The sequence below is a fragment of the Carassius gibelio genome, chromosome B9 (assembly GCF_023724105.1).
Source record: "Carassius gibelio isolate Cgi1373 ecotype wild population from Czech Republic chromosome B9, carGib1.2-hapl.c, whole genome shotgun sequence".
Lineage (NCBI taxonomy): Eukaryota > Metazoa > Chordata > Actinopteri > Cypriniformes > Cyprinidae > Carassius > Carassius gibelio.
In genome coordinates this window covers 4,282,700-4,400,332 of record NC_068404.1, presented here as the reverse complement: position 1 = coordinate 4,400,332, position 117,633 = coordinate 4,282,700, and the positions used below count along the sequence as shown (strand labels likewise).

At 39.5% G+C, this 117,633-nt stretch overlaps 2 protein-coding genes across 3 annotated transcripts; both read left to right on the top strand.

Annotated features, from left to right (window-relative positions):
* Positions 1 to 14,677: 14,677 nt before the first annotated feature.
* Positions 14,678 to 76,783, top strand: LOC127964633 (TGF-beta receptor type-1). Of its 2 annotated transcripts, XM_052564898.1 has the most exons (9): positions 14,678 to 14,857; positions 45,650 to 45,880; positions 55,750 to 55,992; positions 56,122 to 56,352; positions 61,559 to 61,726; positions 71,067 to 71,223; positions 71,633 to 71,757; positions 73,292 to 73,422; positions 74,057 to 76,783. In XM_052564898.1, exons 1-9 carry the CDS (start codon positions 14,794 to 14,796, stop codon positions 74,180 to 74,182), a joined length of 1,476 nt encoding a protein of 491 aa, XP_052420858.1. In that variant the 5' UTR covers positions 14,678 to 14,793; the 3' UTR covers positions 74,183 to 76,783. The 2 variants fall into 2 exon arrangements, with proteins under 2 accessions (XP_052420858.1, XP_052420859.1); XM_052564899.1 differs by lacking the exon at positions 45,650 to 45,880.
* A 24,072-nt stretch (positions 76,784 to 100,855) lies between these two features.
* Positions 100,856 to 107,172, top strand: LOC127964636 (cytohesin-interacting protein-like). Its single transcript, XM_052564901.1, has 8 exons — positions 100,856 to 101,095; positions 101,383 to 101,432; positions 101,519 to 101,573; positions 102,007 to 102,109; positions 102,920 to 103,013; positions 104,095 to 104,161; positions 104,378 to 104,444; positions 105,037 to 107,172. The coding sequence occupies exons 1-8, from the start codon at positions 100,922 to 100,924 to the stop codon at positions 105,453 to 105,455; spliced, it is 1,029 nt and encodes a 342-aa protein (XP_052420861.1). The 5' UTR covers positions 100,856 to 100,921; the 3' UTR covers positions 105,456 to 107,172.
* Positions 107,173 to 117,633: the final 10,461 nt, after the last annotated feature.

Sequence of the window (117,633 nt, the reverse complement as noted above, 5' to 3'; positions counted from 1 at the left end):
ATATAATATCATCCTCCTAAGGCTCTCTGTCGTCCGTCGACGAGCGCGAAAGGGAAAGCTCCACTGAGCCAGATCCACCTGTAAATCCCACAAGCTCATTCTTCTCCGTGCCTCAGCAGCAACGGGTCCTGAACTGCAGGAAGCTGATGGCAGCTCTTTTTTTTCTTCTTTTTTTTCCCCTCAGAAATAGAGGCGAACGAGAGCGGAGCTTTTTCATTGAAAAAAAAAACGCTTACAATGCACGCAGATTCAACACCGGTGGACCACAATCAAGTAATCAATACCATAGTATAAAATTTGGTTTGCACCTTTTGTCAGTACGTGTCAGACTCAGCTTCTCCAATAAAAAGATGAGATCATAGTGGGTTTTTTTCGGTTCTCCGGCCAAAATATGCCGGCCCTAGGATCGCTCCTTCTCTGACATACACCACCTCCGAGCTCTGGGCTTCGTCACACCCGCTGCTGTTCTGCTTGGCCAGCCACGCGTTTTCGGCGAATTTTTCCCCGGCATCCGCTCATAATTCGGTCATGCCTACAATTCCTCGAGAGCCTCCCGATCGAGCAAACCTTGCCTTTTCTGACAAACTAACTGCGGAGTTACCCATCTGATGCCGTGAGTATTTAACTCAGATTTTAACGTCAGATGCTGCAAGAGCTTTCCCGGTCGTCCATGTGTATTGAACTCTCGTCAAAGGCTGCAAGAGCCCTCCCAGTCAAGCATTCTCTGTCTTTAGTCCGACTACACAACATTACCTTTTCTATTTTAGGGCCGGCAAGGCTGACCTGGTTGATGCTGTGTGCTCCCATCGAAGGTTGGAGAGAGCCTCTCAGCTAAACAACTATAACTTTCCCCTTTTACAATTGGCAAGACTTACCCATCTGGGTATTCAGCAAGTATTCAGCTCCCACCAGATGTCGACGAGAGCCTCCCGGCCAGACATCTTTACCTATCTATTCTACAGCCAGCTAGGCTTACTCGTTCGATGCAGTGTGATCCCATCGGACGTCGGGCGAGAACATCCAGGCTAGATAACCTTACCTTTTCCTTCCTACGGCTGGCGAGACTTACCCGTCCGATGCGTGTGCTCCCATCGGATGCCGGCGAGAGCCTCCAGGCCACACAACTGTACATTTCCTTCTATGCCTGGAGAGGTTTACCCATTCGATGCCGTGAGTAGGAAGCTCCCATCGGATGTCGGCGAGAGCCTCCCGGCTAGACAAACGTAACTTTTCCATCCTTTGGCCAGTGAGGCTTACCCATTCGATGAGTGTGCTCCCATTGGATGCCGACGAGAGCCTCCTGTTCAGACAACCTTTTCCTTTCCTTTTTACAGCCACCTAGCTCAGTGGTTCCCAACCTTTTTCCTTGGGGCCCCCCCATGTACATATTTAACAATCCGGGACCCCCCCCCCCATATATATATATTAGTGCGGCGAAAAAATGTATCGCATCCAAAATAAAAATGTTTGTGTTTGCATATTATATATGTGTGTAATGTGTATAATTATTTTGTATATATATATATATATATATTTATATAAACACATATATGCATGTATATATTTAATATTTTTATTTATTTATATATAAATTATTTATATTTATATATAATATAAATTATGTATTACTGTATATACAGTATATACATGCAAAAAAATTAAATACATGCATATGCGTGTATTTATATACAAAATAATTATACACAGTTCACACACACATATAATGCAAACAAAAACTTTTATTTTGAATGCAATTAATTTTTTTCCCAGCACTAATATATTATATATATATATATATATATATATATATATATATATATATATATATATATATATATATATATATATATATATAAATATATAAAAGGGGTTTAACGGTTCACAAAATTCACGGTTCGGTTTGATATTAAAACAAACATAATAAAGTGTGATATTTTTTACTTTGAGTAATTCTGGAGCTATAATTTATTCTTCTTATGAGCATATAAAACAAAACAGCTTCTTGGAAAAAATGAAATATTGTAGTAGTTATAAACCAAGGTTTATTTTATTTCAGATTAAAATTTGAGGGCAGCAATTGTATTCATAATGACTAAATAAAACCGACGTAATGTTACTTGAAGGCATTATAGCCTACTTTCATGGTTGCAGTTAGTCTTACTACAGTAAATACATGTTGAATGTTGCAGATCTGGACACTGGATAGTTCATTCACGGCACAATGTTTCTTCCTGGTTTACACGTGCTGTTTAATCCGTTAATAACAGAGAAACGTGAATGTTTCTCTCTAGATCTTGCAGCGATGTTATTACTTCTGTGGCAAATTCAAATGCTTTCTTTACTGGATCTCTTATTAGCGCTGTGTAGTAACAGCATCGCATGAACACGATCGGCTCGCGCTGCACTGGTCCAAACTGATAAACGGTCCATCAACCACACAATAACGAGCAGTTTCGTTCCGCTTGCATTATGTTTGCCATTTGATGTTGGGCACTGTTGTGGTCGCGCCGACGTATCTTACATTATGAGCGCGCTTGCCACGCGCAACGCGCCTACATTTGAAATAACGAAATTGTAATTGATATCGGCATTGTTAGCATATGATTTTTTTAAAAACTTTGAAAAAATATATTTATATAAAATTATTAGTAGAACATTTTATGCATCTTTATTCACCTCAAAGCATATCTGCTCCCGCGCCCCCCCTGTGAACTCTGGGGGCGCGGACCCCAGGTTGGGAACCAATGACCTAGCTGACCTATTCAATATGCAAATATCCAGCTCCAGTGGGAGGCTGGCGCGAACCTCCTTTTCCATTCTACGGTCGTCAAGGCTTACCTGTCTGATGCTGTGAGTACAAGCTCCCACCAGACATCGGTGAGAGCCTCACGGCCACCCAAACATTCCTCTTCCATCCTACGGCCTGCGACGCTGACCCAGTGATACAGCAAGCACGAAGTTCCTATTGGATGCTACAGCCTGCGACGCTGACACAGTTATACAGCAAGCACGAAGTTCCTGTTGGATGCTGGTGAGAGCCTCCTGGCCACACAACTTTACCATAAATCCGTCTTACATACTCCTTGTCGGTCAGCCCAAAAACCTTTTTATCTGCCAAACTGAGAGGACCTAGACGTCCTGAGTCTTATTCTCCGGTCGGAGGCTTCATGGGCCCTCTCGGTCAGCCATTTGCCCTTCTCCCACTGAAAAGCAGGGGCTTATCAGCCAGTAGGGCTTGCATGCAGACACCGTGACCTATTCCAGTTGAGGCAACTCGGACCATCCTGGTCGGGCTAAACAACCACGCTGGTCCTCCTCATCGGCCGGTATGGCTCACTGTTCCAATGCTGTGAGCTCCCGTTGAGCATCGGCTCGAGCCCTACCGACCGGACGCCCCTAACCATGTAGTCCAGTACCTGCAGCCGGTAGGGCCTACCCTTCCAACGCTTAAGTCTCTCCCACTGGAGTACGTAGGCTCTTCCGGCCTGCCAATGAGATGACTTCTCCGAAAAATTTAATCAGCCCCCGCCAGTACTCAATGCTATTTTTGGGGGCGTTCTTGATCTGGCGACTGTCCTCTTGTTAATTTGCTCTTTGGGGTGTACTATAGGTTCGGGCCATTCCCGTGCTCCGAGCACTTCCTCAGACAGCATGCCAAATAAGCATACCATACTTCAGCTAATTATATGTAAGTGTGAACTCGTGAAATAATGTTTTAGTAACAAGGAGCGCATCAGATACTTAAATCAACTAATCAACACCGGTGGACCACAATCAGGTAATCAGTACCATAGTATAAATACTGCTGACTTACCGTCCATTGATGGTTTATCAGGATCCCTCCTCCACCCCATCTCCTCACTTAGAGTTCACTTTACAACTAGACAGGGAAAGGTGGGTACTCTAGGTCGGGATTCCCGAGCTCAGAGCCCTTCCCCGGACAGCACGCCAAATAGGCATACCATACCATGCCGACCAGGATGGTCCGAGTTGCCTCAACTGGAATAGGTCACGGTGTCTGCATGCAAGCCCTACTGGCTGATAAGCCCCTGCTTTTCAGTGGGAGAACGGCAAATGACTGACCGAGAGGGCCCATGAAGCCTCAGACTGGAGAATAAGACTCAGGACGTCTAGGTCCTCTCAGTTTGGAAGATAAAAAGGTTTTTGGGCTGACCGACAAGGAGTATGTAAGACGGATGTAAGGTAAAGTTGTGTGGCCAGGAGGCTCTCACCAGCATCCAACAGGAACTTCGTGCTTGCTGTATCACTGGGTCAGCGTCGCAGGCCGTAGCATCCAATAGGAACTTCGTGCTTGCTGTATCACTGGGTCAGGCTGTAGTATGGAAGAGGATCAAAAGCCAACAAGGAGCATCCAAACGCAAGTACACAATATCTCCTAATTCTGGCTGAAACTAGTGCAAATCTGTGGCGAGTGGGGCGGGGCCGAGAGGCGTGGGAACGAGGAGTGAGGCCAGGTGTAATGATTGAAGATGAGCTGCACCTGCGCCCCACCGCCAGTATCGAGTCCCACGTAGGAGATGGAAGGATATAAAACTGGAGCGACGACCGTGAAGGACGAGAGAGGACCAGGCCTGGGACATATTTTATGTTTTGGCTTTTATTTGTGCGCGTCAGTCGCCGACGGGCTGTTTTGTTTATTTTTGATTATTAAAATGTTTTGATTGTCCGCCGGTTCCCGTCTTCTTCTTACTGATGTATATGGAGTTTTAATATCGTTACAAAATCTTATTAAGAAAACTAACTAAGATTAAAGTGCTAGTAGATGATTCTCTCAGATTGCGGTCAAGAAATAGTGTTTAACGCTAGACACTTGGGACTCCATTCATCCTCTGTTAATAACATCACTTTTCTCTGTCACTGTTTGAATGAATGTTTGTGTGTTTTTCGTTAGTTTAGCTTGTGTGTATTAGAGTAGTTCAATAAAGTCTTGTTTGATTTTACATACCAGTGTCTTGTGCTGTGTGCTTACAAGTTACTGCCTTAGACTGTAGATTCTGTTACCTTGCTCATTTCAGTAATCATAATTTCATGATATTATTACCGTAGGCCACGGGATAATATTTTGTCCAGAATTGATAAAATACCCTAACCTCAACTTATCTGTGGACGAATAGTTGATAAAGAGTTAAATATTAATTCTGAATAATTTGCATACTAATTCGGTTCTTATTCACTGTAATTCAATACCCTTTAAGTTATATTGATCTTAATTCCCTTATTAATCTTACAGCGTGAACTCGTGAAGTGCATTTATGTGTGTGCTTTCTATCTCTGTGAGGTTGTGACCTAGTTATCACCCCTATTTTATTAAATAATAGTAGTGTGACTTGAATTCACTTCAGTCTAGACTCAGGTAGGCCTTTAATTTAGTCATGAATGTCTGGGTCATAACTGGAGGTTCCCTTTTGTACCGTACCAGTGGCTGTTGTACTGAAGTAGGTGCGAGTTCAATAAATGTCACTGATTTCTTCTGAGTACTCCAGTCTCAAATTTGGATAAGGAATGACAATAGTGTATGATCATTCTTTTATATTTCCAATCCTTGACCTTCAAGGATCAAGGCCATGGACAGCCATTTTGCAGTGTGCACACTATAATCCTTGCATTCTCTTTCACATTTTTGAGTTGTGGCTTTTACCTCAAAGCAGAGGTTCTCAGAAATTACTTATGTCAGCATCTGAATCAATTTTAAAGTCTATGTATGTTCCTTGACTCTAGATTGTGACTACTCATCCTCCACTTTTGGCATCAATGTGAGTTAACAAACTAAAGAAGTGTCTTATGTTGCTGCATTTCTGTGGTTTGCTGGCGTCATGGACGTGGGTTCTAACTGCAACAAACTGACCCTTGTCCTGCATTTGCAGCACTCCAGATTGTTTTTGCTGTTCACATATCCCATTTTCCATGATTTCTTCTGCCTATTTTACATCCCAACTTAGTAACATGCTCAGTGTGGTTTTGTTTTGAGCCACACTGCTGTCGGGGATTTTTTTTTCAATTACAGAACATCCTGAGACCCCGAGATTACAAAACATCCTGAGATTGCTAGAAATGCATCATTTACAATGAATTACGATGCAAATAAGTTCTGATTTTCTTATGGCCACTTATACAGATGGTAATAACACAAATGTGCCAAAGTAAATAATCCACTCTCTCTATTCATATAGACGCGTTCACTTTGATAGCCGTGATGATTCAGTAATAGCGAGCTGATTTGGGCTAATTTGCACTCAAACAGATGGTAATCATTCAGATACATTCACATTCAACATAAAACACACTCTCACATATATAAAAACTGCTGAAAAATAAAACAAACAAAGAAAAAGGCGATCAATATAAGTTCCGCCTCCATCAGCTAACAGGTGCGTCAGAGTGCGTCACGAGGGAGCGCCAAAATTCTAATAAACGATCTTTCGCCTATTTTTCATTCATTATTTTTTCCGGTGGATTGTCTCATTCTGTTTGTGACACTGTACACTGAAAAACCATGCCGTGTTTTTACTACCAAGATGCAGTTTCCAACTGTGAGTTATTCCATAACGGATGCAAACAGTTCTGTAGCTGAAGAACTGAAATGTAAACAAAGGAATTATGATCCATATTACAACGTTATTGCTTCGTTGGACTAAACGTGCTTCATGAGATGTCATTCAGTGGACCCTTAACTTTCTAACTAAACCGGGATTTACAGCTGTGGATGTGTTTATGACTCGTTATTACGAAGGATCTGGTATGTACAGCGTTTCCATTGCTCATGTTTGTATGTGTACTGCTTACACAAATGTAGCAAAAACAGTCTTTATAAGCTTTCCATTGATAAACAGCGATCTGGCGTCGATGCTTGAGGCTTAGATCTTTATAATGATACATAGTTTGTCAAGATTAAATTTGTCCTGTTTCATTTAATCTATTCATAAACACTGACAAGTGTTTATGAATAGATTAATAATAGTCAAATTAATAATTAGATTAGTATTAATAATCAGATTAATAATAGTTTTTAATAATAGTCAAAAGTGGATCTATGACTTCTGGAGATGCCCGTTTAGGAGCTTAGATGGAATAGGGTCTAACATATGTGTTGTTGGTTTAGATAATTTAACGTCTCGGTTACGTATGGTACCCAACGGTGAATATTTATATTTAACCGAACGGTGACTGATGAAATTGGGATATTGCTTTGGTAGACCAATCTATTTTGAGTATAAACTAAATGAGCCAATCCACATTGGCATGCAATTATTGCGTGAGTATAAGAAGCCAGCAGGTGCAATGCATACCAGGTTTTCGATGAGGAGCCGAGCCGGAGACCCGGCAACTCAGTGGCAGTACAGCAAATTGGGATCCCTACCAAAGCACAATGGGTGCTGCCCCTTCCGGTGCACTGTGTGAGCCACCTGCACCCCTATTAGGTGTAGGCCAGGCTCGGAACTTGTAGTTCCAGTCACCTTTGTCAAAACACTACCTCATTGGGTGAGATTGGATAACACTGGGAAAATGGACCGGTTCTGCTAGGAACAGGGATGCTGCGGAAGCCCCATCCTTCCCGAAGGAGTTTTTGGTAGCAAATACGCATATAGCATATGTTTAGGTGTATATGGAGAAATTTTAGGTGATTAAAACCCTCATAAAAGGCAGAAGTCTGACAGAGAGACATGGGCTCTAAGGCTATACCATGGACTATAAGCATATGAGTACCGCTTAGGTCTCAATATGGAAACCAGCCTTTCATGGTTCTCATGGATTCACTATAGAGGACTGGCGCCGGACATTCCACCGCGTCCAACTGCTTATGGTGATGGAGGATCTCAACAGGGTCTACGGACACTCTGGAGCAGTTTTAGTAAGCAGTCAATAACTGGGGCCTCTCAGTGCCACTACTCATTTGAGGTGAGAACACAGGAGGATACCGACTCTACACAAAGGCTATAGAACCTAGCGAACCTAACCTCAGCTCTATTAATATCTGTCAGCGAGGCACCATGAGCCATGAATGGGCAGGGCACACCCTGTGCCTGATAAGTCAGGGTTATGGCATCCACAGTCCAGTGAGCCATCCTGGCGGGGCTAATAGCCTCGGGCTAGTAGCACGAGGCCAGAATAGTGCAGGGTTTCCACAGTCAGGGCCTGAAGCTCCGCTGAGCATCACTAAAACACACCCTTTACATGCCTCTCAGAACAACGTCACACAACCCCATCATTTCACCAACAAAGAGAAGTTATCAGAAAACTAATAAGAAATAAATTACTGGAACATGCGCGATCACACAGGAACATGATAAAAGCGGCCGTCTATTTGATAAGATCACTGGTTTGCATGCTTTGGTAAATATTCAAATTCAAAAGCATCTATGTTTTAACTATAGAATAAGTGAACATTGATCATAATGATTTAATTTATCAGGACTCAAAATTAATCACACATAAATACACATTTCTATTTTATTTATTTATTTATAATACTTATGAAAATAACCTGCTTATTCGGTCGAGTCTGTTTATGTTTACTTGTAGCCACAGTCGCCTATAAGTCACATTTAGAATGAATGATAATGTCTCTATTTTTATAAAAGCTCCCGAACAAAAACATGTTATGATCGGAACCCAGGGAAACACGGGAGCCGAGAGATCCAAACGCAGTGTGGTATTTATTGGGTAATCCATCCAAACGACAAACAAACAGGGAAGGAACAGGAACGGGAACAGGAAACTCGGAAGACGGGGAAACTCGGAAGGCAAGGAAACTGGGTGACGGAATGAAAGGACTCCATGAAGACAAACAGAAAAAGACTGGTTAATATAGTCAGGGTAATGGTTATCAAGTGAAGACACCTGAGTGCAATTAACAGGAGTGCAATTACTGTGATGAAGGGATAAGGATTGTGGGAATTGTAGTGCCTACGGTGAGGTGCCTATGGGGAAGTGAGACCACTAGTGGAGACTCAGGGAAACAGAGACCAGACAGCGTGACATTACCCCCTCCTCCACGGAGCAGCTACCAGATGCTCCACCTGAACACAAGAAGAGACCAAGGAACACATAGACCAGGAGGGAAGTGGAGTGGCGGAGGACCAGGGGGAGGGACGGAGGGCCAGGTCCATAGAGGGAAACTGAGAGAAGAGCAAAAAACAAAAACAAAACAACAACAAAACACAAGTCCAGGAAGGAACATAACGTTCATTGGCCCAGGGCCAAACCGACAGGGCAGGAATCCAGAGAGGAGCAAGGTGGAATTGGAGCCATGCGGTCGAGACAGAAGCCCACCAGGGCGACGCAGAAGACCACCGCATCCGTGCGGTCGAGACAGAAGCCCACCCGGGTGGTGCAGAAGACCACCACATCCATGCGGTCGAGACAGAAGCCCACCAGGGCGGTGCAGAAGACCACCGCATCCGTGCGGTCGAGACAGAAGCCCACCCGGGCGGCACAGAAGACTACCACACCCGTGCGGTCAAGACAGAAGCCCACCAGAGTGGCGCAGAAGACCACCACATCCGTGCGGTCGAGACAGAAGCCCACCCGGGCGGCGCAGAACAACACAACATCTGTGGGTTCGAGACAGAAGCCCACCTCCCGGGCGGCGCAGAAGACCACCACAGTGGATCAATGACACAGTAGAGCAAGTCTGGTTAAGAAAGTCTGAAACAGAGAACATGAACCAGTTAAGGGTGGCCTCCGTGGCCACAACAGGATCAGTCGAGCACTCAGAGAGTTTGGCTGAGACGTGACGAGGCTCTGGAAGTTCAGCCGAAATGAGGAGAGGCTCTGGTACTTCTCCCGAGACAAGGAGAGGCTCTGGTAGTTCAGCCGAGGCGTGGAGAGGCTCTGGTAGTTCAGCAGAGACGTGGAGAGGCTCTGGTAGTTCAGCAGAGACATGGGGAGGCTCTGGTAGTTCCGCAGAGACGTGGAGAGACTGGTAATTCAGTGGTGTTTAGACTGGATTTAAAAAGATCAATGATGACTTGACTCTGCTCATGAAGATCATTGATGACTTGACTCTGCTCATGAAGGTCATTGGTGACATGACTCTGCTCATGAAGATCAATGGTGACTTGCATTTGTTCATTAAGATTAATTGTGACATGCCTTTGCCCATGAAGATCATTGGTGACTTGCCCTTGCCCATGAAGATCAATGGTGACTTGCCCTTGTCCATGAAGAGCACTGGTGACTTGACTTTGCCCATGAAGATCACTGGTGACTTGACTTGACTCCGTAGGGTCAACGGTGACTTGCCCTGACTCCGGAGGGTCAACGGTGTCTTGCCCTGACTCCGGAGGGTCAACGGGAACCTGACTCGACTCTGGAGGATCAACGGGAACCCGACTCGATTCTGGAGGAACGGGAACCTGATTCGACTCTGGAGGGTCAACGGGAACCTGGTCAACGGGAACCTGACTCTACTCTGGAGAGTCAACGGGAACCTGACTCTACTCTAAAGGGTCATCGGGAACCTGACTCGACTCTGGAGGGTCAACTGTGGCTGTCATCTTGGGCAGTGGTGCTGTACCGGCGACCATCTTGGGCAGTTGCTCTGGGCCAGCGGCCATCTTGGGCAGTTGATCTAGGCCAGCGGCCATCTTGGGCAGTGGCGCTGGGCAGGCGGCCATCTTATGCTGTGGCGCTGGGCTGGGTGGCCATCTTGCGCTGTGGGGCTGGGCTGGCGGCCATCTTGCACCGTGGCGTTGGGCTGGCACCCACCTTGTGCTGTGGTGTTGGGCTGGCGGTCCTCCTGTTTGTAGACCCCGTTCTAGAATCTGCCATCCCACAGTGAGAGACAGGAGTGGCTGGGGCATTCCACGGAAGCCGATGTTGCAGGTAGAACACGAACTCCCAGAAATTAAAAGCGTCCAACTGGTACATCTCCCTTTGAGGCACCAGGTCATCCAGACCGGTGTTAAAAATGTCTTTTAGGGCCGCATCATTGCATCACATACCATCCGCCAGTTTCCAGAACACATGTGCCATAGCAACCACCTCATTCCCCTCTTGGCGGAGGGTGGTTTATCTTATATATTTAGCCCTCCGCTCCACCATACCGGCTGGGGAACGGGAATGAAGTCCCACACTGCTGGATCTCGACATTGATGGAGTCCTTCTGTTATGATCGGAGCCCAGGGAAACACAGGAGATGAGAGATCCAAACGCAGTGTTGTATTTATTGGGTAATCCAAATCAGAATCCAACAAGCAGGGGTCAAAACCATAAATCCATCCAAACGACAAACAAACAGGGAAGGAACAGGAACAGGAAACTCCATAGATGAGGAAACTCGGAAGGCGAGGAAACTGGGTGACGGAATGAAAGGCCTCCATGAAGACAAACAGAAAAATACCGGTTAATATAGGCAGGGTAATGACTATCAAGTGAAGACACCTGAGTGCAAATTAACAGGAGTGCAATTACTGTGATATCGGGACAAGGCTTTGTGGGAATTGTAGTGCCTACGGTGAGGTGCCTATGGGGAAGTGAGACCACTAGTGGAGACTCAGGGAAACAGAGACCAGACAGCGTGACAAAACATTATTATATTTTTTTATGATAGGCTACGTGGAGCTAAACTCTCGAGACGAGGCTTGTGAAGGATAATAAGTTACTAAATAAATACATGATCGTGATAGAGAATAAGAAGCTGACATCTGATTTCTTCAAGCTGTCATATTTACCATGTTTACTGTGGTAATGTTAATGCCTAGCGTGCACAGACTTTTGCATCGTTATAAATATTTTTGCCTTGTATGGTGATTATAATTCACATCAGATCAAGTTATTGTAAAGACTCCTGCTGACTGAAAGTGAATTTTGAGCAACTTATTTAAAAAAGTGTTTAATGCTGGTGTTAAAGCTGTTAGCTTTCTGAAATGAATAGCAGTGCAGACTATATTTTTATAAAAGCTCCCAAACAAAAATCATTATTTTATTTTGATCATATGCAACGTAGAGCTAAACTCTCGAGACGAGACGACAGATAAAATGTTATTTAATAAATACACAATTGTGACAGAGAATAAGAAGCTGATATCTGATTTCTTCAAGCGGTCATATTTACCATATTTACTATGGTAACGTTAATGTTTAGCATGCATAGTCTTTTTACATCTTGCAGGTTAACCGATTGGTATTTGAAGGGTGTTGTGGGAACCTTGTGCACGTAGCTAGGCCGGGGCCTCAGGATTACCTGGGATTCAGCCGGCCCAAACTCTAGTCACAAACCATCGAACGAAAACGCATGCAGGTTCCCAACATTCTTGATGGAGGCCATTGCAAGCAGGAGCAGAGTTTTCAATGAAAGAAACTTTAGCTCAACTGAATGCAAAGGCTTGAATGGGCCCTGCTGTAGTGATTTAAGCACTAGAGTCAGGTCCCAAGATGGTATAGAGGGTGACGGGGAAGGATTTAACCTCCTGGCCACTCTAAGGAACCTGATGACGAGGTCATGCTCAACTATAAACTTCCCATTCACTGGGTCATGGTATGCAGAAATAGCGGTAACCTGGACTTTTAGGGTGAAGGGAGACAGCCTTCGCTCCATCTCTTGCTGCAGAAAGGAAAGTACGACCACAATCGGGCATCGTCGGGGGACTTCTTGGGGAGAAGAACACTACTCAACAAACAGGTTCCACTACAAGGCATAAAGCTGTCTCGTAGATGGTTCTCTTGCCGAAGTGATGGTGTTCACTACCTCCTGGGGTAGGTCGCCTACAACCTCTGCATCCTGTCCAGGGACCAGACATGTAGCTTCCAAAGGCCTGGATGTGGGTGCCAAACAGTGCCCCATCTCTGAGTCAGTAGATCCTTCCTCAGAGGAATCAGCCAAAGAGGAGCTGTCAAGAAGCCCAGTGTCTGTGCGAGAAGGCTCACTGAGGGAAACACACATTTGCGTAGGCCCTGCAGCCAGCTGTGTGCCAGTGCATCCATGCAGAGTGTAGAACAGCTGGCAGTGAGAGGTCTCTGGAGAAGCAAACAGGTCTATCTGAGCGGCTCCGAACCATCGCCAAATCAGCTGGACCGTCAGGTCATGGAGCCGCCATTATCTTGGTAGCATTGCTCAAGACAGCTCGTCGGCTTGTACGGTTAAGCAAGCCTGGAATGTGAACAGCATGAAGTGACCTCAGAACCTTCCAACTCCAAAGGAGGAGGTGGCGTGTGAGTTTGACATGTGACGGGAGTGCACATATGCCCCAGGAGCCTCTGAAAGAGTTTCAGTGGGACCGCTGTTCCGACCTTGAATCTCTGACCCTGAGACAGGTGACCTAGAGATGGAGGGATCTGCTCTTTGGGAGAAGGTGAATGCACCACTCCCTCCTCCGGAGGAGGGCCGGGTTTAAAATCTTTAGTTACATTTTTTTCCTGCCATTGGCCTCACAGCCAATGGTACCCAATTACTCGACAAAAGAGCATTTTCCTAGCAGTTTTTAATGCTTTTCTGTAGGATAGGGTACTTTCCAGCCATGCAGTATGAAATATCTCTAGTTTTGTTTTCCTTCAACTGCATCCATTTTCCGGTCTGCGCTCTTAAGGGAGTGAGTGTGCTAATTATATCACGGTGTCAGACTCACAGCCAATGGTACCCAATTACTCGACAAAAGAGCATTTTCCTAGCAGTTTTTAATGCTTTTCTGTAGGATAGGGTACTTTCCAGCCATGCAGTATGAAATATCTCTAGTTTTGTTTTCCTTCAACTGCATCCATTTTCCGGTCTGCGCTCTTAAGGGAGTGAGTGTGCTAATTATACCACGGTGTCAGACTGTTTTCCTTAATCTTTCTTAAGCGTAAGGAGCAACTGTATCTAAAATGCTAGAAAAGAGAGAGTCCGTAGTATATGTTATATCATCAAGTTGTCCTGAGCTATTAGATATGGTGAGGTATTGAGATTACTCAGGAAGATTACTTAAAAGGTCTTTTGTGGTAGAAGTGAAGGAAGTCTTGCATGGAGTCTCAGCATGTCAGTCTATATCATGATCCTTTTAAATACCACAAAGTCATCTTATTATTTTCATGACAATAAAACGTTTAACAAAAAAAAAAAAAAAAGAAAAAAAAAGTTGATCACTTAAATAAAATGAAAATGCATGCATACATAAATAAATAAATACAATTTTGCTGCTATTGAGGTGGAAAACGGTTAAGGTTAGGAACAGGTTTAGTGATATGGTTAGGTGTAAGGGTGGGTCAAACTCAGCAGTGTAATTACAGATGTAACTACAGAAATAATTACAAATGTGCTAATAGGATAGGGTTTTCAAATACAAGAACAATGTAAAAACATGTATGTACACAAGTACATTGTATTAAATGATTAATTTATATTTAAGTACATAGCTAAGGGCACTTAAAGTTCTATAAAGTGGGTCTATGTGTTATCGCTTAAAAGCCATAAACTCTCTAGACCAATCACAGCAGACAGGTCCTAAAACTTCTATGATTCCAGGAATTCTTCTTAGCTGGAAATTTAATAACTATTATATTCTATATTTCTTCAATTCTATAGTCTTTACCAAGGTTATTGGTGTTATCTAGTAATTGTGTCTGAGTTTCTGGTGCACCCCTGCCGCTGCTGCTGCTCTCTCTCTTTCTCTCCCTCTGTAATCCTCTTACATTAAGCCACAAGAGGCGGAGCAAGTCTTTCTCTACATGTTTAGTTGCTCTGGGGTTTATTTTGAGTGAAGCAATGCAAGCAATCACTGAGGAAATGCAGCAGAACAGAGTCATGATGATTTTGTCTATAAAGGTGGATGTATTGATGCGCAGAGAGTGACAGATGCCATGTCTTATCTCAGGTGCACAGAAGCGGCGCTTTTACTCTTCACATTTGTGCAACTCACTGCAGGTACAGTTTCTGCTTTACCAGTTCACTCTGTACACTATTAAACATGTTTTTTGACCAAAAGTGGAAGAATATTTGGGACTGCAACAGTAAGTAAAGCTGCAACTTTAAATAAAGCTGAGTTCATAGTCATTATAATATGTTGTGTAATCTTCTTACTGTATTTAGATGACGTTAAACTGATGTGAACCTAATGACCGCCTCATTCTGCTATGATTATTCTTAACTTACTTTTTTTAGATGGACTCTGAGCATTATGTAATAAACTGGTTAAAGTCAAAAGATCAGACCAGTGCTGGGTGAAACAGGTGTTCACAGGTGCATCCAGATCACTTAAAAGCACAGACTTGTGTGTTTACTTAGGAAACCACATCGTTAAAGGCTAATTTACAGTGCACCGACAGACACTGCCCAAGGGCACTTACTTTTACTGACTGAACATGTTCAATCTGCGTGTATAATGAAGTAATGTTCTGTAATCTGGTGATCATCCTTATTGGTTAGCATCTGACGGTACAGTGATGAATTACCTCTAAGAAATCATTTACTTTTCACAGACATGAGTAAATGGGCAAATACCGAATGGTATTTTTATTTCAGTTCAGCTGGAATGAGAAGCAGGAGAAATATATGAAAAGATTTCAAGAGTTTGACCTTTGTGAGGCAAAGAGTTAGTAAATGTTCAATCTAAGTATTCAGGTGTTTCAATAAAGATTGCCAAAAAAATGAAGATTAAGATAGTAGTAATAATAATAATTACAATAATGTACATTTATCAGATGCTTTTATTGCATTCAGTCTATAATTTTGTTTTTACCAGTATGTGAGTTCCCTGGGAATGGAACCGACAACCTTTTGCGCTGCTAATGCAATGCTCTACCACTGAGGCATCATAAATTTTGTTTGTTTGCCTTTTGTAGTTTGTCAAGCCCAAAAGAGCCAAAATGAGGAGCTAAAAAAAAAAAAAAAAAAAATGGCAAGGCGCACCAGAGCACCGTCATTATTTGGCAGGCTTCAAGTTTCATTGCAGTAGGTAGTATTGTCAAGATATTCCATAAAACACTATGCAGCTCCTTCATTTTAAATTTGATAAGTAGTTAAATAAAAGCTCTTTGAGATATCAGCAAGTTTTTAATAGCATTTTACCAGCATGGTGTGATGATGATCTGTGTAAAATTCGGTGAAGGTTGCACAAACCATCCAAATAGAGCCCTGGAGCTCTAACATGCCTGGATCTTGTGGGGAGAAATGCATGTAACAGTCTTAGCACGGTTACTGCCACATTTAATAATAATAATAATAATAATAATAATAATAATAATAATAATAACTTTTTTGATTAACAAAATACAAACTATTAAAACTATTATACAAACTATTTGGTCAAACTATTAATAAATTATTATTACTTACATTATTCTGTGCACTGCTAAATCTCCTCACGGGTTGTCAAAGTATACCAAGTTTCATCTCAATATGCCAAGTATTTTGGAGATGCAGGCTCAATTTGTTAAATTCATTAAAGCATTAAATGAGAATAATTTGGTCTATGAAAAAGCTCTTGATACATTTTTGGCAGCATTATCTGAGGATAATTATAATGAGTTAATTTTCATGAAAATTAGACAAAATGTCTAGTTTGAAACTGAATTGAAAATAAAATGTCATATGAAAAATTACGTCATATTGTATATTTTACTTGGTGTGAGCCAGTGAATCTGAGGAAAAAACATTTTATAAGCATTTTCATTTAATCATTCAGCAGTCACTTTTATCTAAAGTGACTTACAAATGAGGACCAACTTGCTATGATTAGGCTATGGTTAATGATCAGACTGTCCACTTCTAACTATGTGCTTCTAACTTTCTTATGGTTCTATAGGCTGCCATAGACTTGAGCAGGAAAAAGAAGAACACTAAAAATAACAAAAGGTGCCTAAGGAACTTCTGTGCTTGGATGCTAGTAATTTTTTTCACAGTTCTGTTGAGCTTTTCTTAGATATTCAAAGCATTTTTTATTTATTGTAAAAGCACTTTTAAATTGTCACAGTACATAAGTCAAGTCAAGTCACCTTTATTTATATAGCACTTTAAACAAAATACATTGCGTCAAAGCAACTGAACAGCATTCATTAGGAGAACAGTGTGTCAATAATGCAAAATGATAGTTAAAGGCAGTTCATCATTGAATTCAGTGAAGTCATCTCTGTTCAGTTTAAATAGTGTCTCTGCATTTATTTGCAATCAAGTCAACGATATCGCTGTAGATGAAGTGACCCCAACTAAGCAAGCCAGAGGCGACAGCGGCAAGTAACCGAAACTCCCTCAGTGACAGAATGGAGGAAAAAAAACCTTGGGAGAAACCAGGCTCAGTTGGGGGGCCATTTGTCCTCTGAGCAGACAAAACCAGTAGTTCAATTCCAGGCTGCAGCAAAGTCAGATTGTGCTGAAGAATCATCTGTTTCCTGTGGTCTTGTCCTGGTGGTCCTCTGAGGTCTTTACAGGGGATCTGTATCTGGGGCTCTAGTTGTCCTGGTCTCCGCTAGGGGTGCTCCGATCATGATCGGCCGATCGTTATGCGCATCTCGTCAGTAAAGCCGGTTCTCTAATCAGCTGTTAATTCCATCAGGTGCGCGATTTCACATAGAGCAGCTGTTACTACACAGAGCCGTTGTTAATAGAGAAGATGCGCAAATCACGTTAATTTTCAGCGTTTATTGGCCCATCTTCTCAGTTAACAACGGCTCTGTGTAGTAACAGCTGCTCTATGTGAAATCACGCACCTGATGGAATTAATCGCTGATTAGAAAACCGGCTTTACTGACGAGATGCGCATTAACGATCGGCCGATCGTGATCGGAGCACCCCTAGTCTCCACTGTCTTTCAGGGATGTAGAGACCCTTTCTATGTGCTGATCCACCATCTGGTCTGTATACGTACTCGATCCGGGTGACTGCAGTGACCCTCTGATCTGGATACAAACTGGATCTGGTGGCTATGGTGACCTCGGAATAAGAGAGAAACAGACAAATATTAGCGTAGATGCCATTCTTCTAATGATGTAGCAAGTACATAAGGTGTTATGTTAAGTGTTCCCGGTTCCGGTTTACCTACTTAATGCAGCCTAAAAATCCTTTCACGGATTTGGATATTAAAAGCATATTAGTATGTTATGTGTAAGCCAGGTTAAAGAGATAGGTCTTTAATCTAAATTTAAACTGCACGAGTGTGTCTGCCTCCCGAACAATGTTAGGTAGGTTATTCCAGAGTTTAGGCGCCAAATAGGAAAAGGATCTGCCGCCCGCAGTTGATTTTGATATTCTAGGTATTATCAAATTGCCTGAGTTTTGAGAACATAGCGGATGTAGAGGATTATAATGTAAAAGGAGCTTATTCATAACTGAATGATAGTTAGTGGTGATTGAGACCAAAACTCCCATGACCATGGCTTTTAGTTAATGGTTAGTGATCCAGACTCCTAAGTCTGAAGATAAGAATTTGGTTCTCAGGGCTGTTGCATTGCATTGTATCTATTACATTATGAAGCTTTACTTAACTTCTCCTTTGAGAGCACGTGTTAAAGCACATGTGTTCATCCCAAATTATACCTTCAAATAAAATCCAATATAGAATATTATGACGAGTGGGGCAGGGCCGAGAGCTGTAGGAATGAGCGAGGCCGGTGGAGTGATTGGAAATCAACGACACCTGCGACACTCACCGGTCTTAAGTCCCACGGAGGAGATGGAAGGATGTAAAATGGAAGCAACGAGAGAGGACCGGGCTTGGGTTTTAGTTGTGTTTGGTTTTTATTTGTGCACATCAGTCGTCCGTGAGGGGCTAACGCTCTGTTTTGTGTTTATTTTGTAATTAAAATATTATTTGATTGTCCGCCGGTTCCCGCCTCCTTCTTCCCACGAAAGAACTGCGTTACAAATATATTTGAATGTTTGATTTTGCAGATTTCAACTTACCACAGTGATGTCCCCTAGATTCTTAGCAAGACCTATAATTTGTTCCCTGTTTAATGTTTCAGTTGATTTATTCATCATAGTGTATTACAAATGGAGACATGTGCTTCATATTTATAATTCAGTAGTTGATTTAACTCATTTTTCAGATATTAGAGCTATAAAGAAATACAAATCTATGAAAGAAAACTTCAGAATGCAGTTATATGCTGCTGTTGTCACATACTGAACAGTACCTAGAGTTATGATGTACAAATGTTTGAAATATCTTCCCCTTTTAGCTCCGTGAGCATATTTCAGATAGTATCATTAGATTTATGAACTTGTTTTCAAGAGAAGGCTACATCTGAGTTTTTAAGAGAAAGAGCAGCTTCAGTTAGCATTTGTGTTGTATTTTGCATATCTTTGATGAATGAATTAGTTAACTGGTGTATTAAAGCAACTATTTTGTAACATAATTATTTCTGTCTAAAATGAATAAGTTTACATTCTGAAAGACTACATGGAAGTTATAATTTTAACACAATGCAGCTTAAAGTTCATCTACACCTTAACAATTATTATATCAGTCCTCATAGATTACCTTTGAAAACCTTCTGTTGAAAAGAAAGGCCTCAGAAATAGGAAGCGCACAAATATACAGCCATGCAGGTGTGTTACAGACAGCCTTAGATTATACTAAGCTGCATTATAGAGCTTTTCACTGCGGTCTGAGAGTAAGAACCTGCTTACATAACCTAAAAACCTCCTGTCACACAGCACAAATAGCAACTGGCCATGGGTTCTAAAAATATAGGTTAACAAGATTACTTATGTATTGCACTGGTTTATTTAAGGTTGTTTGTTGTTAGGCAATATCAAGACAAAGGACAATAATGATAGAAAGAGTCATTTTATACTCACTGGTCATGGTGTTTAGTGTTGCCCACAATCTCAAATGACTCAAAATTGTATCACCTTTTATTATTTATACGTTGACCTGTGGAGTATTTACTTTCACATAAAATTAAAAACTAATAATTTAAATATACTGTGTTAAAACACAGGCCTCAAATTCAATAAATGCAACAAAATGTTGCACACATTTCTGGAGATATTTTATTTTATTTTTTTTCTTTTTGCTACAGTGTAAGTATACCTTTTCTTCCCCCTTAGTGGACAACTTGGCTAGGTCACAGTTTTCACTTTATTTCTTTAGAAACTCTTGTGTAATTTTGGCAGTGTGGTTTGCATTGCTATCTTGCTGGAATAATCTTCTACCATCCCTCTGCAGACAGGGAGTTATCTAGTCAGTCAGTAATTTGATATTTTAACAGACCATCTATAAAAATATTAATCGGAATCAGTTATTCATAAAATGTGGATTCTGATCACACATTTATTTATATAGCGCTTTAAACAAAACAAAAAAAGGTTGTGTCAAAGCTACTGAACAACAATAATCATGAAAACAGTGTCAATAATGCAAAATGATTGTTAAAGGCAGTTCATCATTGAATTCAGTGAAGTAATCTCTGTTCAGTTTAAATAGCATCTGTGCAATAATTTGCAATCAAGTCAATGATATCGCTGTAGATGAAGTGTCCCCAACTAAGCAAGCCAGAGGCAAGGAACCAAAACTCCATCTGTGACAGAATGGAGAAAAAACCTTGGGAGAAACCAGGCCCAGTCAGGGGACCAGTTCTCCTCTGACCAGATGAAACCAGTAGTTCAATTCCAGGCTGCAGCAAAGTCAGATTGTGCAGAAGAACCATAAGAAGTTTCCTGTGGTCTTGTCCCGGTGGTCGTCTGAGATAAGGTCTTTACAGGGGATCTTTATCTGGGTTTCTAGTTGTCCTGGTCTCCGCTGTCTTTCAGGGCGGTAGAGGTCCTTTCTAGGTGCCGATCCACCATCTGGGCTAGATATGTACTGGATCCGGGTGATTGCAGTGACCCTCTGATCTGGATACAGATTGGATCTGTTGGCTATGGTGACCTCGGAATAAGAGAGAAACAGACTAATATAAGCATAGATGCCATTCTTCTAATGATGTAGCAAGTACACCGGGTGTTATGGGAAGTATTCCCAGATCCGTTTTACCTAAATAATGCAACCTAAAAATCATTTAACGCATTTTGATATTAGAAGCATATTAGTTTGTTATGTGCAAACCAGGTTAAAGAGATGGGTTTTTAATCTAGATTTAAACTGCAAGAGTGTGTCTGCCTCCCGAACAATGTTAGGTAGGTTATTCCAGAATGTAGGCGCTAAATAGGAAAAGGATCTGCTGCCCGCAGTTGATTTTGATATTCTAGTTTTATCAAATTGCCTGAGTTTTAAGAATGCAGCGTACTTGGAGGACTATAAAGTAACAAGAGCTCGTTCAAATACTGAGGTGCTAAACCATTCAGGGCTATATAAGTAATAAGCAAGATTTAGATTAAAATCTATACGATCTTTGATAGGGAGCCAGTGCAGTGTTGACAGAAGGCTAATATGGTAATACTTCCTGGTTCTAGTAAAAACTGCTGCATTTTGGACTAACTGGAGTTTGTTTATTAAGCATGCCGAACAACTACCCAATAAAGCATTACAATAATCTAACCTTGAGGTCATAAATGCATGGATTTTAGAAAGAATACAGAATACTAGCGTGCAAACTTACCACAGTGTGGATTTCGGAAAGTGCATATATGAAGGGGAACTGTCTCTGTGGCTTGGATTTGGGTGGTTACGGTGACCTTGGAATAAAAAAGAAACAGACTAAAATTGGCATAGATGCCATTCTTCTAATTATGTTAAAAGTATATTGGGTGTTATGGGAAGTGTTCCCGGTTTCGGTTGACCTAATTAATGCTGCCTAACAATTATTTAGCAGATTTTAATTATAGAAATGTTTTAGTGTTGTATGTGTCAGCTAGGTTAAAGAGATGGGTTGTTAAACTAAATTTAAACTAACATAATGAGTCTGACTCATGAACAGTGTTAGGTAGATTGTTCCAAAGTTTAGGAGCTAAATAGCAAAAGGATCTGCCACCCACAGTTGATTTGGTAACACTTTATTTTGATGGTCCCCTTTGAGCCATTCTGTTGACAATAAATAACTAAACACCTACATGACAAGACAAGACTAAAAGTTGGTTGGATAGGGTAATTATTTAACTCCAAGATGAGAGGGGCAGCAATCATAATATGTAAGGGTGCTTTCACACCTGCCTCATTTAGTTTGGTTGAATCGTACCAGAGTTTGTTTCCTCGTTTTGTGTGGTTCATTTGAATAAATGAGGCAGGTGTGAAAGCAGCAATCGCACTCGGGTGCGCACACAAAAGCTAACCAAACAAGCGTACCGAGGACCTTCTTGAAGAGGTGGTCTCGGTACGCTATCAAACGAACTCTGGAGCGGTTTGTTTGTGGTGAGAACATGATCTGACCTCGAACAGACCCAACTGCAAAAAGTACTGATAATTTTTGGACTAAACCAGCTGCCGTAGTCAGCTGTGCTGTGCATTGTGGGATGAGGAAGTGTTTGTTGACAGTTTGCACTTTAACATGGCAGCTCGTGGACAAACTTGGAGTAGTGAGGAGGTGCGGAGCCTCATAGAAATTTGGTCATATGACCATGAGCATGTCAGAGTTAAGAAGAATTAATGCACGCCTCCACTTGAAGTTACGAGTGATGCCCACTCGTCGTTTGCAGTGAATTAAAAATGTTGTTTTCAAGCCGCATCTGCGCTTCATTATAGAAATGTATTGTTTGCATATTGTGGTGTATACAAACAATGTACTAGATTCAGCCAGGGACAAAACCAGCCCGCGCAGTTGTCTCTTCATAGTTGTGTTGTCTCCGTGTTGTTTGCTGGCTTTCTCTTATGTTGGAATATTTCCACACATAAATTCTGACCAATCCAAAAGCAGTTTAGGAAATACACCATGGCCAATGAGTGATGTGGACGTTGTCATTCTACTGCATTTTGGTTCGTTTCAACTGGTTCAGACCGAAGCAATCAGTGTGGTGTGAAAAGGAACCCAAAAAGCTGAAAAATGCTACAATGTATAATTGTTTGCCCTTGGTTCGGACCAAATGAACCGAACTACAGATGTCAAAACACCCTAAGAATATACCATTCGCGATGTCTAACATAGATCTGGGGGATTATATCCTTGTGATGGGAAGACTGTATGGATTCCCCATCGTTTTAATGAATGTTTACACCCCAAACTGGGATGACACTACTTTCTTTACTCACACTTTCTCCCAAATTTCAAATATAAATACTCACCACCTCATTTGGGGGGGGGGGGGGGGGTACTTTCTCCCAAATTAGTTCACAGTTTATCTAAAGTGTGCCCTGAATCCAATTCATCCCAAACAGTTAATCTTTTTCTTCAGACATATGGTTTTGACTGATATTTGGCGGTTCAGAAATACTACCTTAAGGGGTTATTTCTTTTTTTTTCACCAGTTCAACATATTTTCAGGAATTATTATTTTTTTTTATTGATGATAACATTCTTCATATGGCTTCTGACTGTGAATATCAAGACATAGTCATATCGGACCATGCCCCCTTGAAAATTAAGCTATGCATTCCAGGCATTAATCCTGGATACCGCCCGTGGAGGTTCAACCCCCTCCTTCTTCAAGATTTCGTGAATTTTGTTAAATCAGAGATCAGTCTCTTTCTATCTCACAATAAGACTCCAAGGATATCTTATCTAACAATCTAGGAATCATTGAACGCATATTTGCTGTGACAGATCATTTTATATGGTTCAGTGCAAAGAAAGGCCACAACCGAACGTCAAAGGCAACTGACAAATTATATTTTGAAATTAGATATTATATACTGTCATGCACCATCCGATGAGATACTTAAACACCGTCTGATGCTTAATAATAATAATAATAATAGTTCCTTACATTTATATAGCGCTTTTCTAGGCACTCATAGCGCTTTTACTGAGTGTCATCAGCATAGCTATAATATAATATAATATAATATAATATAATATAATATAATATAATATAATATAATATAATATAATATAATATAATAAACAAAAAACAGATAGAAAAAGAATACAGCAAGCTAGTGATAGAGGCCTTTTTATAAAGAAAATAGAATACAAAAAGATTAGAAAGGGAGTTAGATTTTTTTTTTTTATTTAAAAGTCCCTAAAAGTGACTTTGTGCTGCTTAGGGGTGTTACACTCAAGCGATGTTCACTTGCAGAATGCAAGCTTCTAGAGGGCACGTAAGTCTGAAGTATTGAATTTAGGTAAATAGGTGCAGAGCCAATGGTGGTTTTGTAGGCAAACATTAATGCCTTGCATTTTATGCAAGCAGCTATTGGTAGCCATTGCAGATTGATAAACAGAGGTGTGACGTGTATTCTTTTTGGCTCATAAAAAATTTATCTTGCTGCCATGTTCTGGATTAATTGTAAAGGTTGGATAGACCTGGATGGAAGGTCTGCCAAGAGGGCATTGCAATAGTCCAGCCTGGACAGAACAAGAGCTCGAACAAGGAGTTGTGCAGCATAAGATAAGATGAGATAAGAATCACTTTATTCGCCAAATGCATCAGCAGATACACAGGAATTTGATATGGCCATCAGTAACACACAAACTCAACACACAAACATATATGAGTATAGCTGCAAAAAGCATGCCTAAAACAATCAAATAAATAGATAGTCCAAAAATAGTGCTAGATCAGCTATTCATAAGGGAAATGGCTTTTGGAAAAAAACTATTAAGATGGCGTGAGGTCCTTGTCCTCACTGCTCTGTACCTTCTTCCTGAAGAAAGCAGCCTAAAAATGTAACTTGCTGGATGGGACTGATCAGCAGCAATTTTAGCCACCCTCTTCATGACTCTGGCCTCATATAGGTCGCCTCTGTCCAGTCAGCCTCTCTGCTGTGCGCACAATACGCTGTAGTCTGACCTTCGCCTGGGCTGATGCAGATGCAAACCAAACAGTAATGGATGCTGAAAGAAGGCTTTCCACAGTGGCTCTATAGAATCTAGACCGAACAGAGCTGGAAACTTTTAGTTTATGTAACTCTCTCTCTCAAAAAAAAAAAAAAAAAAAAAAAAACATTCCACTATGAGCTCTCTTAAGAATGGAAGAACTGTTTTCCTCCCATTTCAAGTCATTTGTGATAAGAGTGCCTAAAAATTTAATTGACTCCACCCTCTTCACAATGGAGCTCTTGATAGTTAGAGGAGGAAGGGAGGCGGGTGTTCTGCGAAAATCTATCACCATTTCCACAGTCTTTTGCTGATTAAGCTCCAAGTTGTTCTCATCACATCACGCAACCAATTTAGACACTTCCTGCCTGTAAGTAGACTCGTCGTTTCCCTTAATAAGGCCGACTAATGTAGTATCGTCTGCAAATTTAATCAGCTTGATGGAACCATTATTGGAAGTGCAATCATTGGTATACAGTGAGTAGAGAATTGGTGACAGCACGCACCCCTGAGGTGCTCCAATGTTAGTAGTCTGAGGATCAGACATGTGCTGGCCAAGCCGCACATACTGTTGTCTGTCACTAAGAAAATCCATAATCCAGCGGCAGATAGAGGGTCCCACTCCCATCAGTGACAGCTTCTCCCACAGCTACTCGGGTAGAATGGTGTTAAAGGCTGCACTGAAATCTACAAACAACATCCTTAGATAGGAGCCAGGAGAGTCAAGATGGTCCAGAGCATAATGCAGTCCTAAATTGACCGCATCATCTACCGAGCGGTTTGCCCTTTAAGCAAACTGTAGTTGATCAAGATAAGGAGCTGTGATAGATTTAAGATGTGACAGAACCAACTGCTCCGGACATTTCATGACCACTGATGTAAGGGCCACCGGTCTGTAGTCATTTAGGTCCACAGCTTTGTTTTTCTTCGGCACTGGAATAATAGTTGATGACTTAAAACAACTCGGAACCCTGCATAAAACAATTGATTGATTAAAAATGTCCGTAAAAACTGGAGCTAGCTGACTAGCGCAGTACTTCAGGGTTGCAGGTGAAATTCCATCAGGGCCACTCGCTTTCCTTACATTTTTCGGCTGAATAGCCGATATACATCCTTCTCCTCAATTTCATTGTCAATATCAGAGGTGACTTGATCTTGAGGGCCAATGTTCTCCCCCTCTCAAAGTGTGACACCCCCAGGAGGGAAAGGGTGAGGGCATGGAGATTTCTCAAATCTTGTATAAAGAACATTGAATTCATTGGCCAGTTTAGCAGATGGAGTAATTTGTTGTTTTTTATTTTTATAGCCTGTCAAGTTCTTCAGCGACCTCCAAGCTGAAGAAGAGTCATTAATGCCAAATTGTTCCTACATATTCACTTTGTAGGCACTTTTTGCTTTCCTAATGGCTTTATTTAACTTTTGTCTGGCCAGCCTGTATTCATCTCCATTTCCTTCTCTGTAGGCCTGTTCTTTGGTTTCCCTGAGCAGCCTGAGGGATTTTGTGAACCAGGGTTTGTTGTTGTTATATTTCACCACAGTTTTGGTGGGAATACAAGCTTGCTCACAGAATGAAATATATGAACACACATTGTCTGTATATGAGTCCATAGAGTCACAAGAAGTACGCATGGATTCCCAATCAGTGGTATCTAAACAGACCTGTAACATCCCAATTGCCTCTGTCGTCCATCTTTTAGATGTATACTGTACTGCCCTTTCCGTTTTAGTTTTTGTTTGTACAGTAGATGGGGACCATCTGAATTAAACCATTATCTGAGTTCCCAAGAGGGGCATGGGGAAGTGAACGATATGCTGCTTTGTGAACAGAATAAAATGATCCAGTATATTTCCTCCCCGAGTCAGACAACTAACTAGCTGTTTGTATTTGGGCAGATCATGTTTCAAATGACATGCATTAAAGTCACCCATAACAAGTAGTACAGAGTCAGGGTGCTTATCTTCAATGTTTATAACCAGCTCCGTTAGAACGTACTGTGCTTCCCGTGTGTTAACTTCAGGTGGAATATACTGTACACGCAACCGAATATCACAGAGGCAAACTCTCTAGGGGCATAAAATGGCCTTCAGTCTATAGCCAGGAACTCCAATAAGGGGCAACAATGTTTGTATAATACTGAAAAGTCAGTGCACTAATTTAAAATAATATAACAGCACAGACCTCCTCCTGATGTCTTCCCACTTCGTCCTTTGTCGCGGTCGGCTCTGATTAAGTTAATTCCAGGTAATTCCACCGCTGAATCCGGAATGTCCATGTTCAGTCAGGTTTCGGTGAAGACAAAAATGGAATATATACAGAAATCTCGGCTGGTCCTTAACAGTAGATTAAGCTCCGCGATTTTGTTACTGAGAGAGCACACGTTAGACAGGCAGACAGCAGGGAGAGGAACCGGGTGTCCCCGCTTCCTCCACCTGTGGAGAGCCCCAGCTCAACTCCCTCTCGCTCAGCTGCGTCGCTTAACTCTTGTCGCTGACTTAATGATATCCTCCTCAAAAGTCAGGAATTCAGTGATCAAGCTGGCAGGCATTGTTCCCCTAATGTTCATAAGCATGTCACGATTGTAGCTAAACTGCATATTTGGAAACACAACTGCGAACAACAGCAAAAAAAACAAACAGACAAACACACAGCACTGAGTAGCGAGTAGCTACCGTCGGATCATCAGGATGGAATGAGAGGTAGAGTTGAGTGTCATCAGCATAGCAGTGGTATGAAAAGCTATGTTTCTGAATGACAGAACTTAATGATGCCATGTAGACAGAGAAGAGAAGTGGTCCAAGAACTGAGCCCTGAGGCACTACAGTAGTTAGATGATGTGACTTGGACTCCTCACCTCTTCAAGATACTTTGAAGGACCTATCTGATAGGTAAGACTCAAACCACTTAAGTGTATTTAGTTAAATATATATAATATTTGTATTTAGTCTACAAAGAAGCACCAGGCAAGGTTGCCCGCTGTCTCCACATTTATTTGCCATTGCATTCGAGCCACTGGCAATAGGCAGAACTTCATGTTTATTCCTTTAATATTAGATAAAGACTTTGGGCTAAAAGTGGGGTTTGTACATTTCAAGATCTTTGTATAAACAACATTTATGTATCTTTTGACAAGCTGGTTAATAGATTAAGAATCCTAGGTCCCATTTCTTTAAATACCTGCAAATATGACATTTTTCAGTTTTAACATACTAATTGTTTTCCCTCATATCCTCCCACATCTATTTTTAAGATAGGACTGTATAAGCTCCTCAATCAGCATAGCCTGGTAAATTTAGATCATCTGAAGAATGAATGGGAGGAAGATTTGAATGAACAAATCCCAGAAACAATTTGGCAGAAAATTATTAAACATAAATACTCATCATCAAAGGTTAGGTTATCTAGATTATTTTATTATTATTTTACTAGTATTGTTTTATTATTATTATAATTATTATTATTATTGCTAGATGAAAAACAAATTCTGCCACAGAAAGTGTCAGCAGGGTGAAATAAAGAAGCATGTTTAGATTATGAAATACCTCTACACAAAGACACTATACTAGAAGAGATAGCTCCAATTACAATTACAAAAAGTCATTAAATGCCCCTGAGAATTCAACAGCTGTCTTAACAAATTAATATCTTTATCAAACCAGGTTTTCATAAATATATTCAGAAAATTACAATTATTATAGACATACTGTAATACTGGTGTGAAGAAAAATGTGCTTGTAAATTAACTTTCACCCCAAAAGTACTTACCTGTGAAAAGCTGACAATTTAACAAGCAGTTATTACATTTTGTAATCACACATTAACAAAAATGAGAGACCACTAAGTTGGTCAAAAATGGTATTAGATAAAGGTATGGTATTCCCTAAAGAAAGAAGGGTTTTTAAAAAAATACTTCAACCAGTTAATTTTTAAGTGTTATTCAAGATAGAAAAATCTAAATAATCAAGACCACCGTTTTTAAATGAATCACCTTCCACACATTTTCTAATATAATGCACACAATCTTTTTTCCACTGACAATTTAATATTGTTTGATCAATTATCTTTTCTGAATTAATTGAAGAAGCAACATAGGTAAGCCTAGAAATAAATTCTGCCCAGCAGAGCACGACCTTTAAGAGATAAATCTCTCTGTAACCAAATATTAAGTCTGCTCTTTACTTTTTGGATCACAGGATACATTTTTTGTGAGATTCTGTCCTGTTCATTTTTGGCAATAGCCATACCTAAATAGATTGGAGCATCCTTTACAGGAATATTACAAATTAATTTGTCATGGCAACTCTTCAAGGCAAACAATTCACATTTTTGTAAATTCAAGCAAAGCCCAGAGGCACTAGAAAATATTTCAGTAATTTTGACAGCCGACTGAATTTGACAAGCATTTTTTTTTTTAAGAGCAGTGTCATCAACCAACTTACTTAAAGGGATAGTTCACCCAAAAATGAATATTATGTCATTAATGACTCACCCTCATGTCATTCCAAACCTGTAAGACCTCAGTTCATCTTCTGAACACAGTTTAAGAAATTTTAGATTTAGTCCGAGGGGTTTCTGTCCCTCCATTGAAAACCCATGTACGGTATACTGTCCATGTCCAGAAAGGTAATGTAAATATCATCTAAGTAGTCCAAGTGACATCAGAGGGTCAGATAGAATTTGTTTGAAACGATTTGCATCTCCAATAAGCATTAATCCACAAATGGCTTAAGCTGTGAACTTTTTTAACATGGCTGACACTCCCTCTTAGTTAAAATAAACCAATATCCTGGAGTAATTCATTTACTCAAACAGTACACTGACTAAACTGCTGTGAAGAGAGAACTGAAGATGAACACTGAGCCGAGCCAGATAACGGACGAACAATTGACTCATTCTCGAGGTTAAGTCATTAATGACATAATTTTCTTTTTTGGGTGAACTATCCCTTTAAGATACTTCTTCCTTTAACCTGAATTCCTTCTAACTTCTAACTTGATTTAATAAAATTACGTAATGCCTGAGCAACAATAAGAAAAAAAATTAAACTTGCATCCTTGCCTCAGACCGTATCATATATCTATGCCCTATCATAATAATTATAACAGCGATATCATCCTACGCCCCAGAGACTGGTTGCCCACTGAATCTAAGCAGGGTTGAGCCTGGTAAGTACCTAGATGGGAGACCTCTTGGGAAAACTAGGTTGTTGCAGGAAGAGGTGTTAGTGAAGCCAGCAGGGGGTGCTCGCCCTGTGGTCCGAGTGGTTCCTAATGCCTCAGTGTAGTGATGGGGACACTATACTGACAAAAAAGCTCTGTCCTTTGAATGAGACATTAAACGGAGGTCCTGACTCTCTGTGGCCATTAAAAAATCCCAGGATGTCCTTCGAAAGAGTACGGGTGTAATCCAAGCATTCTGGCTAAGTTTGCCCATTGGCCTCTGACAATCATGGCCTTATATCTGCTGATTGGCTTTATCACTTCATCATGTCTCCTCTCCACCAACAAGCTGGTGTGTGGTGTGCGCAACATGGCTGAGGTTGATAGTGGTTGAGGAGATCCCCCCTTCTATGTAAAGTGCTTTGAGTGCCCAGAAAAGCACTATATAAATATAAGTAATCATTATCATTATTATTATTATTATTATTATTATTATTATTATTGTAACTCCAACTGATTAAAAGTCAGATCAGAATAAAGAAAACAGTAGTGTCAGGTTTTAAATCATCTGGTGAAAGTAATTTCACCTTCCCCTTGTACAAACGCTCTGGCTCTGACAAAATAAGCCGTTTTCCCAGCCACTCGAGCCTATTGAACCTCCGGACATAGCTTCTTCTTTTGCGGTCTCCTTTTGAGAAGTCCTCCAATAACTGCAGACCATTGTCACACAGAAATGAAGAATTTTCGGGCTGTCTTCCAAATTACATCTCTGTAGTTGCACAAAGAATACTGGATTATGGTAGCTCTTGGCCTACCACCATCACTGCCCTGTTGTGGTTTTCTGTGACGGTGAACAATATCAACAACTTCAAGATGTTTTTTCTTTTTACTGGGAAGCAAACCCTACAAATCCTGGAGACTTCAAGACAGCTGTTTTCATCACCCACCTCTCGAATACCTATGAGCATCAGTTTGTGTCGTACGTAGGTTTCTTGATCCTCCATTCTAATTTGCATCTAGCTAATCGGTTGTTAAACTTGATACACGTGTTGCTCTAAGCACATCACTGTAGTAAATTAAGCTCAAAAGGGACATGTATATAAATAGTTACAATTAATTATGATTAATTACAATTATTTATATGAGCTGCAAGTAGTTACTGTAGCAGAATTAAATTGCCATCAACTAATCTGTTCGTCCAGTGAACCCTTAGCGTAATTTAATATTATCTCTTGAAAGGATATTTCCATGGCCACAGAAAATAATTTCATTCAGTATTAATTAATTAAAGCATGTAGCAAAATTGGAATCATAAAGGTACATTGATTAGTAAGGCAAAATAAGTAACTCATGTAATTTGTCCAAAAGATTTTTTAAGTAAACACTAATGCAAACTAGTCTTACAAACAAACAGACAAACAAACACACATACAATCACTCAGACAAGCAAGAAAAAACAAATAAACAAACAAACAAACAATAAATATTAATAATAATAAAAAAACTTCCCCTTTAAATCATCTACAGTCGTGGCCAAAAATATTGGCACCCTTGGGAAATATGATCAAAGATGGCTGTGAAAATTGATCTGCATTGTTAATCCTTTTGATCTTTTATTTTAAAAAATTCACAAAAATGTATCCTTTCATTGGATATTAAGAATTTAAAATGGGGGGAAATATCATTATGAAATAAAGGTATTTCTCAAATATTCGTTGGATACAATTATTGGCACCCCCAGAAATTCTTATGAGTAAAATATCTCTGAAGTATATTCCCATTCATATTCACAATTTTTAGCACTCCAGCATGATTACAAACATGAAATTATCCAGCCATGGCTTCCTGTTTCACAGAAATATAAAGAGGAGGGAAAACAAAGACCAAAGACCAAATTGAGAAAAACATCTAAGTTTACGTATGTAACCCTGGTTCCTCGAAGGAACAAGACGATTGGCGTTAAGTCTTAACCCCAGCTCTTTCATGTGAGCTAGATTGACACCTAGGTGCTGAATCGTCATCTGCTCAGATTGAGCTGATATCAACCATTTGTCAATGTGGTTGAGTCCTGAAAGTGTGGGCTCAGAATGCAAGGCCAGTGGAAGATCCTTATTGGTAGGCATTTGCCCCCAAAAGCAAACCTGAGGAACTTCCGATGAAGAAGGATGGAGATAAGTGCATCTTTTTGATAGATCGTGACACACCAGTCCTCAGACATGGCCTGTGCAGGCATGCTGAACTTCAGTCCCCTGACTGAGCGGTTCAAAAAGCACAGATCTAAAAAATATATAAAGAGGAGGGGAAACAAAGACCAAAGACCAAATTGAGAAAAACGTCTAAGGTTATGTATGTAACCCTGGTTCCTCGAAGGAACGAGACGCTGCATCAAGAACGAATGGGGAATGCGTCCAGCGTGACGTCTCTGAATAACGTGTATAATCAGTCCAAAGGAAGGGCGAGATGTCATAGGCAGGTGATGTCAGAGACCAGGAAGCATAAATAGATGAGCGGCGTAGCCGGTAATCAGCCTCAAAGGATGAAGCAAGCGCCGGCCAGAGATGCCAGAAGTGTGGCACTGCTACGCAGCGTCTCGTTCCTTCGAGGAACTAGGGTTATATACGTAACCTTAGACGTTCCTCTTCAGGAACTCGAGCTGCATCAAGAAAACGAAATGGGAACGAGAATGCCGCCGCCAGACTTTCAAATCTCTGCTTAGTGTGGAAGAGCACAGCTAAAGCAAGAGAAGGAGAAGGAGCCTAACAGAAATTGGGGACAAGCCGTCCAATGGCCAAACTTCAAAAGGAGTGTGTCTTGACCCACAGGAGAGGGGAGATCAGAGGACTTGAGGCTTAGGATAGCATCCTCATCACCTCTTAGCATAAGCTTCTTCTGGCCAGAGGTCTCAGCCTCAGCGCACCATGGAGGAAACATGTAACCAGAGGGTTTCTGCCCACTGACTGGCCACCAATTAGCTCGGTGCCCTGAAGCGTCAAACCGGCAGGAGACGGCCGAACTACCGCTCCGCCTTGGCGAAAGCGGGGCTGGCACCGCGAGAAATGCCAGTGAAAGCACTCTCCCTCGAGAGCTGACACTGCATGCTTCACTCTCAAGCAGACAATACACGAGCTGCGTGTGTCCCTATCTTTTTTATTTTTCTTTGGCAGGAAAAACACACAGCCTAAATGCTGCCTGCTCTCGACCAAAACTTCTCTTGATTGAAGCTTTGACAATGTAGTTTATCAGTGGACAAACAACACTAAATAAGACCCACAAACAGATAGCGACTGACACACACAGAGCGCTTGCTGAAGACACAAGGCTAATTACCGGCTTCGCCGCTCATGCTTTTATGCTTCCTGGTCTCTTACGTCACCTGCCTATGACGTCAAATGGGACTTGCTTCTATGGTAAGATGAAACAAAACAAAAAAGAGCTTTTTAGCAACAAACACTCAAGATGGGTAAAAAGTACCCCATGTGTACAATGAAATATACTGCTGTATTTTTTTTTATGTTGTGGGCCTATATTTCTGCTGGAGGTCCTGGACATCTTGTTTAGACACATGGCATATTTGATTCTATCAAATACCAACAGATAAAAATCAGTAAGTGGCTGACTCTGTTAGAAATCTTATAATGGGCCATGTTTAGATCTTCCAACTGTACAGTAATCCAAACACAATCCTTAAAAACAACACAGAAATGGGTCACTGAGCACAAAACCAAGCTTCTGCTATAGCCATTCCAGTCCTCTGACCTGAACCCTATAGAAAATGAGAGAAGTGAACTGAAGAGGAGAAGCACCAACATGGAGCTGGGAATCTAAAGGGACTGGAGTTATTCTGGATGAAGGAATGGTAACTGTTCTCTTGTCCCGTGTTCTCTAACCTCATCAGGCTTTATAGGAGAAAATTTAGACCTGTTAAACTGGTAAATGGAGGTTTCAAAAAGTATTGAATAAAAGGGTGCCGTTAATTGTGGCCAATGTGTATTGGAAATAAAACATTTATTTCATAAGGACATTTCCCCCCATTTTACATTCTTGTTATACAATGAAAGGATACATTTTGTGAATTTTTTTTAATAAAAGATCAAAAGGATTAACAATGCAAATTAATTTTCACAACCTTCTTTTATCATATTTACCAAGGGTGCCGATATTTTTGGCCATGCCTGTTAAACAACAACATGTATGTTAGACCCTATTCCATCTAAGCTCCTAAAAGAGGTGCTTCCAGAAGTCATAGATCCTCTTCTGACTATTATTATTTATGATTCAAGTTTCATGATTCAAGTTTATTTGTATAGCGCTTTTAAAAAAATAATACAAGATGTAGTCAGCTAGACGATGAACATTATTAATATTATTAATTATTAATTGTTATATGATGCAGTCACACTTGTAGCAATATTTGTTAGTTCTGTTGTTGATTCAGGGTTAGCATCATCTGAGGTCCTCTGAGGGTTAGCATCATCTCTTCTCAGGTGTTCTGGATCCAGACTGGAGCTTGTGTAATCCTAGTTACCACGGGACGTAAATCCCGTGGCAAAAACATAGAAACAAAATAGAGACATCATTAGCATAGCTGCTGATCCAACAAACTAAAATTAGTTTAACCCAAGCTAATGAATAAAAATGCACATTTGATCAGATGCAATTACACTCACAATTTAAGATACATTATTCGAATGCTTGGCGAAAGAGATGCGTATTAAATCTAGATTTAAACAGAGAGAGTGTGTCTGAACCCCGAACATTATCAGGAAGGCTATTCCAGAGTTTGGGAGCCAAATGTGAAAAGCCCTACCTCCTTTAATGGACTTTGCTATCCTAGGAACTGCCAAAAGTCCAGTGTTTTGTGGCCTTAGGGTGCGTGATGGGTTGTAGCGTGGTAGAAGGCTAGTTAGGTACGCAGGAGCTAAACCATTTAGGGCCTCATAGGTAAGTAATGATGATTTGTAACTGATACAGAACTTAATAGGTAGCCAGTGCAGAGACTGTAAAATTTGGGTAATGTGATAATATTTTCTTGACCTGGTAAGGACTCTAGCTGCTGCATTTTGGACTACCTGTAGCTTGTTTATTGACGAAGCAGGACAACCACCTAGAAGTGCTTTACAATAGTCCAGTCTAGAGGTCATGAATGCATGAACTAGCTTTTCTGCATCAGAAACAGATAACATGTTTCGTAGCTTGGCAATGTTTCTAAGATGGAAGAATGCAGTTTTTGTAACACTGGAAATATGATTTTCAAAAGACAAATTGTTGTCTAATATGACACCCAGATTTCGGACTGTAGAGGAAGTAACAGTACATCCGTCTAGTTGCAGATTGTAATCTACAAGATTCTGTGTAGTGTTTTTTGGTCCAATAATTGCCCAATTGAGAAGTTTCATCTGGTCTCGTTGAGATATATACCTGAGTATCATCAGCATGGTGGAAGCTAATTCCGTATTTTCTAATAATATTACCAAGGGGCAACATGTATATTGAAAATAGAAGGGGACCTAGGACGGATCCTTGTGGCACTCTATATTTTACTGATGATAAATGAGATGACACCCCATTTAAGTAAACAAAATGGTAGCGATCGGACAGGTAGGATCTAAATCATCTTAGAGCCTGCCCTTGAATACCTGTATAGTTTTGTAATCTATCTATGAGTATGTCATGATCTATGGTGTCGAACGCAGTACTAAGATCAAGTAAGACTAGAAATGAGATGCAGCCTTGATCTGACGCAAGTGGCAGGTCATTTGTAATTTTAACAAGTGCAATTTCTGTGCTATGGTGGGGCCTGAAACCTGACTGAAATTCTTCATACAGATCCTTTTTAAGCAGGAAGGTGCTCAATTGACAGACACAACTTTTTCTAAATTTTTTGACATAAATGGAAGATTTGAAATAGGCCTATAATTTGCCAGTACACTAGGATCTAGTTTTGGTTTCTTAATAAGAGGCTTGATAACCGCCAGCTTGAATGGTTTTGGGATGTGACCTAAAGATAACGACGAGTTAATGATATTGAGAAGCGGTTCTTCGGCTACAGGTAACAGCTCTTTCAGTAATTTAGTGGGTACAGGATCTAATAAAGATGTTGTTGGTTTAGATACAGTGATAAGTGTATTTAGCTCTTCCTGTCCTATGGTTGTAAAGCACTGCAGTTTATCTTTGGGTGTGATTGATGAAACTGAAGTGTTAGACGCTGTAGAATCTACATTCACTATTGTATTTCTAATGTTATCCATTTTATCAGTGAAGAAATTCATAAAGTCATTACTATTTAACGTTGGTGGAATATTTGAATCAGGTGGCGTCTGGTAATTTGTTAATTTAGCCACTGTGCTAAATAAAAACCTTGGATTGTTTTGGTTATTTTCTATGAGTTTGTGTATATGCTCTGCCCTAGCAGTTTTTAGAGCCTGTCTATAGCTGGACATACTGTTTTTCCATGCAATTCTAAAAACTTCCAAGTTAGTTTTTCTCCATTTGCGTTCAAGACTTGCAGACACAGTTTCTTTCTTGAGAGGGTGAGTATTACTGTTATACCATGGCACTGTATGTTTTTCTCTAACCTTTTTCAATTTGATGGGGGCAACAGTTTCTAATGTATTAGAGAAAATAGTGCCCATGTTGTCAGTCATTTCGTCTAATTCATGTGTAATTCATTTAACCTTTATTTAAAGAATAAGAAAAGAAAAGACTCTCTGAGATTAAACATCTAGGAGTGACCTGGCCAAAATGAGCAGCAGTACAATAAGTTGTAAGATTAAGTTGTCAATGTCATAATGATATGTCCCCAAAACCTTCAAACTGGCTCTTATTTAGCCTCTCATAAAAAAAAAAAAAAAAAAACAACTAGACCCCAAAGAACTAATTAATTACAGACCGTTCTAGAATCTTCCTTTTTTGTCCAAGATAATAGAAATGGTAGTTTCCTCACAGTTATATTCCTTCTTAGAGAAAAATGGTATCTGTGAGGATTTCCAGTTGGGATTTAGACCTCATCATACTACTGAGAATGCTCTCCTTAGAGTTGCAGCATGGTGTTAGCTTTCACTGTTATTCTGAGGATACTCAGCTCTATATTTCTTTGTGGCCCTGAGAAACATACCAACTTAAAAAATTAATGGAATGCATACTGGATATAAAAACTTGGATGAGGAGTAATTCATACTGCTAAATTCTGATCATACTGTGGCCAGGAACTGTGTTCCTGTTTATGGCTCCAACACCATAATCAAATTTGCAGATGACACCACGGTGGTAGGTCTGATCAAGGATGACGACGAGTCAGCCTACAGGGATGAGGTGCAGCACCTGGCTGTGTGGTGTGCCACCAACAACCTGGAACTAAACACCCAGAAGACAAAGGAGATCATTGTGGACTTCAGGCGGACTAGGAATCATGCACACACACCCATCTACATCAACGGAGCTGTAGTGGAGCGTGTGTCAAGTTTCAAGTTCCTTGGCATCAACATCTCAGATGACCTCACCTGGTCCCTAAACACCTCCACCCTGGTCAAAAAGGCTCAGCAGCGCCTTTACTTCTTACGGAGCCTTAAAAAAGTTCACCTCAGTCCCAGGATCCTTGCTGAATTCTACCGCTGTACCATTGAGAGCATACTCACAAACTGCATCTCAGTGTGGTACAGCAATTGCTCCGCATCTGACCGCAAAGCACTCCAGCGGGTGGTGAAAACTGCTCAACGGATCACCGGCACCCAGTTAACATCCACCGAGAACATTTATCAGAAGCGCTGTCTGGGCAGGGCAAGAAACATCATCAAGGATGCCTCTCACCCTAACCATGGACTTTTCACCCTCCTTCCATCCGGCTGGCGTTACAGAAGCCTACACTCTCGAACTAGTAGGCTCAGGAAGAGCTTCTTTCCTGAGGCTGTGACACTTCTGAATGCCGCACCACCTATCTAACCTGCACCTGCTCTTTTACTGCACTGGTCACAGTACTTTACATACATGTATTGCAGTACTCAAATTTTGCACAGACTGCACATGGTTAAATCCATTACACTATAAACTGTCTAAGTGGTTACTGTACAAGCACAGTAGACTATTTCTACAAAAAATCATTGCACTACTGTTATTTTGCATATAATAGATTGTTCAACAATACTTTGCACACTCATTCAACTGTATTTATTACCACTGTTCTCACGTTCCTGCTATTCATAATGTATATATAATCCTTCATTGCTCTGTTCATAATGTACATACAATATCTACATTGCATTCATATTTATATTCTGTATATACTCTGCTCAATACTGTATATAGCAACTCCACTGTACATTCTGTATATCATAGCTTTACTTACTCTGCACTTTTATGTATATAAAACACTATATTCTTGCACTTCTGGTTAGATGCTAACTGCATTTCATTAGCTCTGTACTTGTACTCTGCATAATGACAATAAAGTTGAATCTAATCTAATCTAATCTAAACTGTCCTCCTGACTTAGCCTGGGTTCTCCCAAGGTTTTTTCTCCATCCTGTCACCAATGTAGTTTTGGCTTCTTGCCGCTGTCGACTCTGGCTTGCTTAGTTGGGGACACTTAATTTCCAGCTATATCATTGACTTGATTGCACAGAAAATATTTAAACTGAACTGAGCTGGATAATCACATCACTGAATTCAATGATGATCTGCCTTTTTTGCATTATTGACCTTTTTTATTATTATTTAATGCGGTACAGTTGCTTTGACACACACTGTTTTGTTAAAAGCGCAATATAAATGAAGGTGACGACTTGATCTATGATTTCTGGAAGCACCTCTTTTAGTAGCTTGGTTGCAGTTTTATCTCTGATAGTATTGATCTTGGAAGTAAAGTCTTGACACATAGGAGATGCACTCTAACTCCACATATTCTTTAAGGTTTAGCTGCTGAAGAATACCTACTTAAGTGCAAACATTTAATGAAAACATGTGGAAGGCTTTCACATCTCAGTGGTCAACATTTGGATCGTCCAATAACCCAACTGTCTTTCGACTGTTGTCATCTCCATTCAATAAAGTCATGCAGATGATGTAATGATCCTTATGATGATCTTGTGATCCTTAGTGATCTGTGGAGTATGGATCCAGAGTTGAGGAACAAAATTGGTAAATGGTGTCTGGACCAATCACTCTCTGCTCATAGGAATAATGTACAGTTAATAATGTCAGTCTCCTTCTGCAACCACTGAAATTCTGCTAGGACTTGTGACAACAGTTTATGGACGTGGAGATATGTGTCCATTGTTGTTCACCTTCTTTTCTGTGAATCCACTCCACCAGATGCTGGGATGGCTGTATAATATTTATTTTTATATATTCAGGGGAGGTGATAGCTATATTGATTGAAGCCATGCCTCACATTTCTATACTTGTCACACATCTCAGGGGAAATATGTACTCTATGTCATGACTGTTGCCTTTGCCAACAATCAGTGATTGAAGGAGACTATTGGGGGTGCTGGTGGATATTTACATAAGTCGTCCTGTCAGAAACTAAGAATACTTTAAAAGATTAAGGATTGTAGTGGTGTTTGCAGTCATAGTAATTGGTTAAGTGAACAATCATAGTACAAGAAGCAGAGAGCATGGCAGAATAGTACAGAGTGAAGTGCAGCAGAGGTGTCAAGTAACGAAGTACAAATACTTTGTTACCTTACTTAAGTAGAAATTTGGGGTATCTATACTTGAGTAATTATTTCTCAGCCGACTTTTTACTTCTACTCATTACATTTTCACGCAAGTATCTTTACTTCATACTACTTACATTTTAAAAATAGCTTAGTTACTGCCATTTAATTTCGGCTTGTTTTCATTCCGGCTTGTCATCATTCAAAAAAAGAAAAATCCTATCCAGATAAATCGCGCAATCCGGATGGAGTGAATTTGATTGTGGTTGGACGAGAAGTATAAACATATAGCCTATCATTCTGACACCCTATTGGTTTGTATGCGATCCATCCTACCTGCACATGACACAAATCTCATCACACTCCTGCAAGGACATAACCAGTGTTGGGTTAGTTTATCAAAAAATACATTTCTTAAAAGTAGGGTTGGGTATGGAACCGGTATGCACCGAACCGAATAAGGACGCAAATTTCAGTGTCTTTAAAATGCCTGAGCGATTGATTGAAATGTATTTTTTGGTTCTCCGAAATGTACACAAGAAGCACGGGCGCTAGGCTTTTTTAGCGGGGCTATAGCTTTTAGCTCCATAAACTGTACACAAATTCACCATCGCCTCAGAGTAAGTCCCCTTAAATTTCATATGAAACCGGTGTCAGACCGGTCTCCTCTCCGTCTTTCAGTGCCCTCTTCAGCAGACTGCAGCGGAGCAGTGTGAGCGGACTCAAACAAAGACAGAGGACACAAGGTGTGTGTTTATCGGTAGATTGTTAGAATATCTGTATCTGTGCAGTTCTTTGCCATTAAAACGGTTTACAAAAGGTCAGGATGGAGCAGTCGGTTTCTCATCTACTGTAAAGTTTTCGCTGTTCACCGCTCATCACACCACAGCTGTTTCCTCCAGCGAAAATCTAGCCCTTAACACATTTGAACGAACGCATACTTTAATTACACTTATTTAAATATGCTTAATTTAATTATACATACTTTATACATACACTAGCTACTTTGCAAAAGTCTTAGGCACATTAATATTTTCACTTAAAAGAAGGGTTTTCGGCCAGTTATTTCTATATTTGGCTGTAGTGTGTCAGTAGAAAATATCAGTTTACATTTCCAAACATTCATTTTGCCGTTGTCAGACCGCTTGTGCATTCAAAATCGCACTAGATTATTATTAAAATTAATGGCAAACTGATATTTCCTACTGACACAATACAGCAAAATATATAAATAACTTGTTAAAAACCTTTTTTTGGGGTGAAAATACTAATGTGTCTAAGACTTTTGCACAGTACTGTAGTTTACAAATGACATTGTTGCTACTTTATGAAGAATGACCATACAGTAATTCACAGAACCACTTAAAGACAATGACAGACAGCACTCATCTTAAAGCAACAGTAGGTAAATTTTGTAAAAATGTATATAAATATATATTTTTTTTACATATTTGTGAAACCTGTCATTATGTCCTCACAGTAGAATATGAGACAGATAATCTGTGAAAAAATCAAGCTCCTCTGGCTCCTCCCAGTAGTCCTATTGCCATTTGCAGAAATTTGCCGCTCCTGGTAAGAAACAACCAATCAGAGCTGCGGTTCGTAACTTTTTTTTGTGTTCAAAATTTACAAAATGTATATAATAAGCAAGTACAAGTACACCATGAATCCATTTTCCAAACTATGTTTTTAGCCTGTCATGAATCACTAGGGTACACCTATAATAAGTGTTTATATCCGGACTATTTTCAATTGCTTCGGGGTACTGCGGCGGAGTAACCCAGTATCTTTGTGATTCTTCATAGACATAAACAGAGAAGTAGCTCCGGCTACAATGTTCTTCCGCAAGACACAAGCAGTTCTGTTTATTAACCGCTAGAGTGTCAAAAGTTACCGACTGCAGCTTTAATCAAAACTTATCAGTCATAACTAAATATCAGAGTGAGTGACAGAGATACAGTAAAAACATTATGTGTGGTTTTGTATTAAATAATGACCCAGATTATGAAATATATTTATTAGCATTAGAGTAAGGGAAGCACAACTTGGGAAATGAGAGCATCCAAGGAGAAATCTATGAATTTATTTTAAATATTTGTAATGTTCTTTAATGTTATCCAAGGTTTTTTATTTTTTTTTTGCTCTTTTTGTTTTAAAGTATCGGTTCAGGCAGCGTTTAGGCACCGGTACTGTTTTAAAAGTATCGAAAAGGCACTGGACCCTACTTAAAAGTTATTATTTCTCACTACTGGCTCATTTACCAAATGGGTGCTTTCTCTTCATCCTCCACAAATTAAGCTACTGTAGGTAGTTTGGTAACGAGACATTTAAATAAATTAGTGCTTGAGATTGACAATGATGTGATAAGTAGGCTGTAACAACTTTATAACTCGTTAGCCCCCCCCCCCCCCCCACTAGACATAGCACATGTATATAGCGAACACAGGAAGCTATCAATCAAGAAGGTATCAGGATTATGAGTTATTTTTCATTTTTAGTTTTTGATTAATCACTTGGATTAATTATTCATTTTGATAGCACTATAATGTTTATTGTATATAGACATCCATACAAGGGTAATTGTTACTAAGCCTGCACCAGTGTTCTTATCCATTGCCCTCACAGATTCCTGCAGCTAAGCTTGGATGTACATTTACATTCCATTAAAGGTTATTGATGACATGCCTCTGAAGATTGACTTTTTTGCACCATAACAATACTTATAGGCAACTAGTCAACATATCTCTAGTTCTTTAATGTATTTACATTGTACTAAAGTGTGTACATTTTCAATGGGCATACATGCGGCTGAAACAAGTAACATAGTGCATCCCAAATTTTTCAGCATTAACATTTTAATATAATATTATAGTCATTATGGCCTATGGGCTTTTTTTTTTTTTTTTTTTTGACGAGGTGAGGTAGGGCACAATAGGCCCCAGTCTTGCAGCCTAAGCTTTTGTTTATATTTTTTCCCCCTTACATTACTTTTACTTTTATATTTTAAGTAGTTTTTTAAACCAGTACATTTACACTTTTACTTGATTGAAAAGCTTGAGTTGATACTTCAACTTCTACAAAAATCTTTTTAAACCCTAGTATCTATACTTCTACTTGAGTAATAAATGTCAATACTTTTGACACCACTGAAGTGCAGAGTGGTTAGGAATATTCGAAGTGGAGTGGTCTTGTATATGAACACACTCTGTTACAACAACAATGGCAGAACACTAGCTCTACTGTAAATGGTAATTTAATGAGAAATAAAATAAAAATAATTTAAATAATTCTTAAATATAAACAACAGATAGATAAGAAATACAAAAAAGTAAGGTAACACTTTAGTATAGGGTCCAATTCACACTAATAACTAGTTGTTTATCAATCAATCACCTTTATTTATATAGTGCTTTAAACAAAATACATTGCGCCAAAGCACTGAACAACATTCATTTGGAAAACAGTGTCTCAATAATGCAAAATGATAGATAAAGGCAGTTCATCATTGAATTCATTGATGTCATCTCTGTTCAGTTGAAATAGTGTCTGTTTTAATTTGCAATCAAGTCAACGATATCGCTGTAGATGAAGTGACCCCAACTAAGCAAGCCAGAGGCGACAGCGGCAAGGAACCGAAACTCCATCGTTTATTAGCATGTCTATTATTAACATATTGGCTGTTTATTGGTGCTTATAAAGTACATATAATGCATAACATCCATAATCCTACCCAATACCCTAAACTTAACAACTACCTTATAAACTATTAATAAACAGCAAATAAAGGGTTAATTGAGGCAAAAGTCATAGTTAATGGTTAGTTAATAGTGAGAATTGGACCCTAAAATAAAGTGTGACCAAAAGTAACAATATAAACAAATAAAAATAACAATAAAAGCAAATAATAATAATAATAATAAATGTTAAAATAATGATTTAAAAAATATAAAATAGTTAAGAATAAAAAGCAGACTTACCTGGCTTTAAGTGGACCCTTGGAATTTCTAATTGACTTGATCCTAATGATCTGAGAGGTCTGCTAGTTTTCTATTCAATGAGCATATCTGCAATGTTTTTAAGGTCCTTGGACATTGAGTGATTTATAAAGAAGTTTAAATAATTGTAAAATAAGTTCTTAATGCAACTGGGACCCAGTTTAAATATATGCTGATATTTTATGGTTCTAGTCAGAATCCTGGCATGCAGCGTTCTGGATGAGCTGCAGCTGTCTAATGGTCTTTTTGGGAAGGCCGATGGAGAGTCCATTTCAATAGCCCACCCTGCTGGTGATAAAGGCCTGAACATGTTACTTCAAATGTTTACTGGAAACAAAATGCAATATTTTTAAGATGATAATATGCTGATTTAGTTATTTGGCAGAAGGAGTCAAATGGGGCTGTCATTAGGTGGTAAGGCTAGACAAATCTGTTTTACAAAACAACCAATAATTTGTAAAGTTTTAAACTGTAGAAATGAACGAATTAATCAATACATGCATGCTGCATAAACAAATAAACAAACAAATAAACAAACAGATAAACAAACACACACACACACACACACACACACACACAACTACACAGAGAGAGACAAACCACTCCTTTTTTTCACAACATCAACCATAGCCATACTGTTCCAAACAAGTCTTCAGCTGAGGTGTACCATTTATCTGGTCAAAAATGTGTGTGACAAATAATTTATTCCCTGACATATAAAATCCATTTTCTAATCTGACAGTGATAGACTTATTTCTTTAAGTTCTATACTGTTCAAACAATCAACACAACTAGCTTAACAGTATTATATTTCACCAAACAACACCAAAAAATGGCTTAGTTAAAGGGGTCATATGATGTTGCCAAAAATAACATTATTTTGTGTATTTGGTGTTATGAAATGTGTTTCTGTGGCTTAAGGTTCAAAAACACATATTCCACATAATGCACATTATTGTTTCTCCTCTATGCCCCTCCTTTCTGAAATGCATTGTTTTTTATAAATCGCATCATTCTGTAAAGCCAGGTGTGCTCTGATTGGCCAGCTATCCAGTGCATTGTGATTGGCCGAATACCTCAAGGTTGTGATGGAAATTATGCCCCTTGGCTTGCCATACTGTGATGTGTGTCCCGGGCAGAACACAAGACAAAAACAAGAACACCCATTACAAACGATAATGGGCCATTTGTTGCATCAAGTGGGGACATAAATATGGATTATGATTATGAATATGGATGACTTATACTATCTTTTTACTTTTTGAATCGCATCGCGCCGCATAAACATAAAATGATGTCTGCATTTGTAATTGGAGAAATGGTAAACAACAAGCGCTACTCTAAACTCATGTTTGAATCATCAGTGGCAGTTCCTTTAAATATGTAAACTTACGTACTTTGAGTAAGTCTTTGAGTCAGAACAGCCAGCATTGTAGTCTCCTCTCCCAGGATCAGGAAACAGTCCTCCATAAAATGCACTGCTCACATCTGGATATTTGGCTTGAACTTTTCTGCAACACTGTTGTAAATACATCTTAACCACTGATTTCCAGTTGAGTCCTCTTTTGGAAGGCCAAACAAAATAGCAAAACACAGCGTCTGTCTCCACAACATGGCGGCAGCAACAATACTACAGCGAGAAACAAAGTTATGCCTTCTTTCTTCGAGTGATCATTCAGGTGGCATTATGCAAATCTTCCCACATCATGACATAGACATGTGGGCGTGTGTTTAAACAAGGCATTTTAGGAGGGCGTGGTTTTCTTTGCAACTTTAGGGATCTTATCTATTCATAAACAGCTTGTAAAACTCCAAGGAGAAAGGAAATCACAGCATATGACCCCTTTAAACAGATAACATTTTAAAAAATATTAATAATTTAATAATTTAATAATTTAATAATTTTATAATAATAATAATAATAATAATAATAATAATAATAAGAATAAGAATAATCATAATAATCATCATCATCATCATCATCATTAATATGAATAATGTTTTTAGCATGTAATTTATTTATTTATTTTTTCCAAATATCAATCTGTTCATCTTTTTTCTCAGCCTTAAAGTGTGTATGCCCCTTGTGTGTAAACCACACCTGTGAGACAGAGGCAGAAGGAGCATGTTGGAACTCAGTAATGCTCATAAATGGGAAGGAGGAGGTTGTGAAGTCTTGCCTGTCCCCATCAGAGCTCAAGGGTCAGGTGTTCTGCTACAGCTCTCGATATGTCTCCAAACGCAACTGCTGCTTTACAGACTTCTGCAACAATGAGACGCTACACCTCAATCCAGGTATGACAGACCTTTTTCATTTCATTCTTAAACTGTCTGTTTCTAGAGAGTGTTATATTCCATTATGTTAACAGTTTTTTTTTGACTGTAAAGCTTTTGTATGCAATAAAATGAAATAAAATAAAATAAATAAAATAAATTAATTTATTTTTTTCTCAGTAAATGGAAACCATCACCATCATGTCTTCGTCTCTCAATCACAACACATTTGAAGTGTTGATCCTCTTCTTCTACCATGACATAACTAGGCTGGCTGTGCCAGTGGATAGCCGAAGGTTATTAATAATGTGTATCATAGCTGGGCAGTTAAAATCCTCTGAACAGCTGTCTAACAGGTCACACACAACTGTTGCCTTGAGACTGGTGCACCAGAGTAAAGGTCAGCAAAGGGTGTCCTTTGTGCCTGACAATTTCAGAAAAAAAGCCATAAAAAAAAAAAAAAAAAAAAAAAAAAAAAAAAACCTTTAAAAGATTTCCATTTACAGAGCCAAAGAAGTATATCTACATAACATCATTACTACATCTGGGGACTCCAGTATACAGATTAGTGGTCAAAAAATATGAGGTTATCAGAGGCTGAACTATTAAATTTGAACGGAAACATTTTATGAGATGATGTCACTCCCACAAACATAATGTCAAAGATTAAATCATTATAATGAAAATTGAAAATGTCAAAATGTTTGCGAATTGCTGCGCTCTCTTATGTGATATTGGCGGAAGGGGATGATAATGTTTTAAAGATTAAAGATAAAATATTATGAGGGTACATTATTAAAATAATAATGATGATGCACATGCATAAATACATTAATAACAAAATGCAGTTATCCATTAAAGAAGAAAAAAATATTGTCCACTTTAATTTAATGGTGACTTTAACTAATCTATCATCTATCTATTTGAAATTATAATAATTTGTTATTTGTGATTTTTGTTTCATAAAGAAGTGTAACATCATATCTAAATCTTAAGTCTAAACCAGTCGCTTATGTTTGTAATTAGCACTTAAATGTTCTTAAAGATAATTTATATATTATACATTTATTTTGGAAAGTAAATTTTAAGGAATTTGATTAAAACAAAAAACGTATAAATTTTTTTTTATATTTACTGACTAGAGCGAAATCAATGTTAAGTAATGGGAACTTTCTGGAATGTAAAGGTTTTTTTTCATTACCTGCCTGTGAATAAGACATCACTTGTGTTTCTTCCAATTAAAGTACTGGCTAAATGGGTGATAGGTGATTCTATAAAACTTTTTCAGTCTTGGCCAGTGAACAGTGTATGTTCTGCCTCTGTTGTTGTGCAAATACATTTTCACAGCTATTGGTTGGAGTTCATCAGGTTATAGGTCAAGCATTGTGAAACCTAATGCCATGTTGAAAATGTGATCACAACATTTTAGTAAAGGTTGTTTATTTACAGACTGTTTAAAGCTTGTTTTGGTGCATTTCTGACAAACAAGTTGTTAAGCTATTAGTACTTATCTCACAACAGACAACTAACAAACTAACAACATTTATGCTGCTGTTTTTAATTGCATTAGAACAAAATAAAATCACAAAGTATTACACAGTACAAAATACTTATCTCACAACAGACAACTAACAAACTAACAACATTTATGCTGCTGTTTTTAATTGCATTAGAACAAAATAAAATCACAAAGTATTTCACAGTACAAAATAATCATGAGGTTAGGTTTTGAAAGATTGACTAGCAGTATCACATGTATGATCAGTTTGGATTTTTGCATTAAGAGTTTTGAAAATGTACACCTTTGCCTGACACTTACAATAAACAACATAATTTAGGATAAAACTGAATGGAATATTTGTTATAAAATTGAGATTTTTTTATTCTGATTGAACTGGCTGAGCCGCGTTCAAAGCTCTTGTAAATAAAATACAAACATACACCAAGGTGCTACCGCCTTGTTGTAAACACAACTGTTTCTGACATACTACGTTGTTGGGTGGAAAAATACTGGTTTTATTAATATCATTATTATACTTTATTTCCTCTGTTTTATTCTGTGAAACCTTACTACAAATATGGAATAACCATTTTATAAAAGCAATAAGTTCCGTGAAGCAGTGGTTTACTTTTTTTATTTCTTTGGTGTGCCATTTATGTCTGGTGATGAAAATGCACTTGACCAATGCTTCACATGTCCTGCAAAGTTTAGCTCCATCCCAAATCAAATCAAATCACACCTTTAATTTTCAAGCAGAGGATTTTCGTTACATTTTTTCCAGGATCAGAGTTTCCCTCTTCTTTGTTTGACATATAAAATAGGCACTGACACACCGAAACTGACGAGAAACACCAGAGGTCCAGAATATCCAGATTTGCTTAAAACATTCCACAGACACCACACATTCACATGACAAGGGCTGTCAAAAAAATTAAAATCAGCATTGACATTTTTATAAACATGAGAGGTCATTGCGGTATAAAAGTACTGTAAGTTCCAAACCCTTTCCTTTCTACAAAAATAGAATTTGCATATGAAACCAAGCTTTCATAATGACTTGTTACTATTTCATCCACATTGTGATGGCGAATTTTAGTAAATATTTGCATCTGACCATCTCTGCAATGACACATCAATGTCTACTTTACCTTATCTGTCAGTAGCCCGCCTAGCAGCAGGGCCAGTCTAGAGCCAAGAGGTACTCATGTTAACAGGCACCTAAAACATCAACTAGCAGATTTGTTTGAACAAAGATTATAATCATGGGGAAGACAATCAGATCCTGAACTAGATGTGAATTTTTTTTTTTTTTTTTTTGTATTTTTTTTTTTATTGCCAGTAGTGTTCAGTTTACATCATATATGAAGCTGTTAATACAGCAAAATGAGAATAGTTATCGTGATGATGTGCATTTGACAATTAATGTTACTGCATGGTGCCAATGTTATTCATTCACTTTATTTATTCACATTTTATCAATGCTATTTATAATGTTAAGGTTTTCTAACCATTTGAAATGCTTGATCCCTTCTATAATTCTCGGGCCACATCCTGGACAGACAATATATATATGTGTTTGTCAATAAATAAATAAATAAATATAAAAGTTATATATATATATATATATATATTTATTTATGTATTTATTTATTGACACACACACATATATATATTGTCTGTCCAGGATGTGGCCCGAGACGCTGGGATAAGTTACAGCATCCCCATGAAGCTAGAGAGGACAAGTTGGGTGGATGAATGGGTGGATAGATGTGCATATGTTTGAGATTGTATTTGAAACTGTCTGGTATTTATTGGTCATTGGCCTCTCCATTTAGCTCTGACGATACTCTATGAAGTTTCCTTCATTGGCAAAAAGCCATTTGGGTCTCAAGTGGACTGACTTACTGGCTGTTTTCGTAAACAGAGGAGGCAAAAGGGAAAATGTGTTTTGAAATACCTTACTCTGGTTGTTGTCATTGGTGACCCTGTACAGATGTGTTCAGATCATGGCCCACTGGGCAATTTTAAAAACTCAACTTTTTCAAAGACTCACATGTAATGCTTACAGTCTGTATAGTTGCTTTTAGTAACTTGTTATAATACATTTATGGCAGAAAGTTTTGACCCAATATATAAATGATTGTTATTATATTGTTTTTTTAGGTGTGTTTTTGCTAAAAACTACAACGTATTTGTGTGGTTCAAAACTGACCCTTGGTTTTCTCGCCCACTCTATGTCTGAAGGACAGCAGCTGAAAGATATCTCTGATTCTTATTGTTTATTGCATTTCACACCTCTGTTCATGTGTTTCTAGTGAATAGTTTATTTACTTCTTAGTAAAGTCTTACTACTACTACTACTACTAATAATAATAAGTGAGTTGATGAATTGAGTGTGAGTTTGCGAATTAATAATTGAATAATGAGTTAAATTCTGTGGTGCTGTGGAGGCTGAGATGCAGAGCTTTAGATGATGATAAGTGTAATGATTATTCACTGTTTGGCCTGACTGGATAGAGTTCAGATTTCATATTCAGTCCGTTTCGCAAACAGTTGTCTAACCTTTCTCCCCGGAGCCTCTGACACTTAAGCCGAGGGTGTGATCAGACAAGGTCATAGTGGTCTGGGTTGGACAGGCCATACGGTGCTTTTGCCAAATCAGTCAAAAATATTTATTTATAATCTTATTATATTGGCTTGTCTGTCTTTCTATCTGAAATGAACAGCACATTCCAGGCCCCTTAGCAGCATGAAAAACTTTTATTCAAATTAATTGATTAGCCTATATATAGCCAAGAAAGCTCCCTTTATAATTACTAGAAAGCTGTCACTCTTTTCAGCTTAATGTCTGATCTCAGGAACTTCCATTTAAAACAATTGGTCGCTCTATACTGAACAATTGATCTACTGTATTTTACGGACTATAAGTCACACTTTTATCATAGTTTGGCTGGTCCTGCGACTTATTTATCAAAATGAATTTTACATGAACCGTGATAAATTAACCAAGAGAAAACATTACTGTCTACAGCCGCGAGAGGGCGCTCTATGCTGCTCAGTGCTCCTGTAGTCTACCACTGAAAACATAGAGTGTCCTCTTGTGGCTGTAGACGGTAATGTTTCCTCTTTTAAAAAATAGTAGGCTAAATCAATTTGCGTGTGCACAATTTGTGTGCACAATTTAGCAAATCGAGGGAACGCAATAGTAAATCGAGGGAACACAATAGTAATCGTGTGCACATTTTAGTACATTGAGGGAACAAATTAGTAAATCATGCGCACAATTTCTTTTTTTTGCATGTAATGTGTGGGGCTCCGTAGCTAGCAACCACATGACAGCATAAAACATTACCAGATGAATATAGTTTACATAGGGGTTGCTTCTATTAACACTTAATTTCTGGCAATATTGTCAATTTGAGTGCACAGACACTATTTGAAGAGAACGTACTCGGTTACTAACGTAACCTCGGTTCCCTGAAATACGGGAGCGAGTACCCGTATTTTATAATCTAAGACGCTTATGGGAAAAACTCCTTTTTTCTCCTGAACTGAAGCCTTATTCAATCACGCAGTGAAACTGCACGGCCATTGGTTCGTGCAGTGTTATTAAAACAAACCAATGGCTCGGCAGTGGTGCTGCACGAAACTATGGCAGCGATGCCCTCCAAAGCCTGCCCATTATGGGCGGGGAATCTGGCTATATATTGCCTGCTTCACCATAGGAATTCAGGTTACTTCGACTGAAGCGACGACTGAGTCGTGCAGCCTTTTAACATGCCAAGGAATGCAGTACTCATTCCCGTATTTCAGGGAACAGAGGTTATGTTAGTAACCGAGTACGTTCCCTTTCAATACTTCACTCGTACTGTGTCGAAGACGCTTATGGGAACCCAGTTCAATCACACCATCAATCATACTTGATCTATGATACCAAGATATGACAATAGCAACTAGGAGCAGAATAAGCTCAATGAGGTTACGTCTGGCCTAGCCTTATCATCCCGTGTTCGTATTGCCTCAGTACCAAAGGGACCGAGTGCATACGAGCAGAGATTGAGTCTTGGGCAAAGAATGGCCAAGAGCATGCAAATGAGGAACAAAAAGGTGACTTTTACACAGAAAGTACCCTAGCATGAAGTGCTGGGACATCTAGATGATAAAATCTAGCAAATGTGGACGGCGAGTTCCAACCAGCTGCCTCACAAATTTCTGTGATAGTCACACCACTAGACCATGCCCAGGACGAAGACAGTTCTCTCGTCGAATGGGCTCATACTCCAACTGGGCTTTGCAGGCCCAAAGAAGAGTAGGCTAGCTGGATTGCATCCACAATCCACTTTGAAAGCCTTTGCTTTGAGACCGGTAACCCTCTGGCGTAGTTTTCAAAGCATATGAAGATCTGCTCTTATTGAAGATCGCATTATTGGAGCAGAATGCTCTATGTAGACTTTTAGAGCCCTCACTGGGCAAAGCAGATTCAGCTGTTTCCCAAAAACGTCCCATATCTTCTGATCTGTATGCGGGTGGAGCCTCCACTCTTCTGAGGAGACTCCGTTTCTTGACAGCATATCCGTGCCCTTTTTCAGTTTGCCCTGCAGATGCACTGCTCTCAGGGACCCCAAGTTGCTCTGGGTCCATTCCAGTAGTCGCGACGTTAGTCTGAAGAGACGCGTTGATGACAGGCCACCTTGGTGATTTATGTAAGAGACCACTGTCATACTGTCTGATCTGACCAGCAAGTGGTTGCTCCATAGGTCTGACAGGAAGCTCTGGCAGACTCCTTGAACTGCAATCATCTCGAGGCAGTTGATGTGAAGCCTGCTCTCCTCTTTTAACCATCGGCCGAAAGCGGGTTTCCCTTTGCACAGCGCGCCCCAACCTTTGTTGGACACATCTGGGGAGATCACTTACCTTGTGCAAACCATACCAAGCGGAGCACCCTGTTCCATCTATTGCATGTTCCTCCAAGGGGTCAGGGCCAAAATGCAGTCCTGACTCACCTTGATATTCAGACGTCCGTGACACCACGCATGAGGTGGAACACGCGGTTTCAGCCAATATTGGAGGGGACGCAAACATAGCAGCCCGAGCTCCAGCACCGGCGATGCTGCTGCCATAAGACCCAGCAACTTCTGGAGTGTTTTTAGGGGTCGAGTAGCACCTATTTTGAAAGAGGCCGTCAGTCGTTGTAGAGCCGTGGCACACTCCTTCACCATTGTTGCCCTCATCGTAACTGATTCTAAGACTGTTCCCAGAAACGATATCCGTTGGCTGGGGGACAGCGAACTCTTGGCAAAATTCACCCTGAGCCCCAGGCACTCCAGATGGCTGAGGAGCAAAGTTCTGTAACCCAATGCCTCCCCTCTGACTGAGCTAGAACTAGTCAGTCGCCGAGGTATTTGAGAATGCAGATTCCCTTCTGCCTGAGAGGGGAGTAAGCCGCATCCATGCACTTTGTAAACGTGTGAGGCGCCAGAGACAGCCCAAAGGGGAGGCCTTGTATTGGTAAGCCACACCCTCGAAGGCAAATCTCAAGAACGGCCTGTGATGGGGGGCTATCTGGATGTGAAAGTAAGCGTCTTTCAGATCCAGCGAAAATAACCAAACCCCTGAGCGTATTTGTGAGAGGATTTGTTTCAACGTGATCATTCTGAAGCGCCGTCTCACAAGGGCACGGTTCAGATGTCTTAAATCGAGGATGGGGCACAGCCCGCCATCCTTCTTGGGAACTAGAAAGTAACGGCTGTAAAACCCTGAGTCGCAGTGTGAAAGTGTGGTGGTCGTCTTGCGAACTGAAGGGAATAGCCGTGTTTTATTATTCCCATGATCCAATCTGATATCCCGGAATGGCTTGCCATTGTGAGGCCCGGATAGACGGAGGTTGGATTAACTCGAGTGTTTGTCTGCCACGGGGGGACATAGCACTCGTCAGTGTTATGTGAGGAAAACTGCTCTTTTTGTGAAGGAGTGTGTTTTTTATTTTGTGCGCTATAACAGCGCTTTGCTGTCTGGGCACTAAAAAGGGGGCCCATTGTTTGCAGTAAAAACAACTTCCTCACTGGGGGAGATCGGCGCATCCAGGAACTGGGCTCTGTCAGCATCCTTGATCTCTGTGAGGTTAAGCCACAAGTGGCGCTCCAGGACGACCAGGTTAAACATTGAGCGGCCTATGGCCTGGGCAGTGCTCTTGGTAGCACGTAGTGCTAAGTCTGTTGCACTTCTCAGCTCCCTGAGCGTGGAGACATCTGGGCCAGACTCATCAGTGGCGGCGAGAAGATTGGCCTGGAAGACTTGTAGCACTGCTATGGAGTGGAGCGCCGTGGCTGCTTGCCCTGCTGATGAGTAAGCACGCCCGGCGAGCGGGGTTTGGACGGATGGTTGGCTTTGGCTTTCCATTCAATGGCCGTGGGCGGGCAGAAATGCATGGCCACAGACTCGTCCAGCGGCGGCAATCGCTCATATCCTCTCTCTTCAGCACCGTCAATTGAGGTGAGGGCGGATGAAGATGAAGTATGCAAGCACGCCGAGTAGGGGTCGTGCCTCGATTTTGTAAGCTCGTCGTGGACCTCCGGGAAGAACGGGGAGGAGACCATTCCAGACCCAGCTCATCCACTGCCCTGGAGAGAACGCAGATAACTTTGGCGTCCATCCCGAGTTTCGGGCGGCTGGGTTCAGATAACATCGAGAGGGCGGGGTCCGGCGAGCCCGCCAGCTCCTCAGCATCTGAAGCAGCTAGAGACATGCTGTCCTCTAGCAGTTCTTCCTCAGTCCCTCCAAACAAGACCAGATCACTCGCAGCAGAAGAGGGACATTGGTCTGGCTGAATAAAGAGGACTGGGGAATCCACTCTGGGCGGAGAAAATGAGGCATGCGGGGGCTGAGCCGGCATGAGCTCGCTTTCATCCTGTTGCTTTAATCCTCTGCCCTGCCTTTTCTTCCTTACCGGCTTGCAGGAGGAAGAAAACGGGAGGGTGCGAGGAGCAAAATCACTCTCTGAAAAGAAAGCGATTCGCGAGCGCAGAGAGGCGATATTCATGTTCTCGCAATGAAACAGGAATTCCTCGCGAGTGCTGCGTCAGCATGGCGTTTCCCCAAGCACACGACACACTTGCTGTGCCCGTCATCAGCATGCAGAGGGGCTCTGCACCAGCTGCAATGACGAGACAGCATTTGAGAAATTTGCTCTTTCAATCTCTCTCTCGCCGAAAGGCCGTCGTCTGTTAAATATATGTAACCTTTGTTTTCTGAGTAGGTAACGAGACACTGTATCTGTAGCCATGAATCTTGCCAATTTGTTTGCTGATGGTGGCACATGCACCACCCACTAAGGCATATCACTATTGCCATTGCCCCTAAGATTTCCAGACGAAGGAAGCCATAGCAGGACTGAGTATGGTAACCTATACAGTTTAAACTAGAAGCACTTGTATTATTGTAATTACGGTAGTTTCATAAAAAAAGTTGAGAACGCTTTCAGAGTTCTTTTCTTTGAGTTGCTCAGCAAATTTTGAGATAAAATTACCAGATGTCATGTTTTAGATTGCTGTTCTGTACCACCAATGTTATCATATGAGGCAGGTAATGTATATAGAATGGGATGTCCCCTATAAGAACTGACGAATCTTTCCAGAAATTATTAAAAATTAGGTCTGTATACTTGGTTAAAGTGGAATCATTTCACATATATCCAAAATTCAACAGCGGGTGAACAATGGATGGAAATAATGTTGTATTTCTCAAAAATGCTACAGCAAAAATGTTACCTTTCATGTTAATCAAGTGTGCAGAGTGTGGAAAGTCCTTTACATGAACTAATTAAATTTTTAAACTTATTGCTCATTGTAAATGTATTTTGTCATTGGCATTCACTTTCAGAGTAGAAGTGAAATATCATATAGTAATGCATTTAAGAATTGGCCTTTCCAAGTTCTGACAAACTCTTTTATTGTATAATTCTGAGTTGTATTTTTCAAGAGTAACTCCTCCTAGAGAAACAAATAGCAAAACAATAAAAAAAAATTAAAAAATAAAAGTAATTATTAATAAAGAAAAAATATATACAGTTTAAAAAAATCTCATGGCTTTACTTGAGTGCTCATAATTTAAAACGGCAACTGTCAAAACTCTCTTTCTCTCACACATGCAGTGGCTCCACTATGTCATGCATCATGTCATGTTATATATGCTAGATGGCTACCTCTCTCCACAAGTGTTGTGTTTTCGTTCAGCATTATTTCCACCTTGGTTTTTTTTTTTTAAATGTCCTCACAAATATACTTATCAAAGACGTGTTACATCAGTTGACATGGTTCTTAAATATCATCACCATATAAAATACAATGCATGAGATGAGCAATATATGTGTATGTTTTTTTATTTGTTGTAGAGCCACCGCCTGAGGGGTCTGGGTGGAGTCAGCTGGAACTAGCAGCCGTAATTCTTGTGCCATCGTGCCTGGTGTGTGTAGGTGTCATTCTGGGAAAGTGTGCCATACAAAACCTGCGGTGCAACCACATAAAAGCCCACAAACAGGATCCAGAGGAACCCCTGGATGACCAGACTCTTGTGTCACCTGACAAATGCCTAAAAGAGCTTATTTATGACATGAGCTCCTTTGGCTCAGGATCAGGTAATCTGTGCTCTGTGCTCATCAAAAAAAAAAAAGAAAAAAAAGAAAAAAAAGAAGATTGTCAAATGTTAGTTAGTGTATGTTTTTTTTTTAACCCTTCAACTCACAGATTACATGATATTCTTTTAGGACTGCCACTATTGGTCCAGAGAACGATTGCTAGAACTATTGTCCTGCAGGAGAGTATTGGGAAGGGGCGCTTTGGGGAAGTGTGGAGGGGCAAATGGAGGGGGGAGGACGTCGCTGTGAAGATCTTCTCCACACGAGATGAGCGTTCCTGGTTTCGTGAGGCTGAGATTTATCAGACCATTATGCTACGCCATGAGAATATTTTGGGTTTTATTGCTGCTGATAACAAAGGTATCACATTTTATGATTTTAGTGTCTGAATGCATGACAATACATGAAGAACAATTATTATTATTATTATTTTTGTGTGAATTTATTACATTTGTTAAATATATCCATTATAATCATAGGAGTAATCATGTTACATTGCATTACAACATTTTTGTAATATTTCCTTAAAGGAATTTTCCTTCATTTGTTTACTTAATGATGCTTCAATATATGATGCTATTGTCAGTGACCAGGTATGAAGAACAATTATTATTATTGATGAGTTTGTTGGTCATTGTTTATCACTTTGTGAAGGCAGCTCTGCCTCAGACTCAATCCAAGATGGATGAGCAATTGTTGGCTAGCCTTTGCACACATTATTTTCTTATAGGGTCTCCATCAGGTAATAATAAGAACTTTTAATAAGATAATAAAATATTTTTTTGGTATGGATCACAAACCTAGGTGTTTCTGACTTCAACATCTCTAAAAAGTTGGAGAAGAGATATGCTAAGATGCTGGGGGTCTGAGAGATGCTTGCTGCTAATCTGTTGATAGCTTCGGCACCTGCTTGGAAATTACAGCCTCTGCCTCCAAATCCCTGCAGAGCTACATCTGCACTAATCGGCAAGTCTTATATGGCTGCTTTTCAGACAGGTTTGGCTTTATGCATTATGATGGTGTTACAGGCAGATGTCCTTAAGGACATACTGTAGATGAGGGCTCCAGCTTGACAGCTGAGGCAGTCAAGGAACTCAGGCAAGCTTCTGACTTATTCCTGCAGGCTACCAAGCACAAAGCTTTCTTAATGGACGCTCCAGACTTTCAGAGAGAAGTTTTTTGGCTGTTACAACTGCTGTGGATCATCTAACTCTTCTTTCAGATTGTTTGGCCTGGTGACTTCACCCAAAGATATGTTAGTATTCACCCCACAACTGTTAGTTCTTTGAAAACTCGATATTTGATTAATGTATGCTTCTCTGTTAGAGAAATAAGTCATAGAAGAAATGTCTCCTTCTCACAAGGCCAGTATTTTCTGAAAAATGATTAGTTGTGTCTGATCCTGGATTTGCGTCCAGGTAGATGCGCAAAAAATTTGCAGTTTAACAATTCTGACAGTGAAGATCATTCTGTCTAGAATTCAAACCCGAGATTTTTTCATGACGATCCATCTGAAGGATGCATATTTTTGTATTGAGACCATCCAGAGACACAGGAAATTCCGTTTTGTGTTCTTGGAAATGGATGTTTCCAAACTTATCCTGTCCAGTCATCCTACTACTTGTCCACTTGATCCTGTCCCCACTCACCTCCTTCAAGCGATCTCTTCTTCAGTCATACCTTCACTTACTCACATTATCAACTCCTCTCTTCACTCTGGAACATTTCCCTCAGCATTTAAGCAGGCTCGGGTAAGCCCACTGCTTAAGAAACCATCTCTAAATCCAAAAACTTCTTCCATTCATTGCAAAGACACTTGAGCAGGCTGTGTTCAACCAGCTCTCTATGTTCCTCGTACAGAACAACCTCCTGGACAGCAACCAATCTGGCTTCAAAAGTGGCCACTCAACTAAGGCTACCCTGCTTTCGGTTACTGAAGCCCTGCGACTGGCAAGAGCAGCTTCAAATGCTCAGTACTCATCTTACTGGACCTGTCTGCTGCTTTTGACACGGTTAATCACCAGATTCTCCTGTCCACCCTCAGAAAGATGGGCATTTCTGGAACCGCACTCCTGTGGTTGAAGTCCTACCTCTCCGATAGATCCTTTAGCGTGTCTTGGAGGGGTGATGTTTCTAAGTCACAACAAAAATCTTTCTAAGTCTTGTTCTCTCCAGACTGGACTATTGTAATGCTCTCCTGGTGGGCCTTCCTGCATGTACTATCTAGGCTCTGCAATTTATCCAGAATGCAGCAGCGAGGGTTGTCTTCAATGAGCCAAAAAAATCTCACATTACTCCTCCCCTCATCCGGTTACACTAGCTACAAGTAGCCACTCGCATCAAAATCAAGGTACTGATGCTAGCCTACATGACGACCACTGGTACGGCACCAACATACCTAAACTCACTAGTTCAATCTTATGTGCCCTCCAGAAGTTTGCGCTCTGCAAGTGAACGACACCTTGTGGTGCCATCTAAAGACTCATCTTTTCTGCCAGCACTTAACCAACTGATACTAGCGCTTTTCTTTTTTTTCTTGTATTTCATTAAAAAAAAAAAAAAAAAAAAAGCCCTGGCTATGCGTTCTGTACTAGACTAACTAAGACTTGTAATGGCACTTGTATACTGTTTTTATTTTCTTGTTGATCTGATTGCTTCTATTGTTCTCATTTGTGAGTCACTTTGGATAAAAGTGTCTGCTAAATGATTAAATGTAACTGAAACATCAAAAGGGGAATGCAGAGAGTGGAGGCTACACTTTTAAGTAGTAAGTCTGATCTGGCAGAGATTCAGAAGTGCAGAGGTGGATCTGTTGCTTCGAAAAAACAGCACAGTGCCCTTGTTGGTTCTGTCCCCTCCATAACTTTTGGCAAGAGATGCTTTGGCTTTGCAGTAGCTATTGGTCAACATGTACATTTTCTGCTGATATAGCTGATCTCAGCAGTTCTTTTAAACAACCAAGGAAGACAGAGTTTATCTTCTGTTAATTGCTCCATTTTGGCCAGGTTTCCTTGGGAGATTCCAGTTAGTCCAGATGTATTTATCAGGCTTCGGGCACTATATGGCAACCTCATCCAGGGACGAATATTTGGGTCTCCATCTCCATTCTGACTAACTGTGATCTTTCCTCAGATATAACTGAATGCCTTTAGTTGACAGCGTTTTGTTTCCATGGTGCAGAGAGCAAGGGTTGGATTTGGTTCACAGGGTTGTGTTTGCTCCCAAGCTGTTTTGTTACAGTCCTATTCTTCTCTGCCCTTTAAGTCTCTGGAGAGTGGAAAGTTGCACAGGCTTTGCCCAGTTAGGGCATTAAAGGTTTACTCTGACCACATAAGCCAGTAGAACAAGGATCAGCTATTTTTTTAAGGTAACTGTAGCAGGGAGCTGCTGCTACCCTGCAAAGGATATCTTATTGGGTGAGAATTGCTATTTGCTAAACTTTTTGAGGTGCATGGTTATCTTCCTAACCCTATTTGTTTCTGCACACTCTATTAGAGATGTGACTTTTCCCCTAACTTTGCTTAAAATAGAGTCCTTATAGGATATGCGTGCAGTGGCAGGCTGATAACCCAGCAGTTACCCAGTATTTACCTCATTGTTCAGTGCTGTAGTATACTGTTCTCATAGAAGATATATTAGAACGTCTTCTTGATTACGTACGTCTTGTTCTCTACTCAGGAAACCAAGGTTGCATACTTTACCAAAATGCTTTGTTAAATAAGTTATTGCTCCTCATGCATTTTGCTTTAGGTTACCAAATCAATGCAAGTTTAAAAGCAAAGTCATAATTTAATCCCTTAATGTCATTCCAAACCTGAATTTCATACACATTGAAATTCCAATTCCAAACATTTAATTTACATACACACACAGTTGCAATCAAAATAATTTGACTTTGCTGCTTCGAACAATTTTTCTTTTCAAAATTGTTTTTATTTTTTTTTTTTAATTAAATTAAATTAAATTAAATTAAATTAAATTAAATAATTCAACAAAGGTATCAGTAAACTATTTACCAAATATATCAAAACACATTTAAGTGATTTTGAGAACATAAAGTTGATGAGTAATGAGGAAAAAAATTGAATCAAATTGTCTTTAAACATTCATGTACAAAATTATTCAACCCCCCAAAAGTCAAATCTTTTAATTTTCATAACGATTCAATTTATGCTTCTTACAAGTGCTTAGAAGCTTATGTCACCTCTCTACTACAAACATGGGTGATTCCTCACTTGAAAAAGCTTTCATATCACTGATGATCTTTGGTTTACACATTACCACTACTTTCTTTAAATTCCAACAAATATGTTCAATACAATTTAAATATGAAGACGGATCAGGCTTCTTAAGAAAATTATATGATAAATCCCTGAACCAATCATAGGTAGATTTCAATGTTTACTTTGGGAAGGCTCTCCTGCAGAAAAAGTCCATTGATGATCAAGCTTTAGTCTATGCACCAAAGGCATCTTTGCCAAATTGGCATGATACTTAACATAATCTATGATGTCCTTAATACAGTCAACAACTTAACTTCCAAAAGCAAAACACCCTGACAACAATACAGGCACACCTCCATATTTGGCCATGTGTATGGTGTTTTCCTGCTTATATAAGCATTGCTTTTCTTGCACCAGTTATGTATAACCAGATTTTATGAAGTGCGACCTGATCTACAGTTTGTTGAACCTGGAACAAAATTGTGATTAACCAATCAGATTTGAAGAACCAGTTTATAGTTTTTGTGAAGTTTGGCTTACAATCAGAGTTTGATGCTTGTACATCAGTCATTCATATATAATTTTCTCTGATTTTAGGTATTACTCATGATTGATATTAGTTGGAGGTGTAGGGATATGGTCAACACTAAATTTTGGGATTACAATGATAATAAAATTAAAATGATGTTCCAAGGTCAAAAAAATATGTTGACTTAGAAACACATCTAATTCAACAAAATCAGGAAATGCCACCAGATATACTGCAGATACAATGGGTCCAAAAAGTTCCAGTTAGGTCACATCACTCCATATTTTAATCTTCCAGAACTACTTATTATCTAACCTTTTATATTCTTTCGCTCAAGAGTAGTATTCGGGAAGATGCCCTAACACGAAGGCCATAAGGGTTATTCTTATTCTCTGCAATAAAATGGTATTTCCCTCCTTCTATCAGGTCATCTTGCAAATCTTTTACAGTACATTGCAGGTTTTTTCTCAGTTGCTCTAATCAAAATGTTTTATGATATTGAATCATTTTGACTGCAAATGTATATATGAAATACACTTGTGAAATAATAATGATTACAAATTATGAGGTAAATTATTATTGCATATAGAGTCACGTACTGGTGTGAGGAAATATTTTATTTAATTAAAGTTATTAAATCAAATCAAAATGAAATTTCAAGTTGATTATATTACTTATGAAACCAGCATGAATTTAAAGAGTACATTTCTAAGAACATGCCATGTTTTTTGGATTTCAAAAAATCTGGTATGTTCTTTTTCATCTTGTTTGAATGTCCTGCATTGTAATCTCTCTTTTTTTCCTCTTTCTTCAGATAATGGCTCATGGACACAGCTGTGGCTGGTGTCTGAGTATCATGAGCACGGGTCTCTTTTTGATTACCTGAACAGATACACAGTATCAGTGGAGGGGATGATAGTTCTGGCACTGTCCATTGCCAGTGGCATTGCCCACCTGCACATGGAGATTATTGGCACTCAAGGTACTGATCGAACGCAGGAGTAATATGGGACTATGCAATGAAACATCAGTTTGATTTTTGTTTTGTTTTGTTTTTGTTTTTATTTCGCTGCGGGAGAAACACCTTTAGTGGGAGAAAACACTTAGTCGTGGAAATCCATCTTCTTTTGTCAACACAGTGTAATAAATGAAATAAATGTAGTTACATCTTAAGTGCAATACTGATCATGGAATAAATGTAATTAATATGTAAGACCAGAACTCGTTATCTGGGTTGTAGTTCAACACAAACTGGTAGTCTTTGAAGCCCATGCTTAAATAATTGTTAGAGATGTAGGCAGAGATCTGCGAAGGGTCTGGCTACAGACTTGGATTGGCACTTCCAGACTTGCATTTTAGACAGTTGCACTTCCACTAGTGAAATGACTTGCAGTCGTTTTCATTTTTTATTTTGTTATATTTATTGATTACTTTTTGATTGAATCTCCCAGCATTTTATAGCAATAGCCAGGTGGTGAAAATAAGAAAAAAAGACACTAAATTAAGAAGTCACTTCCAATCGCCACTTGCGCACTCTGCTACTTGCGATGTCACTTGCAATAGACACAAATCCTGCTTATTGTCAATGGTGACAAGACGCTGTGATGCTTAAATTAGGAAAACTAATTTAGTACTATAACTTACAGGGTCCTGCAAGAAAAAGACCTGGAAATCTGTACTGCATGAGAACATCAGAATATGACTGCAATACACAAAATTATATTAATAAACTGTATATTGAGTTGTATATTGATATTTTAATAGCATTTTAATACATTAAAGCCATATTAAGCGTTTCTGTTTTTTTTCTATGGGAGGAAAACTTAGCGCATTGCGTTCATATTGAGAACTCTAGATCAGTGTTTACTCCCACCTCATCTGCTACTCCACCTGGTTGCTCAGGGGTTCTGGCTACTTTTAACCAATTTCAGCCCATCTCTCTCATTGAATTGAGGAATTTAGTATCACATATGAAACCTACTACTTCATCTTTTGATTCTATCCCCTCTTCTATTATAAAGGATGTTTTTGATGTAGTCGGTCCCTCCATTCTGGTCATCTTAAATCTATGTCTTACATCCGGCACTGTCCCTACATGTTTTAAGCATGCGGTTGTCCAGCCCCTGCTCAAAAAACATGATCTCGATGTTAAACTCCTAAATAACTACCGTCCCATTTCCAAGCTTCCTTTTATCTCAAAGATTTTGGAAAAAGCCGTTCTGTCACAGCTGCTCCCTTTTTTGACCACTCACAATATACTAGAACCTTTTCAGTGAGGTTTTAGATCATTTCATAGTACTGAAACCGCTCTGCTCAAAGTAACCAATGATCTTCTCCTTACACTAGATTCAGGTGATAGTGTCATCCTGATATTATTGGATCTTATTGCCGCCTTCGACACTATCGATCACAACATCCTCCTTACTCGCCTTGATCAGCAGGTGGGCATTAGGGAGACTGCATTACTTTGGTTCCGTTCCTATCTCAATGATAGGACTTTCTCAGTATCTATTGGCAAGTTCTCCTCATCCTCTGCTTCTGTTTTATATGGGGTCCCTCAGGGATCCTTCTTGGGTCCCATGCTTTTTAGCCTGTATATGCTCCCACTGGGTGACATCATAAGGAAACATAACATCTCTTTTCATCTCTATGCAGATGATTCACAGTTGTACTTGCCTCTAAAATCTAGGGATTCCATACAATCTCTTCTGGACTGTCTCCAAGACATTAAAACTTGGATGGTTAATAACTTTCTCCAGTTAAACAGTGACAAGACAGAGGTGATTGTTTTTGGTTCTCCCAAGGCAAGATGCACTGTGGTACAACATTTAGTTAACTTCACTCCATTTATCAAACCCTATGCTAGAAATTTGGGTGTCATTCTTGACTCAGAACTCTGCCTTGACAAACAGATTAGTTCTGTTGTTAAAAATAGTTTTTACCAGCTCAGAATAATTTCCCGCCTGAAGTCATTCCTATCTTTTAACGATCTTGAGACAGTTATCCATGCCTTTATTACATCACGGCTGGATTATTGCAATTCCCTCTACTTGGGCCTCCCACAATCATCACTTAGACGTCTGCAGTTAGTACAAAATGCAGCAGCGTGTCCTTTAACTGGCACTAGGAGGCGTGAGCACATCACCCCCATTTTGGCATCTTTGCATTGGCTTCCAGTTCCTTTTAGGATTCAGTTTAAAGTTTTATTGTTTGTTTTTAAGGCACTTAATGGGCTCGCCCCGACCTATATCACCGACCTTGTACAACCATACTCGGTTCAAAGGTCACTGAGATCCTCAAACAAAGGGCTCCTGCTTGTGGCTCCTGCTCAGGGCTTAAACAGAGAGGTGACAGAGCCTTTGAAGTTGCTGCCCCACGTTTGTGGAACCAGCTCCCCCAGGATATTAGATCTGCCCCCTCCATAGCTACATTCAAATCCAGGTTAAAAACTCATTTTTATTCCTTGGCTTTCCTTGTTCCCTAACCTGGTACCTCTGTTTGTTTTCTGTATTTCTGTGTTGTGTGACGTAATATTGAAGGCTTATTTTTATTAATGTTTTATATAATTATGATTATTCAATCTATGTGTTTATATTTTTATTGTCTTTTTAGCTATTCATTGTCATTCTTTCACAGACATTCTTTGGTCAGTTTTGCGCTGTGTTTAAATGTGCTTTATAAATTAAAATTACTTACTGACTTACTATATTTTGCTGTTTTGTGGCCACAACATCTTTTTCTTCTATTGATGACTTGCAGGACCACGTACGTTGTACTACTAAATTAGTTTTAATCATTTAAGCACCACAGCATCTTGTCTCCATTGGCAACATGCATGATTTCTGTTGATTGCAAGTTATGTCATAGGTGGCGTAGAGTGCAAGTGGTGATTGCAAGTGACTTTGCCAGTTCCCTTCAGGAAATCGAGCTGTGTTGAAATGCTATGGGAACGCCTTCAGCGTAACCACACTCTGAATCATGTGTGTAATCAGTCTAATGGATGGGCAAGACATCACAGGTGGGGTGACTGTTGATCTAAAATCAGTCTTGTCCCCTTATAATTCAATCACAGGGCCGAATACCAGTTGCCTTGTCAAAAATCTTTATTGACATATATATCAGGCATAGGAGAGAAACTTGTTATCTTTGCCAGCTGTATGTTCATTTCTCCATTTCTCCGTTTCTAAGTCTCTCAGTTTCTCAGTTTCTCAGTTTCTCAGTTTCTCAGTCTCTCAGTTTCTCAGTCTCTCAGTTTCTCTAAGGCTTTAACAGTGACCATGGCTTATATACCACTGACCAAGTTCCTTACAAGGTACAGAAACATGTTGGTTTGTTTAAAATAGAATGTATACTTCATGCTAACATCAGTTGGTATATTTATACATACATACATTGGTGGAAAGAAGAAACCACCCTATGCATCAGTGGAACATATTACATACACGTTCAAGTAGACATTCTGGTATGGTCAAAATTAGTTCCTCTCCCTGTATCTGTCATATAATCCTACATGTTCATGCAGACTTTAACTCATGCAGTAAACTTCATCATGCACTAAAACTTCACAAATAAATAAGTAATATTAAAATAACAAATTTTTGGTCTTCAGTGACATAAAGACCAGGAAGCTTAAAAGCACGTGCGGTGGATACAGCAGCAGCTTTCTGTCATTCAGCAAGCGCTCTGTGGATGTGTCAGTTCTCTCCATTTCTGTGTCTTATAGGCTGTGTGTTCCTCCCTGCCGGCGCTACATTACTGGTGGGAATACACATAGTCTGTGTTGTCTGCTTGTATTTCAAGGGAGCTGGCTGCCCGTATTGTGAGCAATAGCCGCTGCATTTGCTTTGCTCCCCTGGAAGGCTCTCTTTTAAGGAGGGAGCCTTCACCAGTATTCCTCATGGTGCCGGCACCTCTACTGCCAAGGCAGAGTGGCAGCTGCACTCATGGGGATCGCTAATGGATCTGGTGGAGGGAATGGAGTCATGGCAAGTCCCTTTCTTCTTCCTCACCCACCAGATCTAGTGCCCGATCTCTGAGATCGGAAGCCCACTCCGCCATTTATTTCCCCCAGGGAGAGGGCTCAACGCTTCGCCTGTCGGAGCCTGGCCTTCTTCCCCAGTCTCCACATTGAGGTGTTGAGTTCATGGGTAAGACCCTTCTCAGCGGTTCCTCTCTAACCACTCTCTAGCTTTTGGGGTTGCTGGGTGGGAGCAGTCCCTTCCATCTACCAGCTCCCCATAGTGGGAGACCAGGGTCTTCTAAGGTGAAGCCGGATCTATCTGCGGACTGTTCTTCTGTCTAAGATTCCTCAGCCAAGGAGTCATGGCTCATGACTTTAGATGGCATCTCTCTTCAGTGCCCTAAGGATCTGCTAACCCTACCACCCATGGTGCTTTAGGCAAAAGAGGTCTCCGGCGAGCACTTTTCTCAGTTTCCACCTGGAAATGCAGTGGTACTGAAAGGCTCGTTACCTCTTCAGAGATCTCTAGAGCAGCTAGCTGGGCTGTCCCCTGCCGGTCCACTGCCTCAGGGCACCAAGCTAGCAGTTCTGATTACACCAGAGTTGGGTATATAAGGAGCAGCGCGAGCAACTCGCACTCAAGCTTTCACTTCGGAGCAGAGCACATCACTTGCTGCTTTCACAGGGTATTTACAAGCGAGTAAGCTGGTGTTGGTGTGTTGGAGTGATTCAGCGGTTCGTCTGGGTTTCCTGCAGCAGCTCCCGAATTCTTCTGAGTGCTTCAGCACCACTGAAAGAGCTTTTTCTCTCTCACTAAAATAGTAAATCGGTTGAATTTGTGTCTTTTTAAAGATGTCATTTCGCCTATGTGTGTTTCTGGGTGTGGTCGATATATCGCTCCTTGTGACGGCCTAATCTCTGTGTCACGTGTCTGAGCTTTCAGCTCGCTGAGACTGCGTTTGTGGATGACTTATGTTCTTGATCAGTCTTGGCTCTGCGATTCAGTTCGCCCTGTCTCCCCGTGTCTTTACGAAAGTCGCAGAGGGAGCCCTGGCTCCTCTCAGGGATCAAGGTGTCTGTATCTTCAACTACCTTGATGACAGGCTGATTCTAGCTCACTCTCGCGCGGTTGTGTGAGCACAGGGATCTGGTGCTCAGACACCTCGCCTGGCTGGGTCTTCGGGTCAACTGGGAAAAGAGAAAACTCCCCTGTGCAGAGGATCTCTTTTCTCGGTATGGAAATAGACTCAGTTGCCATGTTGCCATCAAAAATACGTCGACATGCGTGAAATGCGTCGATGCGTCACACTATTTGTTTACATCTCTCGTGAGATGCGTGAAATGCGTCGACGCGTCACACTGTTTGTTTACATCTCACATAGTGGCCTACTGGGAATGGAGAAAGTTGAATTCTATCACAAAAACAGAGACCACTGTTATCAAAAGTATGGGAATACTTTAAAAAGAGGACAAATAAAAAGGCCCTTTGTTCCCTTTGCAAAACCGATATGGTGTACCACGGCAGCACAACTGCGATGCGCGAGCACCTCAGAGGAAAACATCTTGGCGCTCTCCGGTGTTACGTTTAACTGGTTATCATGTGATCTGGTGACCAACTTCCTGTTTCAGGTCTGATATTCTTGCGCTTGCGGCATTATGAAAACTTTAGATGTTTTTAACTCGAAGCGGTGCGAACGCGGCTGGAAAAAACGAGTGCGTCGCGACCGCTTCGCTTCCATTATGAGTTCGCTTATTGCGCGCATTCATTGGAAATAACGAACTTGAGCGCGCAAAAGACGAGCCACCCCGAATCAGCTCCAGATCTCTGGAAACCATGCTAAACCATAGCAGAACCCTGACTACATTTTATGGTTTGTGATGCTAAAGAACATTTCATGACGTCTCAGACTACTGTAAATTTATGGCTACTGTGGTTTAATTAATTAAACGCTATCATAAACTCATATTTACCATAGTAAAATAATTTTCTTTGCCTATTTATTATTTTATACTGTAAAAACTTCAAACACATTCGTTGAAAATTAATAAAGGTTGAAATATTATATTAGTAGTTAGTTAGTTATATTATATTATATTAGTAGCTCGGACGCCCTGGCACACAGCTGGCCGCTGGGCTTGCACAAGTATGCGTTTCCCCAGTGAGCCTTCTTGCACAGACTTTATGCAAGATCAGGGAGGATGAGGAGCAGGTCCTCATGGTTGTGCCTTTTTGGCCCAGCCGTACCTGGTTCCCCCGAACTTGTACCCCTCGTGACATCCCATCCCTGGCTAATTCCTCTGAGGAAAGACCTTCTTTCTCAGAGGCGGGGCACCCTCTGGTACCCACGTCCCGATCTTTGGAACCTACATGTGTGGGTTCTGGACAGGTCACGGAATGTTTAGGTACCTTGCCACCTCAGGTGGTAGCTACCATCACTTCAGCTAGAGTCGTGTCCACCAGACACGCCTATGATTTGAAGTGGAACCTCTTTGTCACTTGGTCTTCTTCGCGTTATGAGAACCCCTGGAAATGCCCGATCAGGTCAGTGCTTTCCTTTCTTCAGGAAGGGTTGGAACGAAGGCTGTCTCCTTCCACCCTGAAGGTGTATGTGGCTGCCATTTCGGCTCACCATGACCCTGTTTAAGGTAAGTGTTTTGGGAAGCATGATCTGATCATCAGGTTCCTGAGAGGGGCCAGGAGGCTCAATCCGCCTCGCCCTTAGCAAGTTCCCACTTGGGACCTCACAGTAGTTATATCAACAGTACAGAGGGCTCCCTTCGAACCCTTTCTCTCAGTAGAGCTAAAATTTATATAATTGAAAACTGCGCTCCTGATGGCTTTGGCTTTGGTGAAGAGGGTTGGGGATTTTCAGTTGACGAAGTGTGCCTGGAATTCGGGCCGGCCAACTCTCATGTTATCTTGAGACCCCGTTCTGGGTACGTGCCCAAAGTTCACACCACTCCTTTTATGGATCAGGTGGTGAACTTGCAAGCGCTGCCCCTGGAGGAGGCAGACCCAGTCCAGGCACTGCTCTGTCCAGTACGTGCACTCTGCACTTACGTTGACAGAACTCAGACCAGCTCTTTGTTTGTTAAGGAGGCCAGCAGAAGGTAAAGGCTGTCTCCAAGCAGTATCCCAATGGGTAGTGGATACTATTGTACTGTCTTATCAGGCTCAAGATCTGCCATGACCCTAGATCTTTGTATTATGTGTCTTTCCCTTGGCAAGCATCTTGCCAGCTCTGTAGTTGAAACTTCCACCCTGCGAGCTGGTAACCTCAGAGTTTAAGTGTATCTACACCTTTTGCTTAATACCTGCCTTTGAAAGTCTTCAATCGAGCAGGAAGCCTGCTAGCATAAGTCCAGCTGGAATATGCTACCCATTGATTTTGTATCAGCTATAGGCCCTCACTCGTGCTGGCTTCATGACAGGGTGCTATCACTTACACGGATCACTGGCAGACAGTCATGTGGCGTTTTGTAAGGGACCCCATTCGTCAGTCTCTTTCTGACGTAATGTAGAACGTGACCGACTGAAAGGTAACATCTTGGTTACGTATGTAACACTCGTTTCCTGAAGGAGGGAACGGAGACGTTACGTCCCATTGCCATATTACTGTTCCATTGAATGGCCGGGTCTTTGGGCTCGGCTCCTCAGCAAAACTTGCTATATATACATATTAATATACATGCTCTTACATACATGCTCTGCGGGGTGGAGCTCGTGATGCAAATTCATTGGCTTGTTTTGTAACCACTCGAAGGTGATTGGGCTCTCGGGCGAGATCCCATTCGTCATTTATCAATCTCTTTCTGACGTAACGTCTCTATTTTTTTCCTTCAGGGAACGAGTGTTAAATATGTAACCGAGACATTCTTGTCTCTGGGCCTCTTGGTCTGCTGGGAGCTCCTTGCCTCTGCATAAACACTAGGGGACCGTCACCAGTTTGGGAGCAGTTGGGAGGCCGCTCAGCCCATGATGTGTGGAGCCGTCAACTCCACGTGGCAAATCAACTGACAGGAGATGCTGGCCACGTTTCTGGCATTGAAACACTTTCTCAGAGACCTAAGAGATTGCCATGTGTTGGTCTACACCCACAACACTGTGGTGGTCTCTTACATCAACCACCAGTGAGGTCTGCATTCACACCCCCATTACAGGCTGGCACAACAGATCTACTGCTAGTGGCCGCCCCATTCTGGCTGGGGTCCCTTCTTGATGGCTCTCCATGGGAGATTCCCATCAGGAGGGACCTCCTTTCCCACCAATGTTCACCCCTGCACAGAGCTGTGGAAGCTATGGGTGTGGCACCTGAAGGGGGCACAGCTCATAGCTTCTGGTCTCTCAACCAAGGTTGTTGAGACCATCCTCCAATACAGAGCTCCCTCTATGAGGAAACTGTGCACCTTGAAATAAAAGCTTTTCACATTTTGATCAAGTTAACTGCCTAGTTGGTACAGGGCTGTACCTCTGTTCTCTCGCCCTAGCTGTGTTCCTCCATACTAGGCAGGGACCTGTAAGTCTGGTGGTGTGGGCATACTCACTCCAATAGCGTTTCGACACAGCTCTAGTTCCTGAAGGGGAACGTTTGTATGTTACGCATGCATGCGTTCTGCAAGTGAACATCGCTTCATTGTGCCATCCAAAGAAGCACAAAGTCACTTTTACAGACTTTGAAATTAAATGTTCCTTCCTGGTGGAATGACCCGCCCAACTCAATCCGAGTCATTAGCCATCTTCAAGAATCGTCTTAAAACACATCTCTTCCATTTTTATTTGACCCTCTAACTTTAGCACTCACTATTTTAATGATATTCTTAAAAAAAAAAAATAACTACCTTTTTATTATTTTGTTCTATTTTATTTTAATTTATTATACAATATATATATAGCTTGCTCTATTCTTTTTCTATTCTATTCTATTCTATTCTATTCTATTCTATTCTATTCTATTCTATTCTATTCTATTCTATTCTATCTGTTTTCTTTTTCTTTTTCTTTTTTCTTTAAAAGCCCTTAATTGCTACTTGTACTGCGTTTAAGCTAACTGAGACTTATTATAGCACTTATATATCATTGTTCTTTTTTTTCTTTTTTTTTCTGATTGCTTCCATTGTCCTCATTTGTAAGTCGCTTTGGATAAAAGCATCTGCTAAATGACTAAATGTAAACGTAAATGTAAGTCCTGAGTACATGAGCCAGTCATACCTAATTAATCAAAATAAATTAATAACGTGGAATAACCTGTAATAAAATTGTCACTTTTTAAAATATAATTAAACACTAAGGACTACCTTGAAAATGCTTGGTCAGGTATATGATGTGCACTGTTATTAAATTGGCTTATTGCTCTTGTGACAGGAAAGCCTGCCATTGCCCACAGAGACATAAAGTCAAAGAACATTCTGGTAAAGAAGAATGGAACTGCTGTGATTGCTGATCTTGGTTTGGCTGTCAAACACGACTCCAACACCAACACTGTTGACATCCCCATTAACCACAGAGTGGGCACCAAGAGGTTAGACATTATTTTTCTTACATACATTGTTACTTTAAGTATTAAATCATAAAAAAATTCAGTGTAAGAGCCAGTCACTGTATTTGAGTCAGCGGTCTCTCAGTAAAAACATACAAGATAAAAGCATTGGTTGCATGTGCAGACAGGTGCTATAATATGACTAATAAAATTGTTCTATTTACTATCATTGTCTGTATGTTTTAGGCTTTGGATTTGTGTAATTAAGATTCTTGAGTGGTAAAGAGCATGTATCTTTGCATTTATGTGTGTCTGTGTGTGTTTGTTCTCTGTTCCTCTCTGTGAACTCTTCATTGTTTGCTTTCAGGTGTATGAAGTCATCTTGATGGGGGTTAATGTGTTCATGTGGTGTGGGTACATTACTCTAATGTGAGTGTGTTTGTTTCTACAGGTATATGGCTCCAGAGATCCTGGATGATTCCATAAACACGAGCAGTTTCGAGTCATTTAAGCGTGCTGATATCTATTCACTTGGGCTGGTGTTCTGGGAACTTGCTCGCAGATGTTCTGTCCAAGGTGCCTTCCTGTGTTAAAGATTGTTCATATACAAATAAGTATACACTAGCAGTGGACTGATTTAAATTATGTTTTTATCCATGCATGTTTTGAGTAAATAATGGTTCCTTATATACTAAAATGGCCTGTGTGTGTGTGTGTATGTGTGTTTTATATGTGAAGCAAATGACAGATAGATAGATGATGCCTGTTCAGTGTTCAGAAACATTGCCTCCTTGGGTCAATTAGAGGTAATAGGAAGTATTTCCTTAGCAATAATATAAAAATAAATAATATATATGGTAAAGGTCAACAGACATTATGAGAAGTTTCGTCTGAGATAGTTGAAAGACAAGGTGGTGTCATTGTTTTAAACTACAGTATTTTATAGACCTGAGAGTAAACCCATATCCTGTGTGCTACTACTAATTCTACTACTCACATTTGAAAAGGCAGTCGAAACAGTATTTACACAGAAGTCTTAAAGACACATTTGAATACAACACCTTGTTCAATTGTTCAATAACACATGGTGACTGTTTAGACCAGGGGTTTTCAACCTTATTTAATTCGGGAGCTAGTTTTTAAAAATTAATGCTATAGCTGAGAGCTACCAATGTTATACAGTAGCCTACTTAAATCTCTTAATGTGTCAAGTGTCAGTGTTGTTAAAATGTGCTTGATATATATAAGCCAAAAAATAGAATTAGCAGCACAATGCACTTTTTATTTACATAAACAGTGAAAATCATCATCAAAAATTAATCAATCAATCAATCAATCAATCAATCAATCAATCAATCAATCATAACTTTATCTACATGTTGAAATAAAGTTTTGACCATTTTTAAAATGATAACAAATCAGCCTTTAAATATAGTTTTTCTGATGAGTCAGAATTATAAATTAAATTAACTGGTCCATAAAGAGTTCTACATAAGCTAATGTGCATTCTAAAAGTCTCAACACTTCTGATAACAAAGCAGGTTATTTTCCATCAATCAGTTAAGATCAACAACAAAATTCTGGTCTGATTTTGCATTGCATACACAAATATGTCAGACTGAATGAATTTGCAAATCCATGGTTTGACAGCAGAGGAAGCTTACGAACTGCAGAACAGAGCTTGTCTGGAGCTGTCACTGTAACCTCTGTAAACAAAGCTGCGCTGTGCTTGCTTTATTACGCATTACAAAGGGGGGAAGATGGAATGCAAATGCAAACAAAACTTTTCTGAAGACAATCGGTTTGCTATTATGCATTCACACAAATAATGGAATCATATATTATTTCATTTAAATTCCCCCAGCAGTCTGCCTCCAGTCATTTTTTTCCACACAAAACGAAACAGTGTTGCATCTGCGTGAGACTCACTGAACTGTATTTACTGTGAGTTTATATTATTATATATTTTTTAATCGCGATACTCAAATACGGGTATAATGAATTCAAATTCATAATGAGATGATCATTAAAATAACCTCACAGCAGTCTGGCTGCAAGCTGCTTTTTATTTTATTTTTATAAACTCTTATGAATGCCTTGTGCTCTGCAGGGATTTATGAAGATTTCCAGTTGCCTTATTATGACCAGGTGCAATCAGACCCATCAGTGGATGATATGAGGAAGGTGGTGTGTGAACAGAAACTACGACCCAACATTCCCAACCAGTGGCAGAGCTGTGAGGTTTGTGTGATAAACCTACCATTCAGGTGACATTTGATAATATGTCATTTATATGAGGAATCTATTGAAGTTAATAATAATGTTGCTAATCTAATAATGCTTTGAAGGTTTATACTATACAACTACATTATTTTCTTTTGAAAACATCTTAAATTAACATAATAAAATAAAATGCTCCTCATCATAATACTACTTCTTGGTTATTTGTGTTTAAAGAGTTCGTTCACCCTAAAAACGAAATTCTCTCATTAGTTACTCACCCTCATGTTATTCCAAGCACTAGTTCTTATTTTGTTTATTTTTGTTCAACAAATATCAACTTTTAAGAAATATGATTTTCCTGGACACAGAAAATAACTTTTCCTACTATGTACAGTGTTGGAACCTGTAGCAATATCAGTCTGTTGAAGGTACTTTGGGAACACTGCAACAATCTTATTAACTAATCTACAGAATCCACAATAACTAATCTAAACATAAAAACACATAATTATACATCTCTATCCAAGTAAACACAATGAAACAAGATAAGAGATAAATGTTTTCACATAGATTAAACATTGTTTCTGCTTCAAGATTTAAGTAGATAAAAGTATAGAATCACTTTTGTGCTGAACGCTTGTGTTTAATTCAGGCACTGAGGGTTATGGGTAAGATCATGCGGGAGTGCTGGTACGCCAGTCCAGCTGCTCGGCTGACAGCACTACGTGTCAAGAAGACTGTACCTCAGGTAACTGTGGTCAAGGACATTAAAGAGTAAGCCAGTGGCCTGGTGCCCCTCTTATCTCTGTCAGTGTTGTTGTGACATTTCAGATGCTCAGTTGAGATGCCAAAGATTCCAGGAGCTTAAGAGGGAAATGTTATCTTGTGCTTTCTAAGCATTAGGAGAATTAACGAAAGAGAGTGTATTTTGTTTCTTAACCAATAGATGGTGATAGAGTACTGATACTGTATACTGCTACCTCAACTGATCCTGTAAGTGTCAAATGCTTGGAGTTGCACTTGTTATGCTTTGTGCCATTAATGTTTTGCTTGGTGTTACTTAAAATTACACAGTGTTAAAAATATAAGTTGAAATGTCTATACACACACAGACCAACAAACAGGACCAACATTTTAAGACCATGTTTTGATGTCAGACAGTGTAATGTGGTCTGAAGTAGCTAAGCTTGATTTTTCAATGTGCAGATTGTGGTTTCCTGGAACTATTTTTCTACTGTTTACCACAGCTCTCATCATTTTCGATTGTACTGTCTAACTGAAGGAGGATTTCCTGTAAACCCTATCATTTCTGAATGTAAAAAGAATAGTTTGCGTTTTGTGTATATGCAAATGTCTGGGCCAAATCCTGATGTCTAAAGCAAAAAAAGGAAAGAAAAGAAAAACAAGAAAAAAAAAGAAAAATAAAAAAAGTTATGTATCTGATCATCCAAAGCCTTTTAACCAGATTCTTCTCAGAGCAGGGGTCTCCAACCTTTTATATTTCACAGACAGGTGAAAATATATATGTGGACCAGCTGGATGTCAATGCAGTGTTTGAGGTGTGATCATGTTAACTATTACATTAAATTTACATGAAATCAGCACAACTATATGATTCTCATAACTATTGATGTGATTATAACAACTTAATTCAACACAGGGTGAAGTTCTGGAGATTTTACACCTACCTGTAGCCTGTTATATAGATTCAAATTCAGGTGCGGCTCCTTTGACTCAAGAAGTTAAACCAGACAGCCATGCATTCGTAGATGCTGCTCTGTCTGCATATCCCAATGTAAAAGGATCAAATATGCCTGATATGTAGTAATTCAGGGACTTGAAAATCTCTGCTCCAGTTTTACTGCTGTAGCTGACATTAAAAGCACCCATGCACTTTGGCTTGAAATATATTGCTCATAAACCAGTATGTCCATTGGTCAATTTGTCAAGCTGCAGTGCATACAGTGACTTGTTTTGCCTGTCTAACAATTGTACTTCAATTTCATTTATTCTCAGTCTGAATGTGGTAGCTGAAAGGACTTCTTTAGTGAGATGGTCAGACATCAAGTATGACTTTTAGTGCAGCCATGGCCGTAGCCAGACTTTGAAAATTAGTGAGGTCCAGGGGGTTTCTATAATAAACCCCTTATTATAGAATTGTGCTATAATAACCCCTATAAATACAACTTAATTATATATCCTATTTATTGCATCAAAGTTTGTTAATACTATATTTGTGTGGTGGATTACCATGTTATGATTATGTTATGGGCTTTATTGTCCCAATAAGGTGACATCCATTAAATTAGACTCAATAAGTTATTATTGCATACTCCTCCAATGTACTACAATACTGAGGTGCAGATAATTGCCACTATTTGCAGTAAGTAGTATAAATAGCAGAAAATCCTGCTATTTTAACATATTATATATAGAATCTATAGATATTTGCACTTAGTGTAAATATCCGCTGCCTTTTTTTATTACAGGCAGACTAATGTCGGCGGTGCTATGTTGCCAGATGTTGCTATTAAAATGAACAGAAACCTATAAATAAATAGAAATAAACCAAAATTATTTAAAATATTTTGGAAATTAGATAAAATAAAGTTATCACTGACCCTAATCCACGTGTCAAATTAAGTGGAAAAACTAGTCAAAAACGCTTACATGAAAGCTGCGTCTCGAGCTCTCACTTGAACTAACCATGGACACTAAACATTCTGAATTATACATGCAGACATTCAAATGAGGAGTTTAGCAGCATATGAGTCAATCAGAGAACACATTTTATTTTTGAACATGAAAAATGTACAGAGGTGACCTCATAGCTGGCTACGGCCATGAGTGCGCCATGTTTGTAGACATGGTGGCTTTCATTGACCCATTTGCTACACATGCTCCAAAGCGTGTGAACGGCCCATAGCCACAAAACCTTATTTAAGTTATATTTAAGTCATCACATTTTTGGTTAAAGGCAGCTTTCCTTTTTCTTATCAGTAGATGCATTATCGCCATTCCATGTTCTTTTCCTGCCTTCTTCACTAAATACATTTTAAGGGATGTCTGCTGCAATAGTGGAACTGATGTTCTTCTGAAATGATAGCCTCTCCATTGAATTACATAGTTAGCACTTTTTCAATAAATTATGTTTTGCTGCAGACATTTTTCCCAGATTGTTCTTGTGACTAGTAGCATACAATAGAACAGAATAGAATATATATATTTTTTTCATTTTACAGCTGTTCAACAAATATTTATTTCTCTCACATTTGAAAGTACACGCATACAAAAATGTACATTAAACAAAATATGAACAATGATACAGAAAAAGTAAACAGCAAAAATGTATACAGGTAGACAGTGCAAATGTAAATATATATATATATATATATATATATATATATATATATATATATATATATATATATATATATATACCAAATGTGAAAAATAGGTATAGTGTAAATGTAGAAAATATTTACAATAGTGAATGAAATATTAATAAATACAAGATAATTAAGGAATAAATATAGAAATATGAGAACAATGTGCTGCACAACTACACCGATAGCTGTATGAGTGATAAGTGTATAGTTCTTAGTTCAGTTTTAAGATGGCAAGCAGGTAAAAACTGTTCCGAAGGGAACACGTCCCAGCCAGGATTTTAATAATGCCTAAAACATCCAGAGCAGTTTGACCAATAACATGCAGGTATTGTACATAATCAACCAATCGTGGGGCTGTGTGTGAGAAGGTGAGATCTAGAGGGAACGATCAAAGCGATGCAAATATGCACACTTGTTTGTTCGTTCATTCAATTGACTTGAACCGCCGCTGCACCCAAATCCCAAAAAAACAAAGTGCGCCACAATGCTTCAAGTCAAACCAACAAACACACGTGAAAACGATTCGAAAGCATAAGGAGCCATCTGCTCTACTCTTTATAGCTCTCATGAATGTAACACAACGATCAACCTGCACAGTGCAAATAGCCGAAACCTGGATATTTTAGGCAATATTAAAATCCTGGCTGGGACGTGTTCCGTATGAACGGCGCATATGGTCACCCTATGTAGATGTCAGCAAGTGAAGGTAGATGTGCACCAGTGATTTTCTCTGCAGAGTTGATGACTCTACAAAGCTTTTTTTTTTTTTTTTTCTCAGCAAAAGTTCAGCCAGCATACCACACCAAAAAGCTATGCTTCCTACTGAACAGTGGTAAAAGGACACAAGCAGCTGCTGAGACAGGTTAGCTTTTTCTCAGCATCCTCAGAAAGTACAGCCATTGCTGTGCCTTCTCGATCAGGGACATTGTGAAATTTAATGGTTGTCACCCTCTCCACCATTTCTCCTCCAACGTATAAAGGAGGTTGGTTCCTCTTTCTGTTTCTGGCAGTTGATGATGAGCTTATTTGCTTTAAAGGTGTAGAGTGCAAGGTTGTTATTAATAGACATTAAGACTGATAGCTGTTTTCTTGGGGAAGGGCACAAAAGTAGCAGACTTGAGGCAGTTGGGGACAGTGCATGTGGACAAAAAGAGGTTGAAGATGTTATAGAAAACCTCTGCCAACTGATCTGCGCAATCTCTGAGTGCCCTTCCTGGAATGCTGCGTGGACCGGCATCCTTTCTGGGGTTGACACTACAGAGCATTTTTCTGAGCTCTGCTGTATTTAACACAAGGTGACAGGCTGTCAGTGGATGGTAACAGCACAGACACAGTCTCGTCCGTGCTGGCATGACATTAAATGGGATGTAGCCTTTAGGTTGGGGACCTCTGATCTAGAGAACTTCTGAATGCCAATGTGAAATATATGAATGTGAAGAAAGTATAAATTTTATACTGTTAATACTCAAGTAGTATTTTATTGCACTATACAAAGGCTCTAAGCTGCTCAAGTATATAAATCGACATTCAACAGGTTTATTATTCGACATTCAACTTCTATATTTCAAATGATGGAATAGCCCAGCAACTTTTTGTGTGTATAAATAGTCATGGGAGTGTATTGGAGCATTTTAATTTCTTAAAGTTTATAACTGCACAGCTACTTGTCTGCTAAATATTGTGCTTTACGTCTTTGTGTCTTTGTGTTGTTTCACTGAGATGTAAGGCTGTTCACTAGGGATTTCTCTATTAGCAGTCCCGAGATGTGTGTTTGTGTAACTGAATGTGTGTGATATATGCCTTGTGAAGTTCTTGTGCATACAGAGTTCTACTTTTTGTACAGCAATGTAATCTAGAACATTCTTGTCTGTAAATTATATCACTTTGAATGTCTGATTTGGGTTAAAATTGCCTGTGTTGTTGTGAAACTAACAAAGCTTGTATTTATGGAATTTTACAAACTCTTATAAAGTATATGCATATGATGCATGTTATATTTTAGTCTTAAGTCTTTCATCAGACATGGACATAATTTGCTAAATGCTTTGCATAAACATCCATATTATAATATTTAATCGGTACCAATAAGTGTTTTCATTCATTTTTTTTTTCTATTAAAAAATGGTCTTGTTTTAACCTGTTTTAGTCATTTGCAGAAGCATTAAATGCTAAAAAGGAATTGGAGGAAATGTCTGGATGAAACCAAATACTTAAAAACTTTGGAAAATCTGCACCATTTACAGCCTGATGCTGTTGAGAAATGTTGTAGCTTACTATTTTTAATTTGGGTATTTAATCTGAGATCCTAACAAATGTCACTGTTTCAGACTACAAAGTGCTGTCTTATGTTGTGAGACAGAACAGAGGCATTTTTATGAGGAGGGTGGAATAGATTATGTAATATATAGCCACTGTCTTTTTGTGAGAAGCATTGTGTTTTGTCTTGTAGCATTGTGTTTTGTATGTAAACCATAAAGTAATAAACTACTTTTCATGATTTGTGTTCTTTTTTATTTCCACATAGTAATGTTAAGTTAATTAGGACAACAATTAAGACATTAAAGCTGCAAGAAATTATGAAATGGCCCCGTATCAAGGCTCATTGCCACCTGGTGGCTTTAGGAAAACAGCAAATTGTGGGCAACATGCATTTAAAGTGGAAAATATAGGAGGATTATATAAAAGTCATTTATATCTGCCAAACTTCTTGCTGCCAGCTGGTGGTGCAATGATTATGAATGTTGGCATGCAGATATATTCAGGGCAGGAGGGTCTCTTCCCTGTGCATGCACGCTGGTGTCCTTGTGGGTCCAGGAAGGGTGTTTAGATGGAATCCCACGCTGCTAGAGCCATGAGCTGCCGGACCCACTGTCCAGTCGAGAGCCAAACCCGTTATATGGCTGTTAGGCAAGGATGCCAGGCCATTTTTCCCTGAAAAGCGGCATGGGCAATGCAGGATGAAGCCAATCAGAAGAAGCTGCTGCCCCTCATTCCCCTCAGTCAGCCAGTAACTATAATAACACCATATAAAGAACCTGTCCAGGTGGTGCTCAACATTCTTTAAAGGCCTGGAGGTCCGCCATGACTTTGCCCCCTCCTTTATAGCATGTTGCTGTGTTCTTCACAATGTCTGCATATACAATAAAGACACTGTTGAGGTTAAGTATGAAAAATGGGCAAACAAGTTGCATAAAACCTTGAAAACACAAATGAGAAATCTATGTGTTCAGCTGAAAAAAAAAGTCATACACTTCTGGGGATTGCATGGAGATGAGCTATAATGATGAGAATTTTCATTTTTTGTGAACTATCCCTTTAATGCTGATCTATAGCTTGATGAAGAAACACCAATGATGCCAGTGAGACAGTGGATGAACCAGAAGTAAACTGGAGTGATGAAAACCTCTGAGGAAGGCTAGTGGCTAAACTTTCTTGACAGTACAATGAGCTCAACTACTGTGCCTGCAAATATGAGTTTAATGTTATAACATAAAAAATATTCCATCCTCCAATTCTGAATTCATGTTTACATGTCACATTTCAGTGCTTCATTGTCAGATATATTAGGAAACATTGAGAATTCATATTTATCCCAATATCTAGCAAATTTGAATACATGTATGTTTTTTTTAATACTGTGATAACAGCATTATGCATCAAGTGATAATTAACAAAATAGCTATATTTGGAAAAATAATAAAACTAATAAATGTTGCATTTTAAAGAAAAAAGGCACATATGTTTCATCAACACTTGACCTGCTATTACTATTTCTTTCTGATTGATTGCTGTTATTCTCATTATACTGTAAGTAATTTCAGATAAAAACATCTACTAAATAAATAAATATAAGCAAAAGTAAATGCACTACAGAATGCATAGGCTACTCCTTTATGCCATGTTAAAGGATTTTTAAATTCTTTCAATTTGTAAACTCATGTTATCCCCAAGTTTCCCAATTACAGTTGTGGGTTTCATATTCTGAAGTTGCACCTGAATGCCTCCTGAAGTTGTTTTTATGATAATTACAATAGCACATTGTAACAATGTTCTTATGTTGGGAAGAAGGAGGCGGGAACCTGCGAACATTTAAGTATTTTAAATATGTTCATCATATCCGCAAAACTGCATACATTTATTTTAATGTGAATTGTATAAATTTTTTAAAATGTTTGGCCTTAGTAAAAGAATGAGATCAACTGAAATATATCTGATAACTACTTTAAAACATTTTGTTGTTATTGATATTTTTTATATATGTATTGTAAAATCATAAATATTGGCAAAACTGGCATTATAGTCCTTATCTCATATTTCCTTAAAATATGTGTTAAACATGGTGTAACATGCATGGAAATTATATGCAGATACGTTTATCCATAGTAAAACTAGGCTAGCTCTATATACAGTATGCAGGGGCTCCATATATAACGATTCTTCTCTTGAACCCCCCAATCTAATTTTATATTCAAGACACAATACTAGAGACAGAGTTGTAAAACTTCCCACCTAAAGGTACCATTCCTCATTGGCTCACACAAATCATCACCCGATCAGGGTGGTTCTTTTAGATTCAGAAATTCCAGGAGAAGATGCTGAGATAAGAGCCTTAAAACCCACCCTAAGCTGATGAATGAATTGATTCGCTGGCCTTCGGCCTTGGATTTCCATTCATCAAGATCCTCTGATTCGAACTGTTTTTTTCTCATCAACTCACTTGGGCAGAGACCCGCTGGAGCCCCAAAGTGCATCAGGACTCTTTTTCAAACAGGCGAGACATGCAAGTATCAAACTTAGTCTTATTAATTGATGCATTAAGTATCATATGCACCTTTTACAAAGGTGTGTTTGAACTAAGAAACTGATGTTTCCTTCAGGCTGAAGATGTGCTGAATATCAAAGTGTATGATAGATGTGTTTTATTTCTCCTCTCTTTACTGCTTAAGCTTTAACCCGTTTACCTAAGCCCACTGCATTCTTTTGTATGTGTGTGTGTATGTGTATATGTTAGACTAGTTTAAGTGTTTATGTATTTAATAAAGTCTTATTTGTATCACACTTGAGGTTGTTCATTATTTGCTCATAACTGAAGACCCTAATCATGCAGATTTTTGCTACATGCTCTGAGTAGTACTGTACAGTAAGTTTATTGACCAGGAAATTAACGTTCTTAGAATTGACAGACAGTTGACACTGAGAGGTATGAAGATTATGAAGAGTTGAATTTTCTGCAACTTGTGAGTTGAGCTGTCCTCATGTAAATGCATTAACTGTCTATAACAGTAATGTCAAAGGGTGAGTGATTTATATAGCTACTTAATAATATTTTGAGCTCATTTAAAATTCTAAACAGCAACAACAACAAAAGCCTTCTTTGTTTATCTTTTGATTATTTATACACTTCTGCAAACCGCAGCGTACTTGACTACTGCAATTTTCCTCACTGTATATTTACAATAAAACAAAACTGGATATGAAATACCACTGCCTCCTTTCATTTTTCATTTAAACATAATAATAGCAGCAGAAATGTACTTAGTTCAGGGAAATGTGTATACATACAGTCATTATAGAAACAGAAAATTAATATATAAATTGCCTCTTTTATTATCGTCGACTGTGAGTGACGTCACTTCCCAATGCAAACACAGGCCAATAAAATGGCCCCACCCCTGTCACTTGATTGACCGGTTTCCGAGTAGACGTTGGAAATTCAAATGCAAAAGGAATTGCCATTCCATTTGAGTTTTGGCAGTTTACATGCACAGTACAGAGAGAGTGAAAAGGCAAATGTGGTAATTAATATTGCTATTTAAATATGACAGGCTCATAGCTCGTAAGATATGGGAAACACAATTGCAAACGGACTTTGCATTTCCATTTTAAATTTGGCAGACACTGTGCATTCGCTTAAATGAAAATGCAAACGGTAATGCGTGATTTGCATTTGGATTATGTCACATTTTATGCGTCCACAAATTGAAAACGCAATTGCAAATACAATTTGAAATTCCTTTTGAATAATGTCTGGAATATCATTCCATACATATATGTATCTATATATAAATAACCATAATGCAATCACTCAGATAAAAGTCAAACTAAAATGTAAAGTATCTTTAATTACTGTAAATGTGGTTGTTTATGGATAATGTTTCTCACTTCCTGCTATTATGGCTGCCACTGAACAGTTATTTGTGTGCACCCCTTAATAATTATAAATAATAAATATTCAGTCACTGTAATAAGTCAAGTCAAGTCACCTTTATTTATATAGCGCTTAAAACAAAATGCATTGCGTCAAAGCAACTGGACAACATTCATTAGCAAAACAGTGTGTCAATAATACAAAATGACAGTTAAAGGCAGTTCATCATTGAATTCAATGATGTCATCTCTGTTCAGTTTAAATAGTGTCTGTGCATTTATTTACAATCAAGTCAACGATATCGCTGTTGATGAAGTGACCCCAACTAAGCAAGCCAGAGGCGACAGCAGCAAGGAACCGAACTCGGTGACAGAATGGAGGAAAAAACCTTGGGGGAAACCAGGCTCAGTTGGGCGGCCAGTTCGCCTCCAACCAGACGAAACCAGTTGTATGAAGTGTGAGTTCTGCCAAATCTAAGGCTTAGCAGGAGAAGGAGAAGGAGCAGTCGACCCTTCCGTCGCCGTCAGTCCGTGTCCATTTTTGAATGGGATTGAATGGGAGGGCAGACGACAGATGGGAGGGCAGACAGACGTCACGGCGACGTCACTGTTGGAACCAATCATAGGCGGCGACGTAATGACGGCGTACGTAAGAAATTTATCAAAAATAGTACGTGTTCTAAGTACGTCTGAACTAGCTACGTTGCCTTAGATGACGCCTGATATATACGCTGTATCAATATACGTCGCCTCAAAAGATGGCTGATATATACATCGTCTCAATATACGTCGCTTTACACGAAATGTAAAGTTTGCATTACAGTAGATGCATTTGTTATAGGTTGTTATTTAGATATTTCCCAAACTTGGTAATAGTGCATAATAATTACTGCATGAAGTCTATTTTGTGTTTGATAAATTATGTTTATCTGTTAAGTTGGTGTTGAAGTACAGCACATTAATGTTCAGTTTGCTTGGATGCTACAAAAAGTAGGGACAAACTGAGAGGAAATGCATGATTTCTGCTTGAATTACATTTCTTTGTTGTTTCCTTGTGATCTTGACATAGAAGAGTGTAATTTTAACAGAAATAAAGTTGTATTTATAATAGATATTCATTAGACATTCGATCTTTAACATTAAATGCGTCGAGAACAAAGTCGTTCTAAGCAAACATGCTTAGGTTTATTAATTTATAATATTTGGGACGCTAAGGCTGTGATATTAAGGTTGTCCCCTAGATGGCGCCATGGGATTGATTTTAACCCAAATGTGCTTCGAGAAGTTTTAATTCCTCATGAATTGAATCAAACGCGATGATCTACTTCATTTGCATAACTAGCTGACAGTATAGTTTTATATAATTACAGTACATATAAATCTTTGAATCTTATATTTATCATTACATTAACTTTTATAGACATCAATAAGACATAAAACATCAAGATAGGATTAAATACAACCCCAAATCAGAAAAAGATTTTTAAAATGCAATAAAATCTAAATCTTATAATAAAATTGTAATTCTATTGTTTATTTGATTTGCAAAAGTGCAAAGAAAAGATTTTCAATGTTTTCACTGACCAAAAAATGGTAATCTGTAAATATAACACAACTGGGACAGAGACATGTTTAACACTGTGTCCCAGCCACTCATTTAAATTACAATGTTTAATTGTTTGTAAATTGAAGATACTAATAGTTTTTTTACAAGACTTCAGCTGCTCATCAGTCTGTGGTCATCATTGCCTGGATGTCCTTTTCATGATGGGTTAGGGTTCATGATGTTCAATATAGGAGACAGATCTGGACTGATCTAGAACATTCACTCTGTCTCTACGAAACCATGCTGTTGTAGCACATGAATGAGAGAAGGACAGAATGAGAGCTGACGTTGTCTTTGTCTAATAACCATAGACTTCTCTTGAAAGATGTCATCTTGATGGCAGTATATGTCTCTGTACAATACCAATGACATGTAATGCCTCCATGTCAGTGTACCCTCACACATGCCAGTCACCAAGCCTCTTGCTCTGATAAACCCCCATCCAATAAATATTTGCTTTTGCATCTGTCACTGGTAAAAGTCTGGATGGCCCATTGGTCTTTGGGACTGAGAACTCATCTGTTTTTCCCAGTGGACTCATCTGAGCACATCACACATTTCCATTGTCTCTAACTATCTGAGAGAATCCGTGGCATCACTGTATAGAAATGATGTATAGCTTTCTGATGAGTCAAATCTGATACACTGACCTATTACCAATTTACTCTGATTATAGACAGTTTGAAACCTTTTGGCCCTGAAGCTTCACCTCAGTGAAGGTATTGTTTTTACTTTGACATACACAAAAATAATGACTCATAACTCAAAAACTGTATCAAGGAGAGTCAAAAGGATGGTATCATTTGATAGAAATCTTTCTATATTTTTAGAGGGAAAAATCTTTGCCCTCTGAATATTCTCATGTGGAGAAATAGATGATGAAATGTAAAAGAAATTTGCGAGGTCAAAGGATATTTTTTTAAATCTCTCTTATATTCATCTCAAGATAAATCAAGCGCAGCATTAGTTCAGTCAGGCCATGGAGGCAAGGCTGTGAACAGCTGATGTGGTCATCTGTCAGAACGCTCCAATCACCACCTCTCTCCTATTAGACACGGGACATATATATACGTGGTACCACTGCTCGGTAAGTATGCTCAACGGCTCGCAACCCTCCCTCCCTCCCCATTATAAGCATGAGCACATTACTGCGCACCTTGTGGCTGTCGTCTTCTTTGTTTCAGATCACTAAGGCTTCCAAAATCTTAGCTGGTGGACCTCACTGCAGAGAGACACCCATCTTCACCAGTGTTGGGGGTAACCATTACAAAAGTAATGCATTACAGTAATTTATTACTTTTTCCTGTAACGCAGTAGTGTAAGGCATTACTAATTAATTTTCAGTAATATTTTACTCTGTACATTTTCAGCAAAGTGTGTGTTACAAAAAAAAAAAGAAAAAAAAAACCTTTGCGAGACCGCGAGATTTCAATAATCTCTCTCTTGTTAATGTTACTTTGTTATTGCGTGACATAGTCCAGTGAAGGCGGGTTTTACAGGAGTGGCGCGAGGCATGATTTCTGCCCCTGCTGTGCTCGCGAGTCACGCTTGCCAGTGGAAAAGCGGCTAATGAAGATGGCGGAAGACGACTGTTCATTCACGAGGTGGTAAGCAGTTAGGCTATGTTTAGCCTATATGTTCAGTTCTGTGGACTAAAATGACTGAGGCTAAGGGGTTGGTCCACCAATTGCACTTTATACTTGAGAAAGCACAGCCTAAGCTATGTTCATCATATGCACTTTGTGCATGACAGTTTTGTGTTGTAAACCTCTTGAATTCAAAGAGAATAAAGTAAAACAAATGTGCATCTTGTCATGGCATTAGAGTTTACTTATGTTGTGTCTTATATTAATAGATCCAAGCTATTCACGGATATTGCCAGATAATAGTTTTACCTCTACCATACTTTTAACAGACTTTAATCATTTGTGATTTTTTCTGTCATCCTTTTTTTTTTCTTGAGCCTTCACTTTGCCAATTATATGCTATATTGTTAGTAGCCTGGATAGCCCACAGTCATTATGGAACATCAAATTGCCTTCTACTGGATGTAAAATGCTCTGTATTACATTTTGTCATTTTAGAATTTTAAGTTCTACCTTGTAGTTATTTTCGTGAAAGTAACTCAAAAGTAATACAGTAGTAATGTAATGTATTACAATTCTGAGACAGTAATATTGTAAGGTAAAGTATTACATTTAAATAACAGTAATAAGTAATCTATAATGTATTACAGTTTGGAAGTAACTTGCACAACACTGGTCTTCACAACCAGGCTACAGGATAGACGTCCCTCTGCCACATCTACATGATTATCACAGTTTGCTTTAAAGACTTTATTAAAAGTCTTAATTGTTATGTATTTCTAAATTCATGGTTCCAGGGGTTTAATGTTAAAGCTCTTGTATGTTCAATTATTCTGGGAGCAAGAACCCCCATAAGGAACCATACCGCCAAAGATAAATTGTGTTAAATATAATCAAGTAAACTTGCCAAAGTGGTTCCTGTCTGAAATAAGGTAGGAGAAAATTTCATTTTTGGTGATATTCTACATAATTCATTCATGTATGTGAATTACATTTTATGGTGATATCATGAAGTAATCAAAAGTTACAGCATTTGGAACCAAGGAACCGCCTTTCTCTTAGTCCTTGACAGTTTATAAACTTTTGTTTTGAATTTCAAGTTTAGTCAAAGTCCTAAATAATTACACTTGTTTTATTTTCCCTGAGATACGGAACGAGTACTGCGTATGGGGAAAAGCTCCTTTTTTCCTCGATACTGAAGCCTTTTTTCAATAAGGCAGTGCAACTGCACTGCCATTGGTTAATCTGTAAACTTTTTTAAACCAATGACAGCGCTGCGTAGCTGCGCAAGCCTGTGGCGATGCAGCGTGCCAAAGCCCGCCAAAATGGGCGGGGCGAATGGCTATATAAGCAGGCAATCGCCAGAGGAAATCAGGTCATACGACTGAAGCGACGACACTGGACCCGCAGCCTCGTGGCACGGCATATAACGCAGTACTCGTTCCGTATCTCAGGGAACCGAGGTTACGTTCGTAACCGAGTACGTTCCCTTTCGATACTTCACTCATACTGCGTATGGGGAACGAATTCAACCACGCCGTGCCACGGTAGGGAACGACAAGACTTAACTTGAACACCCTGGGGTCCAGAGGATAAGTGAGAGGGCCGGAGCCATCGAACCCTTGACGCTACACTGCTGAGAGGGAGCTAGCTCCCTGGAGGTGGTATGATGACAGAGTCTGCTAGAGGCTGTCGTATCAAACCGAAAGAGCCCGAGCATGCAAGGTCGGGATATCCAAGTTATAGAACCTGACAAAAGTGGACGGCGAGGACCAGCCGGCCGCCTCACAGATGTCCTTGATAGAGACACCTCTAGACCAGGCCCATGAAGAGGCCATCCCTCTAGTAGAGTGGGCTCTAACTCCTATGGGGCACTCAAGGCCCATAGAGGAGTAACACAGAGCGATAGCTTCAACTATCCAATGCGAGAGGCGTTGCTTTGAGACCGAAGACCCTTTGGTGCGGTCACCAAAGCAGACAAAAAGCTGGTCAGATTGCCTGAACGGCTGCGACCGCTCAATGTAAATTCTCAAAGCCCTCACTGGGCAGAGTAAATCCAGCTCTCGCTCACCTGACAACGGAGGCAGAGCTGAGAGGGAAATTACCTGTGCTCTGAATGGCGTCGAGAGCACTTTAGGTACGTAGCCATGCCTGGGTTTTAAAATGACCTTAGAGTCATTGGGCCCAAACTCAAGGCATGCAGGGCTCACCGAGAGGGCCTGCAAATCGCCAACATGCTTGACTGATGCTAGAGCAAGTAGCAGAGCGGTTTTGAGCGTTAGGGGCCGAAGGTCAGCCGACCGCAGCGGTTCAAAGGTAGGTCCTTTGAGTGCTCCAAGGACCGTGTGAAGGTCCCAAGTGGGAACGGTGAGAGGACGTGGGGGCTTCAACCGCCTAGCACCTCTCAGGAAACGCACAATGAGGCTGTTTCGACCCACTGATTGGCCAGCAATAGGAGCATGAAATGCTGCAATGGCTGCTACGTAAACTTTGAGTGTAGAAGGGGTGAGACCCTTTTCTAGACGCTCCTGGAGAAATGACAGTATCAGAGATACATCACACTCAACAGGGTCTTTGTTTTGTGCTAAGCACCAGTCAACAAAGACTGACCATTTTTGGGCATAGAGGCGTCTTGTAGACGGGGCTCTTGCCTGAGCAATGGTGTGTAGCACGTCCCCGGGGAGGCTCAGAGGCTCCCATCGAGGGACCATACATGCAGAGCCCAGAGTTCTGGCTGTGGATGCCAGATTGTCCTGTTCGCCTGAGAGAGGAGGTCCCGCCTCAGGGGGATCGGCCATGGGGCTTTCATGGAAAGCCTGAAAAGCTCCGAGGACCAAACTTTTTGTCTTCCCTGACTCATCTGATGACCTGAGGGATCAGAGTGATCGGGGGAAAAGCATAAAGAAGGAGGCTGGGCCAGTTGTGGGCCAGCGCATCTGTTTCCTTTGAAAAATAAGTTGGGCAATGAGAGTTGCTTTCTGAGGCGAAGAGGTCGACCTCTGCCTTCCCGAAAATCTCCCAGATTTTGAGAACCGTCTGGGGATGGAGCATCCACTCGTCCGAGGGGACATTGCTCCGTGAAAGCATGTCTGCTCCCAGATTCGTCTTGCCAGGTATGTGTGTCCCCTTGAGCGATCGCAACCTGGGTAATGCCCATTCCAAGAGGCGCTTTGCCAGTGCGCAGAGGCGGCTGGACGAAAGGCCGCCTTGGTGATTTATGTAGGACACCACTGTCATGCTGTCCGACTGGACTAGGATGTGGCGCCCTTCCAAGATTGCCTGAAAGGATTGAAGGGCTCGTTCTACTGCCAGCATCTCGAGGCAGTTGATATGGAGATGGCTTTCTTCATGTGACCACGAACCGAAGGCTGGTCTGCCCTCGCACAGAGCACCCCACCCCAACCCAGGTGGGACCCGGAGTTTCAGCCAGTACTGCAAGGGCCGCATTCGTAGGAGGCCGAGCTGTAAAACTGGGGAGGCGGAAGCCATCAGCCCTAGCATCCTCTGAAAGAACTTCAGAGGGAAACAGGCTTTGTTCTTGACAGAGGCCGCGAGCTGCTGAAGTACCAGAGCGCCCTCTGTTGATATGTACGCCCTCATATTGACGGAGTCGAAAACTGCTCCCAGGAACGTAATACGTTGGCTGGGGAGCAGTGAGCTCTTGGCGAAATTGACCCTGAGTCCTAGGCACTGTAAGTGGCTCAGGAGCACGGATCTGTTGTGGTCTAGCTCGGTTCGTGACTGGGCTAGAATGAGCCAGTTGTCGAGATAGTTTAGAATGCGGATTCCCATCTGTCTCAGAGGGGAAAGCGCCTCGTTCATGCACTTCGTGAAATTGCGGGGAGCTAGAGACAGCCCAAAGGGAAGGACTGTATATTGGTAAGCCACACCCTCGAACACGAATCTCAAGAATCGTCTGTGATGGGGGGCTATCTGGATGTGAAAGTAAGCATCTTTCAGGTCCAGCGAGAAGAACCAGTCCTCGGGGCAAATCTGCGTGAGGATCTGCAACAACAGTGGGTCAGGTCGCACAGCAGACAGGCGAGAGAGCTTCTGGGGTGGTCCGGCCGCGGCGGGACTTTGCCCCATCCTCTTTCTTCCCCAACAATCAGGAGGATTTAGAGGGCGTCGGGTCCAGCACAATCCTTTGCCGGGGGCCCTGACGTCCCCCACAGCTGTGGCGCGTCATGGCCGTCGCCGTTAAAACGGCGTTAGAAACGCTCTTTTAGAGCGGTGAAAACCGCTGGAAAAGCTCTTTTACGATCGCCGGATGGCGGCAGGAGATCGCTGAGAAGCGGCCGGAAGCGGGAAGCGGACGGCCCGAGATCGGCGCTGATAACGGCTGTCTGCAAGTACGCCAGCGCTGCAGGTGGTCGGCGGTCTCAGCTGGTCCGCTGCGGTGCCTCTTCGACGGCGAGAGCTCGTTCCAGGCGAAGGCGTTCAGCAGAGATCCAGCGAAGTGAAGTCGTCGCTGAAGGAGTAAGATCTGATTTCCTCTGGCGATTGTCTGCTTATATAGCCATTCGCCCCGCCCATTTTGGCGGGCTTTGGCGCGCTGCATCGCCACAGGCTCGCGCAGCTACGCAGCGCTGTCATTGGTTTAAAAAAGTTTACAGATTAAACCAATGGAAGTGCAGTTGCACTGCGTTATTGAAAAAAGGCTTCAGTATCGAGGAAAAAAGGAGCTTTTCCCCATACGCAGTATGAGTGAAGTATCGAAAGGGAACGCATGTTTTGCGCGCTCAAGTTCGTTATTTCCAGATGTAGGCGCGCAGTATGCGTGCTCATAATGGAAGCGACGTGCTCGTTTTTTCCAGGTGCGTCCGCACTGCATCGAGTTAAGAACATCTCAATTTATCAGAATGCCGCAAGCGCACCGCGGGTCATGTGACAAGAACTAACCAATCAGCTTCATCCTTTCCAGCAAGTGCCCGAGTGCTTTGGAAAAAAAAAGTAAAGTGAATGACGTCAGTGAGTGTGTTGTCAAGCAAAGAGAGGGAAAAGAATAGATCCCGGTCGGTCTTGGGCATGAAACAGGAAACACCTTATATAATTTTTTTAACAACATTTTAGTCAAAAACAACGTGATGAATGCTCAAGTCCGATTTTATATATCCTCGAGTCCGAGTCCAAGTACGAGTCATCAGTCCGCGAGTCCAAAGAATAGAGACTCGAGTCGAGAACTCCATCACTGGCTAAAGCATGTTTATTTAATTAACAATAGGCTACATAATTGTCCTGTGGTATGCTATTGTGTAATGACAGCAAGGAGTGCTATAGGTGCACAATATTAAACCAAAATTATAGATCAATCAATCAGTCACCTTTATTTATATAGTGCTTTAAACAATATACATTGCGTCAAAGCACTGAACAACATTCATTTGGAAAACAGTGTCTCAATAATGCAAAATGATAGTTAAAGGCAGTTCATCATTGAATTCAGTTACGTCATCTCTGTTCAGTTGAAATAGTGTCTGTTTTTATTTGCAATCAAGTCAATGATACCGCTGTAGATGAAGTGACCCCAACTAAGCAAGCCAGAGGCGACAGCGGCAAGGAACCGAAACTCCATCGGTGACAGAATGGAGAAAAAAACCTTGGGAGAAACCAGGCTCAGTTGGGGGGTCAGTTCTCCTCTGACCAGACGAAAACCAGTAGTTCAATTCCAGGCTGCAGCAAAGTCAGATTGTGCAGAAGAATCATCCGTTTCCTGTGGTCTTGTCCTGGTGCTCCTCTGAGACAAGGTCTTTACAGGGGATCTGTATCTGGGGCTCTAGTTGTCCAGATACTGCTGTCTTTCAGGGCAGTAGAGGTCCTTTCTAGGTGCTGATCCACCATCTGGTCTGGATACGTACTGGATCCGGGTGACTGCAGTGACCCTCTGATCTGGACACAGACTGGATCTCGTGGCCACGGTGACCTCGGAACAAGAGAGAAACAGACAAATATTAGCGTAGATGCCATTCTTCTAATGATGTAGAAAGTACGGTGTTATGTGAAGTGTTTCCGGTTCCGGTTTACCTAATTAATGCAGCCTAAAAATCCTTTAACGGATTTGGATATTAAAAGCATATTAGTATGTTACGTGTATGCCAGGTTAAAGAGATGGGTCTTTAATCTAGATTTAAACTGCAAGAGTGTGTCTGACTCCCGAACAATGTTAGGTAGCTTATTCCAGAGTTTAGGCGCCAAATAGGAAAAGGATCTGCCGCCCGCAGTTGATTTTGATATTCTAGGTATTATCAAATTGCCTGAGTTTTGAGAATGTAGCGGACGTAGAGGAGTATAATGTAAAAGGAGCTTATTCAAATACTGAGGTGCTAAACCATTCAGGGCTTTATAAGTAATAAGCAATATTTTAAAATCTATACGATGTTTGATAGGGAGCCAGTGCAGTGTTGACAGGACCGGGCTAATATGGTCATACTTCCTGGTTCTAGTAAGAACTCTTGCTGCTGCATTTTGGACTAGCTGCAGTTTGTTTACCAAGCGTGCAGAACAACCACCCAATAAAGCATTACAATAGTCTAACCTTGAAGTCATAAATGCATGGATTAACATTTCTGCATTTGACATTGAGAGCATAGGCCGTAATTTAGATATATTTTTGAGATGGAAAAATGCAGTTTTACAAATGCTAGAAACGTGGCTTTCTAAGGAAAGATTGCGATCAAGTAGCACACCTAGGTTCCTAACTGATGACGAAGAATTGACAGAGCAACCATCAAGTCTTAGACAGTGTTCTAGTTTATTATAAGCAGAGTTTTTAGGCCCTATGATTAACACCTCTGTTTTTTCTGAATTTAGCAGTAAGAAATTACTCGTCATCCAATTTTTTATATCGACTATGCATTCCATTAGTTTTTCAAATTGGTGTGTTTCACCAGGCTGCGAGGAAATATAGAGCTGCGTATCATCAGCATAACAGTGAAAACTAACACCATGTTTCCTGATGATATCTCCCAAGGGTAACATATAAAGCGTGAAGAGTAGCGGCCCTAGTACTGAGCCTTGAGGTACTCCATACTGCACTTGTGATCGATATGATACATCTTCATTCACTGCTACGAACTGATGGCGGTCATATAAGTACGATTTAAACCATGCTAATGCACTTCCACTGATGCCAACAAAGTGTTCAAGTCTATGCAAAAGAATGTTGTGCTCAATTGTGTCAAACGCAGCACTAAGATCCAATAAAACTAATAGAGAGATACACCCACGATCAGATGATAAGAGCAGATCATTTGTAACTCTAAGGAGAGCAGTCTCAGTACTATGATACGGTCTAAATCCTGACTGGAAATCCTCACATATACCATTATTCTCTAAGAAGGAATATAATTGTGAGGATACCACCTTTTCTAGTATCTTGGACAGAAAAGGGAGATTCGAGATTGGTCTATAATTAACAAGTTCTCTGGGGTCAAGTTGTGGCTTTTTTATGAGAGGCTTAATAACAGCCAGTTTGAAGGTTTTGGGGACATATCCTAATGACAATGAGGAATTAATAATAGTCAGAAGAGGACCTATGACTTCTGGAAGCACCTCTTTTAGGAGCTTAGATGGTATAGGGTCTAACATACATGTTGTTGGTTTAGATGATTTAACAAGTTTATACAATTCTTCCTCTCCTATAGTAGAGAATGAGTGGAACTGTTCCTCAGGGGGTCTATAGTGCACTGTCTGATATGATACGGTAGCTGACGGCTGCATGGTTGCAATTTTATCTCTAATAGTATCGATTTTAGAAGTAAAGTAGTTCATAAAGTCATTACTGTTGTGGTGTTGGGAAATGTCAACACTTGTTGAGGCTTTATTTTTCGTTAATTTAGCCACTGTATTGAATAAATACCTGGGGTTATGTTTGTTTTCTTCTAAAAGAGAAGAAAAGTAATCAGATCTAGCAGTTTTTAATGCTTTTCTATAGGATATGCTACTTTCCCGCCAAGCAATACGAAATACCTCTAGTTTTGTTTTCCTCCAGCTGCGCTCCATTTTTCGGGCTGCTCTCTTTAGGGTGCGAGTATGCTCATTATACCATGGTGTCAAACTGTTTTCCTTAACCTTCCTTAAGCGTAAAGGAGCAACTGTATTTAAAGTGCTAGAAAAGAGAGAATCCATAGTTTCTGTTACATCATCAAGTTGTTCTGAGGTTTTGGATATGCTAAGGAATTCGGATACATCAGGAAGATAACTTAAAAAGCAGTCTTTTGTGGTAGAAGTGATGGTTCTTCGATACTTGTAACAAGAAGTAGAATTTACAATTTTGGCTATATGAAGTTTACACAGAACTAAATAATGATCTGAGATATCATCACTTGGCTGAATAATTTCAACACTATCAACATCAATTCCATGTGACAGTATTAAATGTAGAGTATGATTTCGACAATGAGTAGGTCCTGAAACATGTTGTCTAACACCAATAGAGTTCAGAATGTCTATAAATGCTGATCCCAATGCATCTTTTTCATTATCGACATGGATATTAAAATCACCAACTATTAAGACTTTATCTGCAGCCAGAACTAACTCGGATGTAAAATCACCAAACTCTTTAATAAAGTCTGTATGGTGCCCTGGTGGCCTGTATACAGTAGCCAGTACAAACATAACAGGGGATTTATCATTAACATTGGTTTCTCTGGATAATGTTATATGAAGCACCATTACGTGCCCTCTGAGAAATCCTGTAAACGTTGTTATAAATTGAAGCAACTCCTCCCCCTTTGCCTTTTAGACGCGGCTCGTGTTTATAACAATAATCTTGGGGGGTGGACTCATTTAAAATAATGTAATCATCAGGTTTTAGCCAAGTTTCTGTCAAACAGAGCACATCTATATTATGATCAGTTATCATATTATTTACAAAAAGTGTTTTCGTAGAAATGGATCTGATATTCAATAAGCCAATCTTTATCATTTGTTTATCCATATTGCATTTGTTTTTTATTTGTTGAACCTCAATTAAATTGTTAACCTTAACTTGGTTTGGACGTTTTTTGTATTTTCTAGTTCGGGGAACAGACACAGTCTTTATAGTGTGATATCTAGGTGAAAGAGTCTCTATGTGCTGAGAATTAACTGACCTCTGTGACGGGAGGCAGCTAGCAGACGGTCGGTTTAGCCAGTTAGCCAGTAGATCACATGTTATAAGAAAAATGCGCACTTACAGTACTTCAATATTATGGTGGAGACTGCTGGATTCAGACCCAGCTAGCAGGGAACGTTCTTAGAACTTTGGCTAACATTCCGTAAAAGATTTGAAAATGTTTGAAAGAAAACATTTGAATGTAATGTTTGAAAAATGTTTAGCATGTTTATAATAATAATAAAAAAGTTCCTATAAAGTTAAGTGAAAACTGAGCTAGAACATTCTTCCTGCAACATTTTGAGGATGTTTTGAGGATGTAGTTGAGGTAAAATAATATAAAATGTTATCAAAAACACATTGGCACAATGTTTCAAGACATCAAATGAAGAACATTATCTCTACTACATTAGTAGAACATTATAAGAACATAATTGAGGCTTGAGGTGATCAACATAGAACATTTTATCCACAACATTTTGAGGATGCTGTTGAGGTAACAGATTATAAAATGTTTTCAAAAACACATTGGCACAATGTTTCAAGACAACAAAGGAAGAACATTCTCTCAGCCACATTAGTAGAACGTTACACTGTAAGAACATCATTGAGGCTTGAGGTGATCAAATGTTTTGTTTAAAACGTTCTTCTAAGTGATGGTCTAACAAAGCTACAACATTTTGAAGATATTGTTGAGGTAACAGATTATAAAAATGTTCTCAAAAACACATTGGGACAATGTTTCAAGACAACAAAGGAAGAAAATTCTCTCAGCCATATTAGTAGAACTTTATACGAACATTGTTCTTCTAATGTGATGGTTTAACAAAGTTGGAACATTTTATTCACAACATTTTGAGGATGTTTTGAGGATGTTATTGAGGTAACAGATTATAAAATGTTCTCAAAAACATATTGTCACAATGTTTCAAGACAACAAAAGTAGAACATTCCCTCAGCCACATTAGCAGAATGGTTTAAGAACATCATTGAGACTTGAGGTGATCAAATGTTTTGTTTTAAACGTTTTTTCTAATGTGACGGTCTAACAAAGATATAATATTTTATCTGCAACATTTTGAGGATGTTTTTGAGGAACCAGATTATAAAATTTTGTCAATAAAACATTGTTATCTTGAAACATTATCACAAAGTAAGAACATTCTCTCAGCCACATTAGGAGAACGTTATACGAACATCGAGGCTCGAGGTGATGAAATGTTTTAATAAAACATTTTTCTAATATGATGGTTTAAAGAAGAAAGAACATTTCACCTCCAACATTTTGAGGATGTTGTTCTGATAATAATAATTATACAATGTTTTCAATAACACATTGGCACAATGTTTAAAGAAACAATGTTTTCAAACAATAACTGATTTTAAGAAGGGGAAGAAGCATTTCCAATCGTGTTCTTGTTAGCATTGGTTACCTGCATAGAAACACGTGCAGTGCATCAGAATGGCCTCAATGCAATTGTCTAGTATAGGACCAATGATAATAGCTTACTGTACAACCGCATCTGCACGGAGGTGTTGATGTTGTGTGAAGGCATCTTCACAACATAATGAAAAATACAACTATATTTGAAGGATATAACTAGGAGAAAATGGTACGATTTGCACGTGTTCTTTTTAAAATACTTTGTCAGTGATGATCCAAATCAGACAATTGTATTTACACTACAATAAATATGGGCCAATCTGTTCCCTTTCAGTCGGTCACTCTCGACGCCATGTCGGTGACCGACGAATATGGGATATCGCTTCGATAGACCAATCTACTTTGAATGTAAACTAAACGAGCCAATGCACATTGGCATGCAATTATTGCATCCAGCTGCCGCTGATCACTGCATGAGTATAAGAGGGCAGCAGGTGCAATGCAAACCAGCTTTTCGCTTCGAAGCCGATCAACAGTGTCGTTCTGCTTACCTTGAACGGTGTCTAAGGTGAACTGCGAGTTCAGCACGCTCTGGGAAGCTTCCTGTGTTGGCTGGACGGGGCTATAGCGGCGGTCGTTCTAGTATCGAGTGGGTTGCACACTTCAGGTTGCACTATCCCCTGTCGTGTGGCTCAGCACTGAAAGTGTTTTTTCCTAAAAGAGCAAATTTTCTCTAAAAGGTCTTCATGGGTGCTTCTTTTTAAAGATGACGTGTCGTCCTTTTAAGGATGCCGTTTCACCTGTGCGTTTCTGGGTGCAGTCGTAACCTGGCACCAGGTGATGGTAACGATTGCTGCCTCACGTGTCTGGGCGTCAAGCACGCTGAGGTGGCTTTCGTGGATGCGTCATGTTCCCATTGCGGGAAGATGACCATCTCGGAGCTGCGAACCAGGCTCCGCTACCTGAAAGGGGGGCTCGTTCTGGCGGACAGACGAGGTCCACTTCCGGTAGTGGCTCGGGTGGTTTGAGGGTCACAGTGGTGGCAAACCCCGCAGGGAACCAACCCTCTGGGGACCACCACTCCTCTTGCACCTCCGATCCAGACACCCCTCCTTGGCCGGTTCCTCTGAGGAGGGATTTACTGACTCAGAGATGGGGCACCATTTGGCACCAGAGTTTGAAAACTCCATGTCTGGTCCCTGGACGGGACGTGGAGGTTTTAGGTGACCTACCCCAAGAGGTAGTGAAAACCATCACTTCGGCAAGAGCACCGTCTACGAGACACGCTTATGCCTTGAAGTGGAACCTGTTCATTGAGTGGTGTTCTTCTCGGCGAGAAGACCCCCGAAGATGCCCGATTGCAGTCGTGTTATCCTTTCTGCAGCAAGGGTTGGAGCGAAGGTTGTCTCCCTCCACCCTCAAAGTCCAGTTTGCTATTGCTGCGTACCATGACCCCGTGAATGGGAAGTCTCTGGGTAAGCATTACCTCATCGTCAAGTTCCTTAGAAGGGCCAGGAGGTTAAATCCTTCCCGGCCCCCCTCTATACCCCCTTGGGACCTGACTCTAGTGCTTAAATCACTACAGCAGGGCCCATTCGAGACTTTGCATTCAGTTGAGCTAAAGTTTCTCTCATTGAAAACTGCTCCTGCTTGCACTGGCCTCCATCAAGAGGGTAGGGGACCTGCATGCATTTTCGGTCGACGATTCGTGCCTAGAGTTCGGGCCGGCTGACTCCCAGGTAATCCTGAGGCCCCTGCCCAAGGTTCCCACTACATCCTTCAAAGACCAAGTGGTTAACCTGCTAGTACTTCCCCTGGAGGAGGCAGACCCAGCCCTGGCTGTGCTTTGTCCCGTCCGAGCATTAAGGTGCTATGTACACTGGACACAAAGCTTCAGGACCTCAGACCAGCTCTTTGTCTTTTATGGAGGCCGGCAGAAGGGGAGTGCCGTCTCTAAGCAGAGGATGGCCCATTTGACAACTTCACAAAGTCATTGAATGTTGAATTTTCAATACAACTGAAATATTTGAGAGAACATGACATAGGATGACTTCATAAATAGATGTTGATTTTGCTAAATTGTGTTTGTTTGTTTTTTTCTCACCATTACAATGACAAGCTTTCTGTTTGGTTGGGCACTTTGAACTTTATTTGGATTATTTTGGATTTATGTAGTTTACTTTTAGAAAGTGTTCTATCTTTGAATTAAATAAGTAGGCATATTTCAACATAGACATAGACATGTGGGGGTGTGACAGGGCTTTTTAAGGGGGTGTGGACGAGTCTTAACTTTGATAAAGAATATCTCTTTGGATTTGAGACTTCAGCCTTTGCAACTTACAGATCTTATATGACCCCTATAATTGAATTAAGGCAACAAGTTTGCACAATTGAATTAAGTAAACTCAACAAATTACTTTTAAAGTTAAGATTACTTAATTGAATTAAGGCAATTGAGTATACATATTCCTCCTATATTTACAATTTTAAATGCTTATTGTCCACCTTTTGCTGTTTTCCTAAAGCCATCGGATGGTGGTAATGGCTGGGGAGAACTCCACAAAGAATGTAAACCTATTTTCTAAGGCCTTTAAAGTTTGCTCCCTTTTTTAAACAGTGATCTGCTTCCAGAATTCGGCTCAAACCACTGGAGATAACATTTCACATAACTTTTATGTCCTTTTGGGGGATTGAAACTTTTGGACCCCCCTGACATTCACCACATGGACAAAAACACCTGAGAGTTCCTTTATATATCTTGTTGTGTTCTGCAATAAAAAAAAAAAAAAAAAAAAAAAAAAAAATTAGTTAAATGAATAAATAACAATAAAAATGCTTGACTCTATAGATTAAGTTGAAATTAGAGGAAATAATTTCCCTCTCATTTCTTTTTTGTGCTCTGACCCAAAGTTACCTTTAGCTGTTAACCCTAAAACATCCTGACTGATGACTAAACTAGGTAGTTCTGCCTCAGTAACCTGCAGATATGACAGTTTCAGTCTAACTGTTAAGCAGTTGTGTGTGCATTTTTTGTGCATGTGTTGTTTGTCTGTATCTTAGACCCTTGACTGATTTTAGTGTTCACTGGAAAATACGTTACATATCTGTGGTTTGGTCTAACATTTCCCTGAATCAACAGGCCTATTCAGATGATGCATCAATGGTGTCACATATCAGATCTTATGAGGGTTCTTGAGATGAGAGTTCAAAATGATGTGGGTATTATTGCAGACCTTTACCACTGAAATCAGTTTACAGTGAAGTCCCAACACAAGCCTCAAAAATCTAGATTATTACAACTCTGCGCAACTAATTCAGGTTCAAACATATTTAAGTGATCAATTGGCAGATTTTATGTTAATGCAGTGCTAATACTGGATTATAAGAGCTTCAAGGCATGCCATGTAATCATTGTCATCTAAGCATTTTTGTGGATTTTTTTTTCTGCATTTATTTGCCTTTTGGTATATATATTCATATAATTTAGTGGCTCAAGTCATCAGGTACTACAATCTTGAATTTGATTCTTGCTTTGAAATGATCTGTCTAAAGCTCTACATATGCATAGGTGACAACTATTGTATGTATTATTTTCTATTTTTTTTATTTTTTATTTAGGTATTTTATTTATTCAGCAGTGTATAGTTAGCAAATTAATGTAGTATAAATGTTCAATTTTGATCAGGAAAAACTGCACTGGTGTCACGTCGGTATCAGCAGGTTGCATTATCACTGTGTTGGACATGAAATGAGTGCTGATTGTGACATCATTGTATACAAACCTTTTAAGTTCTATGTGAATGCATAGGTGAACAATTTGGAATCTAAACTGACCCTCTGCTAGCTGCCTAATGTCACAGAAGTCAGTTAATTCACATAGAGACTCCTTCACCTTTGTGTAGATCGTGAAACATAATTGACTGTCCACAGAGAAAGAAAAGCTATGCAGCACTATGGATACAGGTGAAAGATGAGATAGATCTGATACTACTGTGGTTCTTCATGCATGTTCGTTCTAAGACTGCTGCAAAGTTCTCAAAGGAGCTCAAGGCTAAGGAAGGAAACAGTCACAAGCAGATGTGCCATTTCTGTCCACAACACACTTGACAAAGATGAAAAAAAGTGAAAGAATAGAGAAGAGGAAAAAGGAACCATATAGAATGGTTAACATCCACCCACACACTGATTCTCGATGTTTTTAGTTCCTGACACTCACGTGACACGGGTATATCCGCTGTGTATACTATAGACAGATCACACTGAAGCCTGCAGCTGCATACAGTGTGGTTCAATGCATAAGGAGGCACAATGACATCCAACAAAAACTTTAAAGCACCTTTAAAACAGCTGAGCAGCCTGGACAGCTACATAATCGAAAACTCTCAAAAGAAGAAAAACATACTGTGGCGACGGTGTTCATTCAATAGTACCAAAAATTCGAATACTGAGGAGATCAGAGATGGGACATTATCACGCAGAAAGGTGGGACAATCATTGATAAAATTTTGTTATATATGTTTATGGCAACATGAATGCTGAGAGATTATAATTATATAACCTGACAAGTGTAGGTCTAACATTCATTTGATCAAAATATTCTACAGGAATGTTAATGGATTACAAAAAAAATCTTATGCAATTTTTTTTTTTAAACTTTAGACATTCAGACATTAAAACATGCATTCAAGCAGGTTCCTTGCAGTTTTAGAATTGCAGATGATTTCTCATTAGTAAATTATTTATTTCATCTGAGAATTACTCTTTTGCAGCTGCACAGAACATACTCTGCATCTCTAGTGGATTACACTGATCCTCAGAGGTAGGAATGATTTACTGATTCACTTCATTGTGAATATCTGATGACCCTCATTCAAATTTTCAATGCATATTTCTCCTTTTGCACAGAACCATGGTTATATTGGAGAAACAAGACAATGAAGTCTTTGGATTTGAAGTTCAGGTATGTTTTAGACCCATAACCAATGGTTCATAGTATCAAATGCATTGTATTTATTTATTTATTTCACACAAGTGCAATTTCACATTAATAAGTAAACTTTTGTCTCATGAAGTATGTGTAGGCTAATTTCTGAATTTAATTGCCATTGCAATATACCACAGAAATTATTTGCAAACAAATTACTTTCACAGAACAAATTTCTTGTTGCAATTGCCCTTTTATCCAGTGTCAATAATTTTAGTGGGTGTATAAAGTTTACATATTGTGTTCTAGCTGAAAACATCAATTATTATTTTTTTTGTATGTTTTGTGTCAGGTTTTTTAATGGTTTAATTGTCCACAAATATTTTGGGGCAATTGTACATACACAACTACAATCAGTATAACAGGCTCATTTTAAATGCTCCATTGGGATTTATGTCTCTTTGTGCAGACGTATGGTCTCAAGGTGAAGAACAGCAGTATTGTGGAGATGTGTACATTTGTTTGCAGTGTGCAGGATGGCAGTGCAGCCGAAACTGCAGGTTTGACTGCTGGTGAGCTGTTTTCCGCTTCCTCTACTTAGAGTGTTACTCACTCCACCCATCTAACCTGACCCTGTTTACATGGCACTTTCCCACAAGCCTACATGCCATCTATATTTAACACAGCTGATGCATTGCTCTATTTGGTTTTTACTTACTGTTATTTCATGTTCTCTCACATATTTTTTTTTACCTTGTTTTGGACCCTGTTTTAAACAGTCAACTCTCTTTTAAGACTATACTTTTGTGATTTCATATGTGATACTGTCATGAAATTGTTGCTTACATTCACTACTTCAATTGCTGAAAAGGTTGCAGGGACCCACTTTATATTAAGTGGCCTTAACTACTATGTACTTACATTTTAATGAATGATTTAGTACAATGTACTTATTGCTTACATGTTTTTACATTGTACTTATATTTAAAAAAACTACGTCTGTATTTAATTTCTGTAATTACATTTATAATTACACTGTTGACCCATACTTTACACCTTAACCCACCCTTAAACTTACCCATACCTCCAACCCTCTCCCTAACCTTACCCCTATCCCACCTCAATAGCAGCAAAAGTGTTTTACAATACAATATGAACACAATAAGTACATTGTACTTATTTTTTTATGTAAGTACATAGTAGTTAAGGCCACCTAATATAAAGTGGGACCGGTTGGAGTGCTGAGCAATGTGTCCATGTGAATGCATTACATTTGCATTGTTTTCTGTTCGTGCGTGTGTGTGTGTGGAGTGACATTATTGGCAGCTCTGTATTAACTGATAGCTCTTTATTTATTTATGTTTATTGCTCTCCCTTGACAGGTGACATTATATTGTCAGTAAATGGAGTCAGTATTGAGGGGTCTACCCACCAGCACATTATTGAGTTGATTCGAGAATCCACTAACATGCTGAAGTGAGTATAAGTATCAGAAATAGGATGTTTCTGCTATGGTCAAAAATGATGCCTTAAATAATGCAGCTTGTTAATAAGATATGTACTATTAAGTGATCAGACTCATGTAAGATAAAATAGATGGAAAACTAATTCCTAGGAAAACCTAGGTCCAGTGGCACACATACCCATTATTTGTGAGTATAGTTAGAATCTACTTTAACAGGATAAACTGAAATACATGATATTTCAACATAACTTCTGCTCACAAATGTGTGGGCTGCACTGGATCATTGTAAAAAGATAAGGTAAAAATCATATAGAAAAAATAAAGCTTGCACTACTAGCTATGGAAAATGTAGGTCAACTGTGATGTAAACAATATTAATAAAAAAATAAAATAAAATAAATAAATAAATACATAGTTACAAACTAGCTAGTATTTACTAACTCTCTACTGAGGAATTTACATTAACTTTTAATAAGAAATTACAAATGGCTGGTGCAACCCTGATCCATATCTAGAGACACAAATATCACCAAGACTAGAACTCTATTGACTTGCCAACGTGACTTTTACAAAGACTCGTTTGTCCAGTCACTTAGCAACCACCCAGAACACTCTAGCAACCATCAATTAACAAATTACACTTTATTTTGATAATCCACTTTAGACATTCTACTAACAGTAAGTAACTACATGTCAACTAGTAGTTAGTAGACTATTAGTAGACTGTCTGCTTAATATCTTCTAACACTTTCTTTGTCAACTTATTGTCAACTTCTACTAAATCTAAACCTACCCTAACAGTCTACTCTGAGAGTTAGTAGACATGTAGTTGCAAATGAATGAGAATTAGTTGACATGTAGTTGACATATAGTTACAAAGTTACTTATAGTTAGATTAATTTCTGAAGTGGACTATCGAAATAAAGTGTAACCAATTAAACAATTTATTTATATTATGTGTGGGTCTGATGTAACTAATACAACAGAACTGTAAAAAAAATAAATAAAACGAAGAAAAATAAATAAATACCCTATGACCCATTGCATGTTAATTTGAATTTTTCGTATGTTAATTTGTGTTTTTGTGTCAAGGCTGGAGACGGTCAGTGGGAATGTTGTGAAAAGAATTGAATTAGAGAAAAAGATGCGCTATCTTAAGGTGCGTATTTGTGCATAATTGTGTGTGTTTACCACATGTACACAAAGCTGAAACTTTACTTAGAAAAAATCAAAAGCATGCATTTTGTATAATAGTGTATGTGTTTCCATGAATGCTGAAACATCTTAATGAATGCTGATCAACATACTGTACATGCACGTTTACCAGAATGACTCATAAATGCTGATCTAGTTTCTGTGTTTTCTCTCGGCACAGCAAACTCTTCGTGAGAAATGGGTGGAACTGCAATCTCTAACACTTCAGGAAAAGCGTCTTACTCGAGGTGAGAAAAAAAAAAAAAAAAAAATCTATACAGCTGTTCAGACAGTTAGACGCCAGTGTCTTACAGAAAAGTGTATATCCCCTGAGAGAGTTAACGTTTGATTTACAACATGAATTTAAAACAAATTAATTTACATGAATAATACATAAATGAAAAATGTTTAAAGGTTTACATCCACTTGGTTCTTTTTATGATGTTGCTTCCTCAGTGATTATCCACAGTTTGTATGGTTTGTGATAGTTGTGCATGAGCTCCTGTTATGTTATTGACCAGTGATCCTCAAATCTGGCTCACGAGATCCACTTTCCTGCGAAGTTTAGCTCTAACCCTAATCAAACACGCATGAGTTTGCTAATCAGTGTCTTCAGGATCATTAGAAAATCACAGGCAGGTGTGTTTAATTAGAGTCTGAGCTAAACTCCAGATTTGAGCCAGATTTGAGGATCACTGTTATAGACGTTGTTTAACAAAACGGTTTAAACAAAGTTGTTAAAAAACCTTCACCGTGCCCATCTGTTTGATACTCTGATCCTGAACAGGCTGAATTTTTAGCTGATTTTGTATGACTCAGGTGTCTCTGTCTGTGTTCCAGGTAATCTGAATGAGAGTGCTCAACATCTGTCTGTTGACTCCCTGCTGTCTCTCTCATCTCCAACTGGCCGCTCTGGGCATCGTTTTTCCAGTGACAGCAGTTGCCGCAGCATAATGACAGATGACAGTGAGGATGCAGCCTTCATGTCGTCAGTATTTGATGTCTCAAGTCCAATTAGCCCAACTGAGCCAAATGAAGACTTCTTCCGGCTGGAAGGGGGGGCATTGCGACCCTTGACAAGAACACGCAGCATTAGCCTGACCAGCAGTAACAGTTCACTCTCTCCGAGCTGGGAAAATTCATCTTCATCCATGTTTGGGACACTGCCAAGGAGAGGCAGAAAAAGTAGCGTCCGCAAGCACATTCTAAAGTTCATACCGGGACTGAATCACTCCGTAGAGGAAGAAGAGGGTAGCTAAAACATAATTTCTACCACAACTGACTGTTGATCTGATGAATCCTTTGTAAGGACCTTCAGCGGTGGGAGATTCATACTAGTTTGAACTCTTCTGTTCTCATAACATTCTAGAATTCATGCCATACAAGAAATCTAAAATTTCATGACTTTCTTGCTTAAAGTGTTCATGAAAAGAAGGGTTAAATCTCACATGAGCATTATGGACTGCATGGCAGCAATCTTTGTATTATTTTCTGCCTTTTTCTTTTTTTTTTTTTGTCAAGGGACCAAAGCATTATGACTTCCCCCAAGAAATAAACAACTGGCATTAACCAAGCCTTGGAAAGTGTATGCCAGAAAGCAAATGCATTGAGAGAATTGTGCACATTGTGTTTTAGATTTCAGTCCTGCAAGCTCATGAATGTGTACTAGTTCCCACTTGATCTTGTAACTAATCAAGAACTTATAGTCTCATATCTAATATGTGTATCTCAAACATATATATCTCATATCTGTTGTAGCATGCAAATGTGTGGTTTAAGATATACTTAAGGGTGGGAGGAAGCCCCAACTCTGCAAAGGCTTGTTGCTTCTTAATATAATTTTATAATACACTCCAAAATGTCTTAGACCTAACACAATTCAAGCGTTCTTTACATTTGCAGTCTTCAAAAGCCAATTTTCTAATATGGATTTACTAGTGTTGATGAAGCAAGAATCTGAAAATAGAAAATAGGCTACATGAATATTAACATATGTGGTTTACTACTGCCTATGGATTTCAATGAATACTCTGAACCCATTAGTTTAAAATAGGACAGTGCATTGCAAGATAATTGAAAATAAATACGAGATTTGTTACCACAACATCAACATATAAATGAATGTTATGTTTATCAGGGAGTCCTTGAGAATATATTCCTTCAAAATATGTTTGTAGCTTAAGTGTCTACAAAATGACAAGTAACCATTATGATTCATTATGCCTGCATGTTTACTCTGCCTAGTAACCAGATTTTACAGCTACTGTAGGTTTAGTGTTAAGTTTAAAGTGTCTTGCATTCATCTTGCAAAGTTAATGCAATCTTATCGATATCAGTCAAGTATTTTTAGGTAGTTAATATTAAGGTTTGACAGCGTTGTTTCAGGACCAACAGAAATTTTCAAAGTCCATCAATTTTTCACCAAAAGCAGAGACAGTGAAATTACACGTCAATTGAATAATGTACAACATTATTTTGCTGCACATCAAAATATCATAATTAGAACAATTAATTAAATAACATATTTAAGACAATTTATAGTCAATGCTCTCATAGAGTATATATTTGTATTTATTTATACTCTTTCAGAATTTCATCCTTATCTCAGATTAGATTAGATAAAAATTTTAAATCATCGACTGCATGAAAAAAGACTGCTCTGTAGTGAGTGTGTAACATTACGTGCTGACTTGAAAAGACTGTGATGGCATGAGAGACTGAGCTCCAAACCACAGCAGGTATAGAGAAATGAATAACAGGATGTGGTCTGATGAAGGTGCTACCATACCACCCTTTTTTACTTTCGTTCTTAAGTGATCCCTGTAACAGAAAATTGTATTTAAACTAAATTTACTAAATAATACAAATAAGTATTTATAAATAATATATTTAAACTAAATTTGAATATATTAAAAAAATATTAATTATTTTCTATACATAATAAATGTGAAAACCAATGTATGGCATGTGTTTTTCTTTCTTCTTTCTCTTTTCTTTCTTTCTTTCTTTCTTTCTTTCTTTCTTTCTTTCTTTCTTTCTTTCCTTTTATTTATTTACCTTTATCGTGTTGAGGGGCATTCTCTTAAAAATAAAAATAATACATAAATAAAAAAATAAACTCCTCTCTTGATGTTGCTGCTTTCACCTGCATATAACATAGGAAATGTGCTTGAAACAGAAAGAAAGACTCCCTCGAAACATGGTTCTTTATTCTCTATTTTGTTTAATTTTTTATTAATTTTCTTTATTGAATTTCAGCATTATGTTGTCCACATTTAATTAGTTGGCAAGTTTTTTTTTTTTATTAGAATCAATAATCAAATTACATATTTTGTATTATATTTGTATTACAAGCTCAGCTGCCACTCTAGGCAAAACACAGCCATGCCACTCCCACTTTACATTCAAAATGAAATGCGCAAGTGGAGGCCTGAAGTGGCCATTGAAAGATTTTGGTAAAATTCCTGGTAAGCAGCTTGACATAACCGTTGTTCAGTATGCAGAAAGCACAAGCCTTCATAGATCATTTTCAAAAAGAGACACATAAATCTGTTCGTCTATACCTGTGGACCACCTTGAACTCAACCTGTTAACCATGGGGGTCCATTATGGGACTCACAGATGAAAGTGCCCTACCTAACCTCAAAGTTGCAACAGTTCCTTATTTTAGTGTGTTACACACATAATTTTAATAAAGAAGACCCTTTGGGCTTTACTTTTCATCATCCAGAGTTGATAATACTCAAAAAGATTAAAAGTTATAGACACTGAAGTAGCTTGAAAAAAACTGTATCACACTGATCTTTTTTTTCTATTTGATTTAAAAATACATGAAATCAGTCCTGGAGCTATCTACAAAAGTAATGGGTTGAAAGTTTATATTTCTAATCTGAAGAAGATACCATGAAAAATGAGATTCCTGCAACCATTTTTCCAAAACTATGTCTAGTCCCCCCTCCCCGAAATATATATATTTTTTTTACCAACTGTATTGAACGGTTCTACAAACTATTTTAGTCATTAAACATACCACTGCATAGTTTTTCAATTATAAAACAATAGCTAGAATCTTAAGACTTCATATAAGTGATAGCACCAGAAAAATACAATAACAAAAAAATGAGTAATAAAAATAAATAAGAAACAATTATATATATTTTTAGCTATGTATGCCAATTACAGAACATCCTGAGATTGTTAGAAATGCAGTATTTACAGTTTTCTGCATATATAGTCAATTATCACATGCTGACATGCTGATGGCCATTTATAGAGATGGTAATTATACAAATGATGCTGTCGCCTCTGGATTGCTTAGTTGGGGTCATTTCATCTTCACCGATTTTTGATTTGATTGCAAATTAATGCTGGTCTCCGCTGTCTTTCAGGGCTGTAGAGGTCCTTTCTAGGTGCTGATCCACCATCTGGTCTGGATACGTACTGGATCCGGCTGACTGCAGTGACCCTCTGATCTGGATACAGACTTGATCTGGTGGCTACGGTGACCTTGGAATAAGAGAGAAACAGACTAATATTAGAGTAGATGCCATTCTTCTAATGATGTAGCAAGTACATCGGGTGTTATGGGAAGTGTTCCCGGTTTACCTAATTAATGCAGCCTAAAAATCTTTTAATTGATTTGGATATTAAAAGCATATTAGTATGTTATGCGTAAGCCAGGTTAAAGAGATGGTCTTTAATCTAGATTTAAACTGCAAGAGTGTGTCTGCCTCCCAAACAATGTTAGGTAGGTTATTCCAGAGTTTAGGCGCCAAATAGAAAAAGGATCTGCCGCCCGCAGTTGATTTTTATATTCTAGGTATTATCAAAATGCCTGAGTTTTGAGAATGTAGCAGACGTAGAGGATTATAATGTAAAAGGAGCTCATTCAAATACTGAGGTGCTAAACCATTCAGGGCTTTATAAGTAATAAGCAATATTTTTAAATCTATACAATGTTTGATAGGGAGCCAGTACAGTGTTGACAGGACCGGGCTAATATGGTCATACTTCCTGGTTCTAGTAAGAACTCTTGCTGCTGCATTTTGGACTAGCTGTAGTTTGTTTACTAAGTGTGCAGAATAACCACCCAATAAAGCATTACAATAATAAAATGCTAATGCACTTCCATTAACGCCAACAAAGTGTTCAAGTCTATGCAAAAGAATGTTGTGCTCAATTATGTCAAACGCAGCACTAAAATCCAATAAAACTAACAGAGAAATACAACCACGATCAGATGATAAGTGCAGATCAATTAAGGAGAGCAGTCTCAGTACTATGATACGATCTAAATCCTGACTGGAAACCCTCACATATACCATTTTTCTCTAAGAAGGAATATAATTGTGATGATACCACCTTTTCTAGTATCTTGGACAGAAAAGGGAGATTCGAGATTGGTCTATAATTAACTAATTCTTTGGGGTCAGGTTGTGGTTTTTTTATGAGAGTCTTAATAACTTCCAATTTGAAGGTTTTGGGGACATATCCTATTGACAATGAGGAATTAGTAACAGTCAGAAGAGGATCTATGACTTCTGGAAGCACCTCTTTTAGGAGCTTAGATGGTATAGGGTCTAACATACATGTTGTTGGTTTAGATTATTTAAAAAGTTTATACAATTCTTCCTCTCCTATAGTAGAGAATGAGTGGAACTGTTCCTCAGGGGGTCTATAGTGCACTGTCTGATGCGATACTGTGGCTGACAGCTGAATGGTTGCAATTTTATCTCTAATAGTATCGATTTTAGAAGTAAAGTAGTTCATAAAGTCATTACTGCTGTGATGTTGGGAAATGCAATACGATCCCTCCAAGCAATACGAAATACCTCTAGTTTTGTTTTCCTCCAGCTGCGCTCCATTTTTCGGGCTGCTCTCTTTAGGGTGCGAGTATGCTCATTATACCATGGTGTCATACTGGTTTCCTTAACCTTCTTTAAGTGTAAAGGAGCAACTGTATTTAAAGTGCTAGAAAAGAGAGAGTCCATAGTTTCTGTTACATCATCAAGTTGTTCTGAGGTTTTGGATATGCTAAGGAATTTGGATACATCAGGAAGATAACTTAAAAAGCAGTCTTTTGTGGTAGAAGTGATGGTTCTTCCATACTTGTAACAAGAAGTAGAATTTACAATTTTGGCAATATGAAGTTTGCACAAAACTAAATAATGATCTGAGATATCATCACTTGGCTGCATAATTTCAACACTATCAACATCAATTCCATGTGACAGTATTAAATCTAGAGTATGATTTCGACAATGAGCAGGTCCTGAAACATGTTGTCTAACTGTGGGGAAATCTAGAATATACATTGATAGAATAGTATAATTGTTATAAGATAATTGTGAGTTAAAAGCTAGACCCCCCCCCCCCCCATGTAATAGTTTTTGTAATTTCAGTTATTTTATTAATAATGGTTATTTAATTATTCAGTACATGCATGTCAATTTGTAGTATACAGCTATGCGATGGGTGTCCAGTTGGTGGCAGTAATCCAGAGAAACCCCCCCGGAGAAAAACCTAGAAAAGGAAAGTTAGTTCACGCGAGTTTTTGAACGAGACTATCAGTATTGAGTCATGTTGTACTGTGTGGTACGGAGCTGCTGCGAATGACGCTGGCTGAATAAAAGAACCCAACCAAAACACGCTTGTTCATTCCTTCAAGTTTGCTACATAACCCCAATAGAGTTCAGAATGTCTATAAATGCTGATCCCAATGAATTTGTGATAATTTGTGACCAATTAGATTAATTAACGAGAAAAGCATGTAACTATTAAGGTAAAAAAAAATATTCACTGACAGACATAGTCTTGGAGAAATGGTTGCAGGAATCTCATTTTTTATGGTATTTCCTTCAGATTTTAAATAGAAACTCATGAGACATGTGACTTTCAACCCACTTTTCTAGATTGCTCCAGGACTGATTTCATACATTTCTTATTTAAAAAAGTAATAAAAAAAAAGTGTGGTGAAAAAAAATAAAAAATAATTCAAGGCATTTCAGTGTCTATAACTTTTAATCTTTTTGAGCATTATTAATTCTGGTTGATAAAACACACAGCCCAATGGGTCTTCTTTCCAAAGAGACCACAATTATGTGTGTAACACACTGTTAGGAAGGGCACTTTCAGCTGTGAGTCCTATAATTGGGGGTGCTGGCTAACAGGTTAATTAAGTTATTCCTTGCACCTGTCTGCCTTTCATTATCCTGTATTTATAAGCCTTGTCCTTTCAGTCTGTGGTTGTAGGGTCTACAAGTTACATACGTGTGTCGTCCTTCTGTTTCCACATTGGATTTACCCCTGTGTTTGATTTACCCTTGTGTTGGATTTAGCCCTGTGTAGGATTAATAAATTCTTATTTCATTTATCCTAGGCTCTGTGTTTCTACTGGGTAGCACATCGTAACACTAGGAAGTTGTAACAGTGGCCCACTGCACAGGGCTGCCTTTACCTTGGTTAGGGCCTGTTGGCACAGCTCAGTCCACTGGACCAGCTCTGGTGCTTCCTTTAAAGTGAGTTCATTCAGCTGGCTGGTGAGCTCCGAATTATTAGGAATAAGCCTTCTTTAATATCTTGTAAGCCCCAGGAACACCCCCTTGTGGTCTTAGAACTTGGACAGGCCGCAATCGCAGGTGTCCTATTGATTTGGGGATGCACCTGCCCATGTCCAAAGTGGAAGTCCAGATACTGTACCTCCACACTCCCAATTGCACACTTCTGCAGGTTCAGCGTGAGTCCAGCAACCCTCTGTGATCTCAGGACAGCGCACAGATGTTCCATATGCCACTGCCAATCACTACTGTTTTGAATGAGCACACCTTTTTTAACAACCAAAAAGTATTGTTGTATGTTGCGAAAGGACAGACATTTCTCTTGTTGATAGCAGAGGAGCGGATCCAGTGAGAGCTTGACGGGATGACACGGAATGAAAAGGTTTTACTGGAGTTGCACAAGTGGAGACTGCACAACTATAGCGACCACTCTAAAGTGGCACTAAACTGCAGTGCAAACACAAACCATGTAAACCCAGTAGAGGCTTTTGGAAACTCCCGGATCAGGAACAACAGATGCTTCAGCCATTTATCCTAATTTATGACATCCTCCTTTACAAACTTATGGACTATATATTTTAATGTGCAATTAAATCATTCCACCAAGCCATCTGTTTGTGGGTGATAGACCCTGGTGCGAATCGATTTAATGCCCTAAAGTTTGTATAGTTTTGTATGTGACATAAACGCTGTGCACAGATCAGTGAGAATTTCTTTATGGATTCCCACTGGGGAGATGCCTTGAAACAGCAGGGCAACCTGGGTGACCGTGACATAGTCGTGGGTATTAAACACCGCCCTACTGTTCCGATCAAAACATTAAAACAGGTTCTCCCCACTCAGTGATGCACCCACTGAGAAACCTGATGAAAATGCTCTAGTTATTGGCGATTCTATTGTATGAAACGTGAATATAGAGACACCAGCCACCATAGTCAAATGTTTACCGGGAGCCAGAGCGCCTGACATCTTGGCAAATTTAAAAGTGCTGGCTAATGCTAAACATAATTACAGTAAGATTGTTATTCATGCCGGTGTAAATTATGTTCGACTTCGCCAGTTGGAGATCACTAAAAATAACATTAAAGAGGTGTGTGAACTTGCAAGCACGATGTCAGACACTGTAATATGCTCTGGTCCCCTCCCTGCTTACCGTGGTGACGAGATGCATAACAGATTGTCATCACTCAATGGATGGATGTCTAAGTGGTGCCTGCAGAATAACATAGGTTTCATAGAAAATTGTACAAACGTTTGGGACAGACCTGACCTGTTGAAAAGAGATGGTCTTCATCCCTCCTGGGGTGGCGCCGCTCTTCTCTCTAGAAATATGACACATAGTCTTAGAGTTTATACTTGACTAAATGGGGCCCAGGTCAGGAAGCAGACAGACTGGCTAAACCGACCGTCTGCTAGCTGCCTCACGTCACAGAGGTCAGTTAATTCTCAGCACATAAAGTCCTAGATATCACACTATAGAGACTGTGTCTGTTTCTTGAACTAGAAAATACAAAAAAAACATCAAAAAAACAATTTAATTGAGGTTCAACAAATAAAAAACAGATGCAATATGGATAAACAAATGATAAAGCTTGGCTTATTGAATATCAGATCCCTTTCTACAAAAGTGCTTCTTGTAAATAATATGATCACTGGTCATAATTTAGATGTGCTCTGTTTGACAGAAACCTGGCTAAAACCTGATGATTACATTATTTTAAATAAGTCCTCCCCCCAAGATTATGGTTATAAACATGAGCCGCGTCCAAAAGACAAAGGGGGAGGTGTTGCTTCAATTTATAACAATGTTTTCAGGATTTCTCAGAGGGCAGGCTTCAAGTATAATTCGTTTGAAGCAGGGCTGGACTGGTAATCTGGCATACAGGGGCAAATGACCGGTGGGCCGACGCACATAGGGGCCGGTCGATATAATATGATTTTATTTTTTATTTTTTAATTGGCCAAAGACCGGCCCATAAAGCAGGGACAGCGGCCCATTGGTTCATTTTCCATACTGACACTGGGCTGGCCCAATCATCTCTTAACAGGCTCCACCCCCCCCCCCCCCCCGTATCTTGTGTCAGATGCAGTCAGTGGCTCAGAGACAGAAATCTTTAGGATTGAGAAGCAAAAGCAAGGGGGGTGCGGAGAAGTAGCGGGCCAAAAAAATTAAAATTCAACATGTGCAAAAATAACCGACATGTTTACTGCTGTAGCTTCAGTTTCCAAGCCTACAGTAGCTGACGACATTTTACAAAAACAGGTGAATATAGCACATGGAGGTGACTAGCCATGGCAGCAGGTGGAGCAGGAGGAGCAGGTGTCTAATAGTGAAGTCAAGGAGAGACAGAGTGAGCAGGAGAGTGTAATAGAAACGGTAAGCATGGTAGCTACATGATTAAAAGGGAGGGAGTATTAATCAGGGCGGGTGCAGGAGGATAGTGTGATGATTTAACGTTACCTAAATTAATTCATATTATAATAAGACAACATAATCGTTGTCGCTATTATAAAGTTTGTCAGATTGTCACCTACTGCACTAGCCACTCAGCTAAAGTCAAATAACACAGCATGAGATATTTTGCATTGTTTTTGTAGCTAGGTTAGCAGAGTTAACTTATTCAATTGAACTTCGGCTGACTATTCTAATGTTAACCCTTTAAACCCCATAACGGTCATTCAGCCCTTCTCTAGAAAAACTTAAAATAATGCCATTTGATTATTTAAATTATTAATCAAAATGGCTGCGTATGGCTGAGAGAGAGAGTCGCCCACGACGAGTTACACGTTGGAAGAGAGGTAGCTAACACATGATATTTGGGGAATAAAACCCGCCTTGCATTTTGAAAGCTGTATATTTTTGTTTAGCTGTTTATTCAACGAAGTAGATATTTTCTCATGTTTCTAATTAATTTACAATATCATTAATATGCAATATTAATGGTGAGTAATTTGAATATCATATATATTATTAGGATGTTTTGTGTGAGTAATTTGGTAGTATAGTTTCATTTTCTTTTTTTTTATGGGAAGTATCTCAACAATGAGAGCTAAATGTTGTTTGGTGTCATATTAAAGAGGGGTTTGTGCTCTATAAAACAAAGTAGCATATACTTGCAATTGTAAACTAGTTTTTCTGCTGTCTGGTTAATTGAAAAAAAAAAAAAAACATTTCTTTTTAGAATTATCAGAATTCTACATCCATATTCTATTGTGTTCTAAATGATTAACTAGCTTTTATAACATGGAGCACATTGTCCATCTAGAAATCCTGCTCTTCAAGAATACAGGACTATATAACCAAAATGGATTCTTACTAAGTGTACTTTTAATAACTCTTCCAACAATTTAATTATCTCTGTCTCTCTGTCCTTCCTCTATAGTCAAGCCAGGTTTAGTTAGCAGTGGAGGAGAGCAACTTTGATCACCAGGGAGTCAGTCAAGAGATAGTGAGTACACTGGTCCATGGCACTTAGTTCTCAGCTTTGTAGGGGTTTTTGGGAATAGAATGGTAGATATGCATATCTACAGCGACCGCAAGGATGGTGTACTGGTTGGTTGTGTACGACCGATTGTGGTGGGCCAATCTGAGCAAAAATGCCAGGGCCCTTTTTTGTCCCAGTCCAGCCCTGGTTTGAACTAATGGTGCTTCATATAACATTATCCAGAGAAACAAATGTTAATGATAAATCCCCTGTGATGTTTGTACTGGCTACTGTATAAAGGCCACCAGGGCACCATACAGACTGAATTAAAGAGTTTGCTGATTTTACATCTGAGTTACTTCTGGCTGCAGATAAAGTTTTAATAGTTGGTGATTTTAATATCCATGTTGATAATGAAAAAGATGCATTGGGATAAGCATTTATAGACATTCTGAACTTTATTGGGGTTAGACAACACGTCTCAGCACCTACTCATTGTCGAACTCATACTCTAGATTTAATACTGTCACATGGAATTGATGTTGATGGGGTTGAAATTATGCAGCCAAGTGATGATATCTCAGATCAATATTTAGTTTTGGCAAACTTCATATAGCCAAAATTGTAGATTCTGCTTCTTGTTACAAGTATGGTAGAACCATCATTCTACCACAAAAGACTGCTTTTTAAGTTATCTTCCTGATTTATTCAAATTCCTTAGCATATCCAAAACCTCAGAACAACTTGATGATGTAACAGAAACTATGGACTCTCTCTTTTCTAGCACTTTAAATACAGTTGCTCCTTTATGCTTAAGGAAGGTCAAGGAAAACAGCTTGACACCATGGTATAATGAGCATACTCGCACCCTAAAGAGAGCAGCTCGAAAAATGGAGCGCAGCTGGAGGAAAACAAAACTAGAGGTATTTCGTATTGCTTGGCGGGAAAGTAACCTATCCTACAGAAAAGCATTAAAAAATGCTAGATTCAATTATTTTTCTTCTCTTTTAGAAGAAAACAAACATAACCCCAGGTATTTATTTAATACAATGGCTAAATTAACGAAAAATAAAGCCTCAACAAGTGTTGACATTTCCCAACACCACAGCAGTAATGACTTTATGAACTACTTTACTTCTAAAATCGATACTATTAGAGATAAAATTGCAACCATTCATCCATCAGCTACAGTATCGCATCAGACAGTGCACTATAGACCCCCTGAGGAACAGTTCCACTCATTCTCTACTATAGGAGAGGAAGAATTGTATAAACTTATTAAATCATCTAAACCAACATCATGTATGTTAGACCCTATACCATCTAAGCTCCTAAAAGAGGTGCTTTCAGAAGTCATAGATCCTCTTCTGACTATTATTAATTACTCATTGTCATTAGGATATGTACCCAAAACCTTCAAACTGGCTGTTATTAAGCCTCTCATCAAAAAACCACAACCTGACCCCAAATAACTAGTTAATTATAGACCAATCTCGAATCTCCCTTTTCTGTCCAAGATACTAGAAAAGGTGGTATCCTCACAATTATATTTCTTCTTAGAGAAAAATGGTATATGTGAGGATTTCCAGTCAGGATTTAGACCGTATCATAGTACTGAGACTGCTCTCCTTAGAGTTACAAATGATCTGCTTTTATCATCTGATCGTGGGTGTATCTCTCTGTTAGTTTTATTGGATCTTAGTGCTGTGTTTGACACAATTGAGCACAACATTCTTTTGCATAGACTTGAACACTTTGTTGGCATTAATGGAAGTGCATTAGCATGGTTTAAATCATACTTATATGACCGCCATCAGTTCGTAGCAGTGAATGAAGATGTATCATATTGATCACAAGTGCAGTATGGAGTCCCTCAAGGCTCAGTACTAGGGCCGCTACTCTTCACGCTTTATATGTTACCCTTGGGAGATATCATCAGGAAACATGGTGTTAGCTTTCACTGTTATGCTGATGATACTCAGCTCTATATTTCTTCGGGGCCCGGTGAAACACACCAATTTGAAAAACTAATGGAATGCATAGTCGATATAAAAAACTGGTTGACGAGTAATTTCTTACTGTTAAATTCTGAAAAAAAAAAACAGAGGTCTTAATTCTAGGACCTAAAAACTCTGCTTGTAATAACCTAGAACACTGTCTAAGACTTGATGGCTGCTCTGTCAGTTCTTCGTCATCAGTTAGGAACCTAGGTGTGCTATTTGATCGCAATCTTTCCTTATAAAGCCACGTTTCTAGCATTTGTAAAACTGCATTTTTCCATCTCAAAAATATATCTAAATTACGGCCTATTCTCTCAATGTCAAATGCAGAAATGCTAATCCATGCATGTATGACCTCACGGTTAGATTATTGTAATGCTTTATTGGGTGGTTGTTCTGCACGCTTAGTAAACAAAGTACAGCTAGTCCAAAATGCAGCAGCAAGAGTTCTTACTA

What these genes read in the sequence shown, in the direction of transcription:
- LOC127964633 (XM_052564898.1), top strand. Translation starts at nt 14,794, where the DNA reads ATGTCTTATCTCAGGTGCACAGAAGCGGCGCTTTTACTCTTCACATTT. An exon ending in TATTGCTGCTGATAACAAAG is followed by an intron (nt 56,353 to 61,558) that starts GTATCACATTTT and finishes CTCTTTCTTCAG; the next exon opens with ATAATGGCTCATGGACACAG. An exon ending in CACAGAGTGGGCACCAAGAG is followed by an intron (nt 71,224 to 71,632) that starts GTTAGACATTAT and finishes TTGTTTCTACAG; the next exon opens with GTATATGGCTCCAGAGATCC.
- LOC127964636 (XM_052564901.1), top strand. Translation starts at nt 100,922, where the DNA reads ATGACATCCAACAAAAACTTTAAAGCACCTTTAAAACAGCTGAGCAGC. An exon ending in GATTACACTGATCCTCAGAG is followed by an intron (nt 101,433 to 101,518) that starts GTAGGAATGATT and finishes CCTTTTGCACAG; the next exon opens with AACCATGGTTATATTGGAGA. An exon ending in AACTGCAGGTTTGACTGCTG is followed by an intron (nt 102,110 to 102,919) that starts GTGAGCTGTTTT and finishes CTCCCTTGACAG; the next exon opens with GTGACATTATATTGTCAGTA.